We start from the raw sequence: 104777 nt of genomic DNA on the forward strand, positions 1-104777 counted from the left end.
TAATAATGTTAAACAAGTAGAACAGAAAGTGGGCAGCAGATGTCGGAAGGAGAGGCATGAATGGGTTGGAAGCACATCGTCTGGCCATCCAAGCATCCACCTGCCACAAGAGGGGCTCCCTCCCCATGGGCCCATCCCACTCCTGAGAGGGGAAACAAAGGCCTCTTTTATCACCCCCAGTCATAGCTGTCAAGTTCTCCCTTTTTTAAAGGGAAATTCCCTTATGCTGAATAGGCTTCCTCGCGAGAAAAGGGAAAACTTGACAGCTATGCCCCCAGCAAACATTCCGGATGTTTTCAGGCACGGGCCTATTAAAGGCACAGGCATCTTTCCCATGCCCCAGAGGTTTCCAATACATCAATGAGCAGAAGTACAGGCAGAGTCCTTTCTCCGCCAGGACACATGCACAGAAGGCCACATGTATTGGCAACAAGCATCAAGGCAAGAAACCACAAGTCTTACAGTAGATGTCCACAGCTGGATCATGTTTCAGGGCATCATTGCATTTGATTTTATTTTTATTTTTTGCTATAATTTTGTTTATTGCATTGATAGAACATATTTTCCTCCAAGTTGCTCCAGATGGTGTAGGCCATTCTCGTCCTCCTCGGTTTCTTCCCGCAACAACCCTGGCAGGTAGGTTAGACCGAGAGGCACTGACTGGTCCATTCTACTAGCTCTGCTCTTCAGCCTTGAATGACAGCTGGACAGGCCGGAATGAAGCAGGTGAAGCTTTTATGCAGCTGGAGGTAAGAGCTCGGGAGGGCTGCGCCTGTTTGATTTCTGCCTGTCGGGATGCTATGAAAAGGCAGAGGATCCAGTCTTGCAGGAATTGTAATTTTATTTATTTACTGTATTTAATTTGTACACTGCCTTTCATCTCAAGGTGGTTCACAACATAGAATTACAATATGAAAATGTCAAAATACATAGTAAAAATAAAAACAGCAACGAACCAATAATCTCCCCTCCAACAACACATTTAAAAGGGCATCAGATGTCAATCAGCCAAATGCTTGGTTGAAGAGGAATGTTTTCGCCTGGTGCATACCCTCCAACATTCCTCCAATGAAAATAGGGACGTCCCATTCCATAATGATAATTTTACTATTTATACCCCACACATCTTATTGGGTTGCCCCAGCACTCTGGGCACCTTCCAATTAGGGTCACGAAGAGTCGGACACGACTAAACAACAACAATAACAATTTGAAAAAGAACTTCTACAAAACAAAGAGAAACTTTTGTCTAAAATGTATAATCTGTTATTAGAATGGGGGAAAGAAGACGAGCTTGTTAAAGCCTTAATGACATACTGAGCAATAGATATAGGACACAATATAGATTTTAACCTCTGGGACAAACTCTGGAAAAGTGACTTGAAATTTACAGCATGTTATTCTTTGAAGGGGACGTGGGTGGCGCTGTGGGTTAAACCACAGAGCTTAGGGCTTGCCGGTCAGAAGGTCGGCGGTTCGAATCCCCGCAACGGGGTGAGCTCCCGTTGTTTGGTCCCTGCTCCTGCCAACCTAGCAGTTCGAAAGCACGTCAAAGTGGAAGTAGATAAATAGGTAAACGGCATTTCCGTGCACTGCTCTGGTTCGCCAGAAGCGGCTTTGTCATGCTGGGCACGTGACCTGGAAGCTGTACGCCAGCTCCCTCGGTCAATAACGTGAGATGAGCGCCGCAACCCTAGAGTCAGTCACGACTGGACCTAATAGTTAGGGGTCCCTTTACCTATTCTTTGAAGGAGAACTACCTGAAAATGATTCACAGACGGTAGGCTTGATAAGATGTACAGAGGCAGAGGGAACATTCTTTCATCTGTGGTGGACATGTAAAAGGGTAAAAGAGTATTGGGAAATGATCTATAATGAATTGAAAAAAAATGTTTTAAAGTACTCCCCCCCAAACCCCCAAACAGAGTCCTCTGCTGGCATCTAATGAAGGCGCCAGCTGAACCTCCCTGGGGAGAGCATTCCATAAATGGGGAGCCACTGCAGAAAAGGCCGGTTCTCATGTTGCTATCCTCCAGAGCTTTCCCAAAGGAGACGCTAATTAATATCAAAACTAATCCCTAATGGAGGGAGGGGGAGAGGGAGAGGGAGAGGGAGAGGGAGAGAGAGAGGGAGAGGGAGAGAGAGAGAGAGAGAGAGAGAGAGAGAGAGAGAGAGAGAGAGAGAGAATGAGAATTAATTTGACAGGAGGAGGTCAGGAGCATATTTTGTATGGAACTCTTGAGAGGGGTGTTCATTTACTTTTATTTTTTTGAGTTTTTATATATTTTTATTAAAGATTTCTTAGTTTACAAAAATATGTGCATTGTCTCTTTTTTCAAGTTTATGAGCGCATGGAACATAGTGAGCGAGAGAGAGAAAGGTATGTGCAAGACAGTGAGAATGTCATGGAACTGGGTGGGTATGTCTCCACTATTACTGTAATCTAGTGCCCTGTCATGGTTTCCTTTAAGAAACCCTGGGAACCATAACCCCATGACAGGATTAAGATGCTCACCCAGGAATGCTTAGCATTGCCACAAAACGACCATTCTCAAGAAACCCCAAGAACACGTAAAACATTAAAAAAAATAAAAATTACTCAGGTTTGTGGTATAGCTACAACCTCTGGTTCTCTTTGTATGTTTCTTAAATGGCGGCCTTGTATGTGAAATGTAACCTCTCCTCTTGCCCAGCACCATCTTGCAGTGTGGAGCGTTTGTCACGAGCCTCGACAAGCATTGTCACGCTGCGTACAGTTACTCCTTGCAGGTGGGAATACTTAGGTTGTGTCACACAGCCTGAGTGTGACCTGCACATTCGGGACCAGTGGAAGACATTCCGTCGCCTGAGGAAAAGGAGAAGATGGCGCCTCACCACCTCCACCAATTCCATAAACAGAAACCGACAAGAGGCGGCAGAGATCACCCGCCACTATACTTGGGTGCAGCAGGCTAGTTTAGGGGGCGCAGGGCAGGCCGTGTGACACACGCCACTCCATCTTCTCCCAGCCCCTCATCATCTGCCGCCTGAGGCAGCTGCCTAACCCCACCTAACGATAGAGCCGGCCCTGTGCACAGTCCTGTGCTGTGTATTGAAGTGCAGTATTGCATGTACTCTGCTTGTCTTCCCTCATTTAGTTTTATTCCGTTCTCTGGCATCCCTGTTCGTTTATATGAATTTGCAGTGTATATTTGTGCCTGGGTAGCCTCGGAGCGGCAGATACCCTCTCTCTAGTTTTCTTCCTTCTTGGTGTGTGTGTGTGTGTGTGTGTGTGTGTGTGTGTGTGGTGTTCTGTGGACTCTCTTCCTTCGAGCTCTGTAAGTGCAGATAGGAGCTGGCTGTGTGGCCTTTCTTGGAAAGGCAGGGTGCAACACAAGGCTTTGTGGGAGGGAAGAAAACCCTTGGGCCATCGCCGTGGTTTCCCTGCCCCTTGCACAGGGGCGGCTCCTGTTATGTAATATCAGCAGCCCCCAGCGAGGCGAGGCGGGACACGCACTGTGCAGCTCTGCCCACCTGGACTCTGTGGGACTGACTGCTGCAGCGATGGAAGCTCCTTGAAGGCCCCTTTTGAGCAACCCTAGCCCGTCAAGGGAAAACGGCACTCACCGCTTGGAAAACTGGGGGGGTCCTTTCTCCTGCACATCCCAGAGGAGAACCTCTTTTTTTCTTCTTCTTCTTCCTCGTCCACCCTCTTCGGCTGCACACCTGGCCCAGGCAGCTAGGAATTCCAGCAGGTAAGGGGCCATGCCGCCAGTGCCTCAAAGGGTACCATTGTTTCCAGCCCTCTCTAGCAAGGCGGGGGCTATTTGTCTCCTTGGTTGCGTGGCCAGGTGAGAGAGAGGGGTGAAGGCTGTAGCAGGAGCAAGAAGAGGGGGCAGGATCTCAAACCGAGCCGCTCTTCCTACAGGAGCCAGGAGCTCTCTCTCTCCCCCCCCCCTTTCCCAAATGAATGTTAGAAATTTTAGGGCTAGTCATTTCCCTGGCCTATGGGGTAGATAGGCATCACCTTCAAATCCACCCCCCCCCCAGAAAACACTGGTTCCTGACAGAAGTCCCTCGGGCTCTCTGCCTCCTCCATCTCAGGTCCTTCTTTATTTAGGGCAGGTAGCTTTTTCAGAAGGACTTAACTCATGCAACGGGGGCTCCGGGGACCGTTTTGTGTTTGCATCTCATGATGAGGAGCAAAGAAGTTTCTTTCCCTTATCCAGTGTTGAAGTTGCAGATGCGTTTATGGGGTGTTTTGATCAGGAACCTTAATGGCTTGTTCCTGTTGAGTCTCTTTTTTTTCTGAGCAACTGTGTCTCATTTTGCAAGGGAAAATGTATAATTATTTCCTGAACCCCGGGGGTGGAAGGGAGCAGAACATGTATACATACAAAGGACGCACACCAAGGTCACATTTGCACCATGCTCTTAAAAGCACTATTGCGCCTCTTTAATGGTTGCACAGAATCCTGGGAACTGTAGTTTGTTTAGGGTTCTGATCTCACAGAGCTACTGTTCCCAGCAACCTTAAGAAACTACAGTTCCCAGTATTCCCCGTGACTTTGAATATATGGTCTGAATGTGGAATTAGGCTGCAGCATTCTCCTGTGGGGCAAAGAGGTAATTTTAGACTCTTGGTTATGATGTTAAATGGCCGTGTGTATATTACTGTACTTTGCTTGCTGCAAAATATTTGTAAACTAGCCTTTGCTTGCTGCAGTTGTTCACACACACACACACACACACACACACACACACACACACACACCCTGCACCCGGTCATTCTGTATGGGCATTTTTGAAGTGCGCAGGTTCACTTGCAAACAGGCCAGCAACAAGCAGCCTTGTACACAAACGCAACTCGGCAATACAGAACCACACAGTTGAAGAGAAACATCCTTCACCTAATCCAAGCCTTGTGCGTGTACATTTGTGTTGCAAACCAACACAACCAACCTGTGTGCGGATGAAAGAAAGTGGCTGTCACAGCCATTATAACAGCAGAGGTGGGGAAGAGTTGGGCATTTGCAAAAGGAAACATTGAACCGGGGTATGCAATTGCTTCATGCATGCTTGTGAAGGCATTTTTCCCCCATATTATGATGCAAGGTGACCTGTGGGAATCTTAGAGTAAACACAACTTTTGGGTCTACGATAGGTGGAAGTTGCTTAGGGAGGTGTGTAGCCAGCCAGCCAGCTCTCTCTAGTATGAGCCACCCGGGGTTAATTTGAATCCAGGGCTGACGTGCAAGTATTGGATTTGGGTCTTGCGGCTCACGGTCGCTCCAGACTGATGTTTTATTTCAGGTGTCTTCTTGCAGCATGCTCTTGACACACTAACAGGTGTGTTGGTGGTGGCCTTATTCTGCTTTATCAGCTGTAATTTCCTTCTTTATTTCACAATATTTACCGCTTGATTGCCATAAAGCATCAAAGCAGTTTAGAAAAAAAGAATAAATTTAAAAATAAGTGGGAAAACCAGTTAAAAGCAACTATTTAAACCACTCAAAAATAATAGAAATCAACAAGCTAAAAAACCCCACAATTCAAACACGTGCCAGCTAGCCTTTTCTGAACAAAAACATTTTCAGCAAAGAATACAGTGGAGGCTGCTACCTGATGTCAATAGGAAAGCTCATACCTATGACAAACTTAGTTGGTCTCTAAGGCGCTACTGGAAGGATTTTTTTATTTTGTTTTGACATGTGTTAACCTACCTGTAAATAGGAAAGGAGTTTCACATCGTGGGTGCTGCCACTGGGAGATCCATTTATCACAAGTATGGTGCTTCTCCGGTGCTATTGCTGTCTGGAGGGGCTATCGTGCAATAAAAGTGAGACAACCCGATCCCTCAAGCTTTTGTGGTATGAAAAGTTATGGGATTTCAGCACATGTACTGGCGGGAAATGAAGCAGTATAACTGCCCGAACACTTTTGCAGGAGCAAATAGTATTGACGGCGGAGTTGTGTCTGACAGCCCTGACAGCAGCACAAACACAAATAATCACGAACGCCCAATAGAAAATATGTCTCATGAGTCTGGGAATGCGTGAGGTACATGAGCCAGAGCAATGTAGTGGAGCACTGGATTTGCGTGTGAGATTCAAAGCCTTGCTTAGCTATGAAGTCCCGTGGGTTACCTTAACAAAGTTATTTTGAATACAGTAACGAGAGAGAGAGAGAGAGAGAGAGAGAGAGAGAGAGAGAGAGAGAGAGAGAGAGAGAGAGAGAGATGGTAGTGTTTGTTTGCATGGCTGAGACAAAGACACACAGAAAAAGAGGGAGAGAGGGAGAGAAAGAAAGAATGAGAGAGACATATATAGTGCTCTTTTTTCTACAAAAAATGTTTAGGGGGTACTTTCATTTTGACTCAAGAAAATCACCACTTTATAGTACAAATCGGGGAAAATGAATACAGTAAATGGACAAAAGTACAAAGATTCACAAAATGTTGAGGGGTATGCATACCCCTGCGTCCCCCCCAGAAAAAAAACACTGCTTATATACATAAATATATATTAAACTGTTTGGTTTGCATCATTGCACTTTTGCCTCTGCTAAAGAAGTTATTTCATATTTCAGAAACCTGCAAAACTTAATTATCCAGAGGTGGCAGCAGGCCAAAAGGAACATTTGTGTGCATTGCATTCAGCAAAACCTCTCTCAAACCGCTTTCAACCCTCCTAAAAATTGTCGCTTGCCTCCTGGCAGTATGGTCCTGGCAAGTCATAAGGAGGATTTTACCAGTACCCTTCTTCCTCAGGCTGCAGATGTGTTGATGTTATGCTAAAAGGCCACCCTAAGTTCCTTGGAAGACGGCAGGAATGAAAAGATAAAAAGGAGTGTCTTTTGAGCATGTTGAGAGTGCCTTCAAGGATCTCCCATCCCCTCATTTGCAGTTTGGGATAAGGCCTTCCAGAGCAAAGGGACTTTTTCAGGATGTGTTGCATTTTGCTTTTAGCTCTGGCAGCTCCTATTTTGCATGTTAAGTGTACAGGGGAGGGGGTGTTGCACCTTGTTTATTTCCCCTTTATGGTTTGTGGTGGTGCATTAATCTCCATGATCCAAACTGTCTAGTCAACCTGCTTGCCGGAGGTGTCATTGTGTAATAGGAATGTGTGTGTGTGTGTGTGTGTGTGTGTGTGTGTGTGTGTGTGTGGTGGAGATGGGCAGCACACACACACTCTTCCTTTAGGGCCACTGTTACCTGGGTGTTATGGGAACATTCCAAAATATGTGTGTGTGTTTCTCTGTGCGTGTACAGTATATTCCAGATAGAAATATGGATAATACACCTGTGTGTTCATGTATGCATGCACACGTGTTCTCAATCTACTGCCCTCTCCCGGATAGAGCCAGAAGTCATTGCGTTATATCTGCTTTCTGTTGTAAATGATTTTTATTGTTTTTACATATAATCACATTACGTAACATCGTACCCTCTTATATTTTTTTGGCTCAACTGAGGCTAACGACTTCCCTCCCTCCCGTCTGTTGGTTTACAAAATTAAACTTTACATTTTGCTTCGTTTCCTATCCTTGTTATATCATTACCTAAAATATTATATTACTCAACCTGAGCAGGTACCGGTAGCAATTTCATCTTACAAATCTTCAGATAACCCTACTAATGATGTTAATTGCTTACAGTTGTCTTTCAAATATAATATAAATTTGTTCCAGTTCTTTTAGAATGCTTGGTCTCGCTGGTTCCGGATTCTTCCCGTCAGTTTCGCCATTTCTGCAAAGTCCATCCATTTCAACTGCCACTCTTCTTTTGTCGATAACTCCTGTTGTTTCCATCTTTGGGCTAACAAAATTCTTGCCACAGTTGTTGCATATTAGAACAATTTTTTATCTTGTCTCAGTATCTCTCTACCCACTATACCCAATAAGAAAGCTTCTGGGTTTTTTTAACAAAAGTGTTTTTAAACATTTTCTTTAACTCATTATATATCATTTCCCAGAAAGCTTTTACCTCTTTACATGTTCACCAGATGTGGTAAAAAGTACCTTCCTTTTCCTTACATTTCCAACATTCATTTTTTGTTCTACACATTTTAGCCAGTGTTATATCTGCTTTCTGGGCTACAGAACTCTCTGCGCTGCTTCGCTTTCTGCCCTGGCAGCAGAGTTGGAGTCATTCCCTCCTATTAATGTGTGGGTCCTATATGTAACTGTGGGTACGTGTGCACAAAGCACACACATGTCATTCAGATCTTACACACCTGGGCCCATTATAAGCAGGTTCCACCTGAATAAAGGCTCTGCATGTGTGTCTAGGGCAGGCATCCCCAAACTTCGGCCCTCCAGATGTTTTGGACTACAATTCCCATCTTCCCCAACCACTGGTCCTGTTAGCTAGGGATCGTGGGAGTTGTAGGCCAAAACATCTGGAGGGCCGCAGTTTGGGGATGCCTGGTCTAGGACAGTGGTGCAGATCTCAGAACTCTTCTCAGGTCACAAGTCCACTCTCTGCGCCACTCACTGCCACAGCTTTGCACCGCAGGTGTTTCGGCCTGGCTGGAAAGGGTCCTTGAACTCTGGTGGTGCCTTTTGCTTGTCCAGATGGAAGATAGAGAGTGGTGTTTGAGTGTGTATGTACAAACTAGGTAAAGGTAAAGGGACCCCTGACCATTAGGTCCAGTCGCAGACAACTCTGGGATTGTGGCGCTCATCTCACTTTATTGGCCGAGGGAGCTGGCATACAGCTTCCAGGTCATATGGACAGCATGACTAAGCCACTTCTGGCCATAGCTACCAAGTCTCCCGTTTTTCACGGGAAACCCCCGTATTTTAAACCATTTCCCGCTGGCAGCCCGGATTGGAAAAAAATCCCGTAAATCCCCTGGATTTCAGTACCTGCCAGGGAGGCTCCTTCTGCGCATGTCTGGACATGCGCAGAACTGATTTCGGGTTCTCTGCCCATGTCTGGGCACCGGAAATCGGGCAGAGCGGCACCAGAAGTCGCTTCTGAGCATGTCTGGACATGTGTAGAAGCGACTTTTGGTGCCGCTCTGCCCATGTCTGGGCACCAGAAATCGGGCAGCGCCGGCACCAGAAGTTGCTTCTACGCATGTCTGGAAGCGACGTCCGGTGCCGGCGCTGCTGATCCCGGATTTTTCTAACCGGGAGTTGGAAGGTATGCTTCTGGCGAACCAAAGCAGCGCATGGAAACGCCGTTTACCTTACCACCAGAGCGGTACCTATTTATCTACTTGCACTTTGACATGCTTTCGAACTGCTAGGTGGGCAGGAGCAGGGACTGAGCAACAGGAGCTCACCCCGTCGCGGGGATTCAAACTGCCGACCTTCTGATCGGCAAGCCCTAGGCTCTGTGGTTTAACCCACAGTGCCACCCGCGTCCCTACAAAGTACCGGTAGTCTACTTTAAAAAGGTAAAAATTACATTCACAGCTCCACCCAGTTTTGCCTCTGGCTCCACCCACTGTTCTGGAATGATGTGGTCCCTGGAAGGTTTCCCAGAAGGGAATGTGGCCCTCAGTATTGTCTCTCCAGGGTCTCAAGCCAGGAGAGGTTTTCCCCATCACCTATAACCAGGCCCTGCTAACACGACTCTGGTTGTTGCTGGACTCTCTCCAATTCCCACCAGCCTCAGCTGTCATGTGCAGTGGTCAGAGATGATGGGAGTTGTAGTTCAGCAGCATTTGGAAGGACCACAGCCCCCCCCCCCAGCCTGTTTAAACTGCAGACATTGGGGATTGAATCTGGCAGTGTGGGGCCATTTTCCAAACGCCTGGTGTGGCTGGTGCAGCACCTTCTGAGAAGTGGGAAGAGAAGGATTGCCCCATTTGGGGGGGGGGGTCTTTGGTTGGGCCAGAGATGAGTTTGTTTAGAGTGGAGGAACCTTGCTTAGCCTGAGGGCCACATTCTGTCCTGGGTAAAGCCAGTGATCGGTCAGAAGCAAAAATGGGTAGAGCAATTAGTGCACCTCATCTTTTTACTGGCTGATTTTCAGCCATGCAAAAGCCAGAGGTTTCAACATACACCCACACCCCTCTGTCTTCCTTCCAGGCAAGTGAGAGGCATGATCGCCGTTCAGTAACACATTCCAGCCAGGCAGAAATACACGGGGTGTGAAGCAGAGGCGTGTGGCCTAGGGGCTTGGGGAGAGGGGTAGTAGACTGGGGAGAGTCCTGTGAGTTGAAGAAAGAGACTTTAAGGGCTACATCTGAACCTTAGACCAAAGTTTCCTCACACGGGGTTTAATACAAACCCTTTTAAAAACCAACCGTAATGTAGGGAACACCCAGCACATCATGTGTTAATGAATGGCACAAGTCAACAAGAACTAAGAACCACCTTACTGAGTCTAGCCTCACATCATTGTCAAAAGATTCTGGTAGTCACATAACACAAATGCTCATCCCCTGTTGTTTGGGCCCAGGATCTGCCGTTCAGAGGTATACTGCATCTGCACTTGGTGATTCCATTTTGCACCCATAATGCTGGCAGTTTTTGCGTCCTCCATCGCCTCTTTGGTTTCCTAACTTGCCAAATTACCTATTCTTGGGATGGGAGAAACGAGGTGGGGAATTTGTAGTTCAGGAATCCCACTGAAGCCTTGCTCATTTTAATGCATTCTCTCTTCCCCATCACCACCATTGGCCTCAGAAGACTTGAGGTGTCTGTCTCAGGAGCTCTGGGTGTGGGTTTTCCCCCCACTTCTTCTTCTTATGCAACATCCCAGCAGAGGATCGGAAATTGCAGGGCCAGCCTCTGTCGAAATGCGCACGGGAAAAGCAAAGGGCGAGAGGCGATAGCAGACCACAGAGAGAGGATCCGGGGTGGGGTGGGGTGGGGTGGGGTGGGCGGGAGGAAGAGAGCAGAGCAGTTTCAGATCCTTGGGGCCTCCCACAATAACAGAACTTTGCCTGTGAGAGCATCACGCACCAGAAATGTCCCCAGGGAGAAGGAGCACACAACAGTTACATTGGAGAGCATGGCCAGAGGGATTGATGGCTCAAATCAACGGAAGGTGGGGGCATCACAAATGCAACACACACACATACAGAGGCTACTGGGCTTGAAGACTCAAGCCTGAGATGTGTAGTGGACCAGCACAGATGTCTTTTCCATTGTGCTTTCATGAAGATTTGTACTTATGATGGTGCTGGGGTGGCTAGCATTGACCCCACTTCCAATACTATTTACACGTGTTTCGGGGCGAGCGCATTGCTTCACCTCCAATCAGTGCAATCCCATGACGTCCTCCTGAAATCTTGGAACTTTTCATACCACAAATATTATGGGCAGTGGGGGGGGGGTGTTGGAAGAGCAATACCATTTCAGATCACAATTGCTTTGAAAAAGATACCCAAATCCCTGCACTCCAATCACATGAGTAGACTGTGGTTTTTAATAGTTCTGCCTAATCACTCTCCCTCCTGCTGTTGGCAAGGAAATGGAATTTTTAAAAGCCTTACATAGCATAAGGTGCATTAGCCGGATGGGCGAGGTGGAAATAATGAAATTATCATTAAATTATTATTAGCTGATTGCAGTCATCTGGTGCGATTTTACTACAGTGCAATTGGCAGTCCCAAACTAGGCTAAATTTCCGTTTTTGACTGACTGACTCTAGCTACGAATGCCGAAGCTGCTGAACACTCTCTTGAGCTGGGATATTGTTTAGGGGGTTGTGCTGCTGCTATTTATACTTTTTTGTATCTTTATTTTCAGATATTATGATTTATGTGGAGATGGTTCAGTTTGGTTGTGTACTTTCTGATGTGTTTTATTTCATGGTTTTGACTACATTTGCTTTGTAATTATGTCAATATTTTCGCATTGTAAGCCGCCTTGAGCATGGTTTTAACTATGGAAAGGCGGCCTACACATAAGATGATGGGTATTGCCCCACTTTCGTTGTGCTATAGCGCATGGCTGCTCCTCCAAATGGCAATAATGTGGTAACAATGGAAAATCATCACCTGACATCTAATAAAGGAGAAGGATTTGTAGGCAGTCCAGTATGACTCCACCGATGATGAGCTATTATTGTGTCAGCAGCATGTTGCAGTCTGAAGGGGACCCTTGGGCTATTTTCTACTCTGTTCTTCTGTTCTGTCTTCACCATCACCTGCTACTGCTGCTGCTGTTGTTTCTCAACGCCAGCAGTTGAACTTGGAATTTTCTGCATGTAAAGCACATGCTCTGTGTTCTTCAGCCTTGAGCCCAGCAGCAGCAGCACTCATCCTAGCCAATGGCAAAGATTATAGGAATTGTTGTAATCCAGCAGCATCTGGTGGGCTACATCATGCAACACTGCTTTGGACTACCTCCCCTCCCCAAACTTCTTTTCACGGAGCTTCTCTCACAGCCCCTCCCCGGACCTATTTTTTCCCCTGCGCATTCATGATGATTTGTTCTCATGATGCTATTGGAGCAGTCACATGCAATCTGTCAGGCTTCAGGGAATCGGCTTCCTTCCCCGTGGCAGTAGATAAGCAGAACAAAGGGAAAGGAGTCTTCTTACCAGTTAGAAACTTCAATAATCACAGCGAGAGAACAAAGACACATCTCATAGAATGGCGGTGCTCCCAATTAAGGATTCCACCCCCTTCTGTCCCTATTAATCTATGACACTTCTACGTCTTGTAGTCTGAGTTTGTACCCTCTGTGCTTTCTGTTCTGCCACTTTCTGAGCTCTCTGTGATTCTGGAGAAGGGGGGTGAATGCTGTCCAGAGACTGTGAATCTGTTAACCCTCTCTCTTACAGTGTTTCTTCTCTTAGCTGTTCCCCACCCAGTATTTCCCAGCTTCTGCCTTCTGAACTATGTCCTTCTGCAAACCACTGTTCCAAATCTATACTGTCCTCTTGCTCCTGGGAAGATTCAGGATCCAGAGCAGGGGGAGAGGGAGGCTCCCACCATTCTTCCTCAGTGCAGCCCTCCTCAGCGTGGTCCCTGACACAATCTTGCTTTCAATACAGTTTGTGCCTGCAAACGTTTTGGGGATGTCACACTGCTTCACTTGCAATGCATGTATATCCCAAAACTTCCTGCTGAAATCCCATCACTTCTTCTACCACATACACTCTGGTTTATTTTTGTCCCGCTTTTGCTGTGTATTTGCCCCCCTTGGACAGCACTAACGTTGTAGCATTGGGGAATCATCACAGAGCAAACTAAAGCAGAACAAATCTATGGTCAATGCACTATTATGGCATCAAGAACATGTTGCAGAATGCATCCGCAATTTTTTTAAAAAAACAGTCTGGAGGGGCCCTCAAAGGCCTGGTTTAACAGTCATTCTTTCTCCCCAGAGAATGCTGGGAGTATTGTAGTTGTTGGCGATCTCTAACAAAAAATGTGCAGAAAACTTCGACTCCCAAGACCCTTTGGAGGCTAAGACTGGTGGTTGTTGGTACAATGGTTGCCAAAACAAAACAACAAAATGTCCTGTGGCAGGGCTCTTAAGAAAGCCTTGGGAATTTTATTGCGGTGGAATTCGTGTTTGTGAGCCAGCACTCATAGAAGCTTTTTATGCCACAATATAGGTGGAAGACTTAAAAGGGCCACAGTAATCTTTTCGTAGAATTGTAGAATTGTAGAGTTGGAAGGGACCACAAGGGCCATCAATGCCTGCAATGCAGGAATCTTTCTTCCCATGTGGGGCTCAAACCCACAACCCTGATATTAACCCTGATATTAAGAGTCCCGTGCTCTCCTGACTGAGCTGTCCGGGAGTCCTTTATAATGAAGGCTCCGGGTTTTTTTTCTTACAACAGACTACATAGCTATTCCTCTGCAATTTGCCACAATAGTAACATGAAAGTTGTGGCTACGCCAGTCTACCAGCTCCATTCGTTATGCCAGCTGAGACCCTACCTGCCCACGCACTGTCTCGCCAGAGTGGTTCATGGGCTGGTTATCTCCTGCTTGGAGTACTGCAACACGCTCTACGTAGGGCTACCTTTGAAGATGACTCGGAAACTACATCTAATCCAGAACATGGCTGCCAGACTAGTGACTGGAAGCAGCCGCCGGGACCATATAACACCGGTCCTAAAAGATCTTCACTGGCTCCCAGTACATTTCCGAGCATAATTCAAAGTGTTGGTGCTGACCTTTAAAGCCTGAAACAGCTTTGGCCCTTCACCCCCCATTGTTCAGCTCGTACACTGAGATTCAGCTCTGAGGGCCTTCTGGTGGTCCCCTCACTGCGAGAAGTGAGGTTACAGGGCACCAGGCAGAGGGCCTTCTCGGTAGTGGTGGCTGCCCTGTGGAACGCCCTCCCATCAGATGTCAAGCAGATAAACAACCATTTGACTTTTATAAGACATCTGAAGGTTCAGGGAGGATTTTAATGTTTGATGTCATATTGTGTTTTAATTTGTTGGAAGCCGCCCAGAGTGGCTGGGGGAACCCAGTCAGATAGGCGGCATAAAAATAAATAACGATGATGATAATCTTCCATCTTGACAGTGGATGGGTTTAATGGCCGCACTGTCTTCTTGACAGTGGATGGGTTTAATGGCCGCACTGTGTTGGTGCTGACCTTTAAAGACCTAAACGGCCTCGGTCCAGTATACCTGAAGGAGCGTCTCCTCTCCCATCGTTCTGCCCGGACACTGAGGTCCAGTGCCGAGGGCCTTCTGACGGTTCCCTCGCTATGAGAAGCTAAGTTACAGGGAACCAGGCAGAGGGCCTTCTTGGTAGTGGCACCCGCCCTGTGGAACGCCCTCCCATCAGATGTCAAAGAAAAAAACAATTACCAGACCTTTAGAAGGCATCTTAAGGCAGCCCTGTTTAGGGAAGCTTTTAATATTTGATGGATTTCTGTATTTTAGTGTTTTGTTGGAAGCCGCCCAGAGTGGCTGGGGGAACCCGGCCAGATGGGTGGGGTATAAATAATAAATTATTATTATTATTATTATTATTATTATTATTATTATTATTAACCAGCTAGGGGCCACACGTCAGAGCGGGAAAGTGGGGAGAGCAATTAATGTGAATTTTATGCAGTAGGCTACTTTTTATGCATGCTCACACGCCCCTCTCTAGGCAAGAAGCATTGCCAGGGTTCAAGGACCATTCCAGCCAGGCAAAAACATGCAAAGCAACACTGGTTGGAGGGTGTGGCCTGTGGAGAGTCCCAAGGGCCAGAGAGCTAGGACTAGAGGGCCACGTATGGCTCCCAGGTCTGAGGTTTCCCATCCCTGCTTTAGCACACAGGTTTTCGCAGTCCTCTCAAGGATGCCAGCCAGCTAGACAATGCTCAGTTCAGCCACCTGGCAAGCAGAAGCGAGCATAGCATCTAAGAAACTAAGAGGTTTCTGTTGTCCCTGCGTGTGCCTTCCTCAGAGGAGCAATTTCAAATCCTTGGATGAGCAGCGAGTACTGACATGATCCCACTCTGCATATTATCTTTCTTGGCATATGCTTCCTCTCCCAGCTTCCTGCAGAAATATAGATAGGTTTGTAATCCACCAGGCTCTGGAGTGGGCAAAAGTTAGTCAAGCAAATGCCTAAGAGTGGTTTTTTGACTAAGATGTTGATGAAGATGATTAAAATTTGTATACCATCCTATGCCTGCAGGTCTCAGGGCAGTTCACAACAACAAAATAGCAATATAAAAACACAAAATTGACAATAAAACCAAAAACAACCCAATAATTTCCCCCTTCCCAACACATTTTAAAAGGGCATTGGATGTCAATCAGCCAAAGTTAAAGAGGAACATTTTTGCCTGGTGCCTAAAAAGTGTCCTAATGAAGGCGCCAGCCAAACCTCCCTGGGGGGAGCATTCCACAAACGGGGAGCCACTGCAGAAAAGGCCCTGTTCTCGTGTTGCCACCCTCCGGACCTCACATGGAGGAGACACATGAAGAAGGGCCTCAGAAGATGATCTCAGGGTCCGGATATGTTCATATGGAAAGAGGAAGTCCTTGAGGTATTTCAGTCCTGAGCCGTTTAAGGCTTTATCGGTCAAAAGTGTTATTGGGTATACTCTGAGTAAAACTTAGCCGACATAGGGGTGGTCCCTGTGTCACAGAAATATTGGAAACTACCTTATAGTCAGACCCTTGATCCATCTCAGTCTGTATTGTCTACTCTGACTGGCAGCAGCTCTTTAGTTATGCAGACAGGAGTCTTTCTCAGCCTTCAGTGGGGTTGTCAATCAGATTGGATTGGCAGCTCTCACTGGGGAGCTGCCCTTCGCCAGTTGAAAGCAATGAGCTGGGTATTTGGGCGCACCCAGACAGGGGATTAATTTGCAAACAGGTCATACGGGCAGGCATTTGTTATGCCAATTACTGTATATGGATGACACAGAAATGGATAAACAGTCTGGCAGGCATTCGCTTAATCCCTTGACACCTGTTTTAATGGGATAGTATTATTGCATATTTTAATTGAGGTGTGTTTTAACTATGGTGCATTTTACAAATAATATTGTGCAGTTGTCTATTTATATTTTGTAAACCTCTTTGTCATTCAGTGGCATTCCCTGTGGCAGCCCTGACACTGTGGAATTCCCTCTCCACAGGCAAAAAGATGGCAATAATAATAATAATAATAATAATAATAATAATAATAATAATAATAATAATAATTTATTATTTATACCCCGCCCATCTGGCTGGGTTTCCCCAGCCACTCTGGGCGGCTTACGACAGAAAAATGAAATAAAATAATCTATTAAACATTAAAAGCCTCCCTAAACAGGGCTGCCTTCAGATGTCTTCTAAAAATCTGGTAGCTGTTTTTCTCTTTGACATCTGGTGGGAGGGCGTTCCACAGGGCGGGTGCCACCACCGAGAAGGCCCTCTGCCTGGTTCCCTGCAACTTGGCTTCTCGCAACGAGGGAACTGCCAGAAGGCCCTCGGTACTGGACCTCAGTGTCCGGGCAGAACAATGAGGGTGGAGACGCTCCTTCAGGTATACTGGACCAAGGCCATTTAGGGCTTTAAAGGTCAGCACCAACACTTTGAACTGTGCTCGGAAACGTACTGGGAGCCAGTGTAGATCTTTCAAGACCGGTGTTATGTGGTCTCGGCGGCCGCTCCCAATCACCAGTCTAGCTGCCGCATTCTGGATTAGTTGTAATTTCCAGGTCACCTTCAAAGGCATCCCCACGTGGAGCGCATTGCAGTAGTCCAAGCGGGAGATAACCAGAGCATGCACCACTCTGGCAAGACAGTCTGCAGGCAGGTACCAGATGGAGCTGCGTACCAGATGGAGCTTCAAAACTATTGTTTTTAATCATATGTGGCATGCATGGCCCCCATGTGTTTGTTGGTTGGTTTTGTTACATTCATATCCCACCTTCCCTCCAAGGAACTCAAGTCAAAGTGGAATCTGGATCTGATGGACTCCAAATCCCACCAACCCCAACCAGCTGGGAATGATGGGAGTTGTAGTCCAACAAAACAAGAGGCCCACAGGCTCCCTGTCCCTGGCATTGAGCCTGACTGATAAGCAGTGTGTATGTTGATGTGGGGAGAGAGGGGGAGAGGAAGCTCCCTTCAGCTATTCCATCTCTGCCCATTGGATGGGGACATGCTGGTCTTCTCCTTGCAACGACGTTCTTCCTGGGAGGCAAGACTGCCCCTTGCACCCCTGGTTGATCGAAGAGGCCAATCACACTTCCCTCTTGCTCTCCAGTCCCCAAAACAACAAGTGGGTTGGTGCAGAATGTTCTTTCTGAAAGGGAGAGGCAGGGAGAAGCAAGATCTAAGAGCTGCCTCTTCTCTGGCCAGGGGCTTGGGGCCAGGCTAGTCTTCTCCTTCTGGACACTGAGTTCAGATGTCTGGTACCACATCCAAGAATAAGATTTTTAAAAGTAGAACTGGACGAGGAAAGGCTGTCTTCTTGTGAGGCCAAATTTTCATCACTTTGAAGCTTCCTGTTCACTTTCTGTCTCAAGCCATTTCTCTGGGCTTGGAGGACAAACCAAAAGGACTTTTCACATCTAGTGGCATGCAAGCATTCATTTTCCTTTTAGTGCGTTTCCCTCTTGGGATTTCCTTTCTGGCAGCTTGGACTGAAAGGCAGCTTCCATTTTCCGATTTCGTGCTTTAGGCAGGAAGAGCCAAAAAACTGAGAACTGGGCAAATGGCAGGAGGACACAGTATGTAAAACATGCTCCACTGTGCATGAGCCACCAATGTGATCCCTGGTATATGCCTGCACATGTGGGTGGTGTAGCAGAAACATTGACTACCACTCTTGATTTCAGCTTCCCCTCTCACACAAGCAGGTGAGAAGGGTTTTAATGCTTTGCATTCCACTTTTTTTTTGAAGATGTCAGAAATTTAGTGTTGACCCTTTGCTAGGTTGCAAGTGAAAACGCTGGAGCAGGCATCCCCAAACTGCGGCCCTCCAGATGTTTTGGCCTTCAACTCCCATGATCCCTAGCTAACAGGACCAGTGGTCGGGAAAGATGGGAGTTGTAGTCCAAAACTTCTGGAGGGCAGAAGTTTGGGGATGCCTGCACTGGAGGCTTCCATTTCCTTTGCAGTAATCTATTTACCTGTGTCCAGGTGCCACAGTTATCTGCAAGTCACAGCAAGTGCGCAGGCCATACAAGTGGATCCAAATGTACTGCCCCATTTGCAGAGGGGCTTTCTGTTCTGAGAAGACGTCTTCCGATAACGGAAGGGGTAATTCTGTGATTGGAAATCCCTCCTTTTGAATGGAGTGATAAGTTTTGCTGTAGCTTGGGCTGTGAGAGAAGTTCCACTTTTCAGGTACAAGTGAGGCTGCGCATATTCTGTGTGTTCAGATAATATGTGCACTTTCATAGAAGCATAGAACTGTAGAGCACCATCTAGTCCAACCCCCTGCAATGCAGGAATCTCAGCTAAAGTATGCATGACAGAAGGCCATCTCACCTCTGCTTAAATGCTTCCAATGATGAAGAAGTGTCCACCACCTCCCAAGGGAGTCTGCTCCACAGCTTTGAGCATCAGAAAGTTATTCTTGATGTTTATAGTTGGAATCTCATTTCTTGTGATTTGAATCCATCGGTTGGGTCCTACCCTCTGGAACAGCAGAACACTAGCTTGCTCCACCTTCCATGTGACAGCCTTTGAGATATTTGAAGATTGCTGTCCTCTCAGACTTCTCCAGGCTAAACATACACAACTCCCACAACCGTTCCTTGTAAAGCTTGGTTTCCAGACCCTTTATCATCTTTGTCACCCTCCTCTGCACATGTTCCAGCTTGTCAATATCATTCTTTTTATTTTTTTTAAAGTAATTTTTTATTAATTTTGCAATAAAAGACAAAACATACATATCATATTCAACCACCCTCTTCCACCACCCCCTCACAAGCCTCCTCCTGCCACGAGAGAGTCCCATGCAGGGCGAATAATCGAAGGTATTCCATTTTATAGCTGGCTTTATCCCCTTCCCCCCCCCCAGAGCCCACTTCTGCCACCAGTGGGCCCTCGGATACGAGGGAAGACAGAGAAGGGTGTCCAGCCAGCTATCTTTCCTTAGAGAAAAAAGAAAAAATGAGGCACAAAAATATAAAAAGAAAAACTAAAAATAACTATTCCTTACTTTTTTTTAACATTGTTATTATTATGGGCTTCCCCTACCTCCCCCTTCACAGATTTTCAGTACAGCTCATTTAAGCAGTTTTCTTATCAAATTCCCCATTCTATTTTCCCCACTTCTAGATTGAATAACACTCCTTTTCTTCCCTTGCCGTAATTTCTTTCCCAAGAACCTCCATATTTTTAAAATCCATTTTAACATTCCCAATTTTAAATTTTTCCAATTATCCTACATTTTCCCCTCCCTCCCCCGATTTCAGCCATTCCCTTCCAGTCCAGTAAGTTCCAAAGTCAACAGTCCAGTTTTCAGTCCTTTTTTGTCCATCCTAAATAAACAAAATATTCATTCTTCCTCCATCCCACCCCCTTCCTAGCCTGCTTCAAGATCCCAACCCCTCTGTCCCCCCCCCCAATGTTCTCTTCTTCTTTGCTCTCTATTTTTTGTCTGGGTTTTCTGTTCTTCCGATGATTCTTGTTTTCCCCCCTCCATCAGAGAGGTATTCCTGATCTCATGTTGATCTTCATCATCTTGCTGTCCCTGTAATCCATCCTCATTTTCTTCACTTTCAATTATATCATAACTCAGTTCATATGTCTTTTTATCATCTTGCTCCCTTTCTTTGGGGAAATCCTGTACTTTGGGCAAGACCTCTTTTAAATCTTGATTTATTTCCTCCAATTGTTGCTGACTCTTATACATCCCAATTCTCATTTCCCACAAGAGTCTTAAGACTTTGTCCTTGAACGCAGGTGCATAATCTTTTGTTGTCATTTTTCTGGCTTGTCAAGGGGAGAGCCAGGCTTGGGAACTAGGGGGTGGCTACAAATTGCAGCTATTCCATGTAACACCAACTGGATACTGTATATCCATTTCATATTTTGTAACATCCACTTTAAAATTGTTTCAAACAGTCACAGTCACAAATTAAAAGTCAATTCTTTGCTTCCATTCATTATCACCTTCGACTCACTGTTCTGATCGGGCTGCCGATTTCCGGGCAGGGAGAAGCTTTCCCTTCTTCAAATGGTTTTAATTGCAGGGATTCTCTCAATCTTGACAATTCTCCTCCTTTACCCTGCCTCTGGGGGAGATTCTTTAAAATGTCCTTTGGCAAAGTTCAAATAATATATTTCTTAACACCGGCAAGGGTCTCTTGTTTTTCTTAACTGCTTCTTAAGTTAATCAGTGGGAGGAGATGGCTTCCATTTTTTTTCTCTCTCTCTCCCAATTCCAAATTAATAAAGTATTCCAATCGTTACTTACAGTCTCTCCCCCCCCCCTCCCCGACTTATTCTTTGGAAGAATTCAGCGCTCTCTGCCTCCGGCTTGGAGCTTCATCCACAAAAAATATAGTCCAACCCCCCCACAAGGTCTGAGGGACAGTGGACCGGCCCACAGCTGAAAAAGTGCTGAAAAGGAGCCAACACGCCTGATTCTCACTCCCATCCCCACCTCCACCAAATTTTAATTTCTTCCTGGAATGGCAATTTCCAAGCAGGCTACTAATTTGTGCAATCCACAAGGGGAATCCATTGAATCCATTTGAGGCTGGTTTGAAGAGCTGTCCTGCCCAAGTCCGGTTTGAAGATCAAGAAAGGAGAGGAGAGGGGCCTTGAAATTGCACATCAAAGGTTGTGCACACTCTCATTTACATTCAGCACACTTCCCCCACTGCTATGGGAAACGATAGTCCACATGGTGCTAGCCACAAATTATATCTATCTTCTCATTTCTTAGATAATACTGGATCTCTCCCCAAACCAACTTCGAACCGAATGGGGAAAAAGAACGACCTAGCTGCATTTCAAGCTGGTAATGTGTACGCCAGGCATCCCCAAACTTCGGCCCTCCAGATGTTTTGGGACTACAACTCCCATCATCCCTAGCTAACAGGACCAGTAGTCGGGGAAGATGGGAATTGTAGTCCAAAACATCTGGAGGGCTGAAGTTTGGGGATGCCTGGTGTACGCAGTCTTTGTGCTTGGGGAGCAGAGAGAACATGTGCAAAAGCCAGCTGGTCACAGCCTTGCCCACTATGGTGTGATATATTGTAGCTGGGGTTGTGTTTTTATGGATCAAAAGGGGAGAAGAGGACTAGGAGCCCAGGGCTGTGAGTATTCCATGTGCAAACACAGGGACGAATGTTGCAAAATTCATTCTTTTGCTAATCAAGGGGAGTGGTACATTTCCACCCTCAACCACAGGAAATCTTATTCAACAGCTCCTCAGGCTTCTTATGAAATTTCGCCCACTTATTTTTAAGCATACTTTTGCAACCATAAGATCTAGTAACTTGCTTTTTTGGAGGGGGGGAAAACTTGGTACTGAGATTCTCAAGAATCCAGTAGCCAATGAAGCACTCCTGGGCTTTCTCGGTGTGCCTGGAATCACAGAATATACATAGACCTGACGGAGAATATGGTTCAGCTGGGGACCCCTGTGCTTAAAGAAAGATTCTTCTTCTGTGGCGGTTGCCTCGCCATACCCCAGAAACAGCTGCATTCCATTGTTATCAGCCTCTGATGATAATCATGGAAGAAGCAAGAACTCCCAATGATGCTCTTTCATTCAGGGCTGGCACCCAGTCAGAGGGGCTGCTGGTGGTGCAATCCAGACACAACCAATCTGCTTCTCCGGATTGCCTTTGCAGGGTCATAAATCAACTAGGACAGCATCGTGGGCACGTGCGCAATGAGCATGCGGGTACTTTGTCATCTTGGAAGCCCTTTTTATTCAGCCTCTGCAGGAGCAGAGCAGTGTGGGCTGGGAATCTTAACACTTTATGGGGTGGCGTCTTTGGGGCTGCTTTCTATGTCTCACAGGGACATAGGAAAGTGGCCTCAGGACTACCCCAGACAGTCTGTTTTCTCAAGCGTTCATCCTGATTTGCTTGCACAAAGCTTATGTGGATTATTATATCCGGCCTTCGCTGAGCATTTATCCTGATTTGTTTGCATGGTGATCACAACAAAATGAGCATTCATCCTGCATTCACCCAGATTTGCTTGTGGTGTGTTTACCTGACTTTCCACACTTCCCTGTTGCAAAAATCCAGTTTCGATGCCTCTGAACACCTGGTGCTGGGGCCCAATAAGAGTGGTGGGTGGGTGGTGGGTGGGGGGCTTTCGTTCTCCTGCCCTGCTTGTGGACTTCTCTAAGTTGCATGGACTGGCCGCTGTTCCGATTTTTTACCTGCCCTTCAACATCAGGTCCTTCGACGGGTTTCAACAATTTAAACCACAACATCAAATGCAGCTAAAATTAAATTCAAGGCACAAGAATAGGCAAGTTGAGGGACCAGCCCAAGCAAGGGATTGAACCCAGGTCTTCGCCAACCAAAGTCCAGCACTCTTAAAGAGGACGGCAGGGCCAGGCAGAATTTGGGTCTGTTTCAACAGCATTCTTAGGTACACAGTGATGTATTTGGTTATTGTTGCATAATAGGCTTGTCAGCTGCCCTGAGTACCGTAATGTAGAAAGGCAATACTGTATACAAATTAAAAAACTAACATGAAAAATCCAGTCTTCTAGGCGAAAAGAAAAAAGAAAAGAAAAGAAAAAGCAGTGGGAAGACCAATCTTGCCCTGCCCTATCCCACCAAATTCCCAGAAACATTCTCTCTTTAACCTCCCTGCAGGGGTGAAACTAGGCTTTATTTCACCTAAGTCAAAGACCCAGTTTGGCAAAAGCAAAAACAGAAAAGCCACACACACAAACACAGTTGTGTACACACACAGAGAGAGGTGGGGAGGGAAGGAGAGCCTCAATGGCACCCCTCTGGAGGCTTCACCCAGGGCAAAAAAACTCAGCTACCCCCCCCCACTGCCCATAGCTATGGCTCTGCCTCCCTGTATTGATCTCTGTGCGCTCTCTTTTTGGCCTGCTGCCTTACCAGTCCACAGAGCCCCCAAACCCCAACCCTTCTCTCCAGGGCAAGCACTCTGTGGCTTGTAAGAAGGCTGCTTATCTTTCCCTTGCAGAAACAGAGTCGGGCACCCTCGTGGCTTCATGAATGTCTGATCCAGGCAGCTGCACGCTGCAGATTCAGAGAGCCAGCTCTGAGGTAAGAACCTGTGGGGAGCAGGGGGAAGTTTTATCAAGGACCAGATGCACAGTCCCACCCATGCCAAGCTGGGAATAAGACATAGAGCGCAGGGGGGGGGGGAAGGTTTCTAGGAAATCAACCCCCCAAACACAGGTTGCTGTCTACCACTAACTTTGCTGGCTGCTACCCCATTATCCCTGGTGGTCTAGTGGTTAGGATTCGGCGCTTTCACCGCCACGGCCCGGGTTCGATTCCCGGTAAGGGAAGTTGTGTTTTTGGGACGCAGATGGCGCTGTGGGTTAAACAACAGAGCCTAGGGCTTGCTGATCAGAAGGTCGGCGGTTCGAATCCCTGCGACGGGGTGAGCTCCCGTTGCTCGGTCCCAGCTCCTGCCAACCTAGCATTTTGAAAACATGTCAAAGTGCAAGTAGATAAATAGGGACCGCTACAGCGGGAAGGTAAACAGCGTTTCCGTGTGCTGCTCTGGTTCGCCAGAAGCGGCTTTGTCATGTTGGCCACATGACCTGGAAGCTGTACGCCGGCTCCCTCGGCCAATAATGCGAGATGAGCACGCAACCCCAGAGTCGGTCACGACTGGACCTAATGGTCAGGGGTCCCTTTACCTTTACCTTTACCCCGCGTCCCCGGAAAATGTTGGTGCTTCCAAAAACTCTAGAGCTGTGTTCACATCTAATTCGGTCCATTTTCATCTGCCATTTTCATTGCCTGGTTCATTGCATGTTTCCCATATAGTGGCATTTTTCTTCTGGGTGGGAGGTGTAGGTTGAGGTTTTATTTCAGGTCCCCCCTCCATCTCCGAAACAAGCGCTGATTATTATGTTTACCTGTTGTAGTTATGTACACTGGAATAGATTTGATGCCCAAACGAGCAGTTCTCCAATGTTCACCTTTCAGCTACTGTAAATGCTGTAAATAGATGCTACCCTCCGCTGTCCTTGAAGGTCGATTCTCAAAAACACCATACCAGAATCAACTATGTCCCTGCGGAGTTGGCAGCGTGGAGACTGTATCACATGTACTCCTGTCCTGTCCCCTATATAAAGACCTCAGGGATGAGATCATCACACCTCTGATATCCGCCATTTCGGGCCGCCCATCTGAGGATATACTGTTTTTCCTCCTGGCAGACCAGACTGCCCAGACAACAAAGAAGGTAGCCAGATTTACTGAGAGGGCCATGAGACTGAGGGCCGCCAGCTGAAGGACAATAGCGCCTCCTGTGTGGACATATAACTAAGATCTCATCTGTTCCATTTTAATTGTGTTATGCTGAATCCCGAGACAGCACATTTTATTGTTAAATATAGCATTTTTCTTTTTTCTTTCCTTTTTACCAGGTTATGTAATATGAATCCTTTGTTGCAATGGCCTGTAGGCCACGCAAATAAATAAAGTTTTACTTACTTACTTACTTTCAGCTACTGTTGCCACATCAATGTACCTGCCAAGGAACATCTGCTGCAAAATCCTTAAATAGTTGCAAAGGATTCTGGGAAGTGTGCTGAGCCATGCACTCGGTTCACATTGCCCTGATGTGCAGTTAGGTTATTTTAGGTGTGGACTTCATGGTCTCTTACCCCTGCTCCCCTTTTTGGAAGGTCGTGTTTTATTTTGGCTGCTTCCAAACAGCTGTTTATTGTGGGATGACATGACACTGTTGGAGCCCAGTGGAAAAGCATTGGCCTCACATGCAGAAGGTCCAAGGTCAGTCTGTAGTTAGGGCTGGGAGAGACCCTTGTCTGAAACCCTGGAGAGCTGCTGCCAGTCTGTGTAGACAGTACAGAGCTCGATAGACCAAAGGTCTGATTGAATACAAGGCTGCATCCTATGAAAGATTCACAATGGTTGAGTTCAGTCTGACCCCGTTTTTTCTTTTTGCATTACAGAACTTTGCTGCCACGGCTAATTTTGGGGGGACCCAGCTGGAGCAGAGGCTGGGCAGGGCCCGGCCTGACAAAATGCCCCCTTTCCCACCCCAGCAAGGATGGGCTCGGGGAACCTTCCTCCCGTTGTACAATCCCTTGGCAGGGGGGGAACCTGGCCCCCAGGGAGAGATGGAGCTCACCTGGCAAGAAATCCTCTCCATCTCAGAACTGCAGGTAAGCAGGCAGGTTGCAATGGAGATCAGGGACAACTTTATGGAGATGAGAGCATTGAGTTAAACAGGCCAAGGCAGCAGCTAAGAGGTTTTCGCTGCAATTAGCAACTGGTGGAGACTGGAACCGGCCAAGAGGGGAGATGAAGAGAGGGCATGTCAATTACTGCATGAAGAACTCTCTGTCTCACTGCTTTTCCCAGAAGGTCATTATCTCTCCAGCTGAAGAACAAATGCTGGATCTCAGCCTTCACCATGCTGATGTTTTGTCTGCAACTCCTATCAGTCCCAATGCTGATAGGGATTGTAGTCAAAACATCTAGAGCCCACCAGCCCATCGGAAAGCTCCCTATGTAGCCCCACTGCTTTCTTTAGCTGCCGCCTTCTTCAATTTCATTGTTTGCAATTGTACCTTCAATATCTCACCTTTTAAGAAACTCCCATCCATCTCAATCTCTCTCTTTGAGTATTTCTGACTAGGTGATCTCACCCAGTAGTTCCTTAAGATTTTTAAAATCTGTTTTCTTCAGAGTTTGTGCATCTGACTACACTCAGCTTTCCCCTTCCTTTGCATAATGGATCCCAGGAGGTCACTTCCACCCAAGCTTCTCACTGCGTTGGTGTGGATCAGGTCCAAGATAGTCGATCCTCTTGTTGCTTTTTCCACCTTCTGGGAAATGAAATTTTCAGCAAGGCAATTGTGAAATTTGTTGGACCTTACATTTTTGGCAGAGTTCGAGAACCGATGGATACCAGGCGAGCTGAGGTCTCCCATGACTACTATATCTCTGAATGTTTGGTAATCTGCTAAAGTAAGATATCATCCGAAGTTTTGTCTGGCTTTGGAGGTTTATAGCAGACTTCCAGACTGAAGATACTGTTGTTTGCCTCTCTTAACATTTTTACCCAAATAAGAGAGTAAGGCAGATGTTCAAACAGAATACCAAAAAACAAAAAGAACCCAGTGACTCAAAATTTTGACTAATTCTAACCTATTTACTGGGATGCGGGTGGCGCTGTGGTCTAAACCACAGAGCCTAGGGCTTGCTGATCTCCATGGCAGGGTGAGCTCCTGTTGCTCGGTCCCAGCTCCTGCCAACCTAGCAGTTCGAAAGCACATCAAAATGCAAGTAGATAAATAGGTACCGCTCCAGTGGGAAGGTAAATGGCATTTCCGTGTGCTGCTCTGGTTCGCCAGAAGCGGCTTAGTCATGCTGGCCACATGACCTGGAAGCTGTATGCCAGCTCCCTCGGCCAATAAAGCGAGATGAGTGCCCCAAACCCCAGAGTCGGTCACGACTGGACCTAATGGTCAGGGGTCCCTTTACCTTTAACCTATTTACTAAGACCACAGTGTTCTCAGTCTACTTATGAGTAAGCAGTAAGGATGGTCGGTTTCCCAATGAGTGGTCAAGGTCTGTACCCCTCATGATGGGATGGGACAATGCTGCACAGGGCAGCCTTTTTTAAAACGACTCTCTTTTTCCAATTTTTTATTGGTTTTTACAGTTTATATTTATATTCAAATAATAATCATAATAATACATACAAAGGATTCTCTTGGACTTACCTCCGCTCCTCCATGAGTTCCGTCAACATTCCTTTTTTCAACTGCATCTTATCAAATTCTCCTTTTTCTTAAAAATCCCTGTTTTCCCACAGTTCTTGTTTTCTTACAAGTTTTGTTACAGTCCTGCCAAAGTTTTTAGTTGTTTACAGTGTTCTCCAAGATAAATTATAATTTCCCCCCATTCCTTAGTAAAATTTCTTTCTTCTTGATTTCTGATCTTCCTGGTCACTTTCCCCATTTCGACGTAATCCATCATCTTTATCAGCCATTCTTCTCTGGTTGTGACTTTGTCTTCCTTCCATCTCTGGGCCAGAAGTAGTTTTTAAAGGACTCTCTGAGCCCGAATTGGATTTGGTGGCACCTGGGTCCTTCTGACCAATGAGAGCCAATGTCACATTTCTCAGCTGAACAGGGGACCCCTTTCAGAAGACTTGGAAAGGTGACAGACATTCACTGGCACACAGAGAGATGGGCCATCTCCAATGGAAATCAAACCTTGAGTCCCCCCCAATACCTTTCATTGCTAGACACCTTAAATGTTATCCTATGAATTGGAATAACTGGCAAGAGATACATGACAAGCAAGCAAGGATTTCTTGACAGATACAACACACATAAATTGCTATTACTTATGCTAAAGTATATGCACCAGAGTAAAAAATGGTAAAGGATCCCCGATTCTCCAGTCGCAAACAACTCTGGGTTGCGGCGCTCATCTCGCTTTACTGGCTGAGTGAGCTGACGTTTGTCCACAGGCGTTTGTCCACAGGCATGACTAAGCCACTTCTGGCAAAACCAGAGTAGCGCACGGAAAAGACGTTTGCCTTCCCGCTGGAGCGGTACCTATTTATCTACTTGCACTTTTGACGTGCTTTCGAACTGCTAGGTGGGCAGGACCTGGGACCGAACAAGGGGAGCTCACCCCATCACAGGGATTCAAACCGCCAACCTTCCGATCAGCAAACCCAAGGCTCAGTGGTTTACACCACAGCGCCACCTGCGTCCCAGTAAATAGGTTAGAATTAGTCAAAATTTGGAGTCACTGGGTTCGTATAGGCAGTTCCTCCAAGATGCAAGGCAGGGCAACCAGATTTCCTAGATCCTGCAGCAATCAATCATAGTCAGATGCAGCTCTTCAAGGTTCCAACAGGTGACGTGGGGTGACGTTCAGGCTTTTCCTCTGCACTCTGGATGCTGTGCAGCTCATTTATATTATTTCAGAGACACCAAAGGAGATATGTGCACAACTCGCCTACAATAGGGGGATGATCATACTGGCTTACCTTAAGAGGGCGGTAGTGCTACTTGAGAGACAGTATGGAAAGTACTGTGAACATTTTGCAAGCCCCCCCACCAGTGTTCAAGTTCTGTGACATAACAGAGAGGGCAGAGATGGGATTGGCTGCTGGTGTCACAATAGCCCTTAACAGTTACGCATTGAGAGATGCTTTTCCTTTGCTGCAGTTTTAAGGTTAGGTAAAGGGTAAAGGGACCCCTGACCATTAGGTCCAGTCATGACCGACTCTGGGGTTGCGCACTCATCTCGCATTATTGGCCGAGGGAGCCGGCGTATAGCTTCCAGGTCATGTGGCCAGCATGACAAAGCCGCTTCTGGCAAACCAGAGCAGCACATGGAAACGCCGTTTACCTTTATCTACTTGCATTTTGACGTGCTTTCGAACTGCTAGGTTGGCAGGAGCTGGGACCAAGCAACGGGAGCTCACCCCATCACAGGGATTCGAACCGCCGACCTTCTGATCAGCAAGCCCTAGGCTCAGTGGTTTAACCACAGCGCCACCTGGGTCCCTTAGTTTTAAGGTTACCAGATTATTATTTTTCAATGAATCCGGGGACACTTTTCAATTTCAATGGATTTTGTATGGGGACTGGTTTGTAAATCCGGGGACTGTCCCTGGGAAACGGGGACGTCTGGTAACCTTATCCTAGGAGGTTGTGGCGTTTGGGCAGGGGCAGCCCTCCACCCCCAGGGGAAAGGCCACAGGGCTCCTCCCCATCCCTCTCTGTTTCCTGTTTGTCTTTCTTCTGCACAGGCTAGCAAAGAGCTTTGGGAGGAGATGGAAGCACTGTCATACACAGCTTTAGTATTAGAGATTAAAACTAGCAAGTTAAACCACCAAGGAATATCTGCAGTGTTTCCTTGCCCCCTAAAAGGACTCCAGCCATTCCCTTCAAGGAGGGCATTCCACTCTACTCCCCCTCCTCCTTTTCCATCACTCATCCCTGCTGCTTCGAGGTGGGGGAAGCTGCCTTCCTTTTATCATCATTTTTACTTTTGCAAAACCTCAGAAGAATGTGTTATAATAATTTTAAGGTCTCTCTCTCTCACACACACAAGTTAATAACTGTATATATAAACCACATGTCTGAAACCCCACAGAAAAGGTCCTGAACAAATTGACCTCAAATATTTCTCTGCAAGGTCAAAGTGGGAAACCTCCCCATTGTCTCTTTCCTCACAAATCCTGTCCTCACAAATCCTGTCTTAAGGGCACATTCAAGATAGGAACAGGGTGTGAGCCTGGCTGTCACCTGTGACCTAGATTCAGGAATTAAGTAGTTATAATAACAAGAGTGGCCAAAACCCAGATAATGCATTCAGGTAACTTGCCAGACAGGAGATAAACAACACACTCTGGATTCTGTTTTAGACCACCCCTTCTGTGATGTATGTATGATGTATTTGGGGTGGTGGTGGTCTTGGGCTACACCCCTTCTGTGATGTATGTATGATGTTTAATTTAAAAAGTCTAGCAGTGTTTCTCAACCTTGGGTCCCCAGATGTTTCTGGCCTACAACTCCCATGATCTCTAGCTCACAGGACCAGTGGTCAGGGATGATGGGAGTTGTAGGCCAAAAACATCTGGGGACCCAAGGTTGAGAAAGGCTGCTTGCCCGCCAGTGCTCAAGGTCTCTCCCCCCCCCTCTGTGTGTGTGGAGCACCCTGTTACAACAGCTTTAATAAAGATCAGGCTTACTAGCTGCCTAGCTTCTCATTATTCTCTGGTTGGCCTGTTATTTTCTCCTACCGATAGAGAACCTAAAATGAGGACTCTATATGGGCTCTTGGGTACCCCATAAGGAAAAAGAGCAGTTTTTTTTTCTTATAACAAATGCAAGATTGAAATCCTCCCATGTCTTGCATGAGCCTGACAGCCCAGCTCCTAAACACTGTGTCCAGGGAGAAAATCAACAGCATGTCCAACTTTGTCATTCCTTTTTTTAAAATTGCTAAGAAAACTTTTTGCTGAAGCAAAGATGGCAGTCCTCTCCGCATTTGCCTGGGAGCAGGTCCCGTTGACCTACGTGGAGTTTCCTTGGGAGCTAACATGCAAAAGAAGGAGCTGTTAGGGAGAGGAAGGAGGAGCATATATCACCCTAGACAGCGTTGCAGCTCTGCATGGGGGTTTAGGTCCTCCACAGAGGCGTGGACCAAGTCAGTTGCAGAGTGGCAGGTATCCATTGCACACAGTTGCCTCCTTCACGGTGACTCTCCCAACACTGCCCCATTCAGCACCTGACCCCCAGGGAGATGCAAGGTGGGGAGGAACGGTGCACAATGCGGGATCTGTCTGATGAGATGAATCACCCTTTTGTTCTTAGGGGGAATGCTATCAACCCATCCATCTCTGCCAGGTAGGCACCTGTGCAGGGGCTCCTTCGCTCCTCTTCCGCCCCTGCATAGCATGCTATGCAGCAGAAGGCCGTGCCAATGAGTAGGTGAGGGTTGTGACTGAGGGATGCTCAGACTGGAACACCACCTATTTAGTCATCAAAGAGCAACGTGCTGGGCAAACAGATGGCTAGGGAGAGCAAATTGTTAAGAGAAAGCTGCTACCTACTGAGGCCTCTATTGGAAAAGGAACGGGAAGGTGTGTGGAATCGAAGGAGTTACACCGAGAGGGGGAACAGGAGTTCATTTGCATGGAAGTTGGATCAGCAGTCAGGAAACAGCTTAGAACAAGAGCCAGAATTCCTGGGTTCTAAGTTCTGCTTTCTGAATCTCTGGATCATAGGTAGGCAAACTAAGGCCCAGGGGCCGGATCTGGCCCAACCACCTTCTAAATCCAGCCCACAGACAGTCCAGGAATCAGTGTGTTTTTACATGAGTAGAATGTGTGCTTTTATTTAAAATGCATCTCTGGGTTATTTGTGGGGCATAGGAATTCATCAATTCCCCCCCCCCCAATAATAGTCCGCCTCCCCCACATGGTCTGAGGGACAGTGGACCGGCCCCCTGCTGAAAATGTTTGCTGACCCCTGTCCTGGATCTTGATTGGTGTCTCCCTCCTCCTAAGCCTCAGGTGTGACTCTACACCAGGGGTCCCCAAACTAAGGCCTGGGGGCCGGATGTGGCCCAATCGCCTTCTAAATCAGGCCCACGGACAGTCCGGGAATCAGTATTTTTTTACATGAGTAGAATGTGTCCTTTTATTTAAAATACATCTCTGGGTTATTTGTGGGGCCTGCCTGGTGTTTTTACATGAGTAGAATGTGTCCTTTTATTTATAATGCATCTCTGGGTTATTTGTGGGGCATAGGAATTCGTTCATATTTTTTTCCAAAAGATAGTCCGGCCCCCACAAGGTCTGAGGGACAGTGGACCGGCCCCCTGCTGAAAATGTTTGCTGACCCCTGCTCTACACCCTTGTATGCAGGGAAATCTGTGTGAACTTTTAAGCCTGTGCTCAGCACCTCTCTCTCTCTCATCCCTGCAGGGCCTTGAGATGCCAGCTGAAAGCTGCTATGACCCTGCCTTATGCGGTCATGCACAACCAATGGTGCCACCGCCCAGCTATGGGCCGTGCACAGAGATGGGGGACGGTTCGATTTCCTACAGCCATCCTGCTCCACCATACGAGCGCCCCTTCCCAGAAACTCTGCCAGGCCCTTGCACTGTCTACAGCTACACCGGCATGCTGATCTCCTCCTCCCTTGAGCCTCCCGGACCTGCCATTCTGGGCGAATGTAAAGGGGCGCCAGGGATGGTGTTGGAGAGGGACTTGGCCAGTTGTTATGGGCCACAAGGCCCTTGCAAGCCCCAAGAGGACTTGGAATCAGACTCTGGCTTGTCCCTTAACTACAGCGATGCAGAGTCCCTAGAGGCAGAGGGGCTGGAGAGGGCAGAGTATGCGCCACTGTACCCCATGGACCACGCACTACCCTACCCAATGTTGCCTCCTGTGCCAGAGGTGCCCTGCGCCAACCCACCCCTGGAACATTCTCTGGAGAAAGGGCGGAGCCCACGTGGGGAGCTTGTTGGCAGCCGGGACGAGCGGCGGGCCCTTGCCATGAATATCCCCTTCCCAGTCGAGAAGATCATCAACCTGCCCGTGGACGACTTCAACGAGCTGGTGACACGCTTCCCGCTGAGCGAGCCTCAGCTGGCTCTGATCAGAGACATCCGCCGGCGCGGCAAGAACAAAGTGGCAGCTCAGAATTGCCGCAAGCGCAAGCTAGAGACACTGGTTCACTTAGAGCGGGAGCTGGAGGAGCTGAGCTGCGAGCGGCAGCGGCTGCTACGGGACCGAGGAGAGTTTAACAGGACCCTGGCGCTCACCAAGCAGAAGCTGGGAGCTCTCTACCACCAGGTCTTTTGCATGTTGCGTGATGAAGCTGGCAACACTTACTCCCCTGAAGAGTATGTGCTGCAGCTCGCTGCAGATGGCGGAGTCTTCCTGGTACCGCAAAGCAACCACCCAGACAACCCCACTGACTGAACAGAGCAGATTCTGGTGGGAGAAAGTGCAGGGATTGAATAGACCCACTTGACCCAAAATAAGCAACCCTCTACTGTTTTCAAGGAGCCTCCACCTCAGGCTTTGAGACTACCAATAGAGGAACACAGTCTATTGCAAGCCACATGGCAAATGGACGCATATACATATTTGTAACCGAACAAATCCCATTGCTTCTGAACTTAAAAGTGCTTATGACTGTATCTAAGCCATTCTTTAAACACACAACCGAGTTACAGAATGGGGAAGAGGGAAACAGGTCTAGCCAAACTGTGGTAATCATTTTTGTTAGCTTGACATTATTTGCTTAATCCACACACCATTTCTAAGGTTAGTCTTTCCCAGAGATTGTTTACTGAAGGCAGTACAGTCGTACCTTGGATCTCAAACGGCTTAGCTGCAGTTTCGGCAACCAAACAATCGAGAACCGGGTGTGTGTGTGTGTGTTCCAGTTTTCGGAAGCAAAATCGGCTGCCAGACTCCCGAAACACATTCTGTTTGGCAACCAGGCTACGACTGTATTCCCAGACCATTGTGGCAGGGAGTGGGGAACCTCAAGCCAAGGACCAACCAAATTCTTCTCCAAGCCTCTTTATATGGCCTTCTGAACTCCTCACGCACAGCCTCATGCTTTATACCTCAAGTGTTGCCTCAATGAAACATGCCCAAGAATTATTGCTTACCTCAGTGGAAAGGTTGCATTGTGTGTGAAATTTGCCTACTGGCAAGGGCGTTGGACTAGATGACCCCTGTGTCCCGATTCTACCGTGCAAAAGCAAACTTGCATTCACTGTTCCTCCTACTTTTGCCCCTGCCTCCATCCACCCGCTGGCATGCAGCACAAAGACTGAAAAAAGATCTGTATGGTGGCGTTAGATTGAATTCTGATCAGAATTGTATTTGTGGCAAGGTAAATGAACACTGCATGTTCTCAGGTATTTCTGTAAAAGGGGACATTATGGGCAGGATTAGTGCTTGCTAGACATTAGTGCTTGCACAAGGCCGATCAACAATACCTACAGATTTCTCCACCCAGCCTGCCTTCCTGGTCTTCTGAAACTACAAGGTCTTTAGAAACGTGATGGGAAACATAAGGTATTCCAGATGATGGACTTCAGCTCACACTAAGCTCAGGAAGCATGCCCAATGGCCACAGGTGTTGGGAATTGAGAGTCTAGCAGAGGGTGTGTTTCTTAAATTTACTTATTGGCTCTGGAGTTGAATCCAGTGTTTCTCAAAGGGGGTTGGCATACCCTCCAGTGCAGAATACTAAGATCGGGGGTAGGGGAGGTAAGTAAAAAAAAAAAGTCACAAAATTTCAACCTATCTGAACATTCAATAAAAAATGAGGCAGCTTGCAATCTTTTCAGAATTAGCCATAGTGGTGCTCCATTAAGAGCACAGAGATTCCCGTTTCCCCCACATTTTGTGGAACTATGCTTGCTGTTGGCTATAAGCACCACTTCAGGCGTTTGAAGGCCGAGGGCTCATCCACAGTGCCCCCCCTCCCACAATTTTTCCCACTTGTCCTTATACAAATCCAATGTTTTCCGTTTGCTCTGCCACTTTCCTCAGGAAACCCACTGTTTACTGCTGAATCAGAACAAACATCAATCCACAGAAAATCCAATTGATACTTGTTCCGATTCAGTGGTGAACAGCAGGTTTTCCTGCAGAAAGTGTAAAGACCCCCCCCCCAAAAACCCTCAGACCTGTGTATAGAAATCATAAGACAAAAGGAAGTTAGTGAACCCTTCCACAAAAAACTGCATGAAGGAACCAAAACTGGTTCTATGACCTATGTTCTGCTAGAATAAATTATGCAAGCATACTTGACTAAGTAAGGCTCAGGAAAGAGCAGAGGCTTTTAAGACCCAGATGCTGCCCTGGGATCTTACTGTTGCTTCCAGATTGTTGAGGCGCGGTACAAAATTGTTTTAGCCAACTATTACAAACCTGAGTTTTAACAGGGAGGCTAGCTTGTGTCTCAATAAGTTCTAAGCCTCTGTAAAAGCTACACCAGCATGTGGGACAGGCTTGCACTAGCTCTGACAGATCATCAATCCCTTGCTCTTTACCCATGGAAATCGACAGCATAATGTGGTCTCTTAAAATGCATGCTGCTTTCCAGAAATGCAGGCCACCTGCATCCCTCAGAATAAGTGTACCAGGGTGTTGGGCAGAACACACTTGTGCAAGAGAGGACTGTGGCATCAAAATACATCTGGCCTGCAAAGCAGCAGGGCCACTCACAATGTGTACATAAGTTGCACTTAAATCTTTCTACAGAATAAACTCGTTTGGTTAAATCGTGCCTCATGTTGCATTTCCCTTTGCATTGCAGCATCAGTATTTTAAGTCATTTTGGTTTTGTGCATGAAAGGTTTGTGGGGCGGTTGTGTTTGACAAACCCAGAGCAACTAGCCGCTAGAGCAAATACAGACACCCAATGTATTTCAGGGAAGCAGGATGATCTCAACAAAGCTATTTGTGTGCTGTGTAAGGAGCAGAGTGCCTTAACTGAGTTATCTGTGTCTGTCCTTGCTGGAAAAACAACAACGTTAAATACAAATATTGCCCATTTTATTGAGATGGTTTTTTTTTGGCTCCAATCATTTTATTTATGGGAGAAATTGTAGGTGTTGAGCAGTTGAAATCTGAAGACATAATTGTAGGTCTACTTCAATAAATTCTGCAATGAAAAGTGCACGATGAAGTGGAGCTCAACCCTCTTTTTCTATGAAGGCCAAGAAGGCTGTGACAGAATATTATGGAATTCACTAGTGCCTTAGATGTTGACAACTCTGAAAATGCAACCCAGTTGCTACAACAATAATTACTTAACGCAGGCATGTCAAACTTGCGGCCCTCCAGATGTTTTGGACTACAATTCCCATCTTCCCCAACCACTGGTCCTGCTAGCTAGGGATCATGGGAGTTGTAGGCCAAAACATCTGGAGGGCCGCATGTTTGACATGCCTGACTTAACGGCTATTCACATGAATAGTTTATGTATACAGCTACCCAGTAGCCATTTAAACTTTCTTGGAAAGCTTTGTGGTATGTGAAGTTGAAGAGTCCTGCAAGAAAAGAACCAAGGATGAAACACAGGTAACATTCGAACACACATTAGTATTTCTCTTCATTCCTAGATGCAGCCTAGTACCTGCCTATCAATCTAGAAACAAAACAAAATACTGGAGTCCATTGAAAGTTAGCCCAGTTGATTAAGAGCAGGCATGTTTTTGTGGGCCTAATCTGGCCCGCCGGTCGGTTTAATCCGGCCCGTGGCAGTTTATTTCCTGGGGCAAAATCCTAAAAAAAAACACCTCAACAACCTCACGACCCTTCGCTTTATCAAATCTGGCCCTCTTTGTGTGGTGCTCATAATGTCAAGGTTATAGGTTCATTCCTCATAGCAGCTACCTGGCATATTCCTTCATTGCAGGGGGTTGGACTAGATCAGGCATAGGCAAATTTGGCCCTCCAGATGTTTTTGGACTACAATTCCCATCATCCCTGACCACTGGTCCTGTTAGCTAGGGATGATGGGTATTGTAGTCTCAAAACATCTGAAGGGCCGAGTTTGCCTATGCCTGGACTAGATGATCCTTGGGTCCCTTCCAACAATTCTATGATTCTATCCTACAGCTAATTATCAAGTGCTTCTTGTACAGTACTTTATTGTGCCCAGTCACTTCACCACATCCTGCCTCACCCACCTTCTTAGGATTGGCTGGTTTTACCTTTTAAACAGAAGAGGAGATCCAGGGACATCCTAGTCCATTTCTATTGGAGCAGGTGTGTTTTAGCACTGGACAGCTCTTCTCCTATAAAAAGGAAGTTGTGTTAAAATACTCAATACGTCACCCTATTACATTTAACAGGTACTTTGCATGAGAGTCCCCTCCCCCCCCAAAGTAGTCTGCATTTACAGCAGTATAGCCAGTGCATTGTGGTACTATGCTTTTATAAGTCCACAAGGCTACCCAAGGACGAGATAAGAGGCAGTGCTTTCATTAAATACATTTCATCACCCACGTTGTGACTAATTTTTTTTATATAAAAAATATGCAAGTCAATATGTTCTACCCATCTAATGCTTATTTTACAGCACTGGGAAAATTTAAGTAGCTGAACTAGTATTTACAAGGTAAACTCAGCCTCTGAGAAAAGTTTAGCAGGATAACAAAACTGTATAGGACATAAGTAAAATCTGTTCTTACCTACCAGTACAGTAATATAACCTTTCCTTCCTTCTGCGTCTGACTGCTAGTCCTAAGAGCAAGGATCCTTACTCTCGTCTGCCTCCTTCCGGTGGTCACTGAGCACTCTTTTCTAGTCAGCAGAAGCCTGCACCTGGCTTATCTTTCCACTCGACTCAACACGTGTCTACTCTCAGCTGTAGTAGCGTCTGAGCTGGAAGCCATTCGGAGCTATGCTTGCTAGCCGTTCCTAGTAGCTCAACCATCTGCAAGCCTCCCGGATTTTGTAAAGCTACTTAGTTTTCGGATCCTGGCGTGCTCTCCTCTGTTGTGGTTATGCTATCATGCCAAAACCGAGCATTACTTCGTGAATCCTGAGGTCTTGTCTCCCTCAACAGAATAAGGATCCTCCTGCTATTGCAAACTCAGCCACGTAAAAACCCATCAGGACTATATCAGTTTTGCATTCTAAATTAAGCCATTCACCAGTCACACAAAATGATATATATACAAACACCATTGCAGCTTTAGAAAAAGTTTAAGCACAAGTTAAAATTGGTCTTATTTCAACAAGAGGCTAGGATGGAAATCCTTAAGGTGTGCTCATGTCTCAGTGAAGATTAATTGGACCAATATACTAGGGTTTCCCAAACAGGTCTCCAGCTGTTTGTGGACTACAATGCCCATCATCGTTGGCCACTGGTCCTGCTAGCTAAGGTTGATAGTTGTAATAAAAAAACAGCTGGAAACCAATATTGGGAAAACCTGCTCTATACAAACCCTCCCACCGTCCACTTTTAAGTGCAGTTTTAGCTCCACCTCACAGAATGGAAAGGTAGACCAGAAAGCAGTTTAAATCATTACAGCCAAGAGGCCAATATTCTGTCATCTGCACTGGGGAGGGAGAAATGCCTGGAACTGTTTCTTCAAAAAACAAAATACAGACTATCCCAAAAATGGGCTGCAGAGTTCCAGTGCATCTAAGCCACTATGACAGACAGAACTTATTGGCTGTCCCACTCAGATTAGGAGATGTAGGAATAATGAAGCTACCAAAGTGCTTTAAGCAGACAAGTAGTGTCTCCAATACCCACAAGACTAAGGCCCCATCTGCACTATACCATGTAAAGCAGTACCATCCCACTTTACGTCATTATTTCCCCCGAAGAATCATAGGAACTGCCATTTGTTAGGGGTGCAATCCCCTAACCAACTACAGACCCAGGATGATTTGGGGGAAGCCATGACTATTAAAGTGGCATGATGCTGCTTTAAACGTTTAATGCTGATAGAGCCTAATTTAGCTTTACTTTATTAATCCAAAGAATTTAAAAGCATTAAAACTGACAGAAAAGAGCTGCTCTTCCTAGACAAGGCCAGGAAACTGGAGGAGCCTTGTTGGGGAGCTGCCTAGTATACCAGTTTCACATATGCACTGCTTTTCTTAGGCACCAGCATTAACCAATGGCCCTATGGAGTTTTCCTGCATTCTAATCAGGAAAGGTTTGTTTATTAACCCAGCAAGAACGTTCAGACTCATTTCTTTTATATGCTGCAATGTTGCATCCCATCAGCACAAGTATTTCCATTTCACAACAGTAATCCTCATCTGTTCAAGGGTTTTTGAGCAGATTTGGGTAGGGGAAGGGGAGAAGAGAGTTGTTACATGTGGAAATCCTTGTACTGTTGGTTCACTTTCACAGCACTATTTTAAACACAACTGCTTCCAGTCAAAAATTCTAATCAACCATAAAGACAGAGACCACACAACTGTGGAGTCTTTACCCAGATCTACGGCTTTTAAAAGCTTTTGCCCAACATACACAAACTAATATACGGTAATTCTGTTGTCTAGCTATTTAATAAAGAACTCAACTTGGATGCTCAATACCTTCTTAATAATCGTAGTATTTCACAGACCAACCCCAAACATTTAGCAGGGTTGGTACTGGTAGCGTATCTGTGGCAATCCAGAACCAGCTGGATTTCACAAGTATCACAGCAAGATAAAGGTAAAGGTACCCCTGACCATTAGGTCCAGTCGTGACCGACTCTGGGGTTGCGGCGCTCATCTCGCGTTATTGGCCAAGGGACCCGGCGTACAGCTTCCAGATCATGTGGCCAGCATGACAAAGCCGCTTCTGGCGAACAAGAGCAGCACACAGAAATGCCGTTTACCTTCCCGCTGTAGCGGTACCTATTTATCTACTTGCACTTTGAAGTGCTTTCGAACTGCATATCCCAGTATATTACTATTGAGTCCAAAGTGCCATTTCAAGGGTTCGATGGCAGGTGCTCATACTGCCATTGCAATTGTGGGCAGCACTGCTATTTGGTCTTTGACACAGCATTATAGGGCACCTGTCAACAGGCACTGACACCTTTTAAACTAAGCCTGCACAGCAACTATGCAGCTAAAACCAGTACATATTGGCTTACAGTGAAACTTAACTTATACACGGCACATTTGAAAAAAGACACATTTATTCAGCGTCATGATCAGTCTATTACAGTTAGCAATCAACAGCATGGGTGTGGGAAAAAATAATAATCTACATAAAACCCTTGTTGGAATGCTTTGCACTTTCCACAGAACACAAAAACTAAAATATCCTGTTACAGATAGTCACAAATACAGTCCTGATGTTTGCAAACAAGCGCTTGTCTAACACATGTCTTCATGAGGCAGTTCTACCCTGCCACAACTGTGTTTGGCTGAGTTCACAACTGTGGTAACCTGTAGCTTCCCTGTCACTTCTCTGGCTCTCCTCTCCTGCTAAGCTTTGTTTCCTGTTGAATAATATGGAATAAAGTTGTTAATCTAAACACATTTGAGACTCAAAGCTACAATCCAATAGCAAGCTTCTTCCCACCGACTGCCAATCCATATATTAGCTTTTAACATCTGTATTTTAGTCCAAGTAAGCTTAAACTACAATAGCTTTGCTCAGCTAAATTAAGAGTTACAATTAAATTTCATCAGCACTGCATATTTCTACAATGGTTAAAAGGAAGATTCTTACCTAGGAATTAAAACCGCCTTCCGCCGCCATAGCTACTGCCACTACCAGAGCCACCGTAGCCACCTGAAATAATCAAAGTTGCATTTTCAGAAATAGCAAATGGTGGCTCAGAGGAATAAGAAAAAAAAATTTGGCCTCTGAAGTTGGAGTTACCAAAGGAAACAGGGAATATATTGCTTGGAAGGGATGAGTAATCACTATAAATTAGTAAAAGAGATTGAGTAGCAAAAACTAGGAGAGGTGCATATGGTCAAGAACAGGAGCAGCAAGGTAGGAATTAGCCTCTAGTGTCCTACTAGGTAGACTCCCCCCCCCCCAATCCCTGTGATCAAGGAACAAAACAGAAGTTCATGCGGTTCAACTTTACTGCAGTTTAAAGAAGCCTACCCCCACTTCCACCATATGGCCCAGAGCTCCTGCCTCCAAAGTTTCCTCCTTTCATGGGCCCAAAGTTTGAAGACTGGTTGTTGTAACTGCCAAAGTCATTGTAGCTTCCACCGCCTCCAAAGCTGCTTCCTGTAAGAAGCAATGATTTCAACAAGTTACTTGCATCTACCAAACTAGGAACAATTTGCCACTCCTGTCTATTTTATACCCAGCATCACATGAAGATATACATACTGCTTATTTTCTCCAGAGACAGTTTTGCAAAATGCAGAATTACATTGTTTACCCTAGGTGGTCTTTTTTATTTAAGCTACTGCATTCAAAAAGTGCCTTATTTAAAAAAATAAAAATCAAAGCATAAAGATCCCCTGCTACCAACACAAAAAGTTCAGTTAAGCAAAGCAGTCTGATGCGTGCATCAAGACTTTTAAAGCTTATACTCACTGCAGTCATAAAAGGCAATATTGAACTATACAAGGATTGACACTAATAGATATTTTTTATTTAGTCCTTTTGACAGGATCATCTTTATGTCTCTTTGCCTTGAAGCATGCCAGTTAGCTCAGTTGGTTAGTTTGATGCTGATAATACCAAGATCACATGTTCGATCCCCTTAGTGGCCACCTGCATATTCCTGCATTGCAGGGGGTTGATTACATGGCCTTCTGGGTGCCTTCCAACTTTACAATTCTGCGTCTATTATTCTAGTTGCTACTATTTTAATTAAGTGAAAATGTAGAGGATTTTCCATATGGCAACAGGTACTGAAGCAAATCTGAAATTTAATGCCAAGACCACACTGGGAATTTGTCAAAACCAAAGTAAGGTTCCGCACTGTGCATGCAGCTGATTATTTTACCACCCAAACGTAACACTTACCACCACTGCCGCCACCAAAGCCGCCACCTCCATTGTTATAGCCGTCGTAGCTGCCACTGCTGCCATAACCTCTGCTTCCTCCAGAGTATCCGGGGCCACTACCGCCATAGCCTTTAAGAAGAGGAAATGTTCTTGTTCATAGCACGTGTGGGGAAAGTATCTTTAAGAACTTGAAAAGCAAACAGTGATGTGGCCAATTTCCTTATTCCACATTACGGTAAAGAAACAGAAGAGGAAGGGAAGCTGGGAAAGCTATCAAAGACTACCTGCCCCCCAACCACAGGTTTATCCATTGCCAGCTGTCATTGGGGGGGGGGGGTCCAGTTAGGCTGCTGGGTTTTGATAATAGTCTTTTGATGTTAAGTGCCTTTCAGTTTAATTTGTAAGCCACTTTGGAAATATTTCCATCCTCAAAGCACAGTTGATGCAAACTTACCATCGTTGCCAAACCCATTGTAGCCATCTCCGCTGCCTCCATAGCCGCCGCCACCACCACCACCTCCGCCACTGCGACTGCCAAACCCTCCTGAGAAAGAGCACTACTGTTAGCACCGGGATCAGGTCATTAAGATGACTTGGGTGATTTATTAAAATATAGCTATTATAAACACATTCAAAGCAGTCGATGAAGAAAGCTTAATTTCAACCATTTCTCTTGCTATCTTTCTAGATAAGTTAAGCAAGTTATGCCTGCAAATCCTCAACCAGAAAAAAGAGGTCCAAGAATATGTCTTCTCTGTGAGTTCTTATACCTTAAAAACAACCACCACCACCAAGCTGCACTGGGGCATTGCTCCTTTATTTCTTGTGGCATGGTAGTTAAGCTGATGTTACAGCCCACCTCAAACCAAGCTAAAACCTAGTAGGGATTCCTGACCAACCAGCTGAAGACCAATGCTCTGGCTGGTACACCCCTCCTGCACGAGAGATAGGTAAATATGAACATGCAACTTCCATCTATTTGAATCGATGACTAGACACTGAAATAAGGTTTCTTTTCCCATTAGGGAAGAGTTATAAAACATGAGCCCTGGGCAGTCTTTGGAGTAAGTAAGGGTTTAAAGTAGTTGAAGCCCTTGTGTCAACATTAAATCTTGAAAGTAACCAGTAAAATTGTCCTTACCACGGCCACCAAAGCTGCTGCCACGGTTGAAGTTCTCACCACCGCCAAATCCACCTCCACGACCACTCCCAAAGCTGCCTGAGCTACTACGACCTAACAACAAGAAGAACGTTCAGCACTACAGAGAGGCACTAGAAGTCTAGGTTCATTTCATTCAAAGCCACAAAACTTACCTCTTTGGCTGGATGAGGCACTGGCCATTTCCTGCTTTGACAAGGCTTTCCTGACTTCACAGTTATGCCCATTCACAGTATGGTATTTCTGAACTATATAAAGAAGACAAAGTGTTGTCAGTATTTTCCTTCCTGTCAGTATTTCCCTTGCAACTCTAAAACTGGAACTCAAACCAACTCAAGTAATACACTTACTGACAATTTTGTCCACAGAGTCATGGTCATCAAAAGTAACAAAGGCAAACCCCCTCTTCTTGCCACTGCCACGGTCAGTCATTATCTCAATTACTTCAATTTTGCCATACTGTTCAAAGTAGTCCCTTAAGTGGTGCTCTTCTGTATCTTCTTTAATTCCCCCAACAAAGATTTTTTTTACTGTCAAGTGGGCTCCAGGCCTTTGAGAGTCCTAGAATAAGACAGGGTAAATGCAATGTTAGGCTTGTATTATCAATTGTGAGCCAGTAGCTACCATTTTATTCTCCCAATCACTGCTCTGCAACTGCATGTTTAGGTTAAGATGATACTGGTGTGTATTTTACACCAAGGCTACGTGCAGTATTTCAGAGACAGCCAAGAGGTGTTCTTTAGAGGTTGTGAGACTACAATTCCCATGAGTTCCAGCTGGAGCACACCACAAGTATGCACCACTGAATTTGGGGTGGGTGGGTGAGGACACTTCTAAATAAACATGAATTGTTCCACACTAAACAAATCCTGTGTTTATTCAGAACCAGGAAAATAAGTCTCACTGGCCAGAGCACATACTGGATTACAGCATTACATGAATACCAACCCAAAATAAGCACAGAATAGTTGCTCTTAGGGCCAGGTAAAATATAGCAATGCACAGGGACCCTGTACACAGGGAACCTGTACACCACCCAAGAGACTTTCATGATTAACTTTAATTGTTGAAATAAACAAAAGGATGCAACAGGTTAAATATTCCATGACCTACTGGTACTGAAAGTATTATTTTAATTACATCATACCTTCCCTACTGTAAGCTGATTTAAATCCAATAAACCAAACACTGCACTAAAAAAGGTCATCAGTGAACTGAGAATGGTATCATCATAGCTGCTTTAACTGTAGCTCTGGATAACCAGATACAAGAGCACGATGTTTATGGTCTTCAGCTACAAGCAACTAATACTGCATTTTGGCTCAGCAAACAGCAGCTCTCACCTCTCTGGATACAGCTCTTTTTGGTTCAACAACTCTCCCATCAACTTTGTGGGGCCTGGCATTCATGGCAGCATCAACCTCTTCTACTGTTGAGTAAGTGACAAATCCAAAGCCCCTGGAGCGCTTAGTGTTTGGGTCTCGCATCACCTAGGTTAAAAGAAGCCAAGTCAGATTACTTCACTTTGTTCTAAGGATACAATACACATCATAGCATGTCATGGAATGCATGATTCTTACAGGACTCAAAAACAGGCACCCCCAAACTGCGGCCCTCCACATGTTTTGGCCTACAACTCCCATGATCCCTAGCTAACAGGACCAGTAGTCGGGGAAGATGGGAACTGTAGCCCAAAACATCTGGAGGGCCGAAGTTGGGGATGCCTGCTCAAAAACATTCATATTTCTTGGGTAATGCCATCTGCAGCACCAAGTAACAAATGTCCCCACCCAATTTAAAAACCAATCCCCATATGAACACCTACCACACAGTCTGTAAGTGTGCCCCATTGTTCAAAATGATTGCGAAGGCTTTCATCTGTCGTCTCGAAACTTAGGCCGCCAATGAACAGTTTGCGTAGCTGTTCAGGTTCCTTGGGGGACTGAAAAAGAGAAGAGTAGGGAAATATAGAACAAGGAAGGTGGCACTGCAGGGCTCTCCCATCGAACTACAGCTTCATGTAGATAAGCAGGCCTACAACTAATGCACAATAATCCCTTGAGGAGTTAGCACACTTGTTATCTATTTCCCTGCTAGCACCCTAACTGGTATCAACATGCCAGCAAAGCTTCTCAACAAGAGTAGGGGCACACTCCAACCCTGCATTTGTCAATTTTTCACATAATCACTATATCCCAAATAACAAAAGACTGCATTTTGCTCTTGTTCTGATACTACAGTTACCCATTATGATGTATTAAAGCAATAGGAAATGCATCAGCTATGTATTTTTCTGCTTAATTTTATAACACACAAGTATGCTTTCAAAGTCTTGTTGAGAATATTGCTCCTCCTTCACTTAAATCTGCCCTTCTACAAATAAACACACTACTAACGAAGAATACAAGCTACCTACCCGAATCCATTTCTAAGAAAAAGGGGGGGACCTAAAGGGGGCAGAAAAGCAGCAAGTCTATTTTCAGCTATAGGATGGCAACACTGTAGTATTTTAGGTCTCTTGACAGAGCCAGAAACTTTGTAGCCCTAAAATGGCCAAGATTTTCAAGCTGTTCGCTAATAGTAGCGCCCCAAGTTCTACGTACCTATTTGGGAGTAACGTGCTTACGTACGGCAGGCCTCCCTACTGAATTATAAACATGCATTATGTAGACGAATCCCAAGAAAATTATCACCCAAGATACAGGGGCGAAAGCGTAAAAGACATCCACGGTTGCAAGGGAAAGTTGGCGACATTTGCGGGGGGGGGGCGGAGAGACTGCGGACAAAGCAGGAGAGCACGCGGTGTGCGCACGTTCCCATCCCCCACGCAACTCAAGGAGGGAGAAACCGAGGCAAGTGCGCAGGCGCGCGCAAATCCTCTTGCCCGCAGAGCGCAGGCGCAGCCATTCCAAGCGTCGGGGAAGAGCAGCGGTGACCGCCACGCACTGTGAAACATGGCGCCTGCCCTGGAAAGCTAGCACGCATGCGTAGCCCGAAGAGAAGTGGAAGAAGAGGCCAGGCGGCAAAGGAAGGAAGGCCGACCGGAGACCATTAGGCCTTGAAGCAGAAGACGAGGCAAATGACGGGGAAAGAAATAAAACAATTCCGGGATGGGGGTAGGGAATATATACATTTTTTTAAGACTTACTTCGTGAGGAGACATATCGCACCCGTAATCGGACGATCCCTAAAGGCAAAGGAAACATAATTCCACAAAAAAAGCCACAGGTTGAGGGTCGAAAGAATGGAACTAAACCGCCCGTGATCAGGGCTCTTACCTCAGACTTCGACATGGTGGCGGCGTAATTACAGGCAAGGCCTAGCCCGGCTTTCCCACAAAGCGACGCTGCCTCTGGCTGAAGTCGAGACGAAAAGGGGCAGAGTCACTGAGTGCGCCGCCGCCTCACTAGCAACGCCCACACTGGCCCCATTTCATTGGGCAGGCTTCTCGGGTACGTCGCCTCTCACTGGACAATGGCCAGATTGCTCTCCTTCCATTGGAAGTTCTTGTAGTGACCCCGCCCTTTTTACTCCGTTATCCCTAACCCTGTTGGCTTCCCGTTGGTTGGATTTTTTGTCACTCTTCGACTCCGACGGAATTCCCCGCCCTGTACTCCTCAAATACCCAGTCGCAAGGCGACGTCCTTCTCCACCGCATAGTTTCTCTTTTATTGGGCAGTTCGGAACGCAGGTTTCTTGCGATTGGCTGGGACCAACGGATACCCTTTTTGGGGGTTGGTTAGCTTTTTATTCATTCATTCTAATAGAGGCGGGAATTAAGTTGGTATTCCTGAGCGTTTTTGTGTTGGTGGTTGATATGATGAAGGCGCGAGCCGGATTGGGGTGCGGGAGGAGAGTTTAATATGTGCAACTTGCTTCTGAGGCAAGCCTATGCTGAAGCGCGCTGCACACCTTGCGCATGCGTCACAAAGTGTTGCTTCTGACGAATAACGGGGAGGGGAGGAAGGGAGACAGGAGAAGTGCGCGCGCCTCACGCCGGCGCAGTGAGGTTGGGAAGGGGGCGGAGGGGCTGACGCGTGCGCACTGGACGGGGTTTTTGGCGGGCGTTGCGCAGAAGCGGCGGCTGTGAGGGGTTACAAACCAGGGAGGGGGAAGTTGCTTCCGCTCCGAGCCCGTTACTTTCCCCAGGTGAGCGACCACGGGAAACAATCTTGGCGGAGGCGCGTTACCGGGAGCCAGTGGTTCCGAGGGAGGGGGCGTGGTTTTGGCATGATTGGGAGCCTGTCCGTGCTGTGAGATACCGTTGGAAAGGGGGCGGGGCTTGCGCTCTGGGGGCGGGGCGCTGGAATCTGAGTGACAGCCTCATAGGTCGAAGGGTTGAGGCAGTTGGGAGGGTTAGACCATTGAGGGTCGGAGGGTGGAGTGGCAGCCGATTTAACCAACGGGGAAACCGTATTTGCTTGTGGGGCGGGTGGTTTAGTGTAACTGTTTGATTGGCGCGGAGGATGGCCAATGGCAAGGGGCCTCGGTACTATGGCGCTTTTCTTTAGGAGTGGGAGGCGCGCGAGGGCGCGTAATGCTTTCCCGCCGTGAGCTTTCCCTCGGTCTCACCCACCCCAGTACACGCTTTTGACTACATATGGCCTTGCAGTAGTTTGTCCCAATCGCATGTGATTGATCCGTAATTTTCAAAGCTGTAACACCCCCGCGGACTTTCTAGCGAAGGCTCTTTTAGTCTGCAGTCCACGTTCAGCCGAGTCACGCCGGAGAAAGTCGTCGTCCCTTAGTCGCTCGAGGATAAGTGGCTGTGAAGAGCTGGAGTTTCGGTTTCCGTGTTTTTCTCCCGCCGTCTCCCGGGAGTTCGCTGATTCACACGCACCTTCACTCTCGTCCCCGCAGACAGACCAAGCCAACCAGGCGAATCCGCCGGCCTTGCACGTTCCCCTCTACTCGAGTTTCCAAAGCCCGAAATCCCAGAAACTTTGCATGAAGTATAACCCCCCCAAATGGTAGATAGTTCCCTACGTATATGTAGCACAGGCAAGTTTGGGGAATATTCGGATATCATTGTACAGTATTGGATTATTAACATGCACTTATTCATGCTCCACCTTTTCCCCCTGACTGGACTCAAGGCAGTTTACAGCTAAAGATAAGAACCGCTGAAAACACAGTTGGGGGGGGGGGACGGGGGACGACGACAGTCATTTAAAAAATAAAATACAGTAAACGTTGAGAATTGGACGTTGAGTGGGAAATCTGCAGAGGAAGGACATAGTCCACAAACTCATGTTCACACTTCAGCAAGTTCTGGTGTTGCTATTGTGGTTGCTTTGCTAATTCTGATAGCTGGTTGGACTGAAAAGAGTCCTAAAATAATAATTTATTTACACAAGATTTCTGTTGGTCCTCACAGCAATTCCATGTTAAGTTACTACAGTATGATTGATCCTACCATGAGAGAATGAGAGTGCATACTTGGATTTGTTGGCTGCAAGCCATAGAGAATATCTTATTGTGCATAACAATTGATAAAGAAATGTCAAGTCCAAATGTTGCAGTTTTCTAAAATAAAATCATATCATTGTTATTCAATCCAGAGAGCTGGAGTATCTGTAGGTGTAATGGTACTTAATGCTTTGGATTACTGTCAACAGTAAGGTTTGAAAAGCGGCTTACCAATGAAGAAAGAAAATGAAAATCTTGCTGCACATTGTAGGGCTGCAATGTTCTAGTGTGAAGAAGAATTATAGTTTTAAATACAACCTCAGCAGATCACCGAGTCACCTTCCTACTGCTGGGAAGAGCAAGGGAAATCAGGTTTAGTTTTCTTCACTGAGGGCTGAGTCTACACAAAGGTCATTAGTGATTTGTGCAGATGATGAATTCATTATGTGTGGATCCCAAGTACAGACATGTAGAATATACATTGAATTATGGGCATCTAGAACTTGAAATGGCAGCTGCCGAGGAGCTTGTAGTTGGCTCTCAGCCACACACAAATGCTGCACGTATAGGGGTGACCCTCAGCATAGGTAGAAATTTTTGCAATCTCGGCATCTTGTTTTTTAAAAAACTGAGTAAGGTGAAGATGAAAGCAGCTATATCTGCTACAAATTGGTAGATAAACAATAACCAGAGTAGTATGGAGACCTGAAGAGAAGTGACTTTTTTCAGTGTCTTGTCAGGTATCTAGTTGCCGTGGGTTGCTAGTCCCTGAGAAAGGTTGGTAGAGAAGGCTCTAGGCTTTAAAAATAGATTAGAAATCAAAACTGCCCACTTACTGAAATTCATTTCCTTCCTGAAAAAGCTTTCATACCAATAGATACTATAACAAATAAAATATGTTGGTTTGCAGCTAAATAATGCCTTTATACAGAATCATCCCATGTACTTTTTGCAGTGCATTTTTTCCTGCTTAGAGATAAGACAAAATAGCTTTCTTGCTGTACACATGTAAGTCTATTAAGCAAAATCCATTTCCTTGACCAAAGTGGCGAAACCTATGTACACATATTGAGAAGTAAATCCCATTGAACAAAGTGGGTGAGTAAATATGTACCGTATAGGATTAACTGCAAGTTTTCATAGCTTTCCATGATGCAGGGGTTAGTTACTTTGCAAAATAGTATTTCTTCCTGAGATAGAAAGTAATTGCATTTCATTCATAACTTGAAACTGAACACATTGAACTGATTCACACCTTATACTAAACCAGAGTTCTAGAATTATGTGCATGAACAGGAAAGAGCTGCTGTGAGCCTCAGGCTTGCACACTTGTCTCTTCCCGCAGGGCCAGAAGGAGGATTTGAGCAATTGCACTTAGCCTGAATATTGGCTTGTTGTGCTGACTTGATCTGGTTTATTTAAAAAACACTACTCCTGGCTGTGTCATTTGCAGTATGCTCGTATCTTGGATCCCAAACACCTTGGTACTTGGACATTTTGGCTCCCGAATGCCCCAAACCCAGAAGTGAGTGTTCTGGTTTGCAAATGTTCTTTGGAACCCAAACGCCCAACAGGGCTTCCGCAGCTTCCGATTGGCTGCAGGAGCTTCCTGCAGCCAATCAGAAGCCACGCTTTGGTTTCTGAACGTTTTGGAAGTTGAATGAACTTCCGAACTTGAACGGACTTCCAGAACGGATTCCGTTTGACTTCCAAGGTACGACTGTATTTTCAAAAATATACATCATTTCTTTCCCTTATGGTTTACTTTACTAAAAAAAGGAAATCTTTAACTCATTCTATTTGATAGGTAGCTGTGATACTGTTTTTAGTAAGTTTAATGTGCTTCTAGTAAATGTTTAGATTTCTTTTTTAACTAGATTATACAAGACACTTTGATCTTTAAAAAGTGAAATCATTTTTAAAAAATTCTTCTAGTTTGGGGGATGAACTCATTTTTAGCCAGATAGCAGAATAGTGATTAGCAACTCCACCTTTGTCCAACTTGCCCCATGATCTTTTTGCAGACCTTATATTTTGTTTGACTTCTACCCTGTTTCCCCTATTTTAAGACGTAGTCATAAAACAAGCCATAGCAGGATTTTTTTTTAAAGCATTCAAGGAATATAAGCCATACCCCGAAAATAAGACATAGTGATAGGCACAGCAGCAATGCAGGCCGCGGCAGGAGGAGGTAAAAAATAAGACATCCCCTGAAAATATGCCATAGTGTGTGTGTTTTGAGGAAAAATAAATATAAGCCGGTGTCTTATTTTTGGAGAAACACGGGTAATACTAAAAAGACTTGAAAAACATTAAGCCAAACATGCAGATTGTAAATTATTTGTTAAATCTGTTCTTTTCTGTTGTCCCCAGTTATGAATTGCATTACTTGTATACAAGGTGATACACACATATGCATGCTTGTGTGTAATATAAAAGCTAAATTTAAAGTACCTTAAAATAACAAAACAGTAGAAGAATTTAAACATTAAATGCTCTTGGGAAGGTTTTCACTTAATTTTTAAAGTTGCACCATGGGCTGCATCTACCTCTATGGCATGAGAATACTGCCTGGTTCTAGTGGCAGAGAGGATTGTGGCAGCTTCATCCTGTCAGTAGACACAATTGGTTTTCTTTTTCCTCTCCTTCCCCCTTAAGCCTTCCTTAGCCCTGATTTCCTCCAGAAGTTTTCTCAACACTCCAAAACATATTTGGGGAGCAGAGGAAAGGAAAGTCCTGCTGTGTGTGTGGAAGTTGGCATTTACCCCTTCAAAAAGATGCAGGCATCTTTTGTAACTGATGCTGTATGTGGGTTTATTACACAATTGTATATCAACACATGGATACAAAAGTGGACATGGATACACATGGATACAAAATGGAACACATGGATACAAAAGTGGAATTTTTGCCCTGATACTAACAAGAACAATCTCCAAAACTCAGCAACCTGATTCCTTTTTCAAATTCTGCGCCTTCTCTGTTTGCACAGTAACTGTTGTGAAAATGATGAAATGTTTTGCTACAACATAGACTTTTATTTCTTAATGAATTCCCCCCCCCCCACATGTTAAAATAGAAGCCAATTAAGTTACAACAGGCAAATTGTCTACTATCATTTACCCTTGTATTTTCTTTTACAATATAATTTTTTTTCTAGTTATTGTATATTGTCTTCCCCAGCATGCTGTCTGAGCACTTCCTGAACAAACAGACAGATCTGCTTATTAACTGTCCAGAGCAACTTGAAATATGCAACCAAACATCTGTATTCCTGATTTGCTGTACTAATAAAACCATTTTCATATCCTACTAGAGAAGTAATTCAGTAATTTAAGTAGTTGAACTGCAAATGACTATTGATATTTTTAATTTAAATTACTGCACCTGTCAAAATAATAAATAAATGTTTAAGAACTTGAGCTCTCAATTCTTTTGCAGTCTGGTTCACATCTGTGTTGCTTCTTAGCAAGTTGGCTGCTGCTAGTTTGGGGATCAGAAATGGTCACTGTTAATATTTTTTGTGGCATACAGAGTTGTTGGTAAAGGTGTTGAGAGCATCAAACATCAAAGTTAAACTGTGTTTTGGGATAAAAATATTTGTATATGTGCTTTTGCTCTTGCAAAAAGGCAAAATAAATTGCTTCAGGACATTACAGTATGAAAAATCATGCAAGTAAAAACCAGAAGAGAGCTGTATGTAGAAGAAAACATTCTTTGTTCCTGTAGCTTTTCCTGAAGCGTTTAGTATATGCAAATCTCTTAAAAATCAACACCATCCTATTCTACACGCCACTATGTAGCTGTGTGGTAAAAGGCCCACTACTGTATTTCTTAAAACATCCATTTTATTCAGTTCACTTTGAAGAGAACCTGGAAAATTTGGTAACCTACCCACAAAGTTGGTATGATCAGGGAGAAATCAATCATAATTTTGGATCAGTTGTGTAATGCAATCATGTAATGTTTAAACAAAGCACACATCCAATAAATTTGAAGGATATTGTCAAATACTTTTCAAACTCAAGTGTTGTTTTGCGCTAAACAAGACATAATGGCCTGGATCTAAATACCACTGTGTGCAAGTAGATAGCTTTCCATTTGTTGGAAAAGGAGTTGTCTTTTTGGGGTTTCCTTTCATTGGCAGATATTAATACTACATTGAATCCTACTTTGAAGCAACTGTAGGTGGTGGACAAGGGGTTGCAAAAGTTTGGGTACATGCATGAAACATCTATATATTCTGTTCAGTATAAGTTCAGAAAAATATCCTATTAAAAACTATGTAGTACACATAACTACAGTAATACAGTGGTAAAAATAACTTGTATCAAGTATGGCTTTTGATGTGCTGATATTGGACTAGAATATTTTTTTAAAAAATCCATTGGATATTAGTTCAGTGTATTTTTTATATTGTATCCAAAATACACATAGAAAAGTTGCTCTCTTGTTTGTATTGGGCATGTTCTTTCTCCCACAATCCCACAATATGCTGTTGCTTTTAACCAGATTCTTAGCTTTTGTCATTACCGGTAGTTGTAGTCTACTGACTTGGTGTATGTGTGCTTCTTGCAGCCCAGGTTGCAGTATTGTGTATGAATCCTTCGGTGACTTCAATACAGGTGTGTGTATGAATGCTGTACAGTCATACCTTGGATCTCAAAAGCCTTGGCTCCTGAAAGATTGAAACCCGGAACCGAGTGTTCCGGTTTTCGAACAATTTCCGGAAGCCGAATGTCCAGTGTGGCTTCCGCAGCTTTGGTTTCGAAATGTTTTGGAAGTTGAACGGACTTCTGGAACCGATTCCGTTCGACTTCCAAGGTACAGCTGTACTTGTCTTAGGAAGTCACTGACGTGCTTAGCAACACGCAGTTTGAATGTCTTGGCCCACACACACTGTTGATTGAAGTAGGCCAAGAGAGAATGAGAGGAAGAAGAAATGTGGGGCAATGATGTGACTACAATATAGAGTGTCCTATCACTGGAGCCTGATCAGTAAACTTTCAGCTACTGATAAGTGAATGAATTTGGTGAGTTTTGCATCCACCGAGGGCATCCACAATTTACATTATTTAGTGCTTAATCCACAACCCTGAAAAAGAATATTGCACACACAGAAGGGAGTGGCCGAAAAATCTCTCATGGGTTCTTTCCTCCAATAAAAATAAAGAATCTCTGTTATACTACCAACACCTGCTGAGTACTGCAGGAAGCAGCAGCATAAAGCTCCAAAATATTCAAATCCAGGTTTTAGGACCTAAAGTAACAGCACCTGAGATTTCCATCAAAGGATTGTGTGCAGCGCTGAAACCTTTCTGCCATTCCTAGAGTTTAAAAGGCCACAATATGGTGTAATTTAGAGCTGACTTTTTATTTTGAAAATATCCTTTTCTGTCCTCCCCGGTCACTTGGATCTCCATTATGTAAATTCATTCTGTCATATCCAGCATAAATATGCCAGTCTTGTAAATTGGGAAATGGTGGGAGAGCATCTCCTCTTCTATCACTCTTCTATCACTTTCTAGATTTGTTCAAGATTATATTTTATCTTGTCTCCAGTATTTAAACGTGCCTTTCTGGAGCTCTGTAAAATAATTAAAGAACAGAATAACTTGGTGCTCACAAAAAAGCAAGACTGAAACTCATTGGCTTGACTGCAGCCATGGCCTAGGCTCTAGGGTGTGTGAAAGGCACTTTCCTTTGTGTACAATTGGTTTCCTGTGGTGCCAAATTGTATGCCAGTCCAGAATGTTCTCCTAATGGAGTAGCTTATTGCTGGCACAAGAGACAGTGAGTTGTATAAGTTGAATGCTGCTTACTGTTCTTTGGATGTAAGTTACAATGTTCTGCTTAAAATCTCGCCGGTATAGTGACATCCTAACATCTTTTTTCCTATACCACTCCCTTTCACCGGAATGATGTCCATTCACCCTTAAAAGAATGTTGTCTATCCTTAACATGTACTTCAAGGCTTCAAAGCACATACATTTCGGTAATCCTTGAGTGTCAGCCAGGTGCAAAAAATGGCACCCAGACTTTTTGAGGTGCTCACAAATGGAGAGTCTTTAGGCGCAAAATGCACCAGGCGCCCTGCTAATTTCAAACCCTGAAGCTACCCATTGAGCCCCACGGCCGAAGGAATTGGACCATGCCTTACTTAATTTGGTTTCAATTCTTGCATGATGTGGGGATATGCTGTGGTCTTGAGAAGTTTCCTGAGGCCTAATGCATCTTTCAGTGTCTTACAATGGGGAAATGGGAATATTGATTCTGCATATTTATTTGATTGGAATCTGTGTGGAAGTGTACCTCCTTTTAATCCAGTATGGATGAACAGGGTACTAATGCAAGTACTTTAGTACCATCCCTGAAATGGCCATGTTCATATTTTAGAGTGAAACTATTTCTCTGTTTCCTGTGCTCCATAAGATGGGAAACTTGTCAAGGTAAAGTAAATGCCTCGCAAATCAGAAAAGACTACAGCAATATCTGGTTGAATTAGAAACTTCAGAGCACATCTGAGTGTGAGTATCCCCCCCTTCATATCTTGATATATTTGTATATATTAATACACTTAAACAATTATACCAAACTTTAAAATCTTTTCATTTGTGTTTTTATCCTACAGCTTTGTTTCAGAGAATCCATGCTACTAAAGTACCCCAATCTTACAAAGCAACACGGAACCACCTGAAGATCAGGTAACCTGAAAATGGAGTGAAGAGGCATATTGTTGTCTGGGTTTTAAGCATCACTAGATGCCAAAATAGGTGCAGTGTGCTTTAAAGAGGCTGACCCATTTATAACAGCTAAGAGCATAACTGCAAAAGCAAGGTCTCTGTCCATATGCCCAACTGAAGCAGGAATCATGAGCACAAGTGGCTGCTTGTAGCCTCCATCAGAGCTGATTGCTCTGGTTGGTAGTTTTTTGCTAAAAGAAAATTGGGGTGCCTAATAATGTTGATTTGTGTACAATTGGGTCATATTCTGACACTTCATACACAAAGTTCACTCAGGTCAAAATGTTACATTTTTAAATTTTTAGGTTTAAATAGAAACACTGATGTTATCACAAGACGAACACTAATCAGGCACATTGATGACAACTATTCTGTAGCGCAAAGCAACTTTAGGAAATGTTTTTTATTTACTTTTATTGATTGATTGATTGACTTTATACATCACCCTATACCCGGAGGTATAGAAGTTGGTATTTGTTTCACATTAGTTTAGAAGCTGATATTTGGTTCATAAGAACTCACAGCATTCTGGATATTTTTATATGGCACTATAACAATTAAAGAGGCAGGATCTTGGTAACTCTCTCTGAGAGCTTTATGCTGAAAGCTCAGTACATCTCTAAACAACAACAGTAAAACCCAGCTGGATCTATATAGTGGACGCCTTAGAATGCTTGCTTGCACAGAGAGATTTTCCCATCCCTTCCTCTCCTCAGCAGCCCCTGTGGCTTCTGAAAAACTTCTGAGTCTTCCAGAAAAGTGTGGGTTGGGGTGTGGGGACTGTAGTGGGGAGTGGGGATTTGGCTATACTTTTTAGAGGTTCTTCTGTGAGTGTCTTTACACTTGTGCTTCTCTGGATCCAACCCATAAATAGTCCTAAAATTGTTGCTTCCTTCAGTTGTGTTAAATATGCCTTATTTTTTTGTTTTGTAGAGTTTCTTGCAAAACAAGCTCTACATCTACTTATAACATGTATACGAGTCCCCTGTATTAATAAAATATTTTGCTGAATGTAACTGTATTCGGTGCTTTATTTTGGAAATACATTATTGACTCTTTTGTATTTTGGTATTTAATATGCTTCCTCGTGAAAGTATTTGGATTTGAAATAGTTCAATGGAGGTTGTCATTGAGAGCCCCCTGACACATTTAATAAAATTATTTGGCTGTCAAACAGGATGCTTTTGAAAATTATATTTTGTGGGTAGCAAGGCATAAATGCTAACTTTTTTCTCTAGCAAAAAAATACATTTCAGAAATCTTATCACTTATGTTTCAGTTGGAGTTTTATGTCCTTGGCTTTGTCCCTTTCTTCTAACTTATTCGCTTTTTTATTGTGGTTTTATTGTAATCTGCTCTTCTTGTCTCTTTCCCCCCCATGAAGTATAGGAAACCTAGTTAAGCAAGTTCAATTCTAGAAGTTTAGTAGCACATAGAAAACTCTTTGCAGTTTAACGAATGTTCTGACACACCATACAGAAACATAGCCTCACTCTCTTGTTACATTAATCTTGGTACTAATTCTTTCCCTGTATTTAAGTAGGCAACATTTATTACAGAATAGAGTAAAATCATCTACACATTCAAGAGTTCATACACCTCCAAAGTGGCATGTCATTGATTGCCAGCAGTACCATTCTGTGGCTTACTTTGAACAAAGTAATATCTGCATAATAAAAATGACACAAATCAGACACAACAAATAACAACACAGAAAAACGAACAGATGAGCATCTCAAACTCCCACGACATCGTGTTTCTCATCTCAAAAAAAGTGGGTGGGAGACAGGCAGAGTGAAATACTAAAATTTCTGGTGGCTTTAATCATGTCCTAAATTGATGAAAATTCACTCACATATGATGTCACACAAATGGAGAACTAACCAGCAAGGATTGGGTATACCTGGATCCATCTTTATTCGTGGAGCTATTGTTACCTTAGGTCTTGGACATGGGTGGTGCTGTGGTCTAAACCTTTTGGCCTTGCTGATTGCAAGGTCAGCAGTTCAAATTCACACAACGGGGTGAGCACCCGTTGCTCTGTCCCAGCTCCTGCCAACCTAGCAGTTCAAAAGCATACCAGTGTGAGTAAATAAATAGGTACCACTGCAGCAGGAAGGTAAACTGTGTTTCTGTGCGCTCTAGCACTTGTCATGGTTCTCTATGCGGCAGAAGTGGTTTAGTCATGCTGGCCACGTGGTTTTATAAGACAGCAGCATGTCAAATTTATAAATTGGGTGGCTGATCTTTCAAATGTTGAACTACACCAGTGGTTTTCAAGCAGTGTGCTGTGGCACCCTGGGGTGCCTTGAAAGATGGTCAGGGGTGCTACGGCATCAGTGGCCTCTGCCCCACTGTCTTTCCCTGCCTCCTTGGATTCCTTCTTGTGTCTCTGCCTCCCAATGGCTTACATAGCTGTTTGTTGCAGCAGCCCTGGCTACAAGCTCCCCAGGCAAATGGTGCCTCTGGGTCTGACCAGGGGGTGCTTCACAGATCCCTGCGGGGCAGTGTGATGAGCCATCTCTCTTTGGGGCAGGGGGAGGGAACTTAGAGACCAGGGGGGGAAGCTGTGGCTGCCCGGAGGACTCCCAAGGAGAGGGGAGAAGAGAGGAGGCTGAGGGAACACTCCGCAAGGGAGGGCGTTTGAAAAAGATTGAGAGGCTGCCAGCTCTGCAGGCAGGGGGTGACATAGCTGGGCTCCTGAGCCCCACAGGGATGCCGCAGAAAGAGTGTAGTTGGTTAAGGGAGCCGTGGACTCAAAAAGGTTGAAAACCTCGGAACTACACCATCATGCTGCATTTTTAAAAGGCATGCCTGAAGGTGCCATAGCACCTCATGCCACTCAAGTGCTGTCTTGCAGGATGCTGCTACTAAAACCCAGGATCTTCAGAGAGGGAACCGTGTTATTTGTTTTTCTGCAGAAGACAAGGTCTTGCAGCACCCTAAATGTATGGGGTAAGCTTTTGTGGAATAGAGTCCTTTATCAGGTACATGAAGTGCTGTCCTAAAGGTAAAGGTAAAAGTACCCTTGACCATTAGGTCCAGTTGAAGATGACTCTGGGGTTGCGGCGCTCATCTTGCTCTATAGGCCGAGGGCGTTTGTCTGCAGACAGATTCCGGGTCATGTGGCCAGCATGACTAAGCTGCTTCTGGCAAAACCAGAGCAGCGCACGGAAATGCCATTTACTTTCCCTATTAATCTACTTGCAGTTTTTGGAGTGCTTTCAAACTGCTAGGTTGGCAGGAGCAGGGACCAAACAACGGGAGCTAACCTCATCACAGGGATTCGAACTGTGCGCTGACCTTCTGATCGGCAAGCCCTAGGCTCTGTGGTTTAGATCACAGCGCCACCGCAAGCATTTTAAAAAGTGATTGGGATACCCCTTCTCTTAATGATGAGCTAACGTGAAAGCTAAGTCAAATACGGTAATTGTGCTACATATCCTCTATATGCTAAATGTGAAGTGTGTTCACATTGCTTCGTTGGTGTTAACAAAAATTCTTTTCTATTATGCAAAGAAAATGCTGTCAAGTTTCTATAGATTCCTAGTAATTTCCCTACATTTTGTTAGTAGCTCAAAACTGCATATTTAGAAAGAGGCAGAGACACTAGTCCCCAGACAGGCGGCTATGGATCCGTGCCTTCCAAACTACAGCAGTTTATCAAATTAAAATATGGCATCCTCTTCCTTGTGAGGTGAAAAATTATATTTCTCCTATATTATAAAACAGTGGGGCTTTTTGTTTAGGCAGGAAAAATTGCTTACAGTTAAAATCAAGCACAGGAACACTTCAGCTGGAGATAGGAAGACCTATACAGTTATGCGCATGTGAAATCAAGATCTCGTGGTAGCTGCATTGCAGTAATTTTGTTGCAGTGGTCCACATTGACCCAAATGGTTAGATAGCATTTCTGATTCCTGTGGCTTAATTGTAGGGTCTAGATCGGTTTTAGATTTTCATCCCTCCCCACCTGTCCATCATAGCAACAGAAGTGTGCATTTACAGAAAATGACATTTTAAATATATGATAAGCATACCTCAAATTTATATAGTGTTTCTTGAGCATTCAAATAACTTCACTTTCCAAATTTTAACAATCCTTATAACTGATACAGTTTTATTATCATCCACATATTGCAGATACAGGGCTGAGAATAATCTTGGTTCAGACATAGCCATGGTTTGTTTAACAAACAAGAAGTTAGCAATGAGTTAACCCACAGGTGATCAAACAAAATTATGACTGGTTTGGTTTGTTTCCCAGCTGTTCTTGTCTCCAACATGCCTTTGTATATGATCGTGTGTGTATGTATGTGTGAGTTGTTGTAAAGCTAATGTTTCATTGTTTTCAAACATTGCTTTTAAAGTACATTTTAATACAGTACACTAATTAGTTTAGTTGTAAGTTGCCTTGTGTCCCTGTTTGGGAAAAAAGGCATGCTATAAATCAATATGATATTTTGTAGTTTCTGGGGTGAGGTAGTCAAACTATGGTTAGGGAAATGCTGGGTTCAGATGTAATATTAAGCAATAATGACAGCAAGCCAGGCTCATAAGCCAGGAACAAACCAAGGTTTCAGATTGTGAATTTTTTTTGGCAGTAGACAAACCATAGTTAAGCTGCTGGGCAGGGTTTGCACATAATACTAAGCCATGGTTTAATAAACCACAACTTGATTTGTCTAAAGTTATCTACTAGAAGTGATCCTTGAACTTTAGGATTTCTTGTTCATGCTCTTTGTCATTGTGCTACAGCAGCTGCCTCTCTATTCTTCCAGTCTACACTATCAGATACTTTTTCCTTCCAAACCATAAACACGCACTGGCCACAGCTCATTCTCTCAACTGCTTTCAAAGAATACCTAGAGAAGATCTTGATGAATTGTTATGGAGCCAACTGCTTCATGCACTGGGCCCTCTGGCCTTTTTTCCCATGCTTCTGTTGAACAAAAGTGTTTTACTAGTTGTGTGAGCACTTTATGGATAGAGGTATGGTTTGCTCTCCTTGTAACTCTTAAATTCATCAGGGTAGATTCTCAAATATCTCCTTTCCCAAAGCAACAACATTCAAATGAGAATTCCTCCAGTAACTCCAGTATTTCTTGGGCTTTGACTGTTTCTAAGTAACTGATGCTTGCATTAACCAAAAGTAGCAAGACAAGCAATTATGTGAAATATAGGGGAATGGTGTGGGAAAGAGAAAGGGGTGGTTTAGACAAAGCTTCTGGGAAAAAAGATCACCTTTTGTGTCTGGTATTTATAGCCATATGCATGGAAATTGCATCAAAACGAGGTGTGTAAATTTCCCTTATTTATCTCAATAGAGTGTTAATGGTAAGGCTTAGTTGTCACAATTTAAATGCTAATGCTCTAAGACAGTGGCCCATCTTGAGTCACTGGAATGTGGCTGTAAATCACCCAGTGGAGACTTTGCTGTGAACTTTTGAAACTGATAGATGTAGAAGCTAAGGATGTGCATGAAGGTGATATTCTACTGATGTTCTTAAATTTCTTCTATAGAACAAAGGCCTGTCTAGGCTTGCACAATTTTTGGTCTGAGTCTGAAGTACAGTATCTCACACTCCTTTTGAGTTAAGGAGAGACTACCCAGATCCTAGTTTGGTACAGTATAGTCTTTGTAAAGGAAAGCTGTCAGGCTAACATTGTATCTTAGAAACAACAAAGACGAACACCTTAAAGATGAACAATTTATGGCATCAGCTCAGGACTGGAGACTAAAAATGTAAAGACATGGAAGAAAATGGTGTGGGGTTTCTCCAAAGCTAGTTCCCCGCCCCGGTCCCCCCCCCAATTGGAAATTGGTGTGTGTGAAATATTATATTTTCATTTTACATGAATAAAATATTTAAGAGCAGGTGACCATGTACTTACTCCCCAAAATTATTTTTACTCTTTCAAAACAAAAACAAAAAAACCTGGGTAACAGGAAGATTGCTATGTAAGTCTATGTACAGTATCAGATCATTACAGTTCCTGTACACTGAGGACAATCAAATCTCAAGTTGTACACTAAGACTTCCAAGTCTCAAATGCAAGTGCAAAATACATTTCTGCCTCTAGGACACACTGCCATTGTCACAAGAGAAGTTGTGTCTTCATCTTGTTAACAACATAGTTGGTGGATCTGTCTCTGTCCCATTGGCTTGACTGGGCCTCAAGAGAACTGGGAGTAGGGGAAAGTACAGAGCAACAGAAATTTGTTGCCGCTGCAAATCTGTTGGATCCAAGATTCTAAGGCAGAAATGTAAGTGATGATAGCACTGCTACTGCATTTGACTGGATTACAAAACAAGCAGAACACTTAGGACCAGATGTGCTTTCAAATGTTGCAGAATCCAGGACATCTTTAGTTACTTAGCGCAGGAATGCAGACTGGGATTCTGCCAAACCTATCCCTCCTGCAGCATGGTTGCAAGCCTCTGCGCAGCACAACCTCTGCCTCCTCTTGCTTCTCGCCTACTTTATAACCCTCCATCTTTTGCAGCATGTAGAAGAAAGTGGTCTATGCTTGGAAATTACACCAAATCAATAAATAAACGGACACATGAAAGGGTAGAGCAAGCCTGGGGGAACCTTTGGGCCTCCAGGTGTTGCTGAACTTACAACTCTCATCAGCCCCAGCAAGCATTGTCATGACGGGAGCTGTAGTTCAGCAACAGCTGGAGGAACAAAGGCTCCCCACACCTGGGGTCGAGAAACTTGTTTCAATTTGGGCATGCCCCCAGTTTTCAGGACCATTATAAATCCATTGACAAATATGAACAACTGATCATGATAGCTGAGGAAAAAAAGATAACGATTGAATTTCATGTCGTATTCATTGCCTTTTGGCCCTCTCTTCCCTGCCACTCTTTTTCTCAGCTTTTTAAAAATGAAATTACGGGTAAGTGTTTTATGTCTGCTTGACACAGGAGGGCTGAAGTATTTTTTCAGAAGACATTTGTTTTACCGTACTGAAACTGGCAGAAGCAAAAGGGATGCTAGGTTCCTTATAGTTCAGCGGGTTGTAACACCGTTTGTAACAAAAAGTAAATTCGATTTGTAATTATTGCCTTAATAAACTGTACTTTTAATAAACCAAAGATGATAATATTATGGGAAACCAAATTGCAGATAATACGTTTTACGTTCCTAAAGCAACAAGGTCATTTCCAGTAAAGGGTGCTAAAAAAAGAGAGTATTGCATATTTCCCCCTTTCCTTTAAAGTTTCTGTTCTTCCTGATGGTGGTGGTGGAGTGGGTTTAATTTTGCATCTTTACTTGGGGCTTTCCTTTGGCTGCCCCCCAGGCCACATTTCAGTGACCCTGCTTCAGACTTTCTTTGAGTGTCTTTGGCTGGCTGGAATGTGCCCTTGAGCACTGAATTGAAGGATAGAGAGGCATGTGTGAGTATGTGTAGAAACTAGCCCACTATACAAAGGTAAAAATTTGTACAGAAAGCAACATGGTCCTTGGGACTGACAAAGATCCACTCCTCCCATAAGCCTTTGTGGACTATCTTGAATTGCAGATAGATAGATAGATAGATAGATAGATAGATAGATAGATAGATAGATAGATAGATAGATATAGATAGATACGCACACACATGCATACATGGTTTTTTTTTTAGGGGGGAGGTTTTGTATACATTGAGTTCAGAGGGAAATGACAGTGCAGCAAAGTACTTAGTAGTGGTAATTCACAAAACACAGTTAACACAGACATCCTGACATTGAAACAAAATAAAAAAAATTCCTTCCAGTAGCACCTTAGAGACCAACTAAGTTTGTCATTGGTATGAGCTTTCGTGTGCATGCACACTTCTTCAGATACACTGAAACAGAAGTCACCAGTGAGAGGGTGGGCATCTGAATAATATATATTGAAGAAGAATATATAGTAAAGTGTGCATGCACACGAAAGCTCATACCAATGACAAACTTAGTTGGTCTCTAAGGTGCTACTGGAAGGAATTTTATTTATTTTGTTTCGACTACGGCAGTCCAACATGGCTACCTACCTGTAATCCTGACATTGGTAAGCCAATTAACAAAAACAATGTGCTAAAAATCCTTTCCACAAAGGATAGCGTTGAATCCTTTGAAGTGTTGTACTTCAGTGGTTTTGTGTCACAGTTTTCCTTTGATCCTCCTTTTACTCCAAGATCACTTACAGAGTGTCCTGGGAATTTGAAATGGGCCTCCACTGGCTTTGAATAGTGTCATTTCTACTGTCAGATTCATGCCCATTTATTATTTTGTGTGGAGACAGGCCTGTTTTGTCCTATGTGGAATGCAGAAAGACATTGCTGCAGATGATGGCATATATCACCTTGGAAAGATGATCAGGTGAATGAATCCCTGATGTCGATGGCAGCATTAGGTTGTGCTCTAGTGTTACCAGAGCCGATAGGGGGACAGGATTGGCAATTTGGGTGGAGCACCAGGAGGTGGGGCTACTGCAGGGGTAGTGGGAAATGGGTGAAAAATGCTCTCCCTGCTCCTCTGCTGGCAGGTTCCTCTGCTGAATTCTCAGTCCTGCCTGTGAATGGAAGGAGTCCTTCAGTTAGTGCAGGGGTGGCCAACTCCCAAGAGACTGCAATCTACTCCCAGAGTTAAAAACTGGCAGTGATCTACCCCTTCTCTGGGGTTCAGGTCAAAGTTGTTGAGCTTTTTTTAGGGAGAAGCCCAATTTTTAGAGGGTGGACCCAGTGATCTACCACAGACGTCTGATCTATGGTACGTACCTGTTGGAAGGCTAGTTAGGACCCAAGTCATGGATATATTAGATTCTTTATCAGACCAAAAGTACCTGGTATGCAAGTTTGGGGGGTCTTCTTTTTCTTCTGACAGAAATGTGGGCTATTGTAGACCTCATTGATAATAAAACATAATGCTAGAGAATGGGAAAATCTGGTCTCCCTCCAGAACCTTAGGAAGCTGCATATGCAGTTTTCTTTCTATGACACTAGTCTGTGTTTGGGGTCGAGCAGAAGAGGGTCAACCTGTGACAGAAGTCCTACAAAGCACACAGCACTAGTCTTAGGTATTTCATCTCAGGATTGTAGCCAAGCCATTTATTGCAGTGGTAAATGCAGAAGAAGAACGGTCATGTGTTTTAGCAGGAAGCAGAAATAGTTTTTAATAAATTGTGAAATGAATTCTTCTATTAATTTATCTTTTTAAGTCCACATTGCACCATTTGTTCATAAACTACACTTCTGAGATTGAAGTCTGTTGGATTTTTCTGTTTGCGAACCAAGTGAGCGATAAGCAGGGTGTGGAGCGGGGGAAACCATTTGTATCAATTCTCTAAATTAAGTAACTGAAATTCCTATTCCACAGCAGCAAGGTTATAAGAAAGCTTTCTCTTTCTGTAAGATGTAGCTACCTCTTCTTTGGAGCTGATTTTTTTGGGGGTGCCATTTAAATAACAATATATCTGCAACACTGAGCACATTTTATGATATTGTGGCACAATAACTCACACTTAAATGTCAATAGAGACACTTGAGAGAACCTACAAGGTTCAATAACTTCTGGTGTGGTTTGTTTCTCCTGTCATCGGCCATTATATTTTTTACAGCTTTTAAATTGCTACAGAGAGAAATTGCTTTGGATTATAATGGATGGTTAAGAGGCTGCCAAGGGTACCCTTGCACGGGGTGGATGAAAGTTCAATACTATTTTGGTTTTATGTGTCTAAGTTCTAGGCTATATAGCTTAAATGTAATTTGTTTGACAAATGCATTGGAGTGATACTGGAGTACAAAACTATACTGCGCATTAAAAGAGGCACTGCCAAACCCTTCATCAGATTTTTGGTAGAAGATTAAACTTCAGCCATTATCTTAGTTTTCTGAATATTTGCTTGGTACTTCTACAGGCATTGTCAGGCATGTGACTGTTTTTGTGGGCTTTAGCAGGGTGTGGGCCCAATAATTGAACATAAAACAAGCTTTTTTTTCTTGAATAATTGTTACTAGAAACTAGCACACTGCTTTATTGCATAGCTGTTATTCCACTGTAAATTCATGGTCATTGCAGCAACAAAATCTACCTAGAAGATTCATAACTTAGAACCATTGCTTAGGAAATGGGAATGGGTGTGGGATCACTTATCTCTCTAGTCTGTCCCTTCCCTCTTGTACTGAAATTTCCCTGTCTTCTCCTAACCCGGTTTGGGATTAAGTGTGCCGATGCACCATAGCTGAAAGTTGTCTAAATACAGTACAGTGTAGAAATGAAATGAAATATGTGATCATGTAAATGTGTAGCGTACAATGTAGAGGTATACACGGTGAATTTGTATGAGTAGGGGTACATGATCCTGCAGCCTGGTACCAAATTCCTGTGCTATGGGTACATTATTAAATGCGCACTGATCAAAAGATTTGTAAATACAGGAAATTTGGGGCCTGGTGACAAAATGTTATCCTACTTAGTTTTAACGAAAATATTTAATTACAATGAAAATATTTAATTTAATGCTGTTGCCCTTGTGCCCTGCCGGCAGGCTTCCCATAGACATTTGTTTTGACATGTTTTTAATCTTGTATTTTTAAGTTGCTATAACTCACCATGAGACCTTATGGTGAAGGGCAGGTAAGTGATTGAATAGAAAATGATAATTAGTTTGGTCATTGTGGGAACAGGATTTTGAACTAGATGGGCCTTTGGCCTGATCCATCAGGGCCCTTCTTGGGTTCTTATTTAATTACTGCTTTTTAGCCATACTATTTCTTCTTCTTCTTCTTCTATAATAGGGCTTTAGGCATTTCTTCAATATATAAACTTTCTGGTACATGGGCAGACTTAACAGAGCTTTTCTTTCAGTCCATTGGTGGGGGTTATGTTAGCGTTTAAAATTTTAAGTGTGAGACATTCACGGGGATTGTTTTTGCATCAAATAGCACAATGTGAGTGTTGCTGGAAGCATAAGAAAACTTTATGGACTGGGAATTACTATAGGAAATGCACATCTTGATTATGTTTTTGTAACTAAATGTTTAAATCTTAAATGCTCTGTTATAGAGATTGCTTTACAGTATCACCAGAATGTTGTAAGTGCCAGCTCCATACGGCTTGCAAATAACAGATGGCACTGGGGCTTATATAAAACATACAAAATTCTACTTATTATTATCACTTTCCATAGATGTATAGAAGACTTAGTAATAGTTGTGTTTGTGTTGCTGAATAAAGCCTAATGTTTATGGTCCTTCAATTGCAAGTAAAAAAACTACTTGTAAACTTGATTTTGCTTTATCTGGGCCTCAATGCTGTACTTGCTATTTTAGCACTAGTCTCCCCTCATACTGGGCCAAAAGACTAGCAACAGCCACATCAGTTTCCTCCAAATTTTAAGTAAAATTTGCACCCTGTAATGTTGACAAAAACACAAGAGTTTATCTATGCAGATGAAGCTTCCACCTGTAAGGAATGGGTGAACTTATGTTGGATTGCAGCATGTTATTGGATCTTGTTCATTTCAGTGAACTGAACCTATTATTTATTTACTTTAAAGATTTCTTACCTGCTGTTCACCACAAGGTCCCAGGGCATATAAAAACATAAAGGCCATTCTACGTATGTATGCTGTGTCTCCCTTCAGGATATGTTCCTTTATCTTCATCCATGGGCATAGCCAGGATTTTTTTGTGGGGGGGGGGCAGAGCTTTTTTGGGGGGGCAGAACTGACATGATTGGCCAGTTAGCTAAGTATTTCTATTGTTTTACTTGATCTTGGGGGGGGGCTGCCCTCCCTGCTCCCCCTGGCTACGCCCATGTCTTTATCTCGTATGCTGGGGTTCTGAGGAAGTAGTAGTTTTGTCTGCCGCAGTTCATATACAGTGGAACCTCGGTTTACACCTACCTCCATTTACAAACGCCTCTGTTTACGAACGCCGCAGACCCAGAAGTGTTTACATCCAGGTTCCACGGCGCTCGGATGCGCAGAAGCGGAAGTGCTCAATCAGCGCTTCGCGCAAGCGCAGAAGCGTGCCTTCAGTGAGCGAATGCCTCGGCGAGCGAATGCCTCCGCAGAACGGATTGCGTTCGCAAACCGAGGTACCACTGTATGTACTCCCCTGTTTCCCCTATTTTAAGACGTAGTCATAAAATAAGCCATAGCAGGATTTTTAAGCATTCAAGAAATATAAGCCATGTTATTAAATGTGCTAGCATGTGCTGTAGGACTCTCCCCCCCCCCAACATCCCTATTATTATACCAAGAGTTATAAGCTTATTTTTGTTTTAAGAATTTAGAAAAAATGGCTCTAAGATATACCACCCAGAAATCTTTCCTTAAGTCACTTTGGCTCCAGGATCCAAAAGCATCTACAGTGGTACCTCGATTTCTGAATGTCTCGACTTACGAAGGTTTCGACTTACGAAGTCGGCAAACCCGAAGTATTTTCGCGTGCGTGCGTTCTGCGCAGAAGCAGCGTGCGCAGTATGCGCAAAGCGCAGAATCGCGCTTCGCGCCTGCGCAAAATGAACTCTTCGACATCCGAAGGTTTTGACTTACAAAGAGCACCGCGGAATGGATCGCCTTCGTAAGTCGAGGTACCACTATACAGGCTTTTAAACTTAATTGCAAGGGTGGTTTGGCCCTATAAAGATAATTATCCCTGTTAACAATTGCATTCGGCCTCAGTGGGTTGGCCTGCATCCATCTCTCAACCATTGTATGTTAGATGTTACATCTTTGTGTGCTCTTTGTGTTAAGCGTACATATGATTTCACAAGCATATTAATTTTCCTCTTTTAGGTATTTGCAAGATATTGATTATCATAGTGGTACAGTGTCATAAAATATTTCAGCTCCAGTATAATAAATGCCAAGTAGAGAGTTTATCATACTTATCTTGGAATATATGTTTCAAATCATTCAAACAGTCCTCCTAAAAACTGGACACCACTAATTTGTCTAACTTTACAATTTATCACAGCTACCTTTAAATTATGAAGGCATTTAGCAGTGGCTGGTCCTGTAGACTTGTTTGACATGCATAAACGAACACTGATTAGGGTGTTTCATTCCGCTAAAGAATGGTTATGCTCTATGTTTTAAGTTGACAGTATTTGAGCCCTATTTCAGCCCTGGGTCATACGTAGTAGTCTCTTAGGGAACTTGACGGCATACTAGCACTATTGCAGCTAAACTTCATGTTGCTGATCCTCATTAAGAAAATGGGTTGTCCCATTAGTGCAAGGACTTTTACTTGTACAATGGGACTTCCTCTCAACCTGTTTTGGGGTTTTCCCCAGCCCTCCAGATCAGGGGACGAGTGGAAAGTCGTCCCATTGTTCAGGCAGAAGTCCTTGCACGAATACGACTACTTTGTTGACTATCAGGAGAAATGTGTGAATTATTGCTGACAATAGTAGTCTTATCCCTGCACTGCAAGATGATGTACCAGTAGTAAGGGGGACAGAGGCCTCCATGTCCTGTCACTTAGTGTTCATCAGCTAAAATACTTCTGGTTACGAACGCTTCAGGTTACAAGCTCTGCTAACCCAGAAGTAGCTGCTCCTGCTTGCGAACTTTGCCCCAGGATGTGAACGGAAATCGTGCGCTGGAGACGCGCGCGCAGCAGGAGGCCCCATTAGCGAACGCGTGCCTCAGGATAAGAACGGTTTCAGCTTAAGAACAGGCATCTGGAACGAATTAAGTTTGTAACCAGAGGTACCACTGTATATGGTTCTTTTTCAGTACCCACTCCAGACAGGGAGATACTTAGCTCCTTAGGTTTTGCAAGATACTATAGTTTTATACATATACATAGGGATGCGGGTGGCACTGTGGGTTAAACCACTGGGCCTAGGGCTTGCCGATCAGAAGGTCGGCGGTTCGAATCCCCACAACAGGGTGAGCTCTCGTTGCTCCGCCCCAGCTCCTGCCAACCTAGCAGTTTGAAAGCACGTCAAAGTGCAAGTAGATAAATAGCTACCGCTCCGGCGGGAGGTAAATAGCGTTTCTGTGTGCTCCTCTGGTTTGCCAAAGCGGCTTAGTCATGCTGGCCACATGACCTGGAAGCTGTACGCTGGCTCCCTCGGCCAATAACGCGAGATGAGCGCCGCAACCCCAGAGTCTGTCACGACTGGACCTAATGGTCAGGGGTCCCTTTACCTTTACCTTTATAGTTTTATACAGAGTGTAAAACACTATTATGGTTGCATAAAGTGTTAACTCAGTTGGTTTTAATGTGGTCATTACCACTGCCAAGTGCAAATGCTTCCATTGTAGAGAGATAAAGTGGCTAACAGCATGTTTTTAACATTGTGTAAAATGCTAGCATAATCCCAGTCATTGTTGGCAGTTTCCTTGATCTGTCAGATGTAGCAGAACCCACCCCTCTTCCATTTCTTTTGCTCCCCTAGTAGAGCTTTAATCTCAGAAGCCCCAGCAGAAATAAAGTGCATTATTTCTGTCCATTGCATGGGGAAGATAGTAGAAACCTACCTGTTACTTTTAGACAAAAGCACGAACACTTTTTTGCATGTTGTCTTCATCTGTTATCTCCATATGATCTTTCTCCCTATATAGGATGCTAGCTTTGCATAATCTGTATAGTAAATGACAACATGCCCACAATTACATACTGTTTGGGAGTGTACTTGTCCAGGAGCACTGGCTCCTTAAAATGACACAATTCAGCGTATTTTGTTCAGGCTGCACTGGTTACTAGGTTGCTTTTGCTCTGGGACAGGCCTGCCAGGCAGACTCCTATGGGCAAAGAATCTGTTATAATAACCGTTTAATATGTTAGCCTTCTGACCTAAACTGACACAAGTCAGGAAATTCCAGCTAAGAAATGGGAGCCTGCTTCAACATGGAATTTCCTGGTTTCCGTCATAACAAGTCTCTCTGTTGTTGTTGTGTTAATTTCTTTTAAAAACACATTTAATAGCCTTATAAAAATATGCACTTTCCAGGGAACTTGTAATGTGTCTGCATTTGGAAAATTATTAAGAACTCCCATTTATAAGCCCTCTTACTGTGTTTTGTTCAAGACTGCAACACCTAATTTCATGTCTGCATATGGAATGTGCAATTAATTGTGATAGGGGTGCGCATGTTTCACAATGGCAAGTAGGGGTAGGGCTGTGAGGGCAAACCCGTAAGTGAAAGTTAAATAAAATTTCTGCTAAGCACAGCTGGACCACACAGTGTTTATGAACTAATCATCTGCTAAATTCAAACTTGTTAAAATTGGAAGCTGTGTAATTTATAAGAGCACAAAGCAACTGTAACTACTTTTTTTTCAGTCTTGTAACTCAAATGGTGTAATTGATTTCTCTTCCACAGACACATACCTTTTTTGGGTGGTATTAAACTTCACTCAGGGTCTGAGACCTCATAAGCCCATATTTCAAGCTGCAGTGAATTTTTATAGCCAAGTTATAAATCCCTGGAAAAATATGCCTTTTTATAACTAGCTGTGACAGAACTTTAACTACTGATCCATGAATACCAGCATGACCACAGTCCAGTTTATTGTAGTCGTAGCAGTGAGGCACTAGTCTGTTGAAAGAATCAATCCATTTCAGCTTTTCGTCATTTCAACTCTGCTTTTGAGAAGAGTTCCTCTTGTTAATGCGAGGCTTCTAAGTAATTTTATTGGCGTGTTACTTGCACCACACACTCACCAGTTAAAGACTGCATACTCAGAAACGTGTCTGCGACTTTTATTCTGTGGGTATAAATATCTTGATTTTTGCAGTGGCAATATCCAAATTTCAGATAATGTCATCGGCTTTTAACAATTCAGAAGTGGGGCTACATTTGAATGTTGAGTGGGGGTACAAGTAATGTTAAATGGGGCAGGAAAATTTAAAAATCCATCCTTTTGTTCCACAAGAGTATTTCTCATTTGTTACCCCCACCCCACCCCCAGCACAGAGGTGGCTCACATGTGGCTCTCCACATGATGGACTCCCAACTTCCATCTGCTGCAGCCAGCATGGCCAGTGTTCAGAGGTGGGGGGAGTTGTAGTCCAAAAACATCTGGAGGACCACAGGTTAGTCATCACTCCAATATATTTTCCTGTTCTTTTTTTCTTTCTTTTTTTGGTGGGGGGAATGTACATTTACATTATTTTAATTTGTCATTGAAACAAAATAAAGTGCCAGGCCAACTATCTTAACTTTCTTTTCGAAGTTACAGGTAAGTAGCTGTGTTTGTCTGCCGTGGTCGAAACAAAATTAAAAAATTCCTTCCGGTAGCACCTTAGAGACCAACTAAGTTTGTTATTGGTATGAGCTTTTGTGCGCATGAAGAAGTGTCCATGCACACGAAAGCTTATACCAATAACATACTTAGTTGGTCGCTAAGATGATGCTTATTTTGTTTCTTTTCGAAGTTATTTTTAATGTTAAAAAAATGTGTGTGACAAGAAGTTGCAGCAGAACAAAAGTGAGTTTCATTCTTTTCTCTTTTTCTTTTTTTTAAAAAAATCTGGATCTTTCCTCTTTGAAGTACCTGCTTTCCCTCCCCTCATATTCCTGAAATCCACAGTTGATAGGCACCTATGTCCCTACCATAAGTTACTGTCCCACAAAGTGATAGATCTAATCTTCTCTTTGGAAATAGCACACAAAATTAGGGGAAATCTAGGGATACAAACCAATTTTTCTCTAAGCCTGTTTTCTCTGAGCTTCTGCCCTCCTAAATAATATTTTAAGCCTAACGTGCCTTCCTGGTGTGAGCCAAGGTGCTTTTAGCCTTGCTGAAGCAGGTATCTGCTCACTTCTACAGTATCCTACATTTGTAGTGTTCATCTGTTTTGTGATTTTATCTGAAGAAGTGTGCATGCACACGAAAGCTCATACCAATGACAAATGTTAGTTGGTCTCTAAGGTGCTACTGGAAGGATTTTTTAAATGTAATTTTTAGGGTTCACTTCACAGTGGGTCCAGTGCTGAATCTGAGCTCCAGGCTGGACTCTGTCATTGCATGTACTTGCTGCATAGCCTAGTTCTAGCTTTTAGCCTTGCATCCCAGTCTGCAAAAAATGAAACAGTTGAAAGACTGCTGTAAAGTCCAAATGAGAAGAAGGTGGTAAATCATTTTCCTTGCTAAAACCTGTATATATGTGATAAAAATTAAAATGTAGACAGTAGCTCAAATGGAAGCTCTGCTCCTTTTTAGAAGTGATTGGCTACTGCAGGAGGAGAGAATAAATTACTATACAGTGGTGCCTCGCTTAACGAATGCCCTGCTTAACGAAATTTCCGCTTAACGAAATGTTTTTTCTAGCGGAGGTTGCCTCGCTAGACGAATTCATTTTATGATAAATTCGTCTAGCGAATCGTGGTTTCCCATAGGAATGCATTGAAATTCAATTAATGCGTTCCTATGGGCAAAAAAAAAATTCAATGCATTCCTATGGAATTCGCTAGACGAATTTTTCGTTATAAGAAAAGACCCGTGGAACGAATTAAATTCGTCTAGCGAGGCACCACTGTATGCTGTTGAGGGGGATTCTGTTTTGAAGCATACAGCTTACCCACCCATCAGGAGTTTCATATTCATAATGAGCACCCAAGCAATTCTCTCTCTTTTTTTTATAACTAATGTTTATTAAAGATTTTCTTGAATTAGCTCCAGTTTGACCTGCTATGCTAAGAGCTGGTATTTAAGACCCTGTGAAATAATCTTATGCCTGTTTATTTATCTTGAGATAAATGCACCATCCTTTCTTGCTACTAGCATCACAATTTGTTCAGTTGGGGCAATGCTTAATGACTAGTACCAGTATGGTTGATATTTCAGGGGAATGCGGGTAGGTTTGGCATATAATGTGGCTCTGTGGAATTGTTACATTTGTATCATGCACCTTAAAAATGGCCTGTGAGAAAAGACCTAATGCTTCATTTGTTTATTCCCTTCTTCCTTTAAAATTAGCTTATTTGTATAGTAATTGTTAGTCTCCTCTGCCCTCAGACCCCCTTGTAGCCTTGACTGTTAGCCAGTGAAACATTTGAGAGATGTGCCGTTACAGAGTGGGTGATGCACTGTGAGATTTCTGGAAACAGAAGCCCGTTTTCAGTTATCGCCAATTAACGTTTCCCTTCCGATTTGCAGGAATTGGGTAGCCTTTGTGCATTAGGTGCAACTTCTGCGCTATGGGAAAGAGAAACAGGAGGACAGCAGATAGTTCGTCCTCTGAAGAGGAGGAGGAATATGTTGTGGAGAAGGTTCTAGACAGGCGTGTTGTGAAGGGTCAAGTGGAGTATCTTCTCAAGTGGAAAGGATTCTCTGAGTAAGTCCAACTTTCCTTCTGACATGGGCTTTGAGCTTTCTTGTTAGCAGAGCTCCAGGCAGTGCTTCAAATTTAACTTCCGTTGCCCTCATTCAAGCTTTCCTTAAGAACAAAAAACCTTCATGGGTGGGAGCTTGCTTTCCTCACTCCAGACAAGAGTGGCGTGCATCCATTTAAATGAGTGGGTCACGAGGCGAGGGCCTGGGACCGTAAAGCGTGTTTTGGAAATCCTGGCATCTGCGTTCCCTCTTTCACTTCACAGAGTTGGTAGTTCCACTTGAGTTATTCACCAGCACTATTGTCTAAATAGTTTTCCTCCTCATTTGAGGTTTCTGATTTGGGAGGGCATTTTGATCAAATACTCTTGTGGACCTTCTGTGGATTGCTTTAAACTGCTGCTTTGGAAAAGGAACGTTAATCCTCTTCCCCTCCCTTCAGGGCTGTGTTGTCCAAGCACAGAATTTGGTGCTGGGTGTGAAATTTGAGTATCCCGAACATCTCTGCTTTGATTTTTGATTTTGATTTTTCAAAAATACAACTTTCTAGCTGTTAAGGCTATTAAGATAAGCTTGAAAGTTGTGAGCAAAGGTTGTTGAATCTCAAACACCGAGATGAGCTGAGAAGAATTTCCAGGAACCAAATCAGTAGCTTCAGCATACTTAGGCCCTCTCCACAATTATCAGAATTTAAATAGATTTATACAAAGCAAATATATGCAAAATGCATAATTTGCACAGGGTGCAGAGTTTAAGTTAACTTAGTATGTCATTTTGATTGATTTCATATATATTTTTAAAGCACAGCCCTTCTCATCAGTCCCAGTACAAAAGAACTGCTCTAAAAAGGATTTTTGTGGATATATGTGTTTGTATGTATATGTACCCTGGGCATTTGTCCTGGCTTCTGGCAGCCGGTTTTATGGTTCCATGAAGGACAGCCGTGATTTATTATGTAAGAGTCCAGATTTGAGGCCACGGTGTTTAAATGGATGCACACTACCTGATTCTGGGAAGGCAAGTTATCAAGCAGAGACTGACACATTACCCTACTGTGCAGCATTTGAGAGGGTATTTCTTCATCAGCACCACATCAAAAAAATAACACTCTTTGGGCTTGTGGTGATTCAGTTGTTCAAAATGATTCTGTGTCCCTTAGACCATGCTCAATTTGAAAATATAAAAGTAAATAATTTCCAAGGAAAATAGCCTTAGATCCAGTTCACACGTAATGCTGAACTGTTATTTAGTGCTATATGGATGAGACTCTCTGAACCTGAGCAAAGTGTTCTGCTTGTGTGCTTCTGCCTTCTTTTTCCTTATGTGGGGCTGGGAGGAGGACTTCTGTTTAGTTTAGCTTCACTGTCAAAGAACCTTGGCTTAGCATTACATATGAACCAGGAATCCTGGCTTGCAGCTCACAGTGGTCCGTTGCTAAACAAAGCCAGCTTCAAAGTATGGGCTTGTTTAACTAAGAATTGCTTTAAACTGGGACCCCTGGTTTGTATGCAACACTAAACTGAGATCCTTTGAAAGCAAAACTAAACTTGCCGAAGGTCTTCCTTCTGGCTGAAGAAGAGGTGGGGACTTGAGAGGCTGACACTTTGGGCTTGTGGAGAGTCATCCACATAGCACTAAACTGTGGTTGACCATTGTGTGGAATCGTAACCATTGCTTCTGTGTTTCAATATGCTTTTGCTGCAACCTGGAATCTCATATACTGGACACAAACTAACGCAGTTAGTCTAAAGTGACCTTTTCCTCTATTACCACCCAACCTTTCCCCTTTTTCCTTTGTTTAAACATCAAGCCTGAGAGAGGGCTCCTTGAAATGTGAATGTTTGCTCAGTGCCTTGTGCTATTTAGTTGAACCTAATAATGATATGATTAAACTGTTCCTATTTAATCTGTGTTCGTTTAGTATCTCTGGTACTGTTCTTAGAACAGCTTGTATATAAGACAAGGCTATATTCTCAGGAATAAATCCCTTGCATTGTAGGCATTCTTGCAGCTATGGTATATAGGAAGCCTCCCTGTACGTAAGTGACTGTGTGATTAATTCCTTTATTACAAATATCTCTAAATGCTGCTAATGTTGTTCCTAATGTAAATTTGGGGAAATCTCTCATAGAGTATGTAACCCTTTAAACAAAAATACCTCCTAGAACCAGGGCTGGTAAGATGTTTCAAACGCAAGGGGTTAGAAACTGATTTTTTAGGAAACAGTCCTGTGCAAGGATCAAGGTGGCAGGGAAGAATGACAATTTCTTAAGCAGCTGCATTGGATTTTTAGAAACTAGGGCAATGTTGTGCTTAGAATTCTTCCCACTGTAGCTGAAACCAATCCCAAATTGCCACGGAATTCTGTTTAAGCGCTCAGAGATTCAAACAAATTTTACTCTGAATAATCCATCATGAGGATCAGGTCTACTGAATTGGTTTCTAAATGTCCAGTCTTCCCTAAAAACCTGGAATAGTTTTTCCTCCATACAGTGGTACCTCATGTTGCGTATGGGACATGAAGCTTCTGCACATGACGTCATTTGTCGCGTCTGTGCATGCACGAACCGCCGAACCTGGAAGTAACCCGTTCCAGTACTTCCGGGTTCGGCGCATACGTATCCCATGGCGTACGCAACCCGCAGCATTCGTAACATGAGGTATGACTATACACAGGTTTTCTTGTGCAGGGTAATTCTTCACTTCTTAATTGATGTCTGTGATCACTAAATGGGAACTTTTTCAACTTTTTTCTGTTTGTTATTTTGTCCCCCATTGTTGTCCTTCTTTTACTATGTCAGGGAGCATAATACTTGGGAACCTGAGAAGAACCTTGACTGCCCTGAACTGATTTCTGAGTTTATGAAAAAATACAAAAAAATGAAGGAAGGTGAGAACAAACCTCGGGAGAAATCAGAGAGTGCCAAGCGGAAGTCGAGCCTTGCCAACAATACTGAGGACATCAAAGCAAAAAAGAAGAGAGAGGTGAGCTTTTTGCCTTGGCATTTTTCAGTTCCAGAGGTGTGCCCCATCTCAGTGATAATCACCTTCCAGCACTGGATGTATGTGTGTATGCTGGTGGCACTCAACTTGGTAGTTTAAAATTGCATCCTAAAAAACCTTAGGATTTTAAGTTTAAAAATCAAGGAGTTGAGATGGTGCCTCCTCAGAGCAAAGCCTCAGGTTGGCTGTGCTTCATTGTGCCAATTTTCATACCCCTCTCAGGGAAAGCTACCCTGTAAAACAGGATGAGCTAATTGCCACCACTCATTGTAAAGAAAAGAATCGCTAAAATAATTATGGCCTTTAAAATATAATAAAGATTAACAATCAAGCAGGGAGCCTCACTGTACTATCTAGAGCAGATTAAGATCGGAAGAAATGCAATTTACTGTTTGAACGCCTGGCTAAAGCAAAATCCTTTTTAATGCACTCTTCTAACTGTGACAGTAAACAAGCCCACAAATCAAAGTAGAGAGTTGTGTGTGTATATATGGGAACAGCTTATTTTTTGTGATTGTGTTCTGCTGAATTTTCTGTCACTTTTCTTTGGAAGGAGTAGCTTTAACATAAAAGAAACTGGGGGGGGGAGGGAGGGGAAGCAATTTCAAGACCCATGGTTCAGGAATCACCTGCTAAGAATGTACTGCCCAAATGGCTAACCTCTGCTGCTCTAACAGCAGGGTGCTCAGAGCAGATGTGCCACAGCAGGTAAGGAAAGGAAGGCTTGTTCTGAAGTTAGCCTCATATGAGTTCTGAAGCGAGACCCTGCACTGAGTGAGGTAGAATGGATCTTTCTCAACTGCTGTGTCCTTACAGTCAAAGGTCCTCCTTACCTTTGAGAGGTCACAGGAGAATAATATTTCAAGATTACTTGGTGTTATTATGCTGATACTTTGTTAGGTAGTTTGTTATTGAAATATTATCAAGTATTGTTTAACTTGTGATGAATTAATAGAATCTTAATAGTTTTATGGAATTGTTTTGATATTTTTGCTATTACTGCTTTTAATTTTGTGTTAGCCGCATTGGGCTTTCTACAAAAATATTAGATATTTCAATTACTGTTATGGAGGGGAGGACATAATGCACCTCTCTAAGCAACTGAGAGTTCTTTCCCAATACGTATGCAACAAGTAGATTGGGTCACGGTTTTACAACTGAAAGTTGAAATTCTGAGTGCTGCAGTATATGTGTCTGAAAAATCTTGGCAAAGAAAGAGAGTAAATGCTGTGGATATAAGTGCAGGCTAGATGGTGGCTTTGAATGGTCACAGATGTGCTTTCTGGCCACATTCATCAGTCCATACATGTTGGTACTTCTAGTTTGTGCTGGTCAATTGCTGCAGTTTGTACTGCAGGCTGTAATGAATACAAGGCTAATGTGCACCAGACAATCTATTGATACTCTTAATAGAGAGAGAAAAGGCTACGTTTTCTTTCTCCTACTTCTATAATTCTAGCTTAGTGTACAGAGAGTGTGGGTAGCTATGATCTGGATGAAACTCTAGGTGAATGTTGCAAAGTTATGTTCAGAGAGAAAAGCCTTTTTTGAGATAGGCGAGATAAAGCCTTGTTATATCTTTACTAGGAGTCATTACTCCATATTTCAAACCCTTATATGATTTTCGTGAGGCATCCAAGCTAAAAAGAATTTGAAGGATAAATTGTTACAATTCACTTAGAAAACGCAAGCTGCCTCGGTGTGATCAGGCCCGTGTGTTCTCTGCTGAGAGGAATCAAAATTCTATGGGTTGCATACAAAGCTCTGCTTCTGCAACTGGTCTTTCCCTCCTTCCTCTGGGCAGCCATCTGTACGATGTGAAAAGCTTCTCCAAAATGTCAGAGGGACGTATCAAATGTTGTGGGCTGTCTCTTATGGGGCTGTAGTGGGAGGAGGGAATTGCGGTTCTTCCCTCCTACTGCATAAAACACAGCTCACAATATTTGATAGGTTCCCCTGACTCTCTAGAGATGCTTTTCGAAGATGCAGGAGGGCAGGGAAAGACTGGCTGTGTGAGCTGCTTTCCACTCATGTATCTCGGGGTACAACCTATGTCCTGTGTACACAGTATCAATATATTTCCCACATAATTAATTCTGCAAATGACCCAATGTGGGGCACTGGAATTCTGCTCCCTCCATTCTTACCACTTGTGAGAGTTCATGACTTTCTGGTTTATCTTTGCAGTCTTACATTAATCTGAGGTTCTAAGGCTGCTAGTTTCTGTGCCCTGCTCCATGCTTGCACAATGGGGCCTTCAAATGACAAAGCACACACCACTCTATATATGATGTTGTAAAGAAAATGCTCTTGCTGACTAACTTACAGGTATTGGAAATACTGTGAAGGTCAAATGTATCACCTTCGTTGGTTAAAGCTTAATGGCATTTCTCCCCTTCATTTTAAAAGTTGCCGAATTCACTTGCCAATGCATGAGAAGACATGAGAACATGGGTTATTAAAACATCTTTATAGGGGAATGTGAACATATGAAATTTGGTATGAATGAGGATCTGTTGAGTGGCATTTTATGTCTTGTCTTGCCTTTCCTGGAGGAGAAAAATCTTCTGCAGTTCTGTGTGTTCGTTATTTTTTTATAACCTTATTTGAAGAAATGCCCTGCCCTTTACAGCTGTGTCTGTACAAAATTATGGCTAAGTCACTAGAGATTCAAACCTGCACTGCTACTGTCGGTCCTTAATGAAATCATAAGGGGTAATAAGGTCGTATATTTCATATCCAGCAGGTTATCCTTAGTGCGTTTGGATTACAGTTTTATAACCCATTATGTATTCTCCTTAAAGTTTGAGAAGTAAAACTGTCCACTGTGAAAATGAGTGGTTTGGTTCCTGCCGAAACATCCTGTCTCCTCCAGCATTTTAACATGCCACGATTCCCCTTGGACATAGTGCCTCAGGTTTTTAGGACTTGTCCATTAGGGCCAGTTGCAGACATAACACTTAACCGTAGCTAGTGGTAACCACAGTTTCGAATCCTTTCAGCAGTTAAGATTTAAAGCATACGGTCAAACGACAGTCTAGGCTTTTGAGCAGGGTCTGCCTCAGCAGTCAAAATGCTCAGGTGCTGGGACCTATGGACCAGCAAAGAGTCCACCACTAATCAGACTAGCATCTTTGTAGACCTCATGTTAATGGGCAGTGAGTGACATTTTGGTAGCCAATGTGGGGATTATGAGGTTCTGTTGCTCTGGTAACATTTATCACAGCCAATAGCAAGTGGGGGTGGGCATCACAATGGTTGTATCTTTGTTAAGTGTACAAGTCAACTGCAGCTATTCTTTTCCTCTGCCAAGAGAGGGGAACAGTGATGATGATTTCCTTGGCATTTTCTTCCCCAAAGGGGAAAAACATGGGATATGTTCAAAGGAGCTTGGCTAACGTGGATTGGATACTGGTAGGAGGAGGCTGTGCTGCGTCCTTACTTATCGTCTCTACTCAAGTGAGGACTGGCTGCCACTTCAATGCATTGGGACTGAATGTGTGGTGATGAGATAAAGGACAGTGATTGCCTGTCGCGCTCTCTTGCTTCCTGTCTGCCTTCCTTGGGCAACCCTATTCAGAACAGAGGACAGACTACATTCCAAGGTACAAACCAGACCTGTGCTACCCTCCTGACAGAGGCAATTGGCCTGGGGGCACGGCAGCACCAACATCAGCAACAATGGCACCCAGGAGGTGGGAGAATGGTGGCAGGCAGGTAGAGGGAGGGAGGGAGGGAGTGACCGCCCCGTGGATTCACCATCCAAGGTTTCACTTTCCCACTCGCCCACACTGCTGAAGTTTTCTCCAGTGTACCCGGCCTGGACTCAAACAGCAGTTAGCTGTGCTGAGCTGCCCTGACTGTGTGCATAAGAGGAAAGAGGGACTGTTCCTCTGCAGCTTTCAGTGGTGTCCTTTGTCTCACCTGCCTTCTTCGGGAGCTCCAGATGCTCTCTGACCCTGCTCTATTTTGCCTAACTAAGGGCAAAGCAACATCATACAAGTTAGCATTGTACCATTGGCAGGCAGATGAGCCAAGGGCATTCCTCCTTGACAACTTTTGGGCAATTCTAGGAGCAGGGTGAAGTTTCATCAAGGATCTGAGGCTCCAGGCATCTTAGCCACCTCAACAGTACCTCAAGTGACACAGATTCAATCCAAAGCGCTGAGAGTGGTCATTGTCATGTTCAAAGTCTACTAGTGACAACCCTCCCGTGCTGTTCTTTCCCATCCCCAACAAAGCACAGGATTTGTTTCGGAAGGTGTGGAATGAGTCAGAGAAATGTTGGAACCCGCTAGAGTACTATTCCTTTGTCTGGAATCCTGTGGCTTCTCTTGAAGCAGACACTAAATGGTAACTTCTTTCATTTCCCTTCCCCCATTCTGTTGGACACTTCAGGTGGCTTCTGCTCCAGAATGGAGATTGTCAGCTGCCACTGCATTTCTCCCTACACTAGCAGGTGGAGGCTGAGCCACAGATAGGAAGACTGTGAATATTAGTTTGGAAAAGACCTGCTTTTTGACTTGCAATATGTCTACTCGGCATTCCCATCTCTCTGGTGTAGTGGCCTGCACAGACAGGGATGAAACCATAGATGTCGTGACTGCTATTAGCAATCTTGCTTTAAGTCATGCTTTCACATTTTAGTTTGCAGCTGATGAGAACCCAGATAGTAAGGCTGAGGCCATTTGTTATGTTTAATCATGGTTAAGTGTCATGTCTGCACCAGCTAGAAGCTCAATTCACAGTGCTCCCTTCTTTGGAAAGCCAGTGTGGTGTAGTAGTGGATGAAGCATGGAATTTGGACCACAGGCTCACTAGATGACCTTGAGCAAGTTACTCTGCTTCTCTTAGTCTAACTTACCCCTCAGAATTGTGAGGATAAAGTGAGATGGCATTGAACTCCTAACAGGAGCTGCAGGATATAAATGTGATGCGCAAGCGGGGAGCCGGAAAGGCATTCAAACATCCATCTAGCCCCATTCCAGAGCTTAGGGTGACAAGTAAACATAGATATTTAAAATGTTTTAAATAATCGCATATAAAATGCATCCTGTGAAAATCCCATATCCGTGTGACCTAGCCACTGAAACCACATCAAAAGTTGTGATTTTCAAGAGGAAGTTTGCAGCGCACAAGCATTATTCTCTCTTTGGTATATGCTTTGGTTACCAAAGCTCAGTGCACTGATTATACAACGTTGATTCCAGTCTCCACACTAGAGCCTGTGGTGCTCTTTAAGGGAGAGGAACACAGGGAGGCCTGTGAAAAAGATGAGTTCTGTATCTATGTGCCATATAAGAGATCCTGTATCTCAGATTAAGACTGTTGTGCATTCCTGGCTGCTCACATTTTCAGCAGTGTGCTCAAAGATTAGTTGCGCTATTGGATTATTGTTTTTATATTTGTTGTTAACGGTTTTTTTTTTGTTTTTCTCATTTTCTTGCAAGCCACCCTAGGAGTTCTACTGAAGGGAGGCATGAAAATATTTAAATAAATAAAATAAGTGTATGAAACTTTCTGTGGTGAGGGAGATTTAATAGAGATGGGTAGGTAGTCAGCTAAGTTTCACTTGAAGTGCACTCATTGGTATTAGTGAACATGGCTAGGTTAGGTCCATTAATTTCAGTATGTATTCTCTTAAGTAAAACTTAGATTAAAACGTAAACAAACAAATCTCCATGTGCAGCTAGGCTGTTTGGTAAGGCAGAGTGAGACAGCACTGAGCACTGGTCTCAGTTCCAGCGCAGATTGCTTTTTAACTTAGTTGGTAATCCAAGGCAAAACTTGGATTGTGTAATGGTGGCATGCAACCTGTGTCTCCTTCATGGGTCTCCTCCAGTCATATGTTAGGTGGGTGGGGCATGTGATTTTAAAGCACAAAGGGGGCATGGGGAGAATGTACAAGGGGGACTTCAGCACCTCCTCAATGCACATGCCCTTTGGAGTGAAATCTCTCTCTCTCTCTCTCTCTCTCTCTCTCTCTCTCTCTCTCTCTCTCACTCACACACACACACACACCACATTCTTCTCTTTTTAAAGCCATGTGTAGCTTTGGCCCTTATATTGAGCCATCTGCTAGGGTCTTGCTAACACTCTGACTTTTTTAGAGATCACAGCAAATAACAATAGCTACTGGAGACTCAATAGTTCAAAAAGAGAACACTTTTGCTTGTTTGTTTTGGCTAGCACACTATCCAATTACTGTTCACACAAGAGATTCTCTTTACGCAACAAATCTTTCATTTAAAGCAGTTATCCTTTTCTAACAGCTGTTGGGAGTTGTAACAGCTATAGATCCATAATGGCCACCAGCACTTTGGGGAGTAAGGTTTTTTTTTTTAAATGCCCATATACATACCTGTTGAGTTAGATATTTGTTGTAAGGGCTCAGTAATCTTAGTGGCCAGTTTTGACTAAGCCCCCCCATCCATTTTTTTTGGTGGAAATAGCCCCCCCCCTCATATGTTACAATTTTCCACACAGACATGATCTTGTTCTGGCCCTGTTATGAGTTCAATTTAAAGTGTTCTTAACTAAAGCCAGAGGTGATTGTTAGCCCAAACTTTCCTAAACCAAGTGTTTGGTCTGGATTTCTTATGCAATATGAAGAAGCTGAGAAATGAAGTGTTGTATTTTATTACATGATTTGTGGATTCATTAGTTCCCCCCAAGGTCCCCTAGAGTTTTCGTCTGTATTCTCCCCCCCCCCTCCACACACAGATTGATTTTTTAAAAAAATCCCTTCTTCCTCTTCATTTGGCAATTGCTTTTATTTCCTCAAAAAAAGTCAAGCCGTCTGCCTCTTTGTTAACTGCTTGGTCTGCATAGCCGCATCTACTAGACAGTATATGTGGGCAACAAATGTGTGGATCTCCCGCAGAATAGCGTGTGGCGGTGCTGCTGCAAAGCAGGGAGAAAACGCTCGCTCCAGGCTTGCAGCAACTGAACGCTGTTACCAGCCTTCAGATGGTATGTGCAGAGGGAGCTGACCGACCCTTGTCTGGGGCCCCGGCGGTTTAAGCTCTCTCCTTGCAAACAAAAAAACAAACCAAAAAAGCTCCCCAACTGCATGAATGGGACACACCCATTGACGGCACCGGCACAAAGACCTCAAGGACCGTGTGAGAGCCCGTAGAGGTGGTGCGCTCTGGAGCGGGGGAGGCGTAGCAGGGATGGGGAGCCTTGGAAATCACGAATGGCTGCTGCTACTGCTGCTGCAGCAGCTGCAAAGGCAAGATGACTTAATTCCCTAGATCTATCCATCGCTTTGCTAGCCCATTTTAATGGCGACTCTTTATTTCTCTTCTCTCTCTTTCTCTCTACCTCTCTCCCTCCCCCACTCTTTTAAGGTTTCTTTCCCCCTTCCCCCTCTCCCCAAACATTTCATAAAGAAGATATGTCAAAGAAAAGAGAAGAAAAAAGATGATAAGGCCTCTTCCCTCATCTGCTAATTACCATCAAGCCATGTACCACATCTGTTTATCACCTGATTCTTGGTGCCCTTTGAAGCCCCTCTGCCTCATGGTTGAGGGAGATTAACAAATGGCCAAAAACCGGGAGGAGGAAAGAATTGTTTTTGTAACTGCCTTTCTCTTTCTCTGTCTTTCTTTCTACCAGAGCACCGATATTGCCAGGGGCTTTGAAAGAGGATTGGAGCCGGAAAAGATCATTGGAGCCACAGACTCTTGCGGCGATTTAATGTTCCTAATGAAATGGTGAGTGTGCTTCTTTTTAAAAAAATATTGACCCTGTTGTCTGGTTTTTCTGCTCTCTGGCGGCCCTTCTTAAAGCAGCCAATAAATTACTAGAGTAGTCTAGGGTGATGTGCTGTGGCGAAATGGCCCAAGGACACTTCATTCCTAAGGCTTTGTTTTCCCTCTGCTTTGCAAAAATGCTGTACACCTGGAGCTTGTATGTCATGCTTTGCAAGATACACAAGCCCCTTCCCTCCACATCTGCGCCCCCCCCCCCAGAAGAAGAAATAGTAGAGAGCACAGGAAACCCTTCTGGAAAGGTTTTGACTTGCCTCTTGTTTTTGCTCCTGGGCTTATCTCAGCTGGAAGCCTCTCTGGGCAGAGAGAGAGAGAGAGAGAGAGAGAGAGAGAGAGAGAGAGAGAGAGAGAGAGAGAGAGATGGCCATGCTGCATATGCAGCAGCCCCTCCCCCACCAGCAGGCGAAACAAAGAGCTGGGAGTCTGGTTTATCTGCCTGGCAGAGGTTATAGCACAGCTGTGTTCAAGGGAGCTGCCTCTTGCTCCTCAACTCCCCTCCGCCACCCCCAGCCTCCCAGCCTCGCAAGATTTCGATACTGGGACCTCCTCCCCTGTAGCAATGCAGCAGAGATAATAAGCCCTTGTCCTGCTTTGCTGTCTCTGAAGCTGGCGGGGTTGAGATGGATGGTGCCTGATCCTCTTGAGACAGAGTGGGGGAGGGGAGCCAGCTGCACACAGCGCCTTGGAGGAGGGGGCTGGAGGGAACACAGGGACAAGGAACTCAGGGAGAAGAATTGGTAGCTTCACCTCTCCCTGGTTCATTCTACTACGTGACCAAACGCCCTGGGTATCCAGGGGTATTTTCTGGCACCTCTTGGTCGCGGAAATACCATAGCTGCCAAGTTTTCCCTTTTCTTGCGAGGAAGCCTATTCAGCATAAGGGAAAATCCCTTAAAATAAGGGATAACTTGGCAGCTATGGGAAATACACTCCCATACCCGGTAAGGGCTACAATCCCAATCTGGAGAACTTCACCTTTGGTAAATCACCTGTGTGGAACAATCAAATGTTTTTTAAAAAAGTCATTTATATGAGGCCCAGGTCCAATGCTAGCCTGGTCCCAGGTGATGCATCTAAGGAAGGCAATGATTAATAGCTGATGAACATCCAAGCTTGAAATTTCCAGCTCACTTGAATTTTGTAGAGCAAGAAATCTGTTCAATGAGACAAATGCTTTCCAGATTAACACGATGATATTTTGTAGACTGTTTTGAATGATGTGCAAGGGTTATTTACAGTGTTCAGCACCATTCAACCCTGTGAACTATTTTGCTGTGATTGCTGTTGTTAAGGGAATGTAGCTTGTCCAAGGCTTTGGTTTGAGCCCTGGGCTTATAGGTACACAACCAAATCATCCCCTGGATCACATTTGCTATTATTGGGTAAATTAATTACTTCAAAAGAACTAATCTCTTTTTAGGCAGTGGGAATAATTTCTGTTGCAAAATACTGCAGAAACAGATTGTGAAGTTTAACTACACTAATTTTAATTAATCTGTACTCTGTGTTGGATCACTTTTAAATCTTACCTTTGCAGCTGACATCATTCAGTGGTCATTAATGAAACATGTTTGCTATCTGACATTTAAATGAATTCTTTTGAATTAAGGTTGCAACCCTGTCCCATTTACTTGGGAATTGCATTTACTGAATTGCACTCAGTTGGGACTTACAGTGCACCTTATATCTACTCAAGTATTTTGCCATAATTACTTATTATATTTATTGCTTTTCTCAGAAAGGTAAACTCAAAGTGACTTTTGAAAGCAAATATTAAAAATGAGTAAAAAGAACCTAAAATGCTCACCAATAATATGTATAATAGATCAGTAGATTTATTTAGATTGACAAAATGTAAAACTTGAATGAGTGTTTTGTTTTGGGGATCTTTAAGCGAAGAGAAGTAGCTTGTAAATTAATAAACAATGTATTGTTTAAGGAAAGGCAATTTGTCAATATTTTATTTTTCATCAGCTGAATAATAAAAAGTCAGTAAAAGTGAGCTTTTACCTGCTTCAGTTTCTGACAACAGCCGTGAAAACCTTTGCCTCCCAGGGTGTAACTGTTAATGTTGGGCACAAACAGAAGGAAAAGCAGTCTGCAAATTTACCTTATCAAATGTGGTGCAGGATGGAGCCAGCATAGCTGTGAAGTCTCCATAATGGCAGGCTGTTGAAGAGTTCTGGTCCCAGACTGTTTAGTTGCTATAGCCTCTCATAAATACCATTGTGTATGTGTTGGGAGTGGAGGTTAACTGGTAATGAAGTCTTGAGTTGATTGCACCAGTTAATTAAAAAGTTTGTAGCCCTAATCTGTGCTAGGTAGCCTTTACCAGTAAATGCCATGGGATACGCTATGACTAGCAACTTTGCAATGCCTTTACAGAAAGCTCAGGAATTGGTGCAGGTATCACCAGAAGCTTTTGAGCTCAAAGCAAGGCATAGAAAATGAGAGTGGATGGACATCCAGGCCATATTGCCCATTTTTGTTCTTGTTATTGTAGTATACTGGTCAAGCTCAATTGTCCTCTTTGTATACCCTTGTCTTACCTCCGTTTTGCCTTTGCCTATCCTAATTTTCTAAAAAAAGATGCTAGATTACAAAGCAAGCTTACATTTCATCTCGTGTAGTTGTACATTCCACTATATTATTTCTTCATCGGTTGCATGCAGTTCCCTTGAGATATTAAAATAGGAAATGCATTTTAAAATAGGAATCTCTATAACACACACACAGCAGAAGCCTCCAGTCCTGCCAAAAGAGTAAAGAAAGAAAGAAATCCTGGGAGTTGACCTTTTGGAGCACAACATTTTAAGCATTGTAAACAAATTGAAACAAAGTTAAGCTGGGGGGGAAAATAACTAAAAAGTTTTCTTATAGTAGCAGTTTTCAATATGCTGTGCCATCAAATGATTGTGTGGACAAGTACAGGAGCTAAATTCTATGCTTCTAGAGATCCAGGAAAAGTGGGCACCTTTTTGTACTGTTGTTGTTTAGTCGTTTAGTCGTGTCCGACTCTTCGTGACCCCATGGACCATAGCACGCCAGGCACTCCTGTCTTGCACTGCCTCCCGCAGTTTGGTCAAACTCATGTTCGTAGCTTTGAGAACACTGTCCAACCATCTTGTCCTCTGACGTCCCCTTCTCCTAGTGCCCTCAATCTTTCCCAACATCAGGGTCTTTTCCAAGGATTCTTCTCTTCTCATGAGGTGGCCAAAGTATTGGAGCCTCAGCTTCACGATCTGTCCTTCCAGGGAGCACTCAGGGCTGATTTCCTTCAGAATGGATAGGTTTGATCTTCTTGCAGTCCATGGGACTCTCAAGAGTCTCCTCCAGCACCATAATTCAAAAGCATCAATTCTTCGGCGATCAGCCTTCTTTATATCACTACTGGGAAAACCTTAGCTTTAACTATACGGACCTTTGTCGGCAAGGTGATGTCTCTGCTTTTTAAGATGCTGTCTAGGTTTGTCATTGCTTTTCTCCCAAGAAGCAGGCGTCTTTTAATTTCGTGACTGCTGTCACCATCTGCAGTGATCAAGGAGCCCAAGAAAGTAAAATCTCTCACTGCCTCCATTTCTTCCCCTTCTATTTGCCAGGAGGTGATGGGACCAGTGGCCATGATCTTGGTTTTTTTGATGTTGAGCTTCAGACCATATTTTGCGCTCTCCTCTTTCATCCTCATTAAAAGGTTCTTTAATTCCTCCTCGCTTTCTGCCATCAAGATTGTGTCATCTGCATATCTGAGGTTGTTGATATTTCTTCCGGCAATCTTAATTCCGGCTTGGGATTCATCTAGTCCAGCCTTTCGCATGATGAATTCTGCATATAAGTTAAATAAGCAGGGAGACAATATACAACCTTGTCGTACTCCTTTCCCAATTTTGAACCAATCAGTTGTTCCATATCCAGTTCTAACTGTAGCTTCTTGTCCCACATAGAGATTTCTCAGGAGACAGATGAGGTGATCAGGCACTTCCTATTTCTTTAAGAACTTGCCATAGTTTGCTGTGGTCGACACAGTCAAAGGCTTTTGCATAGTCAATGAAGCAGAAGTAGACGTTTTTCTGGAACTCTCTAGCTTTCTCCATAATCCAGCGCATGTTTGCTATTTGGTCTCTGGTTCCTCTGCCCTTTCGAAATCCAGCTTGCACTTCTGGGAGTTCTCGGTCCACATACTGCCTAAGCCTGCCTTGTAGAATTTTAGAATTTTGTACTGTATTTAGCCTCTATTATGTTAGGTGGAAACATTTCAAACTCTGGCTGTCATTTACCTTAATCAACCATTTATCAGTTGCTCAACAGCAACAGTTTTCTGGGTGGTGTAAAAAAATAAAATTAGGGATTAATTATTAATCAATTACATTTGCATAGGGGTAAAACAAAAAAGAAAACCATGCTTCTTTTGTTTTAAATCAGGGGTTTCCAACATGGCAATCCTGGGCAAACATGTGCCCAGACAATCCTTCCCTGGAGCAGACAGGGTCCCTTCCATCTGCTGCAATCAGGCTTGAAAGAATCATTCAATTTTAGTCAGTAGTATTGCCTGCAGTGTGTGCTTGGTTGTGCTGTGTGTAATCATGTGCACATTTTTAACCAAATGGAGTATTTTTAATTGATTGATCTAACTAATTAATTGATTGAATGTTGCACACCTGCCCATAACTGTACAATTCCTAGAAAGGTTGAGGGCCAGGCATTGCTCTGTGCTTCCTCTCCCCTCTTCTCATACTTTCAATGGGAAAAGAAGTCTACAGTGTCACTTTCTTTTGGCAACCCAGCCTTAATCTTAAAGTCACTTCTTGGAGAAGCGGTACAGCAGAGAAAATTGTGTTTGTGCCCCCTCATCAATCGGAGCAGGAAAAAGGGAGAAATGCAGAGATTTCTGTTTGAGTATACACTCAAACACTGGTTAGGACACCAGTGTTGCTGCACTAGGATTGGGTTCAGCAACTGGAGGCACTTGTGTCAGATTGGGTACCCTCGGAGATGCCAACCTCTGGCCCTCCAGTTACCAGCCTAGAGGATAAAAGGCAACTGTGGCAAAATAAATTGTTGGCAGGCATCCCTTGCTCCCTCCTCAAAGAGTCCTCCAGAAATCCAGTTGCTGACAGGACACTAAATAGTATATAATGAGATTGTCAAACTTTTTTATTTTATTTTAAAGTTGATAAACCACCTGTGCTTCAATCAGTTCATTGTGATATTGGAGGAAATTTAAGTTTAATTAACCATTTATGAACAAAAGCTATTTATTATTATTATTATTATTTATTATTTAGCCCTATACCCGGGGGTCTCAGGACGGTTCAGAGACTAAAATCAAGATATAAAACCACAAAATACATAATAAAAACAAAAACAACAACCTAACTAATAGGAAAGGCCATCTTTCAATCTTTTTCTTTTTCTCCCCCCCCCCCAACTTTTCTTCCTTTTTGTAAAAGATACCACGACCAAATCACCTTGAAATGTAAAACAAGTATGGCTTTAATTCAGTCTCATTGATTTAGAATTGCTCCCATTAATCAACTAAATATTTAGTTGATTCATTTATTGATTATGCCTGTCAACACGTGCAGCCTGTTATAAGTGTTGCATATGTATATTTTATTTATAAATTGCTTCTTCACTGAAAGTCCTTTAATTGACAATTAATGTATGCAACACACGCACACCACTGGGGTCGCAGTAGCTGCCTTCCTCCTTCTCCCAGTTAATTGACAGCTGAAATATGTTTTCTCCTACTCTGGTGCTGCTGCCTTCAGGCAGGTTACATGAGCCCAGCTTCTCTTTTTTAATGTACCAATCAATTAGGGGTGTGTGTGTGACTACTTGATCAACTAGTGACGAGTCCTTCTCTTGTTGTCCTCGCTTATCTCTTCAGGAAAGATACGGATGAGGCTGACCTGGTTCTAGCGAAAGAAGCCAACGTCAAGTGCCCTCAAATTGTGATAGCGTTTTATGAAGAGAGACTGACCTGGCACGCGTACCCAGAAGACGCCGAAAACAAAGAGCGGGAAGCAGTGAAAAGCTAAAGTGGCCAGGGTCCTCTGTCCGTCCATAGTTGTACATATCCACCCTCCTTTCCCCTCCACCCAAATGCATCCATGAAAATGTGCTTATTACTGTGCTCCACAGGAGAAATGTTGATATTGGTTGGGTTAGCCATAACATTAATGGTGTGAGTCATGTTTGGTTTCACTCCAAAAAATTGACATGGTGTGTGTGTGTATGTATGTGTGTGTGTTCCTTGTTCCCCTTATCTCGCAATCCCCAAAAAATCTGTTCACACTTTGAAATCCCTCTGAGTTTCCAGGCCATTTGTCGTCCCCCCCCCCATCCTCCACCCCGGGTTACTCACTTTTGCATCATTTTGAGAGTGAAGGGTCATTGTTTCCCATTGGCCTAAAAGTAGACTGTAAAACTGACAGGGGGTACCGGGAAGACCTATCTGACTCAGAACACTCTTTGGATTCTGAGATTACCCAAATAATTATCAAGCCAGGACATCCTGGGGCCATTCTAGTTGTTTTAGGAATTGCTGACGTTTTGCTGGAATTGGGTTCCAGGATGCTGGGTAGCAGTTTTCATCCTGACTCCCAATGCCAATGTCACTTGCACCAGCTCCACTCAGTCAACACTCACTTTTCTAGCTGCAGGTCAGGAGCAGGTAATCTGGGAAGGCAACCATTAAAAACTAATTTGCTAGCAAGGACAATTTCCTCCTTTTTCAACCAGTCCTTTCATGCAATCAAAATCTAGTAACCTACCACCCCTTTCCTTTTGTTTTCCTTATCTTGCAGTACATGGATAGGACTAGCAAGCAGCCCAGCCAAATTTTGTGCCATACTGGAGAGCCTTCTTTGTTGTGGCTATTCCAAAGACAGCTGGAAAACATGGTTCCAAAATTGGATTATTTTCTGGGCTCTCTCATCATTCCGATAGCTCTGTTCATATGCAGCAGACATCTCTGCTGTGAGATGTGGGCAAACACTTTTATTTCCACCATTTACCCCAGGTATGTATGTTTGTTTTTTAAAGGAAACTGGCCACTTAGAGCAGATGTCTCATAGGAGCCTGCTTTCCTTTCAAGCACCTGGTTATACGTAGCACACGGATCTAGATGCAAGAGTTTTCTGGACAGACTTTTTTTTTTTGTCTCCCCTGGGCTGCCCCCTGAATAGTATCCCATTTCTCTGCACCAGCAATGTGGCGGCTAAATAATTATTCCACGCTGAGGGTGTTGGGATTAGAAGTCCTTTCGGCAGTGGATTTTCCCTTCTTCTTCCATATGGTGAGCGGTTGGAGGACCAAGTCACAGAAAGCAGGTAGCAGTCTTCCCCTCCTTCATGCCCTTCTCTCATGACAATGCCCATGCATGTTTTTTCACACGGAATGTCTGTATTGTGTAGTATATAGGTAGGACTTTAGCGCCCTTTAGAGTTTGACGCTCACTAATAGCTTCATCTTCCCGCTTTGCAGACAGATTTTGGTGTAACTCCCGGCAATAAAAGGCAAAGCTTGACAGTATTAGCATTGATTGCTGCTGGCTTCTCACCAGCTGAGGACAGATAAGCATCATACAACTTGGTAACAGACTTGATGGGAGTGTGCAAAAGAATCAGTTTGAAGTAGGCTAGCCTTCTACCGTGGAAGTGAAAGCCACGAGTCCTTGCATTTCCTGCTAATTTCCTTTCAGGGTCCAGAGGTTGACTCTTTTGCTCCCTGCCTGCCGCACACACACACACCTGTTCTCCCAACCACTTTTGTTTTGCTTTTTATAGGGGAGAAAGAAGGGTGAGGAGTGTTTGCACCAATGCAAGTCCCAAGCCTGGTGACAGTTCTTTGTTCAGTTTGGCATTGCAAGGTTTTCAGCTTTCTCTTTTCCTACAGCAGTCAAAGTAGTTCTGCATCGTTCCATTTTGTGCCTCTGTATTCTGAGCCCTGTCACACTGCCTTGTGTGCTGGCCCTTCCCTGGTTCTTCCAGCAGGCTGTTGCACCTTCTTGTTTGCCACTAGTTATCTCCATGTGGTCTGGAGTTTGGGGAAGTGGGCAAAGAAGTAAAGAGGTATCTGGAGTCCACAGCAAGGGACCACATCTAAGCCCACCGCAGAGCCAGAAGCTTTGAATGAACTGCAGCCTGCTGTTTGGAACATCTTTCCTGTGCTGCAGTTCTGCACAGCGGCAAAGAGTTCCCCGCTTGCACCCAGGGGCATGCACACATGCAGGGCACACTGTAGGGGTGGAGCCATGGGTGGGGTGCACCACCAGAGCAGTCCCTGCCCACTGCTACAAAGTGGGGCGCACTCATGGCACCCCACAAGCCCAGCATCGCTTTGTGAGACTCACAAAAATGAGGCGGGGCTTGTGGGGTACCACAAGCAGATGTGAGCTCTGGCCCTCCCTGTGAGCCCAGTGCTGCTTTTGCAAGCAGCGCTGGGCTCGCAGGGAGGGCCCAGGGCACACGCTTGTTGCAGCAGCTCACGATGGGGTAGGGTCCAAAAAAACTGTCTGGGTGATGGCCCCTTCAGCTCCCCCCACACTATACCACTGGTTCTGTGGACCAAAATCTGCAATACCTAAACTTAGGGTTTCCATATTATGGCCACCTTCTTTAGCTTCCCAGGCCAAGCGTCTAGCAGCAAACATTGCCTGGTATGGGCCGAGGTCGGTGCGTTTAGTTCAGGTAGGGGTGGCCAGGTGCAAAACAGAACTGGGCTCCTGTGCAGAAGAGTGAATCTACTGACAAATTACACCTGCTGAAATTCCCTCTTCCACACAACTGTCAAAGGTGCAGGTGCCCTGACCTCTTACAGCTGGACATCCTGCCAGTAGGGTGCAGGCTAAATAAGAGAGCTTTCCCTTCATAAGGATAATTCCCAGATCCTCCTTGTAAAAGACCCCCACAGTTCCACCACATCAAATAGTGCTCCCCTCCCCCTGCTTCTTACCCCTGTAAACCTCGTGGGAACATGCTGAGAGCACTAGAAGCACATGTTTTCTTTATCCTCCACCCCATTGCAGCACAAACACTATCCTTTTTGCCAGCTGCTGCTAATAGATGTTTCTATCTAGAGCTGAAAATGAGGACTTCTGGTGATTATAAGCACTTGTGTGTCAGGCTAAAAAAAAAAAGCAAAGAAATCTCTTGGGGAAATTAGTAGTTTTTTGATAATACCGCTGTATTAAAAAAACACGCTGGCACTTCTCTTCCTTGCAAGTATTTGTGGTGCAATTTCTCAGTGGTGCATTTGTTGGTTTGCATGTGTGTTTTTAAATATCTACTCCCATATGCAGCTTTCCAGGGAGGAGAAAAGTTAAAATAACTAGAATGCCATCCTGTTTTTCCTCTTTCAACTTTTAAAAAAATGCACTTTTAGTCTGAGGTAGCACACAACCCCCGTCACAGTTGGACATTGTATGTGGTACTTAAAGCTCCCTTACCAAGCTAAACATACCCACAAAATGGGTCAGCTGCCTAACCTGCTAAGAGGGAGAAACTGAAAATCCTTTTTAATCTTCTCAGTAGGCAGAAATGTAAGGAAGTAGACCTTGGCAAGTTTCACAACGTGAACTGATGATATGCTGGGCATTGTTCAGAAAGACACTTCTTTTTTTAAAAAAAGAGAAAGCTCTTTTAAATATATCCCAAAAGCCTGGCTGAATTCCTGGACACCAGCCATGCAACCCTCCCTCCCCCCCCCCCCAGTTCCCTCCAGTCAGCTGAACATCCTGCAAGGTATATGGAACTTGCCAGCTGATTCGAAACATCTTAGGGTCTCTAAGCCATTCATGCTGCGTTTCAGTGGCTCCTGAAATGATCCCACCTCCTCTTTGGCTCCTGGTCTCAATGTTTCAGTGGCAAAACAAAGCATTTTGATGTTAGCTTTTTTGGTGTCTTGCATTTGGAAGTTGTGGGGAAATGTATGTCTGATGAGTTGATGGGGGGGGAGGTTTGAATTTTAGATCGGGGCTTTTGTTAGAGGTTTGTAAATGGTGTGCATGTGTGCATGTCTGTTTGGGGCTTTAAAGAACTCTAAAGATCCCCCCCCCTTTAAATTGAGTACTTCCTCTCTGTATTCATCATGGATTAAGTTCATGGTGAGACATTCAATTTGCAGGTGCAGTCTTCTGACGCATCTTCTTCTTAGCATGCTGTCAAGAAGTGAATTGTTCTCCCAGTCGCCTAGAATAATGAAATAAAATTCAGAGAGAGAAAATTAATTTTGTTTTTAATTAAACTCATTAATTTTTTGATTAACGGTCTAATTTTTAACCTGGGGTGGCATCTAAATCTTTCTTTGGCAATGTGCACTGTAAGGACACCGTCTCATCCCCTCAGTGGGGAACAGTGAAGAAAGCAGCAGAAGGAGGGGAGAAGCCAGGCATCCCACCCAGTATGATCTTAATTTTCTTGGATCCCCAAAACTAGAGAGGCCTTCTGTTTGTGAACGAGAGCATTAGATTTTACCTGCAACTTTTTCAACAACTTTACAGCAGAATAGCAGGCTGTGTTTTGGATATGGTCGATTCCTGTTCTCTGAAGCCTTTCGAAAAAAGCATTTTAACCATTTTGAGCTAGATCCAGGGGCGTAGCCAGGATCAAAATTAGGGGGGGCAAGGGGCGGGAGGGGAGGGGCCACAGCGGAAATGTGGGTGGGGGCACGTGGCCTGCGCCTCCCAGGTCTTCCGAGGAGGCGGCCCCAGGCTCCCGCTCCCGGCGCGAAGCTCCAGAGTCACGCCGGGAACGCGAGCCTGTGGCTGCCTCCTCCGCGCCTCCCAGGTCTTCGGAGGAGGCGGCCCCAGGCTCGCGTTGGGAGCGGGAGCCTGGAGCCGCCTCCTCCGAAGACCTGGGAGGCGCGGAGGAGGCAGCCACAGGCTCGCGTTCCCTGCGCGACTCTGGAGCTTCACGCCGGGAGCGGGAGCCTGGGGCTGCCACACTGCTGCGCCCCTCAGCCTTTGCTTCTAGGGGGGGCAATTGCCCCCTCCTGCCCCCCTGCCTACGCCCATGGCTAGATCCTAAACTTCTTGTGCCAGATTTGAAATTCTTGTTTATCAGAAACAAAGATGAATTCACAAAGAATTGAATTTTAGCTGTGCAAGAGAGAGATCCATGATGATACCTTATGTCACCACTTCAAAATCCAAAGCCAGCTCTCAAAGGAAAAGAAATCTGGTGGTTCATTGCATTTCCTTTTTTTCACCTTGCCTGGATGCAGCCATCATTTGGGTGGATAAGGTTGCCTGAATCCATTCACAGCAAACTGAAGCCTGTTGTGAAGCCTTTCGGAGAGAGGCTGTGAAGTTGTAGCTTTCACTTTATAGCAAATAGTTCAGACGACATGAATACTTTGGCCAGATGCAAGCAGAAAAAAACACACAAGCCCAGCCACATGCAGAGTAGATGTGTGAAAGGACCTTGAGAGTTTGCTGCTAAGACACCTCTGTGGGGCAAGGAAGTGAAGCATATCAAGGTTCAACTTGATCAGTGTTAAAAGTTCCAGTGAACGCTGGAAGGAGGCCTTACTGGGACGATGTGTCAACTCTTCCCTTTTCACCCCAGTAATATGCTGCCGTCCACAATAAAATGTTGGTTAAGTTTGCAGGGGGGGGGGGTTACATGTGAGCTTCCCTTTTGGTGACGTTTTAGCCAAGCTCTTTGATTCTCAACTAATGTATGTTACACTGTTTTTTAAAGTGTGAAAATTGATTTTTAAGAGGAGCTATTTGTCGTACAGTTTGACGCGTTACAAACAAACCTTTCTCCTCTGCCCCGTGTTCCTCATCCCCACTCTTTCATACTTCTTGTATTGGTTCTAATAAATGGTTACTTTTCAGAACAGGCTACTGTTGTTTTCTTTAGCTACTCCAGTGTCTGCTTTTGAATCTGGTTGCTGCAATCAATCAAGAAGCCGTCCTAGAGAGGAAGAGCAGTGGAGGAAACCACCCAACAGCAGAAGCACAGCACACGGGCTTTTTGAGAACTAGAACTCTTCTTTAACCTCAACATGCATTTATTTAACCTTTCCCTCCCTCTGAGGCTCTGCTTCTGCTTCATTTGCAGCCTAACAAGGGGTTTTCACTACTGTTAAGGAAAATCCTGGGTTGAGAGACTATTCAACAGCCCAGCTTGTCGGGGTACAAGTCCCCCGCGGGTCCATGAGGTCAGTAAAAAAAAGGAAGTTCCAGCCAAGTAATTTGGAGCAAAACAGCAGTCAGTAGACTTAGATCCTTTACTTTGGGGCAACAGGCTCAACAGCGGCCAGTGAACCCAGAGCATGGGGCGACATTGACTTTTAAAACTTCCCACCATATCCCAGAATACAGTTCACACAGCATCATCAATGCATCATTGCTACATCACTAACATGTCACAAAAGGGGAAGGTTACACAAGATTAGCATAGACACATATGTCAGGGCAACACCCAAGTATAAGATAAGCATAGGCAAACATGTTTTAAGTACCCACCACCCAATACAGTGGTACCTCGGGTTACAAACACTTCAGGTTACAAACTCCGCTAACCCAGAAATAGTATTTCTGAAGAACTTTGCTTCAGGATGAGAACAGAAATCGTGCTCCGGCGGTGCGGCAGCAGCAGGAGGTCCCATTAGCTAAAGTGGTGCTTCAGGTTAAGAACGGACCTCCAGAACAAATTAAGTTCTTAACCAGTGGTACCACTGTAGAACTTTCTTTTCATGTCTGGAGCTTGAGGCAAGTCCAGTGATGAGATTTGGCTTCCCTTGGCTAACTATGAGCCTAGCAATTGTCACCTCTGGGCATTTCCTGGGGTAGGAGGTGTGTATACATGTCTTCTGTATTTTAATGTTTTGTTGGAAGCCGCCCAGAGTGGCTGGGGGAACCCGGCCAGATGGGCGGGGTATAAATAATAAATTATTATTATTATTATTATTCACACTTGGGGAGGTGGCAGGGCAAAGAGTCCTTTTTCCAAGGGCAAAGTAGCAAAGGAGTTGATTTTATATGATTTTTAAAGCTAGGTATCTTCCTTGAGCTGTCAAGTGGAAAGGTTATGTTTAAAATTCTACAAGGCAGGCTTAGGCAGTATGTGGACCGAGAACTCCCAGAAGTGCAAGCTGGATTTCAAAGGGGCAGAGGAACCAGAGACCAAATAGCAAACATGCGCTGGATTATGGAGAAAGCTAGAGAGTTCCAGAAAAACGTCTACTTCTGCTTCATTGACTATGCAAAAGCCTTTGACTGTGTCGACCACAGCAAACTATGGCAAGTTCTTAAAGAAATGGGAGTGCCTGATCACCTCATCTGTCTCCTGAGAAATCTCTATGTGGGACAAGAAGCTACAGTTAGAACTGGATATGGAACAACTGACTGGTTCAAAATTGGGAAAGGAGTACGACAAGGTTGTATATTGTCTCCCTGCTTATTTAACTTATATGCAGAATTCATCATGCGAAAGGCTGGACTAGATAAATCCCAAGCAGGAATTAAGATTGCCGGAAGAAATATCAACAACCTCAGATATGCAGATGACACAATCTTGATGGCAGAAAGTGAGGAGGAATTAAAGAACCTTTTAATGAGGGTGAAAGAGGAGAGCGCAAAATATGGTCTGAAGCTCAACATCAAAAAAACCAAGATCATGGCCACTGGTCCCATCACCTCCTGGCAAATAGAAGGGGAAGAAATGGAGGCAGTGAGAGATTTTAGTTTCTTGTGTTCCATGATCACTGCAGATGGTGACAGCAATCATGAAATTAAAAAACGCCTGAATCTTGGGAGAAAAGCAATGACAAACCTAGACAGCATCTTAAAAAACAGAGACATCACCTTGCCAACAAAGGTCCGTATAGTTAAAGCTATGGTTTTCCCAGTAGCGATGTATGGAAGTGAGAGCTGAACCATAAAGAAGGCTGATCGCCGAAGAATTGATGCTTTTGAATTATGGTGCTGGAGGAGACTCTTGAGAGTCCCATGGACTGCAAGAAGATCAAACCTATCCATTCTGAAGGAAATCAGCCCTGAGTGCACACTGGAAGGACAGATCCTGAAGCTGAGGCTCCAATACTTTGGCCACCTCATGAGAAGAGAAGACTCCCTGGAAAAGACCCTGATGTTTTTTTTAGGGATGCATAGAGTCGGTGGTGACCTAGCCATCAAGATTCAAAGCTCCCATGTGCATAGCTGAATGCCAGGGTCTTTCTGTGTGTAAAATGTACTGGGACTGTTGTGAGTGAGCCGCAAATGTTGAGAACTGCCTTCTAAAAAGAGAAGGCTGATGGAAGAGCAGATAAGAGCTACGCGTTGGGAAAGATTGAGGGCACTAGGAGAAGGGGACGACAGAGGATGAGATGGTTGGACAGTGTTCTTGAAGCTACGAACATGAGTTTTACCAAACTGCGGGAGGCAGTGCAAGACAGGAGTGCCTGGCGTGCTATGGTCCATGGGGTCACGAAGAGTCGGACACGACTAAACGACTAAACAACAACAACAACAACCTAGTTGTGCATTGAAAGTTGCCCATGAAGGTGAACAATGAAGTCACACTGGGAGCAAAATTCGCACTATCCAACAGCAACACTGATTCCCTGTGATAGTTTGCAAAGGTCTAATATTGACATAGCAGGCCAAGTCTTCCAGAAGTCCTCCAGGCTGACCCAACAAAGGGATCCTCTGGAGGTATTCTTGACTCCCTTCACATCTTCACTATGCAGATACTAAAGCTCTAATAGCATTGCACTCTTTCACAGACATCCATTATTGGGGAGAATCACCTATGCCACAGCAATTAACCAGTTCCTAAAAAAAATTACATGTTTAGATTTCAGTAGGCCTGGGATTTTTTGTTTTGAGAGGACAGGGTAAGTGTGTTACTGAGAACTATCTCCTTTATCTGACTGTTCCCAGGCAGCTGAATCACAGCATGTTCCATCTCTTGAGACCAGTGATGGGCAACCTTTTGAGCTTGGTGTGTCAAAATTCACCAAAAAACTGAGCATAACTTGCGTGGTGTGTCACTTCGAGAGAAAAAACCATAATTTCACGATATTTATAGTTTAAATAACAAAAATGCATAATTGTAATATATATCTGTATTTAATAAGCCAAAAACTAATTATTTAACCAAACCAAACAAAAAATCCCTTATTTATCACAAAGTGCCCAGAGTTGTTGAGCTTTTTGGGGGGAGCTGCTGACCAAAGTTTTGGAGGGTTTTTTTGGGGGGTGCAAAAGTTGCTTTGCTTTTTTGGGGGGGGATGCCCCAAAGCTGCTGCGCTTTTGGGGGGGGGGGAGAGAACAGAAATAAATGACGAATAATACATTCACTGGAACTAACACGCAGCACCGACATAGTCTGCCAAAGCGCTATAAAACCCAGCACAGAACGGGTTAAAAAACAAACGCTGTTACAATTCGATCGGGTTAAAATTTGAACGTGAATGGGCCGATGGGGCGCGTGCCAGCAGTGAGGGCTCTGCGTGTCACGTCTGACACGCGTGTCATAGGTTCGCCATCACTGTCTTGAGACACTAGGCTTACTATAGGAAAGCTGAGTCCCTGTTCTGACACCTGCAAGCAGACTGACAATAGCTAACCCTCTAGAAAAGTGGGCCTCTTCTTGGTTGCAGTCCACTGCTGTGAATTGGCCATGCAGCCTCATTCAGAGAATCTTGCCTCTGTATCTAAGGTGTGTCACACACACTCCTCTATAACATTGGTTTCTGCAGGCAGCTTCCAACATACAAAAAGCACATATGATAATCTAAAACAAAAACTTCCAGCGTAGCAAAGAATAAAAGCAGATAAGCATTGATTCCAGAACTTGAAAAACAGATCGATTGGTGTTTGTGTGTGTTTTTTGTTTAAAAAGACAAGGAGCATCAAAACCTAGAGGAAGCTTTCCATGTTAGGGAAGGTGTATATCCCTGGCCCATTCAAGCATTAAAGGTTAAAAAAGAAGAAGCTGTACTTTGAATTAAATCTGGAATGAGACCTGGAGCCAGGTTGGCTGACAACTGCCAAAGTGACTATCACTATGAAAGGAAATGAGGGCAAGGGATGATGGGAGTTGGAGTCCAGGGACTCCGTGTGGGCTAACTCTGTAACAGGTGAGTAAGCAGAGGAGTCTCAGCCGTGGAAGAATAGCATTGCTCTGTGGGTTAATCCACAGAGTCTAGGGCTTGCTGATCAGAAGGTCGGTGGTTCGAATCCCTGCAACGGGGTGAGCTCCCATTGTTCGGTCCCAGCTCCTGCCAACCTAGCAGTTCGAAAGCACGTCAAAGTGCAAGTAGATAGATAGAGACCGCTCCGGCGGGAAGGTAAACGGCATTTCCGTGTGCTGCTCTGGTTCGCCAGAAGCAGCTTTGTCATGCTGGCCACATGACCTGGAAGCTGTCTGCGGACAAACGCCGGCTCCCTTGGCCTATAGAGCGAGATGAGCACCGCAACCCCAGAGTCGGACACAACTGGACCTGATGGTCAGGGGCCCCTTTACCTTTACCTTAGTAATATAGCACTATAGTGAGTACTGTGCAGAAAACCCTCTTTTAATTCTACTTTCTGGTTGATGGTGGGAAGAAATTAATTGGCTCACCCATGCTAATGGACCTTGGTGTGGAAGCAAACCATTTAGGAGTGTGTGTGTGTGTGTGTGTGTGTGTGAGAGAGAGAGAGAGAGAGAGAGAGAGAGAGAGAGAGAGAGAGAGAGAGAGACTACAAAGCTGACTCGCAAAGGAAGGGGAGCCAGCATTCAGCATCAGTTCTGTGCCATGCTCCCAGAGCCTGCCTCCTTTGGGGAATCAGCATATGCTTCCAGTACAAAGCTGGAGCAATGAATAATAGAACCTATAGCAGGGACATCAGTACGGCGTTCATATTTGCAAGCATAGCAAAAGCATGAGAGTTGGGTGAAGAGTTCGCCACCCTGAGAATTGCTGCATCCATCTAAAATAAAGAAATAAAATGTGAAAGCCTGGCTTTGAATACCTGTGCGGTTTGTCCCTTCCCTCTCCCCCCTTTTTAAAGTAGATAATAGAATCATAGAGTTGGAAGAGACCACAAGGGCCATCCAGTCCAACCCCCTGCCAAGCAGGAAACACCATCAAAGCATTCTTGACATATGGCTGCCAAGCCTCTGCTTAAAGACCTCCAAAGAAGGAGACTCCACCACACTTCTTGGCAGCAAATTCCACTGTCAAACAGCTCTTACTGTCAGGAAGTTCTTCCTAATGTTTAGGTGGAATCTTCTTTCTTGTAGTTTGAATCCATTGCTCCGTGTCTGCTTCTCTGGAGCAGCAGAAAACAAATAGATAAAAATGATTTACACCAAAAAAGAAGAAGCAAAAGCGTGGCTTTGAACGTATGGGGGGAACGCTTGCAGAAATCTCCAAGGCCAGGATTGCTCAGGGATTGTGCTTCTTTGCCCAGCAGCTTCTCCCCAGTGTGGTATAGTGGTTAAGAGCAGTAGACTCATAATCTGGTGAACTCATAATCTGGTCTCTGCTTCTCCACATGCAGCTGCTGGGTGAGCTTGGGCTAGTCACACTTCTCTGAAGTCTCTCAGCCTCACTCACCTCACAGGGTGTTTGTTGTGGGGAAGGAAGGGAAAGGAGATTGTTAGCCGCTTTGAGACTCCTTCGGGTAGTGATAAAGCGGGATATCAAATCCAAACTCTTCTTCTTCTTCTCCCCCCCCCCAAAAAAAAACTAGTAGAAGTGAAATCTAATGAACAAACAAACACAAATCAGATTCTGTCCATCACATTCCTGTGTGACCAAGAATGAGAAGAGTGAAAAGGTGGGACTATGCAAATCCAAGCACACTTTGCTCCTAATGGCTGAGATCGGAGGGAACAGGCGGTAGGTAAGTGTTATATATGTAAGGACAATGTTGAGGTGGGGAATCAATCTGCCCCGTCACTCCTGACGGCGACAGAAGACGTCCTTCACTGACACGGATTTTCACAGCATTTTGTGTGCCTGTACACACACATGCTCAATCTGCCATGCATTCTCCCATTACAAAGGAGCATTTTGCTAGAAAAGAGAAGATCGATGGTAGAGGTTTTTTGTTTGTTTTTTAAAGCTCTAGTTTCAAAGCATCTTGCAGAAATTATCTCTGCAATCCTTACGACAGAACCGGGCAGTAGGGCAGTACGGTTATTCCCCCCCGCCCCTGCTACAGATGTGGTATTGAGGCTGCCTGTGAGAAAGTGCTTTTCCTAAACTCAGTGGTTTGAAGGCAACATGATGATCTTGCTGAAGTCAAGCAGGTCTTGCTGTGATCATTAACTGGTTGGGAAATGACTTGCAAACCCCATGCCTTCAGCTCTGCAGAAGAAAGGTGAGAACAAGAGACTTCCTGCCTGGATCAGAACTATGGAGGGATAGAGAGGGCTTACAATGGCCTGGAGCTGCTTTAAAGGATGCCCCTTTATCAGTAGTGCTTAAATGCTCAGCTCAATGGACTAATAAACTCTATTGCCACCTTTAGTTCCTGGAAGGAGAATTGGGAGCAAGAGAGATTCTTTGAGCTTTTCATCTAGTGCCACCTGGTGTCCAAAGTGGTACTCTGCAATGCAGACAACGCTTCAGTAGCCATGCTTCTCTGGTCAAGCCTCTTGTGCAAAGAATGGGTTGCACCCAACCTTTCTGATGCAAAACCAAATATACAATGGATCATTATGCAGAGGAGGAGCCCGGTGCATTTCGGGCAGCATTTAGCTTTCTGTCATGAAAAATTCTGGAAAATGCACAAGGATGTAAGTTTGGGAGAAAGGAGTAAATGCAGTGTAAGAATTTTCTAACATCTCCCCTCCAAAAATAATAATTAAGGGCTCTTTAATAATAAATAATGATAGCAGTTCGAAAGCACGTCAAAGTGCAAGTAGATACCGCTCCGGCGGGAAGGTAAACAGCGTTTCCATGTGCTGCTCTGGTTTGCCAGAAGCGGCTTTGTCATGCTGGCCACATGACCTGGAAGCTGTACGCCGACTCCCTCGACCAATAACGCGAGATGAGCTCCGCAACCCCAGAGTTGGTCATGACTGGACCTAATGGTCAGGGGTCCCTTCATCTTTTAATAATAATAATAAATCTCCAGAAATTTTTACCAATATTAAAAGTAGATTATAAAATTATCTAAAATAGACTATAAATAAAAATTGAGCAGAATCAACAGATAATAAGTGACACTAGTAAGCCAACTTGGCTTGTGTGTTTGATTCAAATCCCCATTTTATTTTAAGTATTCACATACTGTTTACCACCAAAACAAAAGCTAATTAAGAACACATACAATAAAAACAGAATCAGTAGTGAAACATAAAATGAAATCAACATAAAAAGGGGCATGGAAAGTAAATTATAGCCGGAACACGCTGAGAAAATTTTAAAAAGATATTTAAATTTAAATCAAAAATATGTCTCAATCAAGCCTCACTGGGGAGGGCATTTCATTGCCAAGGAGCCACCACTGAAAAGACACCACACCAAATATTTAAAGCCCTCTCTTCTGCCTCTTCAACAGTCTTCAACAGTCATATATTTGGGGAAATATAGTTTGTGAATGTGCTGGGAATCGTAGCTCTGTGGGGTGAGCACCCTTAACAAAATGCACTTCCTAGGATTATTTGGGGGAAGCCATGACTGTTGAAGTGGTACCAGAGTGCTTTAAATGTATAGTTTGATTTAGCTCTATTGTGTGGTTTAACCTTTTTTTTTTTAAAGGTATTCTAAAAAGTGCTTTGTGCTAATTGTAAGGTTAGCAAAATAAAGAAACAATGTATACATCATTGTTAAGCAACGAACTGGAAAGGCAACATGTTTTTCTTTAAAAAAAGTTTTGCATGAAAACGCTACCTTGCTTAATTGTGAATAGGCCGGATTTAGAAGGCGATTGGGCCAGATCCAGCCCCTGGCCTTAGTTTGGGGACCCATGCTCTCGACCTTAAGGTCACAGTTGTCAATTAGACTGGACATTACAGACAGCTTCCTGTATCCTCCCAAAAAAGTTGTGCCTGTTCTGTTTCTTCCTTTGGTGGAAGCTGGTCCACAGAGGCAAATGGGGCACTGCCCTGCCAACCTCAGCCAGCCCCCACCTGCTTGCTTTACAAGGGGTGACAATGCTACTCAGTTCGGTCCTCCTCTTCTGTCTCAGCAACACCCTTGTAGAATTCAGCAGGGAAGATGTGGGGGAAACTAGAATTTGTGGGCTTTGACGGTCATTGACTCTGGTTGCCCCTTCATTTTGGACTCCCCACCTTCTGCTCCATCAGTCAGAATGGGCCCCAGCCACATACCTGCCTGGACCTTGAAATGACCTTTGGATGTCCTTCTCCAGGTTCCTCTGACCTCTGCCCATTGGAATATGGAAGGTGGCTCCTAAAAAGAAGGGCCTTTTCGGTGGTGGCACCCTGGTTATGCAATACCCTCCCCAGAGAGGCTTGCCTAGTGCTCATGCTATAGTCTTTTTAGGCACCAGGTGAAGATCTTGCTCTGCCTTTAAATCACAAGTCACCTAGTGCTTCGGATTTTTTTATTTTTTTTTTGCACCAAGGTCCCTCTGCTGGGGATTATACTGGTTTTGTAAATTGATTAAATTATTCTAGCCGCTGCGTTTTATGCCGATTCCGGTTGCATGCATCCTTTTGCAGCTGCTGAGATTTATTTTGCTTCGGTTTATTGCGAATTGGTTTATTTTATTGTGAATGGTATTTTGTATTTTATGGCTTACGCAGACCACCCAGTATGTCCTATGCAAACGGGGCAGTACACAAATGTATATTGCCTGTTTGTATACTTGGCTGGACAGTACACAAATGTAAGCAGACTTAGCAATCAAAAAAAGCACTAGGTGGCAACCCATAAAAGTGATGGATCTTTCTTGCCTCCCGAACTCCTGCTTTGCTTGCATTGTCCTCAGCTTCTCTATAGTTGTATCGAGCATCG

At 44.1% G+C, this 104777-nt stretch overlaps 3 protein-coding genes and 1 non-coding gene across 9 annotated transcripts; 3 read left to right on the plus strand and 1 right to left on the minus strand.

Moving 5' to 3' along the window:
- Positions 1–3480: 3480 nt before the first annotated feature.
- NFE2 (nuclear factor, erythroid 2) lies at positions 3481–34364 on the plus strand. Its single transcript, XM_035100036.3, has 4 exons — positions 3481–3734; positions 23501–23583; positions 25473–25685; positions 31988–34364. Exons 2-4 carry the CDS (start codon positions 23533–23535, stop codon positions 32987–32989), a joined length of 1266 nt encoding a protein of 421 aa, XP_034955927.1. The 5' UTR covers positions 3481–3734; positions 23501–23532; the 3' UTR covers positions 32990–34364.
- Positions 23760–23831, plus strand: TRNAE-UUC (transfer RNA glutamic acid (anticodon UUC)). Its single transcript has one exon. It is a non-coding gene; the product is annotated as a tRNA-Glu (tRNA).
- Positions 34365–39678: 5314 nt separating the features above from the next.
- On the minus strand, positions 39679–46005 carry HNRNPA1 (heterogeneous nuclear ribonucleoprotein A1). 2 transcript variants are annotated; one of them, XM_035100049.3, is made up of 12 exons: positions 45921–46005; positions 45791–45829; positions 44468–44584; positions 43986–44132; positions 42993–43203; positions 42798–42890; positions 42625–42717; positions 41938–42027; positions 41502–41612; positions 40623–40751; positions 40236–40298; positions 39679–40002 (listed from the first exon to the last, which is right to left on the minus strand). In XM_035100049.3, exons 1-11 carry the CDS (start codon positions 45933–45935, stop codon positions 40243–40245), a joined length of 1101 nt encoding a protein of 366 aa, XP_034955940.1. In that variant the 5' UTR covers positions 45936–46005; the 3' UTR covers positions 39679–40002; positions 40236–40242. The 2 variants fall into 2 exon arrangements, with proteins under 2 accessions (XP_034955940.1, XP_034955950.1); XM_035100059.3 differs by lacking the exon at positions 45791–45829.
- Positions 46006–46245: 240 nt separating this feature from the next.
- On the plus strand, positions 46246–91376 carry CBX5 (chromobox 5). Of its 5 annotated transcripts, none has more exons than XM_088661296.1 (6): positions 46688–46791; positions 54683–54755; positions 72892–73069; positions 75867–76050; positions 83689–83786; positions 89731–91376. In XM_088661296.1, the coding sequence occupies exons 3-6, from the start codon at positions 72933–72935 to the stop codon at positions 89879–89881; spliced, it is 570 nt and encodes a 189-aa protein (XP_088517422.1). In that variant the 5' UTR covers positions 46688–46791; positions 54683–54755; positions 72892–72932; the 3' UTR covers positions 89882–91376. The 5 variants fall into 5 exon arrangements, with proteins under 5 accessions (XP_034955990.1, XP_034955963.1, XP_088517422.1 ...); XM_088661297.1 differs by lacking the exon at positions 46688–46791 and adding an exon at positions 52732–54578; XM_035100099.3 differs by lacking the exons at positions 46688–46791; positions 54683–54755 and adding an exon at positions 46246–46376.
- Positions 91377–104777: the final 13401 nt, after the last annotated feature.

This window comes from Zootoca vivipara, chromosome 2, assembly GCF_965207765.1.
Source record: "Zootoca vivipara chromosome 2, rZooViv2.hap1.1, whole genome shotgun sequence".
NCBI classification, from domain to species: domain Eukaryota; kingdom Metazoa; phylum Chordata; class Lepidosauria; order Squamata; family Lacertidae; genus Zootoca; species Zootoca vivipara.

Coding starts and splice junctions, on each gene's coding strand:
- NFE2 (XM_035100036.3), top strand. CDS start 23,533: ATGTCTGATCCAGGCAGCTGCACGCTGCAGATTCAGAGAGCCAGCTCT. Junction 23,584..25,472: donor TTCAGAGAGCCAGCTCTGAG/GTAAGAACCTGT, acceptor TTTGCATTACAG/AACTTTGCTGCCACGGCTAA. Junction 25,686..31,987: donor TCTCCATCTCAGAACTGCAG/GTAAGCAGGCAG, acceptor TCATCCCTGCAG/GGCCTTGAGATGCCAGCTGA.
- HNRNPA1 (XM_035100049.3), bottom strand. Junction 42,891..42,992: donor CTCTGTGGACAAAATTGTCA/GTAAGTGTATTA, acceptor TTCTTTATATAG/TTCAGAAATACCATACTGTG. Junction 40,752..41,501: donor CTTTGGTGGCGGCAGTGGTG/GTAAGTGTTACG, acceptor TGCTTCTTACAG/GAAGCAGCTTTGGAGGCGGT.
- CBX5 (XM_035100099.3), top strand. CDS start 72,933: ATGGGAAAGAGAAACAGGAGGACAGCAGATAGTTCGTCCTCTGAAGAG. Junction 73,070..75,866: donor AAGTGGAAAGGATTCTCTGA/GTAAGTCCAACT, acceptor TTACTATGTCAG/GGAGCATAATACTTGGGAAC. Junction 83,787..89,730: donor TTAATGTTCCTAATGAAATG/GTGAGTGTGCTT, acceptor TTATCTCTTCAG/GAAAGATACGGATGAGGCTG.